General features: G+C 34.8%; 1 protein-coding gene across 1 annotated transcript; it reads right to left on the bottom strand.

The window, feature by feature from the left end:
* Positions 1-26995: 26995 nt before the first annotated feature.
* LOC143238768 (adipokinetic hormone/corazonin-related peptide receptor variant I-like) lies at positions 26996-78216 on the bottom strand. The gene is made up of 3 exons (XM_076479294.1): positions 77324-78216; positions 35946-36150; positions 26996-29355 (listed from the first exon to the last, which is right to left on the bottom strand). Exons 1-3 carry the CDS (start codon positions 77825-77827, stop codon positions 28856-28858), a joined length of 1209 nt encoding a protein of 402 aa, XP_076335409.1. The 5' UTR covers positions 77828-78216; the 3' UTR covers positions 26996-28855.
* Positions 78217-136209: the final 57993 nt, after the last annotated feature.

The following is a 136209-nucleotide window of genomic DNA, read 5'->3' as shown; positions in this document are numbered from 1 at the left end:
ATTGGTCGACATCCTATAAAATAAACTGTGGATATTGTATACATTGGGCGATATTCTATATAAATAAACTGTGGATATTGTATACATTGGTCGACATCCTATAAAAATAAACTGTGGATATTGTATACATTGGTCGACATCCTATATAAAAAATAAACTGTGGATATTGTATACATTGGTCGACATCCTATATAAATAAACTGTGGATATTGTATACATTGGTATACATCCTATATAAAATAAACTGTGGATATTGTATTACATTGTTCGATATCTATAAAAAATAAACTGTGGATATTGTATACATTGGTCGACATCCTATATAAATAAACTGTGGATATTGTATACATTGTTCGACATCCTATATAAAATAAACTGTGGATATTGTATACATTTGTTCAACATCATATACTCAAAAATAATAAACTGTGGATATTTGTATACATTGGTCGACATCCTATAAAATAAAATAAGCGTGATATTGTATACATTGGTCGACATCCTATATAAAAATAACTGTGTAGATATTGTATACATTGGTCCACATCCTATAATAAATAAACTGTGGATATTGCATACATTGGTCGACATCCTATATAAATAATATTTGGATATTATATTGTATACATTGGTCGACATCCTATAAAAAATAAACTGTGGATATTCCCATATTGGTGTTCAACACTGCCACATCATAAATAAACTGTGGATATTGTATACATTGGTCGACATCCTATAAATAAACTGTGGTGCACATTGGTTATCTCAAACTGGCTGGATGTACGGGCAAAATAAACTATGCTGATATTGTCATACATTGGTCGTCATCATATAAAATAAACTGTGGATATTGTATATTGATTGGTCAGACATGTATATAAAAATAAACTGTGGAGCGTGTATACGTTGGTCGACATCCTATAAAAATAAACTGTGGATATTGTATACATTGGTCCACATCTTATCCTAATAAACTGTGGATATTGTATACATTGGTTGACATACGATATAAATAATCGTGGAGAATATAAACAGTGGATGGCATACTATAAAATAAACGCGGGATGTGGTATACATTGGTCGACATCCTGCATAAATAAACTGTGGATATTGTATACATTGGTCGACATCCTATAATAATAAACTGTGGATATTGTATACATTGGTCGACATCTATATAAATAAACTGGATATTGTATACATTGGTGACATCCTATAATAAGTAAACTGTATTGATATGTGACATACATTTTCTGTCATAAAATAAACAGTGGATATTATTGTATACATTGGTCGACATCCTATATAAATAAACTGTGGATATTGTATACATTGGTCGACATCCTATAAAAATAAACAGTGGATATTATTACCACATTGAAAGTTGACATCGTGTAAAAATAAACTGTGGATATTGTATATATTGTTCAACATACTTGTAAAATAAACTGTGGATAATTATACATTGGTCGACATCCTATAAAAATGTGCTGTTGGACATTGTACATTGGTCGACATCCTATAAAAATAAAACTGTGTATATTCTATACATTGGTCGACATCCTATATAAATAAACTGTGGATATTGTATACATTGGTCGACATCCTATAAAATAAACTGTGGATATATACATTGGTCCACATCCTATAAAAATAAACTGTGGATATTGTATACATTGGTCGACATACTATATAAATAAACTGTGGATAATGGATACATTGGTCCACATCCTATAAAATAAACTGTGGATATTGTATACATTGTTCGACATCCTATATAAATAAACTGTGGATATTGTATACATTGGTAACATCTATATAAATAAACTGTGGATAATGTATACATTGGTTCAACATCCTAAATAAAATAAACTGTGGATATTGTATACATTGGTCAACATCCTATATAAACTAAACTGTGGATATTGTATACATTGGTCGACATCCTATAATAATAAACTGTGGATATGTATACATTGGTCGACATCCTATATAAATAAACTGTGGATATTCTATACATTGTTCAACATCCTATAATAATAAACTGTGGATATTGCATACATTTGGCGACATCCTATATAAATATAAACTGTGGATGTTCTATACATTGGTCGACATCCTATAATAATAAACTGTGGATATTGTATACATTGGTCGACATCCTATAAAAATAAACTGTGGATATTGTATACATTGGTCGACATCCTATAAAAATAAACTGTGGATATTGTATACATTGTTCAACATCCTATAGAAATAAACTGTGGATATTGTATACATTGTTCAACATCCTATATAAATAAACTGTGGATATTGTATACATTGGTCGACATCCTATAAAAATAAACTGTGGATATTGTATACATTGGTCGACATCCTATATAAATAAACTGTGGATATTGTATACATTGGTCGACATCCCATATAAATAAACTGTGGATATTGTATACATTGTTCAACATCCTAAATAAATAAACTGTGGATATTGTATACATTTGGCGACATCCTATATAAATAAACTGTGGATATTCTATACATTTGTCGACATGCTATAAAAATAAACTTTGGATATTGTATACATTGGTCGACATCCTATTTTAATAAACTGTGGATATTGTATACTTTGGTCGACATCTTATATAAGTAAACTGTGGATATGGTATACATTGTTCAAAATCCTATAAAAATAAACAGTGGATATTGTATACATTGGTCGACATCCTATATAAATAAACTGTGGATATTGTATACATTGTTCAACATCCTATAAAATAAACTGTGGATATTGCATACATTGGTTGACATCGTGTAAAAATAAACTGTGGATATTGTATACATTGTTCAACATCCTATATAAATAAACTGTGGATATTGTATACATTGGTCGACATCCTATAAAAATAAACTGTGGATATTGTACACATTGTTCAACATCCTATATAAATAAACTGTGGATATTGTATACATTGGTCGACATCCTATAAAAATAAACTGTGGATATTGTATACATTGGTCGACATCCTATAAAAATAAACTGTGGATATTGTATATATTGGTCGACAGACTATATAAATAAACTGTGGATATTGTATACATTGGTCGACATACTATAAAAATAAACTGTGGATAATGTATACATTGGTCCACATCCTATATAAATAAACTGTGGATATTGTATACATTGTTCAACATCTATATAAATAAACTGTGGATAATGTATACATTGGGCGACATCCTATATAAAATAAACTGTGGATATTGTATACATTGGTCGACATCCTATATAAATAAACTGTGGATATTGTATACATTGTTCAACATCCTAAATAAATAAACTGTGGATATTGTATACATTTGGCGACATCCTATATAAATAAACTGTGGATATTCTATACATTGGTCGACATCCTATAATAATAAACTGTGGATATTGTATACATTGGTCGACATCCTATAAAAATAAACTGTGGATATTGTATACATTGGTCGACATCCTATAAAAATAAACTGTGGATATTGTATACATTGTTCAACATCCTATAAAAAATAAACTGTGGATATTGTATACATTGTTCAACATCCTATATAAATAAACTGTGGATATTGTATACATTGTTCAACATCCTATATAAATAAACTGTGGATATTGTATACATTGGTCGACATCCTATAAAAATAAACTGTGGATATTGTATACATTGGTCGACAGCTATAAAAATAAACTTTGGATATTGTATACATTGTTCAACATCTATATAAAAAATAAACTGTGGATATTGTATACATTGGTCGACATCTCTATATAAATAAACTGTGGATATTGTATACATTGGTCGACATCCTATAAAAATAAACTGTGGATATTGTACACATTGGTCGACATCCTATAAAAATAAACTGTGGATATTCTATATATTGGTCGACAGACTATATAAATAAACTGTGGATATTGTATACATTGGTCCACATCCTTATAAAAATAAACTGTGGATATTGTATACATTGGTCCACATCCTATAAAAATAAACTGTGGATATTGTATACATTGGTCCACATCTTATAAAAATAAACTGTGGATATTGTATATATTGGTCGACATACTATATAAATAATATGTGGATAATATATACATTGGTCCACATCCTATAAAAATAAACTGTGGATATTGTATACATTGGTCCACATCCTATATAAATAAACTGTGGATATTGTATACATTGGTCGACATGCTATAAAAATAAACTTTGGATATTGTATACATTGGGCGACATCCTATATAAATAAACTGTGGATATTGTATACTTTGGTCGACATCTTATATAAGTAAACTGTGGATATGGTATACATTGTTCAAAATCCTATAAAAATAAACAGTGGATATTGTATACATTGGTCGACATCCTATATAAATAAACTGTGGATATTGTATACATTGGTCGACATCCTATAAAAATAAACAGTGGATATTGCATACATTGGTTGACATCGTGTAAAAATAAACTGTGGATATTGTATACATTGTTCAACATCCTATATAAATAAACTGTGGATATTGTATACATTGGTCGACATCCTATAAAAATAAACTGTGGATATTGTACACATTGGTCGACATCCTATAAAAATAAACTGTGGATATTCTATATATTGGTCGACAGACTATATAAATAAACTGTGGATATTGTATACATTGGTCCACATCCTATAAAAATAAACTGTGGATATTGTATACATTGGTCCACATCCTATAAAAATAAACTGTGGATATTGTATATATTGGTCGACATACTATATAAATAAACAGTGGATAATGGATACATTGGTCCACATCCTATATAAATAAACTGTGGATATTGTATACATTGTTCAACATCCTATATAAATAAACTGTGGATATTGTATACATTGGTCGACATCCTATATAAATAAACTGTGGATATTGTATACATTGTTCAACATCCTAAATAAATAAACTGTGGATATTGTATACATTTGGCGACATCCTATATAAATAAACTGTGGATATTGTATACATTGGTCGACATCCTATAATAATAAACTGTGGATATTGTATACATTGGTCGACATCCTATAAAAATAAACTGTGGATATTGTATACATTGTTCAACATCCTATATAAATAAACTGTGGATATTGTATACATTTGGCGACATCCTATATAAATAAACTGTGGATATTCTATACATTGGTCGACATCCTATAATAATAAACTGTGGATATTGTATACATTGGTCGACATCCTATAAAAATAAACTGTGGATATTGTATACATTGGTCGACATCCTATAAAAATAAACTGTGGATATTGTATACATTGTTCAACATCCTATAGAAATAAACTGTGGATATTGTATACATTGTTCAACATCCTATATAAATAAACTGTGGATATTGTATACATTGGTCGACATCCTATAAAAATAAACTGTGGATATTGTATACATTGGTCGACATCCTATAAAAATAAACTGTGGATATTGTATACTTTGTTCAACATCCTATATAAATAAACTGTGGATATTGTATACATTGTTCGACATCCTATATAAATAAACTGTGGATATTGTATACATTGGTCGACATCCTAAAAAAATAAACTGTGGATATTGTATACATTGGTCGACATCCTATATAAATAAACTGTGGATATTGTATACATTGGTCGACATCCTATATAAATAAACTGTGGATATTGTATACATTGGTCGACATCCTATATAAATAAACTGTGGATATTGTATACATTGGTCGACATCCTATAAAAATAAACTGTGGATATTGTATACATTGGTCGACATCCTATATAAATAAACTGTGGATATTGTATACATTGGTCGACATCTTATATAAGTAAACTGTGGATATTGTATACATTGTTCAACATCCTATAAAAATAAACTGTGGATATTGTATACATTGGTCGACATCCTATATAAATAAACTGTGGATATTGTATACATTGGTCGACATCCTATAAAAATAAACTGTGGATATTGCATACATTGGTCGACATCCTGTAAAAATAAACTGTGGATATTGTATACATTGGTCGACATCCTATATAAATAAACTGTGGATATTGTATACATTGGTCGACATCCTATAAAAATAAACTGTGGATATTGTATACATTGGTCGACATCCTATAAAAATAAACTGTGGATATTGTATACATTGGTCGACATCCTATATAAATAAACTGTGGATATTGTATACATTGGTCGACATCCTATAAAATAAACTGTGGATATTGTATACATTGGTCGACATCCTATAAAATAAACTGTGGATATTGTATACATTGTTCGACATCCTATATAAAATAAACTGTGGATATTGTATACATTGGTCGACATCCTATATAAATAAACTGTGGATATTGTATACATTGTTCAACATCCTATATAAATAAACTGTGGATATTGTATACATTGGTCGACATCCTATATAAATAAACTGTGGATATTGTATACATTGGTCGACATCCTATATAAATAAACTGTGGATATTGTATACATTGTTCAACATCCTAAATAAATAAACTGTGGATATTGTATACATTGGTCGACATCCTATAAAATAAACTGTGGATATTGTATACATTGGTCGACATCCTATAAAAATAAACTGTGGATATTGTATACATTGGTCGACATCCTATATAAATAAACTGTGGATATTGTATACATTGGTCGACATCCTATAAAAATAAACTGTGGATATTGTATACATTGTTCAACATCCTATATAAATAAACTGTGGATATTGTATACATTGGTCAACATCCTATAAAAATAAACTGTGGATATTGTATACATTGGTTCGACATCCTATATAAATAAACTGTGGATATTGTATACATTGGTCGACATCCTATAAAAAATAAACTGTGGATATTGTATACATTGGTCGACATCCTATAAAAATAAACTGTGGATATTGTATACATTGTTCAACATCCTATATAAAAATAAACTGTGGATATTGTATACATTGGTCGACATCCTATATAAAAATAAACTGTGGATATTGTATACATTGGTCGACATCCTATAAAAATAAACTGTGGATATTGTATACATTGGTCGACATCCTATAAAAATAAACTGTGGATATTGTATACATTGGTCGACATCCTATAAAAATAAACTGTGGATATTGTATATATTGGTCGACATCCTATAAAAATAAACTGTGGATATTGTATACATTGGTCCACATCTTATAAAAATAAACTGTGGATATTGTATATATTGGTCGACATACTATATAAATAAACTGTGGATATTGTATACATTGGTCGACATCCTATATAAATAAACTGTGGATATTGTATACATTGTTCAACATCCTATATAAAAATAAACTGTGGATATTGTACACATTGGTCGACATCCTATAAAAATAAACTGTGGATATTGTATACATTGGTCGACATCCTATATAAATAAACTGTGGATATTGTATACTGTGGATTTGTATACATTTGTCGACATCCTATATAAATAAACTGTGGATATTGTATACATCTTTCGACATCCTATATAAATAAACTGTGGATATTGTATACATTGTTCAACATCCTATAAAAATAAACTGTGGATATTGTATACATTGGTCGACATCCTATAAAAATAAACTGTGGATATTGTATACATTGGTCGACATCCTATAAAAATAAACTGTGGATATTGTATACATTGGTCGACATCCTATAAAAATAAACTGTGGATATTGTATACATTGTTCAACATCCTATATAAATAAACTGTGGATATTGTATACATTGGTCGACATCCTATATAAATAAACTGTGGATATTGTATACATTGGTCGACATCCTATAAAAATAAACTGTGGATATTGTATACATTGGTCGACATCCTATAATAAATAAACTGTGGATATTGTATACATTGGTCGACATCCTATATAAATAAACTGTGGATATTGTATACATTGTTCAACATCCTATATAAATAAACTGTGGATATTGTATACATTGGTCGACATCCTATAAAAATAAACTGTGGATATTGTATACATTGTTCGACATCCTATATAAATAAACTGTGGATATTGTATATCGACATCCTATATAAATAAACTGTGGATATTGTATACATTGGTCGACATCCTATATAAATAAACTGTGGATATTGTATACATTGGTCGACATCTATATAAATAAACTGTGGATATTGTATACATTTGGCGACATCCTATAAAATAAACTGTGGATATTGTATACATTGGTCGACATCCTATAAAAATAAACTGTGGATATTGTATACATTGGTCGACATCCTATATAAATAAACTGTGGATATTGTATACATTGGTCGACATCCTATAAAATAAACTGTGGATATTGTATACATTGGTCGACATCCTATAAAAATAAACTGTGGATATTGTATACATTGTTCAACATCCTATATAAATAAACTGTGGATATTGTATACATTGTTCGACATCCTATAAAATAAACTGTGGATATTGTATACATTGGTCGACATCCTATAAAATAAACTGTGGATATTGTATACATTGGTCGACATCCTATAAAAATAAACTGTGGATATTGTATACATTGGTCGACATCCTATAAAAATAAACTGTGGATATTGTATACATTGTTCGACATCCTAAATAAATAAACTGTGGATATTGTATACATTTGGCGACATCCTATATAAATAAACTGTGGATATTCTATACATTGGTCGACATCCTATAATAATAAACTGTGGATATTGTATACATTGGTCGACATCCTATAAAAATAAACTGTGGATATTGTATACATTGGTCGACATCCTATAAAAAATAAACTGTGGATATTGTATACATTGGTCGACATCCTATATAAATAAACTGTGGATATTGTATACATTGGTCGACATCCTATATAAATAAACTGTGGATATTGTATACATTGGTCGACATCCTATATAAATAAACTGTGGATATTGTATACATTGGTCGACATCCTATATAAATAAACTGTGGATATTGTATACATTGGTCGACATCCTATATAAATAAACTGTGGATATTCTATACATTGGTCGACATCCTATAAAAATAAACTGTGGATATTGTATACATTGGTCGACATCCTATAAAATAAACTGTGGATATTGTATACATTGGTCGACATCCTATAAAAATAAACTGTGGATATTGTATACATTGTTCAACATCCTATAAAAATAAACTGTGGATATTGTATACATTGTTCAACATCCTATATAAATAAACTGTGGATATTGTATACATTGGTCGACATCCTATAAAAATAAACTGTGGATATTGTATACATTGGTCGACATCCTATAAAAATAAACTGTGGATATTGTATACATTGGTCGACATCCTATATAAATAAACTGTGGATATTGTATACATTGTTCAACATCCTATAAAAATAAACTGTGGATATTGTATACATTGGTCGACATCCTATAAAAATAAACTGTGGATATTGTATACATTGGTCGACATCCTATAAAAATAAACTGTGGATATTGTATACATTGTTCGACATCCTATAAAAATAAACTGTGGATATTGTATACATTGGTCGACATCCTATAAAAATAAACTGTGGATATTGTATACATTGTTCGACATCCTATATAAATAAACTGTGGATATTGTATACATTGGTCCACATCCTATATAAATAAACTGTGGATATTGTACTCATTGGTCGACATCCTATAAAAATAAACTGTGGATATTGTATACGACATCCTATAAAAATAAACTGTGGATATTGTATACATTGGTCGACATCCTATAAAATAAACTGTGGATATTGTATACATTGGTCGACATCCTATATAAATAAACTGTGGATATTGTATACATTGGTCGACATCCTATAAAATAAACTGTGGATATTGTATACATTGGTCGACATCCTATATAAATAAACTGTGGATATTGTATACATTGGTCGACATCCTATAAAATAAACTGTGGATATTGTATACATTGGTTGACATCCTATAAAAATAAACTGTGGATATTGTATATATTGTTCGACATCCTATATAAATAAACTGTGGATATTGTATACATTGGTCGACATCCTATAAAAATAAACTGTGGATATTGTATACATTGGTTGACATCCTATAAAAATAAACTGTGGATATTGTATACATTGGGCGATATTCTATATAAATAAACTGTGGATATTGTATACATTGGTCGACATCCTATAAAAATAAACTGTGGATATTGTATACATTGGTCGACATCCTATAAAAATAAACTGTGGATATTGTTTACTTTGGTCGACATCCCAAATAAATAAACTGTGGATATTGTATACATTGGTCGACATCCTATAAAAAATAAACTGTGGATATTGTATACATTGTTCAACATCATATATAAAAATAAACTGTGGATATTGTACACATTGGTCGACATCCTATAAAAATAAACTGTGGATATTGTATACATTGGTCGACATCCTATATAAATAAACTGTGGATATTGTATACATTGGTCGACATCCTATAAAAATAAACTGTGGATATTGTATACATTGGTCCACATCCTATATAAATAAACTGTGGATATTGTATACATTGGTCGACATGCTATAAAAATAAACTGTGGATATTGTATACATTGTTCAACATCCTATATAAAAATAAACTGTGGATATTGTACACATTGGTCGACATCCTATAAAATAAACTGTGGATATTGTATACATTGGTCGACATCCTATAAAAATAAACTGTGGATATTGTATACATTGGTCGACATCCTATAAAAATAAACTGTGGATATTGTATACATTGGTCGACATCCTATATAAATAAACTGTGGATATTGTATACATTGGTCCACATCCTATAAAAATAAACTGTGGATATTGTATACATTGGTCCACATCTTATAAAAATAAACTGTGGATATTGTATACATTGGTCGACATCCTATATAAATAAACTGTGGATATTGTATACATTGGTCCACATCCTTAAAAAATAAACTGTGGATATTGTATACATTGGTCCACATCCTATATAAATAAACTGTGGATATTGTATACATTGGTCGACATGCTATAAAAATAAACTTTGGATATTGTATACATTGGTCGACATCCTATATAAATAAACTGTGGATATTGTATACATTGGTCGACATCCTATATAAATAAACTGTGGATATTGTATACATTGGTCGACATCCTATAAAAATAAACTGTGGATATTGTATACATTGGTCGACATCCTATATAAATAAACTGTGGATATTGTATACATTGGTCGACATCCTATAAAATAAACTGTGGATATTGTATACATTGGTCGACATCCTATAAAATAAACTGTGGATATTGTATACATTGGTCGACATCCTATATAAATAAACTGTGGATATTGTATACATTGGTCGACATCCTATAAAAATAAACTGTGGATATTGTATACATTGGTCGACATCCTATAAAAATAAACTGTGGATATTGTATACATTGGTCGACATCCTATATAAAATAAATTGTGGATATTGTATACATTGGTCCACATCCTATAAAATAAACTGTGGATATTGTATACATTGGTCGACATCCTATAAAATAAACTGTGGATATTGTATACATTGGTCGACATCCTATATAAATAAACTGTGGATATTGTATACATTGGTCGACATCCTATAAAAATAAACTGTGGATATTGTATACATTGGTCGACATCCTATAAAAATAAACTGTGGATATTGTATACATTGGTCGACATCCTATATAAATAAACTGTGGATATTGTATACATTGGTCGACATCCTATAAAATAAACTGTGGATATTGTATACATTGGTCGACATCCTATAAAAATAAACTGTGGATATTGTATACATTGGTCGACATCCTATAAAAATAAACTGTGGATATTGTATACATTGGTCGACATCCTATAAAAATAAACTGTGGATATTGTATACATTGTTCAACATCCTATAGAAATAAACTGTGGATATTGTATACATTGTTCGACATCCTATAAAAATAAACTGTGGATATTGTATACATTGGTCGACATCCTATAAAAAATAAACTGTGGATATTGTATACATTGGTCGACATCCTATAAAAATAAACTGTGGATATTGTATACATTGGTCGACATCCTATATAAATAAACTGTGGATATTGTATACATTGTTCAACATCCTATATAAATAAACTGTGGATATTGTATACACTATAAAAATAAACTGTGGATATTGTATACATTGGTCGACATCCTATAAAAATAAACTGTGGATATTGTATACATTGGTCGACATCCTATAAAAATAAACTGTGGATATTGTATACATTGGTCGACATCCTATAAAAATAAACTGTGGATATTGTATACATTGGTCGACATCCTATATAAATAAACTGTGGATATTGTATACATTGTTCAACATCCTATAAAAATAAACAGTGGATATTGTATACATTGGTCGACATCCTATATAAATAAACTGTGGATATTGTATACATTGGTCGACATCCTATAAAATAAACTGTGGATATTGTATACATTGGTCGACATCCTATAAAAATAAACTGTGGATATTGTATACATTGTTCAACATCCTATATAAATAAACTGTGGATATTGTATACATTGGTCGACATCCTATAAAAATAAACTGTGGATATTGTATACATTGGTCGACATCCTATAAAAATAAACTGTGGATATTGTATACATTGGTCGACATCCTATATAAATAAACTGTGGATATTGTATACATTGGTCCACATCCTATAAAAATAAACTGTGGATATTGTATACATTGGTCCACATCCTATAAAAATAAACTGTGGATATTGTATACATTGGTCGACATCCTATATAAATAAACTGTGGATATTGTATACATTGGTCGACATCCTATATAAATAAACTGTGGATATTGTATACATTGTTCAACATCCTATATAAATAAACTGTGGATATTGTATACATTGGTCGACATCCTATATAAATAAACTGTGGATATTGTATACATTGGTCGACATCCTATATAAATAAACTGTGGATATTGTATACATTGGTCGACATCCTAAATAAATAAACTGTGGATATTGTATACATTGGGCGACATCCTATAAAATAAACTGTGGATATTGTATACATTGGTCGACATCCTATAAAAATAAACTGTGGATATTGTATACATTGGTCGACATCCTATAAAAATAAACTGTGGATATTGTATACATTGGTCGACATCCTATAAAAATAAACTGTGGATATTGTATACATTGTTCAACATCCTATATAAATAAACTGTGGATATTGTATACATTGTTCAACATCCTATATAAATAAACTGTGGATATTGTATACATTGTTCAACATCCTATATAAATAAACTGTGGATATTGTATACATTGGTCGACATCCTATAAAAATAAACTGTGGATATTGTATACATTGGTCGACATCCTATAAAAATAAACTGTGGATATTGTATACATTGGTCGACATCCCATATAAATAAACTGTGGATATTGTATACATTGGTCGACATCCTATAAAAATAAACTGTGGATATTGCATACATTGGTTGACATCCTATAAAAATAAACTATGGATATTGTATACATTGGTCGACATCCTATAAAAATAAACTGTTCATATTGTATACATTGGGCGAAATCCTATAAAAATAAACTGTGGATATTGTATACATTGTTCAACATCCTATATAAATAAGCTGAACATTAAAAATGCATTTGAGAACGGTTGTTATGGGTATTAGCTGATGATGACTAGTGAAGGTCGAAACATTCTTCTCTCCTTATCAAAATCAGTGTTAATACCTATAACAGCCGTTCTAATATACGTTTTTATTTCTAGTGTGTTTTTCGTCTTCAAGAGAAACTGTAGATTATTTATTCATTTTTTGACATCTTATAAAATAAACTGTAGAGACTTTTTATATTGTTCGACATATTTTAAAATTTCAGAAAGGGAAGTTATATATGTATAATACCACACAGAAGTTGTAAGACTATATTTGAGATGAAAAAAGACACTAGATAAATGAAAATAGAATCTAGGAAAACTTGAGTTTGACCCAACGTTTCAGGCCTAAACCCTTCTTCAGGTAACATCTGTTAAATTTGTACAGGCCCGAAAAGTTGTGTAAAATTATTTTTTTCCTACATTTCATTACCATTGTGCCTATTGTTTTTTGTCATTCTTAATTTAAGTCCTCGCCAATTAAAAGGCCAGTCGATTCCAGAGACTGTTTTAAACCGAAATAAAAATATGAACATAAAACAAACGTGAATGGTAACATGATGTCATAGAAGCTAACTACATAAGTTGCTATAGAAACATTTCTTTCATGATTTTCAACAATGATGGTATTGCTTTAATTATTTCTTACACACGTACTCTTTTACTAGATGGTAAATTTAAGAGCCCGGAATTCTGTTTCGATTTCCAGAATTAGATAATCAGCCTGAAATAATTTACTTAGGTTTTATCATTATATTATAAATCCTTAGTATTAAATAAGAATTCTTTTTGCCTTGTTCCTATAGGGTCGAATAGATATGTTACACAGCTGATTGGTAGATTTATTCGTTAAGTTTTATATAAACACGTCTGTGAAGATTAAATAGTGTTAAGCCTGGTTATTCTCAACAAAATCACCGAACTTCATAGTCTACGTGCCTATATCAAAATTTATAGATTTAAGAAGCTAGAACCCATTGTATATCTTTTTGGTAAAAGTAAACCACAAGGATTTAAAAAAAAAAAGTTATATTAAGAAGACTTCTGTTTCATAGTTTTTCTTCCATATATGCAGTTAAAATATTAAAACTTTATCAAGAAATCTACTTAATATCGATTTATTTCGAGAATACAATGGTTAACTTAGTTGAATTTGGTTAGTTTCCACAATTACATGCCATGATGTTTGTTTGTGTTTGGTATTTCGTGCAAAGCTACACGAGGGCTATTTGCGTTAGCTTTTGTTTGTTTGTTTGTTTGGAAATTTCGCACAAAGCTACTCGAGGGCTATCTGTGCTAGCCGTCCCTAATTTAGCAGTGTAAGACTAGAGGGAAGGCAGCTAGTCATCACCACCCACCGCCAACTCTTGGGCTACTTTTTTCCCAACGAATAATGGGATTGGCCGACACATAATAACATATACACGGATAAAAGGGTAAGCATGTTTGGTGTGAGAGGGATTCGAACCCGCAACCCTCAAGTTACGAAGTCGAGTGCCCTAAGCGCCTAATCATGCTGGGCCCATAGGTCTCTTACCAGTTGATGATTCAATTTAAGCTAATCATCGTAGATTTAGCATTGGTCTCTCATAAGCTGGATGGATACACAAGCCACGATATGCTTTTTTATGACCGTGTGTAACTGTTTTTGTTTCAATATAAGACCGCACTGTGCTGTTTGCTGTATCTACTGTGGGAAATCGAACACCAGATTTTAAAGTTGTGAGTCCCTAATCTTAGCAATGACCCATGACCCACCGGAAGACTGTACAACTTTCCAGATATCTCGTATTGAAAAGTAAGTTATATGTATGACGAAACTGAGAGACCATGATCGCTAACAGGTTTTGATCTCACGAGTTACAGGTCGTGAATTGAGCCAAGTAACTACCAGGCCTTGCGATAAAACTGAAACCCCTACAGTCTACCATAATGTTATCATAAGAATTGGTTTAAATAATCCTTGGTGTATTTTATATCTCAACACACCGATGATTTATTGATAACATACAGAGTATCTAAATATTTGACACGATAACGTCAGAAGCTTGTGTCGACACAGCTTAAGTAAACTATGAAATTAGGAAGAGGGAAGAACGAACGACGCCGTCATATGATTAAGGGAAGAGTGGGTGCAGATAGTGATATCTGTAGTGACTAGAAAGGTATCTGGGAATGTCATCGTTTCAAGCCCCATTTCAGACAACAGTGTTCACGTGTTAACATTCTGCGTACAAATTTGTTTAAAGCAACCTATAGTGTCGGTATCGTAATGAGTTTTAATATTTGTCTTCCTTCCCCCTCCCCTTATAACCAGAGTTGGAAAGCGTCACAAGATGTGGTATATTTTATTAGATAAGTCGGTCGGTTTTCCGTTTTTGATTAGACCATTCAGCTCGAAGTGTCTCTTGTGCTGGCGGCGTGCGGTTGTTATCACGTGTTGTGGAATAGGTTGGACTCGCTTTGGCTTAACCTCACTGCCACTGAAACGCCTCGCACGGCCATCAGATTCGTTCAGAACTCAACGAACCTAAAGTTTAATCAAGCCACTTAATTGTTTTAATCACTTAAACTACAGGCACAGTGTTGAAACTCTACAAACGTATTGTATTCAAACACAAATATTAAGCCTAAAAATATATATATATTTGTTTGTTTTTTGGAATTTCGCACAAAGCTACTCGAGGGCTATCTGTGCTAGCCGTCCCTAATTTAGCAGTGTAAGACTAGAGGGAAGGCAGCTAGTCATCACCACCCACCGCCAACTCTTGGGCTACTCTTTTACCAACGAATAGTGGGATTGACCGTCACATTATAACGCCCCCACGGCTGGGAGGGCGAGCATGTTTGGCGCGACGCGGGCGCGAACCCGCGACCCTCGGATTACGAGTCGCACGCCTTACGCGCTATATATATATATATCGCACGTGAAGCATAAGTTTCTTCCTGTATTCAACATAGTTGCATTCTGTACATAATAATATCAATGATATTTCATTCTTTTGTTTATATTCAAAATACAAACTTTGAACAAAGCGTTTCAAATATATATTCACATATATGAGAATAACATGTATTTAAATAATTATTAGTATGCAGGTGTGTTTTCTTAGTCTAACTAAACACTGTCTGTGTGTTCCATCTTCACTTTAAGATAATATCATTCGCTATTTCTCTATAACGTTTTAATCGTTTATTTTGCAAATTAATTCTAAGCAGACATATATTTGAAATCTGTTCACCAAAATATTTGTCTTACGTATTACATATTGAGTGAAAAAAAGGCATTCACTAAACCTTGTCTCCCTTCTACTATTATGTGCACGATTTTCGTTTATATCCAAGGCTGCGCGTAGCCTAAAACAACGTTTTAGATATAAGAGATTAAAACATTACACGTAAATTATTCTCACCATTGTTCCTGTCGTCATTTGAAACAATTTGATTTTATCACACCACGACGGGAGATCGACATTTCTGAACATGCTAACAGAGGTCTAGAAACGCAGCTATCTTAGAACAGATAAGTTGTTAACAAGACAAACTAGGTTCAAAGTTTGCATGCACACTTTATGTCATTTGTTAGCCCTAAAAATATATTTTCTGTGTTTTCTTTTTTCAACTCTTTCATTACTTTTAAACTTTAGAAAAAGTTGTTTCTTGACATTAGGTGGTAAAAAATCTCTACTAATTAAGTGACTCGATAAATTTACTTAAAGTCATTTTCTTTGATACAATTTCTTCGTACTGATTTAAAGTAGTTGCATATTGTGAAATAGATAGATTAGAATAGAGTATCTTCTGCTATGTGTAATAATAATTGCGAAGTTCGACAGTTTTCTAAATATCATTCATAATATTGTTCATTATTTAAAAATAAAAACGAACTTTTAGTTTCTAGTGAGTAGATGGTCTGGCATGACTTCATAATAAAGGCGTTTGACACACAATAGGAACTATTAGGAACTATAACGCGAAATGAACATTCATCTGAAGAAAGGTCATAAGTTCCAATATTAAAACATATAAATCGTTATGGACATTCATCTAAAACACAGTTGTAAGTTTCAATATTGGGAATTATAAGTCGTAATCTACATTCATCTAAAGCACTGTTTTAAGTTCATATATTAAGAACTATAAATCGTAATATCCATGCTAAAACGGCTGCTTTGGGTTGAGAAAATTTTTTATGCAGAGGAGCGAACACCGTTTCGACCTTTTTCGGTCATCGTAAGGTTCATCGTAATGAACATTCATGTAAAACACAGTTAGTTCCAACATGAAGAATTATAAGTCGTAATGAGCATTCATCTAAAACACAGTTGTAAGTTTCAATATTAGGAATTATAAGTCATAATCTACATTCATCTAAAGCACAGTTTTAAGTTCATATATTAAGAACTATAAGTCGTTATGGACATTCATCTAAAGCACAATTTTAAATTCTAAAATTAAGAACTATAATTTAAAATGGACATTCATCTAAAGCACAATTTTAAATTCTAAAATTAAGAACTATAATTTAAAATGGACATTCATCTGAAGCACAGTTTTAAGTTTCAATATGAGGAATAATGAGACGAAATGGACAATCATTTTTAGCTCAAATGGACAACTTTAATACTAGAAATTTATAAGTCGTAATTGACATTAATCTAAAGAACGGTTATAAGTTCTGATATTAAACCTATAAATAGTAATATACATTTATCTAAAGAACAGTTGTAACTTTCAGTATTAGGAAGTATAAGTCGTAACGGACATTCATCTAAAGCATGGTTGTAAGTTTCAATACTAGGAACCAAAAGTCGTAATGGACATTCATCTGAAACAAATTTGTGAGTTTCAATATTAGGAATTATAAGTCATAATCTACATTCATCTAAAGCACAGTTTTAAGTTCATATATTAAGAACTATAAGTCGTAATGGACATTCATCTAAAGCACCTTTGTAAGTTCCAACATTTGTAATTGTAAGTCGAAAAGATATTCATGTAAAGCGCGATTTTAAGTTCCAGTATTAGGAACTAAAAGTCATAATGGGCATTTATCTAATGCACAATTGTAACTTTCAGAGTCAGGAAGTATAAGTCGTAATGGACATTCATCTATACCACGGTTATAAGTTCCAATATTAGGAATTTCAAGTCTTAATTAACATTCATATAAACTACAGTTGTAAGTTCCAAGAGGAGGAATTATAAGTCGTAATGGACATTTTTAAAGCACAGTTGTAAGTTTCAATATTAGGAATTATAACTCGTAACGGACATTCATCTAAAACTCAGTTCTATGTTTCAATATTAGGTACTATAAGACGTAATAGAAATTCATCTAAGGCTTGGTTATAAGTTCCAATACTAAAACTTATAAATCGTAATGGACATTCATCTAAAGCACGGTTGTAAGTAAAAGTAATAGAAACTATAAGTTGTAATGGACATTTATATGAAGTACGATTGTAAGTTCCAATATTAGGAACTATATGTCGTGATGGACATTCATCTATAACACAGTTGTAAGTTTCCATATTAGGACTTAAAGTCGTAATGGACTTTCTTCTAAAGTTCAGTTGTAATTTTCAATATTAGGAATTATAAGTTGAAACAGAAATTGATCTAAAGCATACTTGTAACTTTCCATGTTAGGAATTATAAGTCGTAATGGACATTCATCTGAAGCACCTGTGTCAGTTCCAACATTAGTAATAGTAAGTCGTGAAGGATATTCATCTAAAGCGCGATTTTAAGTTCCAATATTAGGAACTGTAAGTCGTAATGGACATTCATCTATACCACTGTTATAAGTTCCAATATTAAAACATATAAATTGTAACGGACATTCATCTAAATCACGGTTGTAAATTTCAATTATATTGACTATAAGTCGTAATGGACATTCATCTTTATAGCCATAGAAACTCTTGAAAGACCGTCTGATGGTGTAATTTTTTGATACAGTCCTTTACTTAGAATATCATACTTTCTCATCTTTAATGATAGAAGTTACCACGTTAAGTTTCTTTCGTTTCAAGAGGTTTGTCCATAATATGGCCGAGGTGTATTTTAAAACCTAATTGTGGCTCAATAATATTTTTGGTTTGAAGATCAATTTCCTACATTAAATGCACTAAACATATTTTACAAAACTGATTTTTCATACTATTAGCAGAGTTATTTTGGTTTCTCTCAAAAAACATTTTGAACTTGTGTGAAAAAACATGAAAATTTTAGAACCCTTACTAAGTTGAGTGTAATCGAACACCCAGATGAATGTGACGTAATATTCCATTGCATTCGTTTTAATACCATAGCGAATCCATTGATAAATTTAAACTAGTGGCACAGCGATATGTCTGCAAAATTTACAATGTTGGAACCTGGCTTTCAACACCTGTGGTGGGCAGAGTTAATTAATAAGCCTGGTTTTTCTATATGACTTCCCAGTTTTAAGTTTATATCAGAAATTTACCAAACTAATATGATATTAACATTAAAAACATTTATTCGGCCCCCAGTAGTATAGCACTGTATGTTTGCGGACTGACACTGTTAGAAACCGGGTTTCGGTACTCGTGGTGAACAGGGCACAGATAATTCATTGTGTAGTTTTGTGCTTCATTAGAAAATGTCAGTCTGTCAAATAGTCTGTTCATTTACAGACTGAGGCCAGAGATCAGCTAATAAGAACCAACTAGTAATCTACGTTTAAATTTAGAAAATGGATTAACATTTTCATTTGTCTTTTAAAAATACATAATAAATAAATATCTTTGAGGTTGCCTTGACATAAACCAAAATGTTTCGGTTTATATTCTTTGCATTTTTTTTTTTTTATCAGTCGGACTTATGGACGACAATAGTTAGTTTGCTGTTGATTGGAAAATAAAAGAAATAATGTTTTGTCTGTACTGAATTATATATTAATATTTTAATAAGACTGTCACGTCTAGAGTCCAACAAACAAAAGAAAGTTAAAACGATGTAAGATGGAGTAGCCTGGTGGTGAAAAACTTTGAGATAAAAATAATGAAAACACCGGATAAAAGAAGTCTATTTGTGTAACGTTTCGAACATTTTTTCAGGTAGATAACAAAGTTCCAAGATCTACAATGAGAAAAAAATAGTAAAAAAATACAACCAAAAATAGCATCACTGTGTGTGGTTGTAGTTACTCACTAACACATGGCGTAAAGCAGAGACTCTAGCAAAAGTGATAGTTGCAACCATCTGTTAAACGAGTGAGCAGATGGTAAAATAACACATAAATCAGTTTTGTCAAAACCACAGCTCCTCAAGCTCTACTATTTATTTGGTAGAAACCAGACAACCAGAGAGACATAAAACGTCAACCTACGGAATACAATTTGAAGCAGAGCTGAAAAACGTCATTTGCTGTTCTAATAAATCTTCTTCTGTACAAATGATGAGGTATCTTCCACTTTACAAAATGTTAAATCCAAAAGACAGTTCTTTCCCTGATTATGTACTACCAATGATCAGTATCAGTTTTATGAAGCTACATGAAATTGGAAAGATACGAAATATATCTCTAGTTTAAAATTAATGGATTGAAACTGGTCAGGGGATGTATTTCAGCCATTCCCATAAAAATCCTGTAACACCTGTCCACCATTAGTAAAATTGTAGAACACCAATCAGTACTTATAAAATTATTCACTTTGGTCTTGTAGTGTAATTATCATGCCTTCATCATCATGCCATTGTTCCTTTATGGTTCGAAAATGACATTTCAGAAACCAAAAGAACAAAGCATGTCTTAAAGGTATCTCAGGATATAGTTATTGGTGGAAAAATGCTTGGCCTTTTCAAACCTCAAATGGATATAACACATTGTGATACTGAGTAGAAAATAGTCAGACAACAAACATAAAGAATATTTTCGCACCTACTTAAGACGTTTAGTAGACAGTCACGTCCCATATTAGCCACAATTGATTCGTACACTAGAGACCTAGATTGGCATTCATCATTTAATATATAAACTATTCATATCAGACTAATGTGAAAATAAAGCTTCCTAGAAGCAGCACATAGGTGGAGTTGAAAAGCAATATCTTGTTCAAGTTATCAAAACTAATTAACCACAAAACTTTCACCATAATATTAGCAACTGATTTACAGACTGTACTGAATAAAACTTGTAGTGGCTGGTCAACAGATGGATGGCAAACAACAATGTAATTGATCGGTGAGGTAGATCATGCAGGGGTAAAGTTAAATGGCAGGCAGATAACAGAAGCTCCTATATTATATCCTATACAAATCTACAAGCAGGACCTCCATCCCCATCAAACTAGTGAGACAAAACGGCAACTCTCAGAATATCACTGGTAAACCCAATAAACAATTCTCTTCTTCGTGGCGCAGATAAGACCCACCTGAGGATTCAGGTTATAAATGTTATAAAATGGTAGAGATAACTACAATATTCAGTTGTGAAAAGACAAATGTTATAAAATGATAGAAATAACTACAATATTCTGTTGTGAAAAGACAAATGCTATAGAAAGTTGTAAATTATAACTTAACGAACACATATATACTCTTCAAAAAAGAAACGCAAAAGGGATATTTTTGTTATTTTAAAGAAAAATATATGTAATAACGTTACAAGCTCAGAGTATGTGATGTTACACGTGTTAAGGCACTGATTGTCAGACCAAAATAACAATAAAAGTTGTGCACTTTGAAAACGGAGGAAAACATCGGATTTTTCGCCAAAACGCATTCGTGTCCAATAAATTTGTTTGAGAGATCTGCATGTTCTGCAAGTGCAACATCCCTATAAAAGTGACGGGTTCTCGGTTTCCATAGCTCAGTGTTAAGCCACCGACACGCAATACAGTTACGCCAAGACTGACTGAAGCACAACGCAACAACGCCATTGGTCGCTTGGAAGCAGACGAATCTCGATCAGATATTGCCAGAGCTGTGAATGTCTACCCAAGCACCATCACAAGGCTATGGAATCGTCACCAACAACATGGATCAACTTGTGACCGTCCACGATCTGGCAGACCTCGTATGACCACGCCCGCACAAGATCGCTACATCTGGTTACGTCACCTTCGGGATAGGACCACCACTGCGACGTCTACTGCCTCAACCATACCAGGGCTGCGTAGGATTTCCGATCAGACCGTACGCAACCGTCGACGAGATTCTTAGGCCCCATGTGCAACCCATCATGATGAACGTCAACGACGTTTTTCAACATGACAACGCCCGTCCTCACACAGCCCGACTCACCACTGTCTTCTTGAGACACCACAACATTAACGTTCTTCCCTGGCCCTCCAGATCACCAGATTTAAACCCCATCGTACATCTTTGGGACGAGTTGGACCGACGTCTGCGATGGCGACAACCTCAACCGCAGACTCTACCTCAGATTGCAGCAGCTTTGCAGGCTGAGTTGACAGCCATTCCACAGGATGTGATTCGTCATCTCATCGCTTCCATGGGCAGGAGATGCCAAGCAGTTATTGATGCTCAGGGAGGGCATACTCGTTATTGACGTTGAGTGACGTTAAACTTCAACCAGTGAGCGTGGACTTCGCCTTTGCAGACTTTGGATGTTCAGCAGTGAATGTGCAAAGTTTCACACATGTCATACAGAACTACCCGGAATAAACTTGTTAACAATATGTCTCAAATTTTGCCTTTTGCGTTTCTTTTTTTGAAGAGTACATTTTTATATAATGTTTAAACAACACGTATGACAATATTTAATCAAAATTTGTTTTCATTTGTGTCATTAATATATTTTATTTTAACGAAGATACAACTAATCATCTTTGTGTTGTTTGTCCATCTTCGTTTCGTCACCCAATTTCTTTTCTCTCTGATGAACACGTTACATTAAAAACAAAGTAATTCTGATAATTAAATTATTTTTTTTGGGTAATAACTGACCATAATTAACGTAATTTTCTGATTTCCCCCGCTCTCACAGCGATAAGTCTACGGATTTACAAAGTTAAAATCAGGGATTCGATTCCCTTCGGTGGACGCAGCAAATAGCCCGATGTGACTTTGCTGTGAGTAAACATATTCACTGATTTTTCTGATACTGATTTTAAATATATAACTTATAAATAAATAAGCTAAAATATATCTACATTAGATTTATTATATCGTAGTGTGTGACAATAAACATATTTTTTTATTGCGATTTAGAGCAGATCACATTAGGCTATCCGCTGTGACCACCGAAGGGAATCAAACTCCGAATTTTATTGTTCTGAGGCCGTAAACTTATAGCTGCGTCACGAAGTGAAAATATAAAAATTCATTTTTTTGTTCCCATTGCGAACATTTTAAACTAATTGTGTACTTATTTTTCCTGGTGACAAGAATTTCAATCCAAGACATTTTCTCTAAAATATATATCACACATTTGAATGCTATATCGTGGGCTAAATTCATTGCACATAACCCAATCTGTGAAAAAAACTTAAATAACTAGAAAGTATATTCGAAAATAATTAAATCAAATGAGTCAACCCATATTTTATAAAAGTTTTAAACTAACGCATTAACGTATAAACATATTAAATTTGTTCTGATGTCGCCCGTTCCAGTTTACTTGTTATCAGTACTGCGTGTAATTAATCTATCAAGGAATCGATAAAGCTTTTTAGTTAATAATCTTTGTAAAAGGATAGATTTTTCTATTTTTTAGTTTTGTTTGTTTTTCAATTTCGCGCACAGCTACATGAGGGCTATCTGCGCTAGCGTTCCGTAGTTTAGCAGTATAAAACTAGAGAAAAGACAGTTAGCCATCACTGCCAACCGCCAACTCTTGGGCTACTCTTTTACTAACGAATAGTGGGATATGATTTTCACATAACGCCCTCACAGATGAAAGGACGAGCATGTTTGATGAGACGGGGATTTGAACTAACGACTCTCAGATTGCGAGTCGAGCGTCCTAACCACCTGGTTATGCCAGGCCATTTGTACTCTTTCCACAACGGGTATCAATACTCAGTTTCTAACGTTGTAGCAATGCGACTTGGGGAAATAAAGGAATAGATGGAAATGAATATACATTTTATTTTTGTACAGGAAATATTTCCATGTTTTTGTTTCTAACATTAATATATCATAAAGCGGGGAACTTTAAAAATATTCACAGAATCAAGATGCTTTGCTTATTACGTCACCAGTGAGAAGACTTTTATTTCAAGATTTATACATATACATATGTTAAATATGTACAAATATATATTTATACGTATATACACACATCACATACCAACAACCAATATTTACAGAACAGGGAAGAAAACAATAAATGAAATTATTTAATATGTCACGGTGTCATACGTCAACATTAACAATATATATAGTAATACAGTTCCACCAGGTTATAGTAATAATAAGATCTTTATAAATTTGTATTTCATTACATTTGTAAAGATATATTCCCTAGACCAGTTGTTCCCAACCAGGGGTGCGAGATAACATTTGTTTTGGCCACCTTCACCTTTATTCTTAAATAAATAATTACTGTGAGGGGTGCGAGAACATATTAATATTTTTTTAAGGGTGCAGGGCATAAGAAAGGTTGGGAACCACTGCCCTAAACAGAAAGTCATTGTTTGAAACAACACACAGTTACTGATAACGAGAAACTCACGTCTTAGAAAATAAAAGTTTGGAGGTTTATATAATCTTGTCGAGTGTTTTTCTTATAGCAAAGCCGCATCAGCAGACTGTCTGCTGAGTTTACCGCAGGGAATCGAACGCCTGATTTTAGCGTTGTAGATTCAAAGATTTACAGCTGTACCAGCGGGAACAGTCTTATCGATTTGTTTGTTTATTTTCGAATTTCGCACAAAGCTACTCGAGGGCTACCTGTGCTAGCCGTCCCTAATTTTGCAGTGTAAGACTAGAGGGAAGGCAGCTAGTCATCACCACCCACCGCCAACTCTTGGGTTACTCTTTTACCACCGAATAGTGGGATTGACCGTCACATTATAACGCCCCACGGCTGAAAGAGCGAGCATGTTTGGCGCGACGGGGATGCGAACTCGCGACCCTCAGATTACGAGTCGCACGCCTTAACACGCTTGACCATGTCAGGTCCAGTCTTGTCGAAACTCCATAAGTTTTATCATGGAGTTTTCTTCGTTACCCAGTCAAACTGTCTTTAAGATTTACTCCATAAGTTTTATCATGGAGTTTTCTTCGTTACCCAGTCAAACTGTCTTTAAGATTTACTCCATAAGTTTTATCATGGAGTTTTCTTCGTTACCCAGTCAAACTGTCTTTAAGATTTACTCCATAAGTTTTATCATGGAGTTTTCTTCGTTACCCAGTCAAACTGTCTTTAAGATTTACTCCATAAGTTTTATCATGGAGTTTTCTTCGTTACCCAGTCAAACTGTCTTTAAGATTTACTCCATAAGTTTTATCATGGAGTTTTCTTCGTTACCCAGTCAAACTGTCTTTAAGATTTACTCCATAAGTTTTATCATGGAGTTTTCTTCGTTACCCAGTCAAACTGTCTTTAAGATTTACTCCATAAGTTTTATCATGGAGTTTTCTTCGTTACCCAGTCAAACTGTCTTTAAGATTTACTCCATAAGTTTTATCATGGAGTTTTCTTCGTTACCCAGTCAAACTGTCTTTAAGATTTACTCCATAAGTTTTATCATGGAGTTTTCTTCGTTACCCAGTCAAACTGTCTTTAAGATTTACTCCATAAGTTTTATCATGGAGTTTTCTTCGTTACCCAGTCAAACTGTCTTTAAGATTTACTCCATAAGTTTTATCATGGAGTTTTCTTCGTTACCCAGTCAAACTGTCTTTAAGATTTACTCCATAAGTTTTATCATGGAGTTTTCTTCGTTACCCAGTCAAACTGTCTTTAAGATTTACTCCATAAGTTTTATCATGGAGTTTTCTTCGTTACCCAGTCAAACTGTCTTTAAGATTTACTCCATAAGTTTTATCATGGAGTTTTCTTCGTTACCCAGTCAAACTGTCTTTAAGATTTACTCCATAAGTTTTATCATGGAGTTTTCTTCGTTACCCAGTCAAACTGTCTTTAAGATTTACTCCATAAGTTTTATCATGGAGTTTTCTTCGTTACCCAGTCAAACTGTCTTTAAGATTTACTCCATAAGTTTTATCATGGAGTTTTCTTCGTTACCCAGTCAAACTGTCTTTAAGATTTACTCCATAAGTTTTATCATGGAGTTTTCTTCGTTACCCAGTCAAACTGTCTTTAAGATTTACTCCATAAGTTTTATCATGGAGTTTTCTTCATTACCCAGTCAAACTGTCTTTAAGATTTTATTTTCTACTCAGTTATATATTGAAAAACAGAAAAAAAACTCTTTGTGTGCAGTTCGAATACGAAACCCGCACAGTTACCGGTCCAAAGCTACTTCTTGAAACAATAGTACTCAGTTACTTATTCAAAAACTACCCTTGGTACACATCAAATACGAAAATTGCACAATTACCGATCCAAACTCACTGTTTGAAAAACAATACACAGTTGTATATTAAATTTGTTCGTGTACAGTTCGAACTACAGATCGTACACATTTAATGGTCTAAATCCAGTACTTGAAACAGCAACAGGAAATATTTTATCATGTTGGAAACAGAAACTTTAATCGTAAATTACAAACACTTTATTACAAACATCTTTATGAATACGTCAAATTCTAATGGTAGACGAAATAACGTCTCACCGAATAAGTACAATATAGGTGTCGCTACGAAGTATGGGAAGTTCAGGGGAAGGAGAGTTCCGCTTTCAAACGTCGTAATAACAACAATTACTGCAGGTAATTCAAACGTTCCAGAAAATTCAGGTGCTTGTATCTCACTGCAATATAGTTGCAGAAACAAAATATATTTTATTTGAAAAAATAATAAATATTACACCAGAGGGCTTGGAATCTTTTGTACAACTTTGTATAGGAAAGTTTGTTTTGTTTTTTCCTCGAACTCAGTCGCGTAGAAAAATGGAAACTATCTGTATTTTGCACAAGCAGTAAAGCACAGCCATGACGTCATTTGTTTAGCCTCCCTTTTTGCGAAGTCATTCGGATTGTCAGTTGAAAAACTATGAAACATATGCTACTAGGACTATTATTCATATTTTTATTTTTATTGAAACAAAATGTGTATCTCATGAACGACAAGTTTTAACACACCTATATTCCCAGACTAGTAAAACGATCTGTTATACCCTTTACAGACTAGAGTTACAGATGTCGGAAATGGCAAATGTTTGGCATTCTTCACTTTGCACGTGGGAAGCTCGCGTGTAATTCGTGACGTTCTGTCTTGACAGTTATAATAAGGACATGCAATATCTTGCTTTATACGTAAATACTTGGGCATTACTTATTGTTAAAAAAATGCTCTGCGAGTCAGACGTGGTAAATGTTGCAAGTTATTCACGAATTAGGTACAAAAAGTGAAATTCTTCGATTCTTTGAACAAGTTGAATTCCACTCGAAATTCAATCTACTGAAGACAAGTAGTTCCATCTCTTGTATTGGTATATATCTTAAACCTGCGACTTTGTCACAGTTTACGTTAATACAGGCCATATTCAGTCTCTCGAAATGAACATTTTGTTCAGTGTAAGGTGCGAGCGATACTTCTGTTTCCCGATCCAATCAGAGCAATGCGGTTTTACATGACATTTATACCACAAACTAAGCTTCATAAATGTACCCTTCGTTTTCCACCTGAAGTAAATTCATATCTGAACCAGACAAGGGATTCATTTAATTAAAAAAAAACAACTTATTCTCTATCTACTTGAATACTGAATGTTAATACAAATAGTGCCAGATAACACAATAATGCACAACCTAAGATGTCTTAAGACTAACACTTACAACGGTGTGTCCATTATTCCTTTAATTTAATACTAAACAGATTAGTGACTGAAAATTTAACAAATCGTTTGTTTTGATACCTGAAAATGTTTAATTTAAGATAGATTTGACATACGTAAAGTGATCAATGTTATAGGTTGAGCGGAACTAAACTTGGCGGTCAAGCTGGTGATTGAGCAGTTTGGAGAAAGGGTTTGTCCCAGTACAGTTCACAGTGACAGTCATTGCTAGAGGTGGACACTGGTCACGTTGTTCAAGCTGAGTAGCTCTGGTGCCGTTAGTTGAGGCCATGCGTCGAGATCCAAAACGAATAGAATTCCGGGGGCAAATGTTACCAAGGAAACAGTTTTTCAAGAGGTGTTTAAAGTTGATAGCATAACTTCCGTAAACAAGTGGATTAACGCAGGAATTGGATACAGCAAATATAAATAGTGATGACTGGATTTTTGAGTCCAGTTTATTAGCCGAATCTCTATCGATTTGATGCCAAAGGACCATGACTACGTATGGTGTCCAGCACCAGAAAAAAGCTGAAACGATGGTGATGGCCATTCGAAGGGTCCGAGTACGGGCTCTTTCTATACGGGTCATGTCGGATCTACGAAGTCGAAAACGTCCATGGAAATGTTGCTCCTGGGAAAAGTCCCCTAGAATAAATAAAATCGATTCCATATGATATAAAAAAAACGTTATGTTTTACAATGGAAATCAACAATCTGTTCCAAACTCTTTTTCTCTGATGTTCTAGAAATAAGAATGTCTCTTGCGTTAAGAAAATAAGTTTCATGATCTAAGAAACATAAAAGTGACGACAATAAAACTTAATTGAAAATTAAATAAAATCCGTTTCATTCTATGCGAAACGCAATATAAAATATGACTTTTTAAAGTGATTTTAAATGCCACGTGAGGGATAACACCAATAACAATGGTGGATGTTGTGTTACAGAAAAAGGTTTTAAGTATAACATAAAAAAATTCAATAATTTATCTTTAAGACTTATTTGACACGTTTACCAACTCGGTCAATACGACCTCACGCACTGGTACTAATTGTTTTGTTTTGTTTTTTTTCAATTTCAAATTTTAACAATTTCACAGTTACACGAGGGCTATCCGCGCTATCCTTCCACATTTAACGATGAAAGAATAGAACTTTTGGCTTACTCACTCACTATCGAATAGCGAGATAGACCCCAACGTTGAAAATGCAAGCATATTCTATAGTATCGGGATTCGAACCCACGACCGTTAGATGGAGTGTCCTAACCACCTGACCATGCGCATGTCGCAAACGTTTTTGGTTAACTTGACGTAAAACTTCGCTTCGATGACTTCATGTTTAAAACCAAAAGCAGCAATGAAACCCAATTAAGTAACTTAGATGTTTACTTGGTATTCTGTCGGCTCAGTAGCTCTAACTATACGGAAATTACACAATATTTTAGTATGAAAGATTAACTGTACGTTGTTAAGTCCCAAAATGTACAATGAATTGTACATGCTATCGCCACTACAAATACTGAACCCTGACGTTTAGCGTCATACGCACTCAAAATTACATCTGAGCTACCAGGAGGACGTAGAAATAAGTTTCAAAACATTAAAAACAAATCTGTTAAACTGGTCATTTTCAGATCTGTAACAATCAGGTGTCAAGTCTGTAAAAATCAATGATGTCTCATGGCTCTCGTTTGTTGGTTCAGCAAGAGAAAACCTAAGCAGTGGGTACCTGCGCCATGCCAACCACGATAAACCATCAAGCTTACTGTTAAGCCACGAAAGGATAGCAAACCTTGAGTAATAACTTTTACAACAAAAGTCACAAGAACTTGTACTAATCAACATCCGGAAAGTTTGTTTGTTTGTTTTTTGAATTTCGCGCAAAGTTACACGAGAGCTATCTACGACAGCCATCCCTACTATAGCAGTAAAAGACTAGAGAGAAGGCAGCTAGTCATCACCACCCACTGCCAACGCTTGGGTTATTCTTTTTACCAAAGAATAGTGGGATTCACCATAACGTACAACGATTCCATGGATAAAAGAATGAGCTTGTTTGGTTGGGACAGAGATTCAAACCCGCGAGTCGAGCGCCCTGACCACGTGATCATGTCGGGCCAACATCTCAAAGGATCTTCCTGGTGACATATGAAAATAAGTACTATATGAAAAACGGAACTTGTATAGACCCTGAATCAAAAGCATCTGAATACGAGGCCCGGCATGGCCAGGTGGGTTAAGGTATTAGACTTGTAATCTGAGGGTCGCAAATCCTAATCCCCGTCACACCAAACATGCTCACCCTTTCAGCGGTTGGGGTGTCATAATGTTACGGTCAATCTCATTATTCTTTGGTAAAAGCGTAGCCAAAGATTTTGCGGTGGGTAGTGATGACTAGCTGCCTTCCCTGTAGTCTTACACTGCTAAATTAGGGACGGCTAGCGAAGATAATCCTTGTGTAGCTTTGCGTGAAATTCGAACCAAAACCATCTTAATACGAACGTTGTTAGAATAATAAACGAAGTGAAGCACAATAATTCATCTCGAGGAACAGTCTATTCTTGGGACTGTGTTGGTCTTTTATCTTCAAATATCAGTGTGAACGTTCTTTGTATATCTTGTTTTCATTTCCTTAGAAAATTATATATAACCTTAAGCGTTTTCGTTACAATAGTGTCCGAGGACGCTAAGTGGACTTTCACGCTCTAGGATATTTGTAATGTTGTTGCTGAGAAAGCTATAATATGACATAAATGTACATAGTTTACACTAGATGTCAAAACTAATACCCTAATAATCACTTTTATCAAATGTGAAAAAGTTTAAAAAGTTTGTGCGTGAAAAAGAAAGTTCAAGCCCACATTTATACCAAGAAGTATATTACGTTGGCATAATAATCCGTGATGACGAGAAAACCCACTTGTAAAGAAAAATATATAGGTAAAAACGGCTGGTATGGATAGAGAAAGCACTGTGTAGAGGAGCGAACAACGTTTCGACCTTCCACGGTCATCGTTAGGTTCACAAAGAAATAAAGAGGTAACTGACCGATAGCTGACCACAAGTATACTTAATATAAGTATAAAGGTGTTCCTTTGTATTGGTTTACTTTGGGCTTGAGTTGTACAAGTAAGGCTTCTTTAATTTTGCGTTTGTTTATGTTTGTTTCTTTATTTAGTATTTAGGTGTCTTTTATGGTTATGTTGTGTTCGTTTGATTTGTAGTGTTTGAAAACGTGTGAAGATCACTTTTTGTGTTCTCTGTACCTATATTAATAAATATAATCCAACATCTAAGCACGCCCTCTACATTGCTACATTCAATTACACAACTCCCTTCAAACATGTGGTCAGCTATCGGTCAGTTACCTCTTTCTTTCTTTGTGAACCTGATGATGACCGAAGAAGGTCGAAAAGTTGTTCGCTCCTCTACATAAAAATTTTCTCAACCCAAACCAGCCGTTTTTACATATATATGATCATTGACATAATTTGTTGTGAGATGTTGAAAGGTGGGAACTACAGTTTGTAATATCATAAATTAACCAATAAGAGGATAGAAAGATTTTCAATTTTCAATGATACACGTCCGTCATAACTTTAAAATATGTTTAAGTAAATAAGTAACGTTACTGGTATTCATCCACAATTATTTAAAGAAGGGATATCAAGTAATTTGTCATTAGTCTTCGAACTATTTTGGTTCAATTGCATTACGTAAAGACATCTTTATTAATAGGGCATAATAGCCAGGTGGTTAGAAGCGATCGCCTCGCAATCTAAGGGTCGCGGGTTCGAATCCCTATCACACCAAACATGCTCGCCCTTTCAGCCGTGGGGGAGCGTTATAATGTTACGGACAATTCCACTATTCGTTGGTAAAAGAGTAGCCCAAGAGTTGGCGGTGGGTGGTGATGGCTAGCTGCCTTCCTTCTTTCTAGTCTTACACTGCTAAATTAGGGACGACTAGCGCATATAACGCATACATTTCAATATAAAGGAAAATTACGCGCTTGACAATAACAACAGCTCAGGAAATATTCAGACGTCTTTAGTAAAATAGCTTTTTAAACTTTCATTATTTTCATAAGCCGATCACTAGGTTATAAAAAAGTGTTCCATATCATTCTTAAAAAAACTATCGAACAACATCATAGATAAATATCTTTTCCACAAATTAAAAAAACAAACACCCACACGTCTTAAGGTAAAGATACGTAAGAAGTTTGGATAGTGTACCTACATCTCTTGGTGGCTACAAGTAACGACTCATTAAGAAAATCCAAGAAGAAATTGTGAACAAAACGTTGAATATACTAACAGAGGTCTACATTTATTTAACAATAATATTTTATACATTTATACAACCAGCAAATAAGAACACAGCAAAGTTAGACCAAGAAAAATATTATACACTGTCTGATTCCCTCACCAAAAGAAACTATAGGAATTATGATTTAGTTAAATCAACATATAAATGTAATGTTTATATTCATGCATATAAATTGAAATATTCGAACTAAAATCACAGATTACCGACTTACATAGACAAATACTGAGCCTTGTGATTATTGGAACAAGATGAAATTCTGAAAGACATACGTTCAGAGTTCCTCATGAGAGAATATTTAAATGAAAAGTAAATATCTTACGAGCCTCTCATCGCTAAGCGAGTAAGGCGTGCGACTCGTAATCCGAAGGTCGCGGGTTCGCGCCCGCGTCGCGCCAAACATGCTCGCCCTCCCAGCCGTGGGGCGTTATAATGTGACGGTCAATCCCACTATTCATTGGTAAAAGACTAGCCCAAGAGTTGGCGGTGGGTGGTGATGACTAGCTGCCTTCCCTCTAGTCTTACACTGCTAAATTAGGGACGGCTCGGTGCAGTGGGCTAACAACCTACTCACTTAAATACCTGTTGAAGAATCCGCAAGCGATTGTGGCCCTATGTTCCTGGATGTAATTTAATGGTGATAACAAACTAACTAAACTAAAATGTCTTACGAAGCATTAATTAGGTGTAATAATAGGTGTAATTAGGTGTTATAATAAAGTGTTTCAATAAGATATCTTTAGATTTCTTATAGTTACAACATTCCTCGCTAAATATATTCTATGATCATTCTTATGCACAGATTTCATGAAATAAGAGAGACACCTAACGTTTAAAGAATGCATAATATGCATAAGTATACAATTAAAAACTCTACAAGTTTCGGTGAGAAAACCAACATTTTCAAGAGATAGGGAGATCTTTAACCTCTTGAAGATGGTGGATTTTTTTTCACTGAAACATGTGGTGTTTAGAATTCAGTATTTATACAGTAAATTAATGTACATTTTTAAAGGTTGAATATTTTTACTTATTTCATCATTTCTGGATTATTCAAAACAAAGAGTTCAAACAAAGGAAATTTGATTTTTTCTTTACAATTGATTAAAGATAAATAATGAGAGAAAAGAGGAAAACAATAGATATTCGGTATTTGAATTATAATTTAAGTTTTAGAAACACGATGTCACAGTTTCATTCAAACACTATAACTAACCTAAAGTCACAAGACAAGATCGATGTTGAATCAAAGTATTATCAAATGTAAATCAAATCGTCATGAGAATAAGGGTTATGAAGAAGTTATCCAGTTATAAATTGATAAATAAACTAAAGCCACGAATAGAAGTTATACGATGCGTGAAATTACAAACTATAGTCACAATTGATACAGGTTTTAGTAGAGATGAATGTCTATTAATTTGGTTTGGTTGTCGCTAAGCAAAAAGGATCACAGTGAGCTATATGGGCTCTGCTCACTACAGGTATCGAAACTTAATTTTTATCAGCCTGTCACTGAGCCAATGGGGTGGAATCTCTATTAAACCTAACTACATGCTATAATAACCTAAAATAATTTGACAGGATTGTGTAAAAACAAATGTGTCACAGGGAAAAGTTATATGTTTTTGTTTTCTTTTCTAAAGGCCTCACAAGGAAATGTTCGGAAACTTACGAACAAAACGTGAAGAAATGATTCTCTCCTTCGATATCCCTACAGTTCTCACAGAAGAGATAGTAATTTGTCATAATACTGGATACTTTATTAAAATAAAAAAAATGACAAGGTATTTTAGGTCTATGTAGAGACATAAAAGAGTGTTACAGCGCTATTAAAAAAAAAATTAAAACCTTTACAGCCCCTACTTAGAGAGAGTGCGTGTGTGCTTTCTTATAGTAAAGCCACATCGGCTGAGCCCATCGAGGGAATTCGAACCGCTGATTCAGGCGTTGTGAATCCGAAGACATACCGCTGTACTAGTTGGCGGATACTTAGAAATATTGTCAAAGGTCAGAATTGCAGTTAGAGAAACTAATCGGATGCTGGACAAGAACAGAACTAATAATTCAGATTTTTTCAACGACTCAGAAAATACGATATTGACAAACAGAACTTATTCAAGATTTTATGTTATACTATCATACTACGTATTTGCTGGTTTCCTGTTTATTTTTCTTATAGTTTTGTGTTTGGAAGAATTTAATAATCGTAGGAATTGTTGACGTTTCTTATGGAAACTGAAAATAAATTCCTCTTTTTTTGGTTGTTCCAATTTTGTTTTCAACTTTTAGCTTTTTATCGATAAGTCCGAACGCTTATAATTCTAAACTCCTGTTTCGATACCCGTTCTGAGCACAATACATACAGCCCATCTAGTGAGAGCAACGGCCAGTTATTAGTTTCTTTAAAAAAAACGGCAGTTGTAGGAATAACAAATATAACAATATACATTATTTATTTCTTTGTTTGTTTTGGACTTTCGGGCAAAGCTACACGAGGGATATCTTCACTAGCCGTCCCTAATTTAGCAGCGTAAGACTAGAAGAAAGACAACTAGACATCACCACCCACCGCAAACTCTTGAGCTGAAAGGGCGAGCATGTTTGGTGCGACGGGGATTCGAATTCTCGACCCTCAGCTTACAAGTCAAACGCCTTAACCTAGCTGGCTAACAGCATACATCCCTATATACTTACAGTTTCGTTTGATTCGTTCGTTCTAGAGTGTATTAATTTCCTACTTAAACGGGTATTACTGTCGAAATCCGCATTTTATGGATCCACGCGACTCAAAAACGTATTGTTTTACTTCTTATATCTGAACATTACATAATGATGACGTATTATAATGAAATGTGTATATCTTATCAAACGTGGAAAACACAAACTAGATGTTTATAATTACCTTCGTTGTCTCGGGATCGTCGAGTAATTACCCACAGAATCTTGGAGTAGCAGTAAATTATGATAATCAAAGGAACACCGTACAGGACTAGAATACAGAAGATGTTATATGTTCGATCCTGCCAAGGATCCGATAGAAACTCAAAAGTTACGCACTGCGTATACTCTGGAAAATCTGGATGATGTTGTACCTTGAACAACACGCACTGGAAAAGGAAAAAAAAATATGTGTCATTAATAGTATGAAAAGTAAAACAATAGTAATTCTACGAAAGGAAATTCTCACAATTGTGTTGTAATAAAACAATGATATTGCATCAGTCTGTATTACATGAGTAATAAGTTGATGATTAAATGCTTTGTTTTCTTTGTTTTCAATTTCGCGCAAAGCTACTCGAGGGCTATCTGCGCTAGCCGTCCCTAATTTGCCAGTGTAAGACTAGAGGGAAGACAGCTAGTCATCACCGTCCACCGCCAACTCTTGGGCTACTCTTTTACTTACGAATAGTGGGATTGACAGTCACAATACAACGCTCCCACGGCTGAAAGGGCGAGCATGTTTGGTGCGATCGGGCTTCGAACCCGCGACCCTCGGATTACGAGTCGAATGCCTTAACACGCTTGGCCATGTCGGGCCGCTGATTAAATGCAAACCAATCATCGTAGATTAGTACTGGTTTCTTGTTTGTTTGTAATTGTGTTGTTGTTTTTTTTCAAATTTCGCCCAAATCTACACGAGGGCTATCTGCACTAGCCGTCCTAATTTGGCAATGTCAGACTAGGCAGAAGCGGGTAGTCATCACCACTCACAACCAATATTATTTTTAGGGATCAACATACATCAGGATACAATATCGTACGTACTAATTATGTTCCGTTATAATATAACTAGAGGTTCTTCGAGGCCCGGCATGGCCAGGTGGTTAAGGTACTCGACTCATAATCCGAGTGTCGCGGGTTCAAATCCCTGTCACACCAAACATGCTCGCCATTTCAGTAGTGAGAGCGTAATAATGTTACGGTCAATTCCACTATTCGTTTGGAAAACAAACAATCGAATTTCGCGCAAACCTGCAAGAGGGCTATCTGCGTTAGCCGTCCCTAACTTAGTAGTGATGAACTAAAGGGAAGACATCCAATCATATCCACCTACCGCTACTCTTTTACCAAAGAATAGAGATTGATCGTAACATTATAATGTCTAAAGTTTGAGAAGACAAGCATTTTTAGTTTGCGGGGATTCTAGCCTGCGACCCTCAGAATACGAATCGAGCGCCCTAAGCATCTGGCCATGCAGCACCTACTGGTCACACTATGTATTTTATGAATAATCAATTGATTATTCAATTCAAACCAGTCATGGTATATTTAGCATTGGTCTCTGACTAGTCAGATACATCATTCACGCTGTGTATTTTATTAATAACACTATGTAACAAAATTTTTCCTTTTTTTTTTGTTCCTAGGCAGAAAGTGTTATTTACCAATAATGTCCGCTTGTAACCCGAAGGAGTGGCGCCTTTTCATTGATAGCTCATCCAGAAGCCTCAAAGCTGTGCTGCTCCATAACGGGAATAAGTGTCCGTTTCTTCCCCTGGCTCATTCAGTGCACCTCAAAGAAGAATACAACAGCGTCAAGACCTTGGTAGAAGTCTTGAAGTATGTTGAGTATGACTGGGAGGTTATTGGAGACTTCAAAATGGTGGCATTCCTGATGGGTCTCCAAAGGTGCTTTACCAAGTTTCCCTGTTATCTTTACCTTTGGGACAGCAGGGACACCCCAGCGCACTACAACAGGAAGCACTGGCCACAATGGAGCGAGTTCTTTGTGTGTATATGTGTGGGGGGTGGCACATTGTCAAATGTGGTCCACTAGTGGACCTCCAGAAGGTGTTGTTCCCACCATTGCAATAAAATTGGGTCTTATGAAACAATTTCTCACAGCTATTGATAAGGAGTGTGCAGCCTTCAAGTACCTTCAAGACTTCTTCCCTACACTGTCTGAGGCAAAGATCAAAATTGGTGTCTTCGTTGGACCACAAATAAAGAAGATCCTGGAGTGCACAGAATTCCCTAAGAAGCTCAGTAGGAGGGGAAAAAAAGATTGGGGCAGCTTTGTCGCAGTTGTTCGGAGCTTCTTGGGCAATCACACGGCAGAAACTTATGTGGAACTGGTGAAGAACTACGGCAAAATGGGCTGCAGGATGTCCCTGAAAGTCTATATCCTTGAGGCTCATCTTGATAAATTCAAGGAGAACATGGGAGCATACTGAGATTAGCAAGGCGAGCGCTTCCACCAAGATATACTGGACTTTGAACACTGCTACCAAGGAGCGTATAACGAAAGCATGATGGGATACAATATTTGGGGGCTTATACGTGAAAGTTATTTACATTACAGTCGCAAATCTCGAAAAACTACTCACTTCTAAACATATTTGTATAACTTTAGTATAAATACATGTAAATCTTAATTCATATGTTGTTTTATTCAGACCTTATGTAAATCGAAATGTGCAAATTTGCCCGTTTTTACATAGAAAATAAGTTAATTTCTAAATTTCATCATTCAGGTTACAAAAGCAAAGTTTGAAGGGAATAATGACCATTTTCTGTACTTTTACAACATAAGCAATTAAGAAATAACACATACTATCCAGGTACAAAATCTGTGTTACATAGTGTTATAACACATTCTATCCAGGTACAAAATTTGTGTTACATAGTGAGTGTTATAACACATACTATCCAGGTACAAAATATGTGTTACATAGTGTTATAACACATACTATCCAGGTACAAAATTTGTGTTACATGGTGTTATAACACATACTATCCAGTTACAAAATTTGTGTTACATAGTGTTATAACACATACTATCCAGTTACAAAATTTGTGTTACATAGTGTTATCAGTTTTCAGGCAAATTGGTATATAATAATGAATCTTTCGAATCTATTAACTACTGATGTGTATGCCACGTTTAAAGTATTTTAGCTACACAATGGGCTACCTCTGCTATGCCCACCACGGGTATCGAAACCCGGTTTCTAGCGTTGTAATTCCGCACATCTACCACTGTACTAATGAGGGAGTCCACGATTTTAAATTTTGTTTTGTTGAAATGATCAATTGTTTCGAAGAAAAACAGATTTGAAATGTATTTGTTACTTGTTATTATTTTGAAATGTATTTGTTACTTGTTAGTATTTTGAAATGTATTAGTTACTTGTTATTACTTTGAAATGTATTAGTTACTTGTTATTACTTTGAAATGTATTAGTGACTTGTTATTACTTTGAAATGTATTTGTTACTTGTTATTACTTTGAAATGTATTTGTTACTTGTTATTACTTTGAAATGTATTTGTTACTTGTTATTACTTTGAAATGTATTAGTGACTTGTTATTACTTTGAAATGTATTTGTTACTTGTTATTACTTTGAAATGTATTTGTTACTTGTTATTATTTTGAAATGTATTAGTTACTTGTTATTACTTTGAAATGTATTAAAAGCATTAATAATTAAATTATTAATTTTTCTGAGCTGTCGTTTGATACGTCTTCATTTTCAGTGTGATAAACATTTAAATAAATCTGTTTATTTCATGTAAAAAATGCTGACTATTATGATTAAGATATTCGAATCCAAAATTAATAACGCGAGACTGTATTACACCTTTTAGTTCATTAAAATTGCTTCAATGCGGATTGTATTACAACTTTTATTTAATTAAAATTGCGCCAACACGAGACTGTATTTGTTTGTTTTTTGGATTTCGCACAAAGCTACTCGAGGGCTATCTGTGCTAGCCGTCCCGAATTTAGCGGTGTAAGACTACAGGGAAGGCAGCTAGTCATCACCACCCACCGCCAACTCTTGGGCAACTCTTTTACCAACGAATAGTGGGATTGACTGTAACATTATAACGCTCCCACGACTGAAAGGGCGAGCATGTTTAGCGCGACGGGGATGCGAACCTGCGACCCTCGGATTACGAGTCGCACGCCTTAACACGATTGGCCATGCCGGGCCGCAAGACTGTATTACATCTTCTATTTAATTAAAATTGTACCATCGCGAGACTGTATTACACCTTATATTTAATTAAAATTGTACCATCGCGAGACTGTATTACACCTTATATTTAATTAAAGTTGTGCCTACGCGAGACTGTATTATTCACAGATATCAAAAATAATTTAAGACCTAACATATACGAAATCTCTCTTTCTATACTTCGTATTAAAGTTTTGAAAGCTATCTTTTAAAAATACCTTCCTATAATTAATACCAAATAGTAGCACGTTAATTGGCGTTTAGAAACGAACATTGAAAAACAAAATGTCACAAAGAATCGAGAGCCACATAAATTATTATGGATAATAAAATCCTTTAACAGACGACAGTTATATTACGATTATAATTACAGTTATCGTCTTGAAATCTTAATCCAAGGTTTAATTTTGTAATTAATTTTTGAACGAAGACATTTTTCTCAGTAGTACTGTTGTAGTTTTCAAATACAAAGTCATTTCCACTTTATGCTGGTTCATAGTAGAAATTTGATAATTAGTGATGTCGCGAAAACCCACTTGTAGAGAAAAATCTATATATAAAAACGGCTCGTAGAGGAGCTACGTAAAAAAAATGTTATCAAGCCAAACGAGCCCTTTTTACATATATATAAATCTGATAATAGTTTTCCAGCATGGGTGTGACCTAATGGTTAGCATTCCGGACACGGGCTAATGAAAGGTCCACTTTCATTATCAAATAAAATAATCACACTGCTCGCGTTGGGGCTGAGTTAGTGTTTTATTTGTGCGCCGTTTCGGTATGCAAAGCACACGTTTCATTCGCAGAATTCATACACACACACACACATATAAGCATATTCTTTGACATTTATTTTGAAAGTAAATGAAATATACGCAGCCTGTATATAGACAACCTGGTCACGACATTAGTGTCTTCTGGTTTGTCAACCTATGCAGTAGTCCAACTTGGATCACGTCTGGTTTGTCAACCTATGCAGCAGTCCAACTTGGATCACGTCTGGTTTGTCAACCTATGCAGCAGTCCAACTTGGATCACGTCTGGTTTGTCAGCTTATGCAGCAGTCCAACTTGGATCACGTTACTTAGAATGCTGCTCATAAACTTACCACGAACGCACTTATAAGCCGTACGGGAAGATTCAATTGCATTAACGTTTACCTGATTGGTTTGAAATTTTTAAGGAATTTATAATGGATTTATATTATATCTGTTTTAATACCGATGTTTGTTTGAATTAAATTTACATTTATAAATGTAAATAATTTATACTGTTAAATCTTTACTGCGAAATTTTCATCCATTCACTAAAGTTGTAGAAGATTCTAGAGATTCTCTATATACGTTTACGTAAACACTAGTGTATCGTCAGTATTATTGTGCAGGCTGAAATTTCTGGAAACTCTCCTCACGCTTATAAGTGCAACCAACGCGACGGGCCAAGAGACAGTATATATTATTGGTTTTCAACAGTTGGTATACGATAAACTGCTGGATTTATAACTGTGATTAACGCTCATTAATCGGGAATTTCAGATATTTGACGAGAAACGCTTATGAATTTCGAACATTATAAGCCACTTCGGCAGTGGAAAACTCGGCGTGTGGTCTGCAGAGAAAGAACACAGAGCTAGCTAGTTCCCTTTTTAGTGAATTGTACTAAAATCAACTCAAAATTAATTCCCTCATCGTGAACCATCGATAAGATGTGCAGAAAGCTGCAGACTGGACAGAGGAATAAATATTGTTTGCAAAACAGTTATATATAAAACGTTATTTGAAATAACCGTTATCGTAAATTCCGTTGTATTTCTATTAAAAAAAAACTGTGTGTATCAGTATTGATGACAAGTACCATATATTTAATATATCTCGACATTTACGTAACTTCTAAATCTAAATTAGAATTTAACTCAGTTTCAAACCATTCAAAATTATAATATCTTAACAATATTATTAACTTAGCTGTTATTCGGTTACAAAAACATGACTTATCCAATCCTATTAGACTTAACTTTTCTAATAAGGCAGTTACACATGTATATTTATAACTGAATGTTAGAAGAAAATTCTTTTATTTACCACCTAAAACTTTGTTGCGTGTTTTTCTAAAAAAATTACGATACCTCAAGAGTGCTACTGTGTGATTAGAGAAGCCCAAGAGTTAGCGGCAGGTGCTTTCTTCTTGTCCATAAGCTCAATATTAAAGGTGAATAGTGGAAGTTTTATGTGAATATCCTAGATGTGAATTATTAGCAACATATGAAATTAGAATTCCAGTATTGACAATATGTATGCATTTACTTAAGTGCAACATATATTCACATATTGCCATTTGGTATATGGAATATATTTTCTCGGGAGAGTTTACTGGCAAATATTACTTTTTGGTGTGTACAAAGGTTCACAGCACTTCCTAACTTACTACTCATTTTGCAACCAGTTTATCAACGATAACACTTGACTGTACCATTCAATCAGTGATTTTCCTTAAGTTAAATTAAATACAAAAAAACGTTTATTTGTTTATTGTTAATCATGAAGCTGCACAATGGTCTGTCTGTATTGTATCCAAGAAATCCCCGAAAAAGAAAGGTCCATCTTTTGAAAGCGCTCGGATTATAGGATTTTATCATTCTCATAAGAAAGCAGGTTAAAACCGTCCAAGTAACTTAATTCAGAGCTTTCAGGAAGAGTTTGTTTGTTTGTTTTTGAATTTCGCACAAAGCTACTTGAGAGCTATCTGTGCTAATTTAGCAGTGTTAGACTAGAGGGAAGGCAGCTAATCATCACCACCCACCGCCAACGCTTGGGCTACTCTTTTACCAACGAATAGTGAGATTGACCGTCACATTATAACGCCCCCACGGCTGAAAGAGAGAGCATGTTTGGCGTGACGGGGATGCGAACCCGCGACCCTCACATTAGGAGTCGCACGCCTTAACACGCTTGGCCATGCCGGGCCCTTCAGGAAGAGACAAGCTTGACTTTTGTTATAGTTTTTTGTATGTTATTAACTGTTACCTTTAACAAGAATTAGCCGATTACTCGTAAAGCCAGTTCATTAGATCTGCGTGTGATATATTCATTACGTCAAACCTGAGAATGGAAAAAAAAATAAAGTTTTCAGTGACGCTAAACGGAGATGAAACGAGAAAATCGTGATCCCTATTGCAAATCTAAATGCACACAGGATAAAAACTTCGAGAAATTGGGGGTGCCACACGCGTGATAAAACAGTTTTTCCGTTATCATATAAGCCAGAGTTCGTCATTACAAAGCAAAAGTTCCATTCTGGTATGATACGTAAAGATAACTGGTCATCTGTATGAGGTGTTTCCTCTATAAAATTGTTAAAAGACAATAGTTTTGATTTTATTAGCTTGATTACATGTTGCAAAAATGTAGAAATAGGTGTGCATTTAAAATGCAGTGACCTTTGCCCTTTAAAGTCGTGTAGTGTCACAGGCAAGTTTAATATTTTTTACAACTCGTTTAACCGTAATTTCATCAGGTAATTAAGGAAATTAATTATATTTATTGTGATGTAATTTAAAATCTAAAAGTTATTGATATCCGAGTTTGTTTTTGTGAATAACATATATTCTTATCATTAATTAATTTGTTTCTAGTTTTCATAATCAGTCATCAATAATATGAAATTCTAATTGTTTAAAACCATTAAAAAAAAAGGTTCAAATTTTTGACAATTCTGGATACGTTAATACGTAAACAGGGACATAGGAGAAAGTGATATTCATATGTAGTATATTCAGAAACACCAACACGTTATTTAAGATACAATGTGATATGATATTTTTAACGATGATATCTTTTACGAATTCCGTTATATACGAATGTATTGCGTTCTAACCAAGTATTGTTGTAAGCACAGATTGCTGGCAAAACTGCACAAGTTTGAACTTTATTCAATGTGTAGTAGTCCAACTATCGAAGAATGGTGAAGAGTTTAGAGAAACGACCTTTATACTATAGATATATGTATATTTTATTAACAAACGTTTCGCTTTCGCAGCTTCATTAGGATTAATATGAACAACTGATACAAGGCTATTTTATGATGTCTAAGAAAGGAACTAAACACCACTTTCGGTGTGTTGCTTTATTTACTACTACAGTTTGTTTTCCAGACACGAGAGGCACTATTTGTTTGTTTGTTTTGAAATTTCGCGCAAAGCTACAAGAGGGCTATCTGCGCTAGCCGTCCCTAATCTAGCAGTGTAAGACTAGAGGGAAGGCAACTAGTCATCACCACCCACCGCTAACTCTTGGGCTACTTTTTTTTACCAACGAATTGACCGTAACATTATAACGTCCCCACGGCTGAAAGTGCGAGCATATTTGGTGCGATGGGGATTCGAACCGGTGACCCTCGGATTACGAGTTGAACGCCTTAACCCACCTGGCCATGTCAGGCCATAGTACTATTTGTCTGAGTACTTTTGTCGTCAAATACGTTTCATGAAACTGCAGAATGTATGTGCTACAATTTGACAAAATCTAATACGTCAAATAAATCAACAATATTTCCTTTTTCTTTGATCAGTTCTAATAAGACAGTAATCATCTCGTGTCTTTTAACTTTCTCAGTTTTGAACTTGGTACGTATCTCACGGTTTGATAGCAATTACATGTACCTGTTTAACAGTTTGAAGAATTTTTAGTGTGTTTTTTTTATTTGTGTATTCTAAGTCGTAAAAAGAAAAATAGTTTAATGTTTATTTTATTTCTACGCCTGAAGTGGATGGCCAATAATTAACATGCTCACGTAGGTTTAAGGTTCGCAGTTCATTCTCGAAAGAAAAAAACACACTTCTCGTAGTTTTAGTGGATGCATTTTACGGTTGACTGTCAAATTCCACTGTACAGACAGGAGTAGTCCAAACCAGACCTGACAGTTAGCATGTTGACGAGCTGATTTGTCTTTTATGTCACTTCAAAATCAGTAACAGCCGTGCCTAGAAAGCCCTCCAGTAGCTTTGCGCTTGAATTCTGAGACAAAAAATCCCTCATGGAATTTATTTAACGAGTCCTGTTCAGTAGCTGAGCTTAAAATTTAAAAAAACCGCATTTTGACATTCTCTGAGACGAAGTTAACAATAACAATAACTAAAGAACACATTGCTGGATAACAGCAATTAAAAACAATTTTAAAAAATTCTTGTGAAAACTTATAAATAGGCAGTTTAATGTAATGTTTAGCCTTCTGGTGGGTTATTATATTTTATCTCGGAAGTTTCCCTTTTGATTTTCTGAACCATATCAACAGTCTGCTTGTGTTTTCTTATAGCAAAGTCACATCGGGCTATCTGCTGAGCCCACCGAGGTGAATCGAACCTCTGATTTTGCGTTGTAAATTCGTAGATATGCCGCTGTACTAGCGGGGGACTCGTATCAACACTTATTCCACCGTAATATAGACGTAGTTACACAAGATAATCTGGTGGATAATCATAGCTCTCTAATTCCCAACTTTGTCTGTCTGTTTGATTTTCACAGTATTCTTTGTGATTTCGATCTCTGCTCTCGTTTCTTGGTATCCATTCACAAAAAGAAAAAATATACTAAAGAATTTCCTGTCGTACATGATGTTATTCGCGAAAGTAAATTAATCTTTTAAGATGTAAACACGTTCGAAATTAAAAGATAATCCGCACAGCTCATTAACAGTTGAAAGACAATTAAAGTGATATTCAAACCATAATAATGGTACGATACTCTGGAACACGGAATGCCACGAGCTCCTTCACTGCACGTGAATCGGAACACGCACCACGTGCTGTACACATTTTTTTTTATTAGTGTAACAGTTTGAATTTTCACATTCTTGCTTCCTCCGTTACTCTTTTAATAATTAAATGACCCAAGCGTGACCGAGTGGCTAACCTGCCAGTCTGTAGATCCGAGGTTCGCGCTCCGAACATTGGTGCAGTGTGTGTGTTATATTTGACTATAACTGCTCATGAATTGAGAATGGGTGACATTGACTGGTTGTGTTCTCTCTAATTTATTACTACCAAGCGAAGGACGGCTTTTGCGATTAACCTTAGGTGTATAACAGTTTCAGTTCCTAGCTTTTATGCATATTTAGGATTTGAAATGAATTTATTCAAATTTTAAGATTGCACAACGACTTTTATTTTGTAAAATATTTTCATTTTGGAAACAAGCTTTTACTGACTTTTGACCAAATAATTTTAGGTGTGTCGATAGGTGGAGTATTTGTAGTTTCTTATTTCTTTAAGTTTGATGTGGTTGATAAGCGGGAGGTTCCGACCGGTACAGTATGACCAAGTGTTTAAGGCACTCGACTCGTAAACTGAGGGTCGCGGGTTCGAGTCCCCGTCGTACCAAACATACTTGCCCTTTCTGTCGTGGGAGCGTTATAATGTGACGGTCAACCCCACTATTCGTTGGTAAAAGAGTAACCCAAGAGTTGGCGGTGGGTGGTGATAACTACCTGTCTTTACCTCTCCTCTTACACTGCTAAATTAGGGACGGCTAGTACAGATAGCCCTCGTGTAGCTTTGCGCGAAATTCAAACCAAACCAATACGAGCATGCGCATTACAAACATGATATTCAGTATATAAATACACAGATTTGTATTACAGATCGCATATTTTAAAAACTGGTATTAAAATATTCTGCAAAAGTACGTATTTCGTAAAATACAAAAAAATGTAGTATAAATGTCTAGCATTATATAATGCATGTGCATGACTTTTTTTCTCTCTTCTGCTATTATAATACTACGAGAACAACATAATAGTAGGAACCTTTATACGTGGCTAGACGGATAACAAGCTACACGGTAAAATAGAACACCAATCATTGAACTGTCAGAATTATGAAATTCTATCCACATGTACTCGAAATTAAAGTTTACCTTCCATGATATTTTTCATTAAAATATTCTTCACCCAAACTTTTTTTTTTTTGTGCCATAATAAACTACTAAACATTGGGCTTGGTCGCAACATGATGTTTCAAACTAAAGGTACGCGTAAGTAATGAATCCCGTACTGATAAAATTTCCCGCTCAATTTGTTATTGTTTCCTGTCTTGAATTTCCATTTTAAACATACTGGATCAAATATTCCAAAGACATATTGGTCGTTTCTGTTCATAATACCGCGTAACAACACACAACGAAATCTATGCATTCATTTATTAGTTTTACATGTATGACTAATGACGTAGTTTGTGACGTCTAACCTACGTATGTTGGCATGGAAAGTTTCTTCGATATGTTTGTCTCAAGGTAAGCACAAAGCAACACAATGGGCTATTTGTGCTCTGCCCACCACGGGTATCGAAATCCGGATTCTAGTATTGTAAGTCCGCAGATGCACCGCTGTGCTACTGGAGAGGGGGAAATGTTTGTTCGTTTTCTTAATTTTGCGCTAAGCTACACGAGGGCTATCTGCGCTAGCCGTCCAACGAATAGTGGGATTGACCGTAACATTATAATGCCCCCACGGCTGAAAGGGCGAGCGTGTTTGGTGCGGCGGGGATGCGAACCTGCGACCCTCAGATTACGAGTAGAGCGCCCTAACCATGTCGGGTCTTTGATAAATTTTCAAGAGGCTGTCTTGAAACAGATTACCTACAGAATTATCACCCCAAAGTTTGAGATGGTGAAGATTTTTCTGGTGGAGCAGCACGGGGCGCTTAATCTTCAGTAGGAATTTGTTAAATGTTTCGGGATATTTCGTACTGCGAAAACCCTAAAATTTAGAAAGAAAATTTTCTGGGGATAAACTTAGGAAATTTAAGTGATTTGTTTTTCTAGATTAATTAGTTGAATTATCAGATTGAACTAATATTGGCTATACGCTGAAACTGGTCACAACTGCAGAAATTAAGCCTTTTCTTATATCATTATCGAAAGTCCGGGGTAAAACAAAAATCGAAAACCTAAGAGAGAAACTACGATTAAAAATGTATCTCAGAACGGCTAGTATGGGTATTAACACCTTTTATTGACAAGGAGAAAACAACGTTTCGACCTTCCCAGGTCATCGTCAGGTTAAGAAAGAGAGAGTTTGCAAGTGACCGTTGCAGAACACGTCTTAAAAACGCGAGTATAAACGGGTACGGTATTGTAGAGGGCGTTGTAGTTGGATGTTAGGTTATTAATTAGTATAGGTATAAAGGTGTTCCTTTATATTGGTTTAATTTTGGTTTTAGTTGCTGTATAAGTAGTGCTTCTTTTATTTTGCGTTTATTTATATTTGTTTCCCTACTTGGTATCTGGGTGTTTTCTATGGTTATGTTTATTTGATTTGCAGTGTTCCAAAACGTATGATTGTTTGTATTTGTTCTTTGAATTTCGCACAAAGCTACACGAGGGCTATCTGCGCTAGCCGTCCCTAATTTAGTAGTGTAAGACTAGAGGGAAGGCAGCTTGTCATCACCACCCACCGCCAACTCTGGGGCTACTCTTTTACCAACGAATAGTGGGATTGACCGTAACTTATATCGCCCCCACAGCTGAAAGGGCAAGCATGTTTGGCGCGACGGGGATGCGAACTCGCGACCCTCAGATTACGAGTCGCACGCCTTAACACGCTTGACCATGCCGGCCCCAACAAAACGTATGAAGGTGTATCTTTGTGTTCTTTGGCTCTGGTATCCATTTTTCTACTTGTTTCTCCAATATAGAAGTCGTGGCAGTTATCACATTGTATTTTATAAATAATGTTGGTGTTGTGTTTGTCAGTGTTGCTTTTACATAGTATGAACTTCAGTTTTGTATCTGGTTTTTGAATAAATTTGGTGTTTACTGGAATGCTGTGTTTTAAGTTTTTTTTTCCAATTTGTTATTTTTTCGTTGCTATCAAAACATATGATATGCAGAACTGTAAAGTTTTGTAGTTTGTTGTATCTTGGGATTTATTGTTGTTGACTGTGTTGTTGGTCTAGGTGTGTGTGTGCATAATTTTTCCACGGTTTTTTTGAGGAAATTTGTTGATGTTGTTTTATTTTGTTGATTTCATCATTAATTTGTATCATCAACACAACACACAGCCACAAAACTCACTCGATAAAATTGTTATTACGGAAAAACAAAATCTAATATCAGGATAAGATCCAGTTATGAACACACATTTTTTTTTCAGGCAAAAACTTGCTAAAATAATTGTAGTCATTTCTAAAGTTGATTTGTTTGTTTGCCTTAGAACAATATCACGTTGGACTATCTTGTGATCCATCGCAGGCTACGAACTCCGAAACTTAGCCTTTAAACTCCGGAGCCTTTAAAGTAGGTTCATGGCTTTAAGCCAACTGATACTGCTCAGAAACTGCCTGAAAATTACGAATTTGAGACGCCATATCCTGAGGCGAGCAGCCTTCTCTTTTAGAACTGTCAGGAATTCTCAAACAAACTCTGGCTAATAGAATATTAAACGAAATGAAACCTACAATTTTCGAACGAAAGTGAACTGAGTGAAATTAATATTTGTGGAATTCAATATAACATTAATTTTACATATTATTACTGCAGTATGAGCTAAGAACGTAGGTACCATAAAACTGAGAGTTAAATAAACACACACATATTCCAGAGTACAACCGAAAACATAAGAATGAGTATATTTCTGTGTATTTTCTTATAGCACATCGGGCTATTTGCTGTGTCCAACGAGAGGAATCGAATCCCTGATTTTAGCGTTGTAAATCCATAGAGTTACCACTGTCCCAGCGGGGGACATGAGAAAACAGTGAATGTGTGAAGATATTTCTGTCGTATCAACGCATTAAATGTTTTAAGAGATGTCTTCCTTACAGTTCTTGGCGCATTATTAGGATCGAGGGTTCAAACCCCTGTCCCCCCAATATTGTGGAGGCGTTATTATTTTGCGGTCAGTTCCACTATTGGTTGGTAAAACAGTAGTCCAAGAATTGGCAGTGGATAGGAACTACTAGCTGTCTTCCCTCTATTTTTCACTATTAAATTAGGGACGGCAAGCGCAGATAGCCTTCGTGTATCTTTGCGCGAAATTTGGAAACATACATTTCTTGACACGTGGCAGTTTAATATGTAAAACAGACAACAGAAACAGGCAACCAACAAATAATTCCAAATAAGGCTGTTATTTTTGGTTCACCTTCTGTGTATATACATATATATATACACACATACACACAAATATATGGCTTTTTTTGTCATACCTTGTCCAAGTATAGTTATATCTGTCGTATAACACAGAGACTATGTTTTCTGTAAAACCTTTTTTTCACTGTTTTGTGAATATATTTCATGAAAACAAAAGGATATTACGCAACATTTCTGGATATACTGATAACAATGTGACATCTGGCTCATACATACGCTATTTTTAAATGCAACTGTTGAGAACGTAGCTAATGCGATTTTGATATATTTACATCTACTACGTAAATGCAGTTTTTCGCGTCTGTTTGGTACCTTGAGTTTATTAATTACAAGACACAAGTAAATATTATTTATACAGTTTTAATGTATAGAAATTTCTTCTGTCTAATTTGTTTTGTTTCGTCACTTAATACATTAATTTGTGCATTTCCCAGTAATGACTGAATTAATTAGCATTAATTATGTCAACTATACATGAAGTAATTTATGACTTAAATAACTCATTTTATAAAAGCTGCAATAAATGGTTCGAGTGCAGGCATAAGAAGGTAGAGTTCGGCCATTTTCTGTCGATGTATCAATTTTTGTAATGTGTATTATCATTCCAACAAAAGTAGGCCTACATGGTAATTAATATATGATAATTAGATGCAATGTTTTTACCGTCAAATCACAATCATTGGAAATTAAAACTACGCGCTCAAGCGCATGTACACAACAAATATTCAAAAAAGTGTTTTCTGAAAATATATTTAAACATTTGAGTGTGCGTAATATTCATAATAATTAGAAAATAATTAATTGTAAAATATGTAGATTTTAAGCGTTGTCAAATTTCACAAAAATTTAATCGAGGGCTATTTGCGCTACCTGTTAGTAATTCTGACTGGTTTTTTTTTTAACATTTCGCGCAAAGTTACACGAGGGCTATCTGCGCTAGCCGTCACTAATTTAGCAGTGTAAGACTAAAGGGAAGGCAGCTAACCAGCACCACCCACCGCTATCACTTGGGCTACTCTTTTACCAACGAATAGTGGGATTGACCATCACACTATGACGCTCCCACGGCTGAAAGAGCGAACATGTTTGGTGCGATCGGGATTCGAACCCCGACCCTCGGATTACGAGTCGAACGCCTTAATCCACCTGTCCATGCGGAGCCTATTAAACTTGATCTTATTTTTTATTTTACAAAGTATTTTTTTTATTTATATGTGTATATGATTTATAAGACAAAGCAACACAGTGAGGCACCGCTAAGTTTACGGACGCACAATGCTAAAGTCTAGAGTTCGATTCCCAGCGGTATCCTACTAAACAGCTTTGCATTAAAAATGATGAGAATAGATGAGTCGTTGTTGTTTTGAGTTAAGCACAAAGCTACACAATGGGCTATCTGTGCTTATAGATGAGTCCAAAATGGACAAGTCAATCGCCATGTAGAATTCGTAATAAGTGTATTTCGTTATAAATTATAAAATACGTATAATAAATCAATAATTAACCCTCAGAAATAATGAATATAAGTACCAACACTAAACGCACACATACAACGATATTGTACACGTATTAACCAGGTACCAAATCATTAAGTATATAACGTGTGCTATAGAAGTCATTGACCTAATTAACAACTGACGTTTTTTTTCTTTTATTTTCGTGAGGGTCCCTGGCATGGCCAATGATTAGAGCGTTCGACTCGTAATGTGAGAATCATAGGTTCGAAGCCCTGTCTCATCAAATATGCTCGCCATTTCAATCGTGGGAGCATTATAATGTGACAAGTAATCTCACTATTCATCAGTAAAAAAGTAACCCATGAGTTGGGGGTGGGTGGTGATGACCAGCTGCCTTCCCTCTAGCCTTGCATTTAAAAATTAGGGATAGCAAGCGCGGATATCCCTCGAGTAGCTTTGTGCGAAATTGAAAAAAACAAACAAATACACATTTCGAGAGTAATGGCATATGGAAAAGACGGAAATGATACCATTGTTTGTGAGGCGTTATGTGAAGTAGGTTATGTATTCTTTGTGAGAATAAACTAAACCAAACCATTCACAAAACAAATGACAACTGTTTATAGGATAATTAAAGACAAACCACATTTGACCCTGGGCAGTCAGGTAGAGGAGAGGTAAAAATACATATAACATTTTAGGCTTCCCCACATGATCAGATGGTTAAGGCACTCGACTCGTAATCCGAGGGTCGCGAGTTCGAATCCCCGTCGCACCTAACATGCTCGTTCTTTCAGCCATGGGGGCGTTATAGTGTTAAGGTCAATCCCATTATTCGTTAGTAAAAGAGTAGCGCAAGAGTTGGCGGTGGGTGGTGATGACCAGCTGCCTTCCCTCTAGTCTTACACCGCTAAATAAGGAACGGTAGCACAGATAGCACTCGTGTCGCTTTGCGCGAAATTTGAACCAAACCAATATAGCTGTTGTTGTTGTTTTGAATTAAGCACAAAGCCACACAATGGGCGATCTGTGCTCTACCCACCACGGGCATCGAAACCTGGTTTTCAGCGTTGAAAGTCCGCAGACATACCGTTGAGCCACTGGGGGGCACCAATATAGCATTTTAAAAGCGTTGTGGACAACGATTTGAGTATTCGGTGTGAAACTGAAGCCATTGCTCAGTGAATAAATGTCTTTTCATTTATCCAGTATATTTCATGTTACTCTGTAGTAACACTGTAGATTTTGTGAAAAATGTAAAACCGAAACTCCAAATCATAGGGTAAAGAACGTAACGTAAGAACCTATGAAATATGTTTGCACTCAACTGGTTAACATGTATAATTACAACTAAATAATGCGCAAATTTAACAGTTAACATGAATAATTGTAGGTAGTTAACGCGCGCACTGACCGGTTAGCGTGCATAATTACAACTAGATAATGTGAACATTTAACGGGTTAACATTAATAATTATAGGTAGTTAATGTGCCCTTTGACAGGTTACTTTGCACAACCTCTCATATCCACCAGCAAATGTACAAACACTTGATATACTGTGCATACGGACCTTTATTTGACATATGAATAAGAAACGGACTAACCCTATAAGTTATATAGCTTATAAAAATACGTTTTCAGAGAGACTACATCGAGGCGTGCGTGTTTCATTCGTTACATTTGAAGACGTTTAGGAGAACGAAGAATCGAGGTTTTTGAACAAAGAAGTTTTATTAAAAAAGCTTTTAAACAGTTGCGAGAAGAACAAAAACAAAGTGTTATAAACACTACATGTTTCGACTTTACTATCAAGACGGTCCCCGCTAGTACAGCGGTATGTCTCCGGATTTACAACGCTAAAATCAGGGGTTCGATTCCCCTCGGTGGGCTGAGCAGATAACCCGCTGTGGCTTTGCTATAAGAAAAATACACACACACACACTTTCAAGATACCCGGCGTGGCCAGTTGATTAAGGCACAGAACTCGTAATCCGAGAGTCGCAGGTTCCAATCCCTTTCGTACCAAACATGCTCGCACTTTCAGCTGTGGGGGCGCTATAGAGTTTCGCTTAATCCCACTTTTAAGAGTGCAAGTATGTCTCTGATCTTTATAGAATGTATTATTTGCTGTTAGAAATTGGTATTAGGCCCATTACATATTAAAACTCCGCATTCCTTATCTCGTCCATTAATAATTTTCAAGAATTATAACCCTCTTTTAGAAAAACAATTGCCCCCAACTAGTACAGCGGTATGTCTACGGATTAACAAAACTAAAATCAGGGGTTCGATTCCCCTCGGTGGGCTCAGCAGATAGCCCGATGTGGCTTTGCTAGAAGAAAACACACACAGAAACACAGTTATGTCACTCGTCTTTATAAAATTTATTAATGTATTATATGCCATAACAAATTGGTACTAGGCCTACTACATATTTAAACTCTACTTTCTCAATCTCGTCCATTAAGAATTTTGAAAAATTAGAAGAGAGCTCATACAAATAATGATCCGACTTATGCTATGTTTATCGTATCCCAGCAGGCCTGATGAGCTATGGATCGAGTAAAACGCGTCATCGACAGAGGATATTACAAATAAATTAATGTTGTAATACAATAAACTCTTCAATTTTTTTACAAATCCATAATGGGTAAGATTAGGAATGTAATAGGCCTAATACCAATATCTTATGAAAAAAACTGATTAAAACTATAGCTTTAGTGCATAGTCTGATTTAATGACATCTTAATAGGCCTAACGCAGGACTTATAAGCTACATATTTTTGTTCGCCGTCTTTGTGATAGGTATTGTGAAATTACAGCATACACGTATATGGTACACTTATCTCTTATTATTAACCAGAATGTACTTTCTTATTCCTTGTAAGGCTCGGTACTACACAATCTTTATGAGCTAAATGTATTCATTAACACACAGACTATTTAAATTCTTAATAGTACATATACCTTCTGAAGACGACCAGGATGGTATCTACGTTTTGCAGGTAACACATATTTGGACCTTGAATAATAAAATATGGGTGCAAACATTTAGGCTTAATATCTGCTTTCCGTACGTGTAAAACAATTAGTGAAGCTGAAGCTGATTATTCAGAACATATTTTTAAGCCAGATGTTCTGCCCAACCCAACTCAGATTTTACCAATTATGAACACGAATGGAATCGAAAATTCTCCTAATTAGTGCTTGGGGTTCGTGAGGAGACATCTTTGTACCAAATCCCATGTACGTTGATTGACATACACGTAAATATCTCAGGAAAATTCCACATTCTGCTTTCTTGCTTGCTGACAAAAGAGGAAAATACAAATAATTGTCTATATCTGTGGAACAGGCGAAGAATATGCTTTTTTGTTAACTCTGACTCACCCAAAAAAATAATCTTAAAAATAAGCAAATCAATTGTTTATGTTAATGCCTCGGAAACTTAAATTTATATCAATTTTCATCTTTATTGCTGTAAATAAATAAATAAATTATCACCACAGAAGAGACCAACGCACACATTTTTGGCTGTTTGACAATTTATTTTTTAAAGATTGAGAGATATTTGTGAAAGTATTGGACTAAAACATAACCCTACCAAGTTTCAACTTACTTTATCGTAACCCTACCAAGTTTCAACTTACTTTATCGAGAAATGAAGGTTTGTTTGCTTTTAATTTCGCGCAAAGATACTCGATGGCTATCTGCGCTAATTTAGCAGTGTAAGACTAGAGGGAAGGCAGCTAGTCATCACTACCCACCGCCAACTTTTGGGCTACTCTTTTACCAACTCTATATTAGTGGGATTGGCCCTCACTTTATAACGCCTCAAAGGCTGAAAGGGCGAGCATGTTTGGTGCGACCGGGATTCACACCCGAGACCATCGGATTATGAGTGCAGTGTCTAAACCACCTGGCCATTCTGGGCCGAGAAATGAAGCAATGATGATTGATTGGAAAGTTTTTAGAATAAGAAGGAAAAAAACATATAATATAAAAGTTAGTAAATATCTCAGTGGAGACGTAATAAATTATTACACTTATTAAACAAAAACCTCGATCGGTTGAAAAAAATATGGGTCATTTGTCACAAGAGTTTCGGTTCTTTAACATCATTCTTTCTATTTCAATTTTTCTTTGTAATTCACTGCGAATTAAAAAAAAAACAGAATAAATTTTTTTCGAGACTTTTACTTAGAATATTCGAGAAATTTCTTTGTCTTCTTCTTGTTATAACCAGCATTATTACAAATGCGGTTTGAAAAACAGTTCAAGGAGACATTCTGTTTAATGTTACCTAAACCTAGTGTCGTAACTTAGAAATACGGTAATTCTTTTACATATTGACTTGTTATTTGCGGTTTGTAAGTCAGTGGCGGCGCCACTGTTGTAAGCATATTATTACAATTGTTGTGTAAAAAAGTTGAGCTCGTTTCGACTTTAAGTATGTGTCTCGTTTGTTTTTATAATAAGTGGTAATCTGATCTCTGGCAGAAGTCTAGAAGGTGTTATTTAACCAGCTATTCAAAAATGAGATTACACGTTTTAGCATCCGAACACTTCTTACGAAGCCTATTCTTACGTGTTTGTGTACTGTTCCTGAACGTGTATTATACCTTATCACTGCTAAGGATAAGAATTGTGAAGAGCATTGTTGTTGACTCTACGAATAAACAAAATCAATTTACCAATGAACAGATGTGTTGAATATTCGTGTTTCCAAATTCGTTAAATTGAACAGCACGTGCACCAAATAAACTAGCTTGAAAACGTTTCTGCTTTTTCTTTTGATAAGTCAAAAATTTTTACTAGGACAAAGCAGTGACGGCAACTAGTTAAACAATATAGAGAGTATACAGAGACTAACCTGTATAGCGATAAAGGTAATTTACTACTTGTTCATGCAAAGTTTTTTAAGCCTAATCTCACAACAAACACGTTTTCATTCATTTCGAGGCCCTCTACGTCACTGGTCGTCGCAAAGTTATTAAACCAATTTGATTAAACAACAATATGACGTTCTTTTTACTCAATGTAATACGAAGTGTGTGTGTTTCTTATAGCAAAGCCACATCAGGCGGGGAATCGAACCCCTGATTTTAGCGTTGTAAACCCGCAGACTTACCGCTGTACCAGCGGGGGGCTCAATACCAAGTACTTGCCTTTTTCAGTAGAACCAATGTAACCTTTCTAACAGCCAGTGCATAATATCAAATAATATTTACTGTGCGAGGTAGACAGATGGCAAGAGGACATTTTGGCACACTTGGTATGTTTACACGTGGCTTATGTAATTAGTTTTTAAAAACATTCTGTGAATTACAAAAAGTAGCAGCACGTTCCTACATAATAATTCCTTTTGGTTATTAATTTGTTTACGAAAGGCTTAATATTTCCCAGACATTTTGTGCGGACAATGAAATAATATTTTTCCTCAACTTTCTTTCAAAATGTTTGGAATGAAACTTACAAAACTGAAATAGAAGCCAGTGAATGTGTTTTTATTACACACTTCACATTCAAACTTACCATTACTGTTCACGAGCTATTGTATTTCACCAATAAACTCAAAATTGTCATTCTGTGCTCGTTAATGGTAAGCTTCAATAAAATCGACTAAGAAATTAAAGCAGGGTTGTGAGTTCCAATGTTAGGAACTTCTGGTTGCAAAGAACATCCTTCTATATGAAGGCAAGCCATACAAAATATCTGGAGGTTTTCTTAATAACCTGGTGTTCAGACATAGTTTTTCTTAGAGCTTATTAAACTCTCAATTTCAATAGGTATCTTTGTTATTCAGCTTCACAGTTACTAGCAGAAGCATAATGCAGCTTTATACATATAGCAGAATAACTTAAAATGTCTTCCTTCTTAAAAAATCATATTTATCTGCCTTTACAAAACCAGCTCTTTCATTTCATTTGGCAATAACAAAAACCAAAGTTCAGCCTTACAATCAACAAATGAAGCTTGTAAATTTACTGTTCTTTCTGTCGGTAAGGTTTCATTGGTTCTAACAAAGAATACGCTAAACAGAGATTCCCAAATAAGTGTACTTGAACATGCTCTAAGAGGATGTGGCTTGTTCTTCAATCCGATTGGCTTAAGATATCGTTTCTCAAAATTTGACATCTATAATCTCTTAAATAAATAAATATGGTTTCTTGCTCACCCCTTCACTTTTATAAATGAGTAAAAGAGTAGTTTGGTTTGGTTTGAATTTTGCGCAAAGCTACACAAGGGTTATTTGCGCTAGTCGTTCCTAATTTAACAGTGTAAGACTAGAGAGAAGGTAGCTAGTCTTCACCACCCACCGCCAACTCTTGGGCTACTCTTCTACCAACGAATAGTGGGATTGACCGCCATATTATAACGCTCCCACGGCTGAAGGGGCGAGCATGTTTGGCGCGATGGGGATTCGAACTCGCGACCCTCGGATTACGAGTTCAGTGGTTAAGGCACATGTCCTGGCCATGCCGGGACTCTACAAAATAGTACCACTGCGGAGCATTAATAGAATAATTGAAATTAATCCGGCTATAACCTTAAACTAATTAAAACATTAAAATGTGATGTCGGTTCAATAGGGTATATACCATCTCAATAAAACTGCACATTTACACATTGCTTTGATTAGATGCACAGGAAAAAAAAAATCATTCCCTTGATGGACTGAAAAAATTGAAGGAAACGCTGGTGGTAGATAAACTGGACCTTCTTCTGGTCAGTAGTTCAGAACTAAGGACGGCCATCTTCAGTCTTAGAAGACCCGGCAGGGCTAGGTGGGTTAAGAAGTTCGACTCGTAATCTGAGGGTCGCGGGTTCGAATCCTCATTGCACCAAATATGCTCATCCTTTTAGCCGTGGGAGTGTTATAATGTTACGGTCAATCCCACTATTCGTTGTTAAAAGAGTAGCCCAAGAGTTGGAGGTGGGTGGTGATGACTAGCTGCCTTCCCTCGAGTAGCTCTGCGAGATGTTCAAAAAAAAAAGCAAACATCCTCAATCCTAAAAATTTCCAAGTAGTTAGTCCAACGTTCGCTAGGACACCCCTACTCTTTAAAATTCCATTTTCGATTTTTCTCGTTTAATCCGAGATTCAATGACGACCATGAACTAATTTAACCTTTAAAAAAACATCAACATTTTTTAATGCTTCTCATTCGAAGAACTTGTTTCACAACAGAATTATGTATTCACGAGACGTCGTACGTGCATTCTGTGCTCAGTCTTCGTGATAGATAATTCAGATAACTTTGTAATCTGATTATCTGTTTTCACAGGTCGTTTCATTTTCATCATTAAATTTCTGTTGTCTCTTAATACACCAAGAATTGAAAACGGCATTCTGTACGCAGGATGGGAATGCATCCACGGTGTTATGAATCTGTAGTTACCAAACGTAATTCCAGAAACTACAAGTTCGATAAAGCACCACAAGTCTGCAGTTGTGTGAAGATGGCGTACAGAACAATATTGAAAGTAACATACAGGGCAAAATAAACGCTCATTTCGTATCAGTTACTTTATCAAATGCAAAGGAAAAAAAATGGATTTTTATTTACCTGGATAAAATAATTATTTTTTTTCCTTATTTAATAACGCGGCTTATCTAAACTTGATCGTAATATTAAAAATTCGATAATTGTAATAATATGGTACAAAGAAACCGGGTATTGCGATAGTTGTTTTCAGCTGGTAATTTTATGAACTTACATCCCTAAAATCCGGGGCTTGATTCCCCGTCTTTCATATATCAGATACCCTAATGTATCATTGCTTTAAAACAAGCAATCAATCAACATATTTCTTTTGTTTATTTTTTCCAGTGGTTTATAAATCAATTACATGAAGGGTATACCTTTTGTCATATTGGTGTTTAGTACAATATAAAGAAGATAACTACCGAAGTTTAAACATTGTAGAAACTCTGTTTTACTAATCGTACTTAATCGGTTGACTTCTCACTTATGGTAGAAATTAATCCAAAGATTTTGCTTGAAGAAAGGCGAAAGATCGAAGATTCGAGGCTTTGGAGTTCATATTATCACATCTACTGACTAGAATTTGATGCGGATCGTTTTGAATTGGTCATGAATGACCAATAGGATTTAGGTTTTCGATGTCAGCAAACAGATCTGAACTTGAAACAATATATTCTTTGTTATTTTTGACAGATTTACTATTGTTCGTCCCTCAGTGGTCCAGCGGTAAGTCTTCGGATTTACAACCCTAAAATTAGGGGTTGGATTCCCTTCGATGGATTGAGGAGATAACCCAATGTGGCTTTACTATAAGAAAACACACACAAATAACTTACTGTTATATATTTATTCTAATATCTATGATTGTTTTAGTTAAATATATATTTATAAATCCATGGTTTGTTTTAGAATTTCGCGCAAAGTTACAAGAAGGCTATCTGCGCTAGCAGCCCCTAATGTAGCAGTGTAAGACAAGACGGAAGGCAGCGATTCATCACCACCCACCGCCAACTCTTGGGTTATTCTTTTACCAACGCAGAGTGGGATTGACCGTCACATTATAACGCCCCCACCGCTGAAAAAACGAACATCTTTGGGGGGGATTCGAACCCGCGACCGTCGAGTTCCTTAGCCATCTGGCCGCTAAATACTTGTAACTTGTATTTTTAAATCCGTATTACGAGTGTTCCGCCTATTCTCTAAACGTATGGATGATCCAGAGTGTAATAATCAACAATGTACTACGTGTACGTGTAAAATACGAATAATTTCCGGTATTACTGCTAAATGAATTTTAGAGAACCTCGCCTTAAATTGTATAAACCGACGTACAAAGAGACAGTTAAATATTATTGTTGGTTTGCTACAGGTAGTGTGCTATAAACCTTGGAAGCTGCAATTATGAGGAATGCTCATTAATCGTGAAAGTACAGATACTTGACAAGGAACGGTGTTAGATTTCGAACATTACAAAGCGTTTTACTTCTGTAAATTAACTTCAACTAAATAGTTGACCCGTTAAGTGAGCTTAAAATTAATTATTTCATCGTAAACCGTCGATAAAATATTCAGTTCCAGACCAGATAGAACACTCAATATTGTCTGTAAGTTTGTAAAACAATTAAAAATAAATCGGTTATTTGTTATAACTACTTGCAAAACCGTTATTATAAACTGTGTTGTTTTTTATACATTAAAATATGTTTATGTTGAGAAAAAAATTGTGTGTATCACTCGTGTTGATAAGTTATCGATACTTATCGACGTTTTATTAATTTCTAAATTTGAATTATAATTAACTCGGTTTCAGGCTATTTCAAAGCATGATATATTATCATATTTAACATAATAAATTGTCATCTTGTCCAGAATAAATTATAATAGGTAACAACTTCCACATAATTTTTTTGTTGTTTTTGTTTTTTGGTTCCAAAATGTTTCAATTTTCCTGGAGATTGCATCACGTTTAAAAATGTTTCATACTAACAAGATTCTATTTTCTAAGGATCGCGTGTGTGTTTTCTTATAGTAAATCCACATGGGGCCATCTGCTGAGTCAACCGAGGGGAATCAAACATTTTCTAAGGAACGATTCTTTTTTGGGCTGGAATGGTATTCGATGAAATCGTGGACTTCGGTTTTATTGACATAAAAGTGTGTGTAGATTCTATAGCGAAATATTTACTTTAACAGAATTGCTAGTCCATTTTCTTCCTAGTGGCTCAGCGATAGGCTTGAGAACTTATAATGCTATAATCCGGCGTTTGATACATACAGTTGGCAAAATGCAAATAGGGCTCATAGGGCAAAATGGGCTCATTGGGTAGGTTCAGGCTTAAAAAGAACAATTAAAATATTCTTATTTATAATTATAAAGTTGGCGAAAATCTTTTGTCGTTATATCTTAACATAAATCTGTTACAATTAAAGTTACAAATTACACAGCACAACAATTTTTTTGAAAAGTTCTTGCTGACTGTGACAGGTACCTGGTGGGTATTCACAAATATAGTTTTGGTTTTGCTTCATCACGTAGGAACTCTGAGAAATAGACAGTTAACTGTTTACCGGCAATAACGTATTTAATTGCGTTTATGTTTGTAATACGCTATTAAGTTCAACATAATTAAAAGTGTTTTGCTCCTGATTTTGGTTTATATTCAATGTCCGGTGCATCACGTTGCAGTGTCCAACAGTAGTCAGCAACCATTGACGGATTCCAGTTGCCCTGATATCGTTTTTCCATTGTAGCAATGTCCTGGTGAAACTGAAGATTTCGATGAAACGGTACGTGATGGGCAAATTTGAATGTGATTTTCGTGATCAGCAGTCAAAAATCTATAAGGAACACCTAACAGTGTTCAAGAAGCAAGACCTTTGTTGTGCAGTTTTATTCGATAGTTTAAAATTTTGATTTCATTTGGTAAACTTCTCTCAAATGTACCAAACAGTTCATGAAGCAGTTGTTTCGAAAAACAATGGAAGATGAGTAGCCCACTTACTCAGTTACCTGATACACAAATAAATTATTAGTTACGATGAGCCTATGTTTCATTTAAGAACCGAACAGCATCTGACTTAAGGTTTCGAAATATTCTTTTTTAAAGAATGTTTCCCGTACAGTTTTTTCAAGTATTTATGTCTTGAGAAGCAATGCGATATCATATTCAGTGATGTTCTATTACCCAGAGAAATATATTGATAAAATGCAAAATTGACAAACATGTTTCAGCCAAGTTTCTAGTCAGCCAATGTACTTTACTCTTATGGTTTCGCCCGATTTGAATAAAAAAATTTATAAATTCGCATCGTAATTGTGTAAAAAAGAAGCAGAAGAAAAACTTGAAAGCTGATGACGAGAAACCCACGTGTTTAGTACTGACGAGACTCAATTTACCACTGTCAGGATTAACTTATGATGGAGCCGCTAACATGAGTGGTGCGTACAGTGGATGCCAGGCAAAAATAAAAGAGAAGCAACCGTCAGCTTTGTTTTTTCACTGCAGAGCACACAAGGCTAATTTAATGATGTAACATGCAGTTGAAACTTGTGAATGTGTTCGAGATTCTATCCAGTGAGTACATTAACTTGGTGTCTTGCTTCAGAGGCAAATACAAGACAATCTTTGAAAGTATTGTATCATCAGACAGCCACAATGGTCCAGTTAAATACATCCGCCCACTGTGTCCAACACGCTGGTTGTGCCGTCTCTCTGCAATTACATGTGCTAATGATCACTACAGTGACATTGTTGATTCTTTGTCTGAATTAGCAAATGAAATATCAGATGTAGCAGTGAAAGCACGAGGTCTGCTGGACAGATTTGACAAAGGAAAGACAGTTTTAGAATCGTTGACGGCTCAGCATCCATTAGCTGCATTAGAAGAACTAAACCGTACATTCCAAGCCATATCAGCGACAGTATCTGGAATGATTGAAGCATCTGCAATGACAGTTGAGCAATTGTGGGTATTTCGAACACAGGAAAATTACAACAAGATATTTGATGAAGCTGAGAAAAAGGTGACTTCCCTAGATCTGGCGTCTATTGAACTACCACGCATTCACAGACCTCCCAGAAGAATCACAGGTGATGGCTCAGCACACCATTCTGCAACAGCTAGAGATTACTGCAGAAGCCAATATTTTGAATTTGTGGACACAGTCATAGAACATCTGACCACTAGATTCAATGCAGACAACAATGACTTGAGGCAATATCTGGCACTTGAGAACTTGATCACATCTGGCAAGATTGACAACTCGGTTATAAACTTCTATCCAGAAATCTCTGCACAACGGCTTGAGTTTCAGTTGCCCATTTCAAAGGAACAACAAAAGCAGTATCTCTGAAAGGTGCGAAGGATGCTTACTGTAAAATGCATGAAACAAGCCAGCAGATGTTTAGTGAAGTGTTTCTTCTCATGAAAATTTTGCTTGTATGTCCAGTATCCAGCTGCGAATGTGATCACAGCTTTTCTGCATTAAGACGGTTGAAAACGTGGTTAAGGTCAACTATGTCTCAGTGTCGCTTCAACCATGTGGCAGTTTGTCACACTCACAAAGATGAGGTCGACAAGATAAATATATAAGAGCTTATGAAAGAATTCATAAACAGATCATCACAAAGGAGGTCTACGTTTGGGAACATGTAGACTAGAGGACTAAATGAATCTTACTTCAATGAAAAGTATGAATAATTATGTGCTACATTGTATTGATGTGTAATATTCAAGAGTTCACAAAGACACTTTAATTATTTTTATCAAACAACATGAACAGTTTTTCAGTAGATATAAACTTATCAAGGGTAATTACTAATTTTATTAATATTTGAAAACCTAATTCATACAATGAAAGTTATTAGTAACCTTGTCAAGTATAATGGCCATCTTTTATACTGTGCAGTGTGCAGGAATAAATTCATGTGGCAGTTAATTTGTGACACATTTGTTTTTATTCTATTAATATTTTGAAAACTGTTCACAACACCTCACTTATAGAAACGTTGAAGTATCGTGGCAACAAGATTACTCTGTAACTGCATGTTTACAGCTTTCAGGTTCACATAATCAGAGTTTATCAATTTGCAAATTGAACAGTTCACATAAGTGGTTGCAAAAATCATCCTTCCCATGGGGTGTAAAAAATCTACGCCCCTGCCTACAGGGTATTTTCCATTATACGGGGCTCCTTCATAAAGCTGTCATGTCTAAAGCACACCACTTCCCCCTGATTTCCTACGTTAATAAGCCCTAGGAATATTCCAGACCGTTGCATACTCTTCTCAAACGCAATGATGTTTCACTTTATAGATAAAAATAAACGCAAAACATATATTTAAATAGCTAGATTCATTGCTAATATCAGACTGAAGTTTCGTTTTCCTATAGATAGAATGAATATGACATGAAGTTGGTATTAGTTATCTTTGAAACGCCAAGGTATGAGAAGATGAACTTAATTTCATTCCATATGATTCTGGTTTCTCACGAAACTTGAATATTCAAAATAGTTTTAATATAACGTTGTTTACTTTATTTTGTTTGCTTTTCAATACCAGAACTACCGATTTAAAAAGAATTTGCTTGTTTGTTTTTCGGAATTTCGCACAAAGCTACTCGAGGGCTATCTGTGCTAGCCGTTTCTAATTTAGCAGTGTAAGACTAGAGGGAAGGCAGCTAGTCATCACCACCCACCGCCAACTCTTGGGCTACTCTTTTATCAACGAATAGTGGGATTGACCGTCACATTATAATGCCCCCACGGCTGAAAGAGCGAGTATGTTTGGCGCGACCGGGATGCGAACCCGCGACCCTCAGATTACGAGTCGCACGCCTTGACATGCTTGGCAATTTTAAAAAGAAAGAGCATACTCTGAAGTAGAAAAATTATTATTGATGGGTATATTGTATTAACGTAATATTACTATACTGTTTTTCCTGTTTATGATATTATATAAAACTAGCTAAGGTAGCTATTGTAAAAGCCCTCCAGTGGCTCAGCGGTATGTCTGCGGACTAACAACGCTAAGAACCGGGTTTCGATACCTGTGGTGGGCAGAACATAGATAGCACATTGTGTAGCTTTGTGCTTAATTCAAAACAACCTGTTGTAAAATTACCATATTTTTTTTATGAAAACGTGAAAATAACGGAGGTCTGAGAAAACTTCAAAGTTCATATATTGTCGGAAACAAGAAGATATTTTTAATAGCGCAGCTGTATTTAGATTCCAAACCGGTCAAGGGATGGAGATATGAGCTAAACGTTTATTATGGAAAAAAAAAATACTTAGAGCCATTCTTTGAGCCGTAATGAAGAGAAACCCACTTGAAGTAAAAGTATATCTCTGCTTGTTTACTAAAAGTGTTACTACCCATTCTAACCGTCTTGAAATATACACTTCACGAGTTTCGTTGAACGATAAGCTATCTATATTGCTTTCATAAATCTGAAAGTATGTATTTTCAAAGCTCAGCTATTGTCTGAAGTATGTAATATGGACGAGCATCCTCGAAAACTATTTATGCAAGTAAAACTGAAATACGAGAAAAACTTGTTCATAAATGTTTGTTTTTGTTTTTGAATTTCGCGCAAAGCTACTCGAGGGCTATCTGCGTGAGCCGTCCCTAATTTAGCAGTGTAAGACTAGAGGGAAGGCAGCTAGTCATCACCACCCACCGCCAACTCTTGGGCTACTCTTTTACGAACGACTAGTGGGATTGATCGTCACATTATAACGCCCTCACTGCTGAAAAGGCGAGCATGTTTGGCGTGACGGGGATGCGAACCTCATATTACGAGTCGCACGCCTGGCCATGCCAGGCCTCTGTTCAGAAATGTATATACATATAAATATAGCAGCACTTAATACTGTGTAGAATATGAAATTGTAAGAGTTTATAAAGCGACTTTCAGTTTTAGTTTATTTATCATTGTTAAGCAAAGTTAATAAATTATGTATCAGCAGCACTAAGAGCCAAGTCTGACGGATGGTTCTTAAAACTTTGAATTCTTGGTTTGTGTCCCGTTATCATAAGAAGTAATAATAAGTTTGATCCGCAATTTCTGGGGCGACGTGTATTGTATACGAGTGACTGTCAAGTAGCCCAAGAGTTTGGCGGTGGGTGATGCTGATTAAAGCTATCAGTGCAAAATTAGAAACAGCTGGCGTTGATAACCCTTGAGTTGCTTTACACAATATGCAAAATAACCATAAACCTAACAAAAAGCATTTTTTTTGGAAACGCTATGAAATTACAGTCGCTACAAAACTGTTACAAAGGTGCCTTGTTCTGATGAGCAACGTAAACCTGAAAATTGTGTCAAATAAAGGTTTATTTTTACGAGCTATATACTCTACACAAATGTATTTCACATATACATGCTTTTACGATTCAAAAGGCTCGCAATGGCCAGCTGGTTAAGGCGCTCGGCTCGTAATCTGTGGGTCGAGGGCTCGAATCCCCATGCTCAAACATGCCCCACCTGTGCCAGATAGCCTTCGTGTAGCTTTGCGCGAAATTAAAAAAAACAAACAAACCAATCAAAATGTCCAAATTAAGGCTACTGTCACAGGTTGTACGTTTTATAAATGTGTAAGTACTTTTTTGTTTATATCGTAACGTTTTTAAAAATAAAACTTTGGAAAATTATTAGTACCATTTTACTCATAATCTCTTTTGAACTAATAGAATACCATGTAGATGGTGCTGACATCTAGCATGAAAAGTATATCACTATTACAACATTGAATAATGATTTTAAATTGGTAAACTGGCAAGGCCTGGTGGTTAGGACATTTAATTCTTAATCTGCAGCTTGTGGGTTTAATATAACAATGCTTTCGAAATGGTAAACTGGCAAGGCCTGGTGGTTAGGACATTTGATTCTTAATCTGCAGCTTGCGGGTTTAATATAACAATGCTTTTGAAGTGGTACATTGACATGGCCTAAAGATTGGGGCATTTTATTCTCAATCAGGTTGCGGGTTCGATCGAACAAATGTTTTTAAAATGGTAAATCGGCATTTTTGCAGGTTGTGGCTTTGAATCCCATCTCTGAACATTCTTGCTCTTTCAGCCTTGACGTATTATAACGTGATAGTTAATCTCACCATTCGTTGGTGAAAGAAAACGAGTAGCCCAAAGTTAACGCTAGGTGGTGTTGGCTTGCATTCCTTTCTCTCTGTGGATGAGGCACTTGACTCGTAATCCGAGGGTCGCGGGTTCGAATCCCCTTCGCACCAAACATGCTCCTCCTTTCAGCCGTGGGGGTGTTATATGTGACAGTCAATCCCACTATTTGTTGGTAAAAGGGTAGCCCAAGAGTTGGCAGTGGGTGGTGATGACTAGCTGCCTTCCCTCTAGTCTCACACTGCTAAATTAGGGATGGCTAGCGCAGATAGCCCTCGTGTTGTCATTTTGGGCCAACACAGAAAGAGTGAAACGTAAATTTAGCAAATTTTCATTGTTTTCGGCAACCGCAACCATATTTATTATGTTTTTATGCATGGCGTGCTTTGGCATTTGAACGCATATGACCAACATTTATTTTTAACATTGTGAGAGTTTCCAGGGACATAATCACCAAATATTAGAGGTACTTTAATAAAAAAAATAAATGAAATACAAATAACTGATTTCCCAACAGGAAGTGAAACTCTTGGCATATACCTATCAACCCATTAGATGTAACCTTTGTTTTCTGAGTCGGGTATTCCGAAACCTCGAGCCATCTATACAAACTCAGTCCTCGAAAATCTGGCCATTCCTATCTAAGAAGGCATTAATAAGTTGGAACGATATAAAAGGTTGAATGGAGTTCTTATTCTTATGAACACTTATGCACACCATTAAAGGCCTTCTTATACTAATACTTAATTTGTATACTACTGAGATATTTTTAGAAAGACAAGAATTCATATTTTAGCAAAGAACACAATAATTTAACGAACGACCACCGAATTCTAGGAAAATGAACACAAGACACCAATGAAAAACAAACTATTCAATTCATTGCAATATATTTCATATTATAACTTGCGTATAACTGAAAGCATACCTGCATTGTATCAACAGAAAAATAAATTCCTGTTAGAACAGTACTCACCAGTATATATAAAAACGACTGGTATGGGTAGAGAAACCACTATGTAGAGGAGCGAACAACGTCGAAACATACCAGCCGTTCTTACATATATAATTTTTTCTACAAGTGGGTTTTCTCGTCATCGCGGAATACTCACTAGTTTAACTTCTGGTTAAAAGGAAGGAAAAGCTAATATTTACATGATTGTAATGATTTATAAATGTCAAAATGGCTGTATTATTGGGTACTATTTGATGTTAGCAAAAACTATGTTTTTGAGTTTTTGAGTCCTATGTTTCAAATTACGATATATTAAGACTACTTTAATTCTATGACAAAAAGGTTATTGCTACACACAACCGTTTATCTTCAGAAAACATCAACTCAGTCACTGAAAGTTTTTAACCTATCGTGTTTATCTCACAGAACGAACGCGATTATATTTTTGTTTGTCTGTTTCTGAATTTTCCACAAAAGTACACGAAAGCTATCTGCGCTAGCTGTCCCAAATTTAGCAGTGGCAGACTTGAGGGAAGTTACTTCTATAGCTACTTGTGAAGTTCTAAACCCCTTATAATTCACACAGTCTCTAAAGTATCGATTAAGTCCAACATTGTCCCCTAGTACTTCTATAGCTACTTGTGAAGTTCTAAACCCCTTATAATTCACACAGTCTCTAAAGTATCGATTAAGTCCAACATTGTCCCCTAGTACTTCTATAGCTACTTGTAAAGTTTTAAACCCCTTATAATTCACACAGTCTCTAAAGTACCGATTAAGTCCAACATTTTCCCAGATAATTCTGTAGCTACTTGTGAATTTAAAAACCCCTCTATGATTCATATAGTCTCTAAAGAACGAACAAAGTCCTACATTGTTCCAAACTAGTCCTGTAGCTAACCCAAGAAGGACGAGAGAGGATCCAGTAGGACACCCCTTGTCTTGGTCCCACTAGCTTGTGAATGGAGACTATGAACATAATTTCAAACAAGACGACTAACGGTTTGAATAGGGACAACACCACAACCCCAATGTCAGATATGGATTAAAAGACCCCATAAATCTACTCATATTAGGACTGCATGACATTTCGGATGCATTTTAATTTCCCTTAATGCCCCAAATAAAGGAGTTCAGGGGTTGTACTATGCAGATAAAACTCCTTCGGTTCCATGTTCTAAATCCGGTCCTGTTGAATCCACCACTGTGGTAGAAAATTTGCAGACATTCTGAATTAATCCTCGTTGTGCGTTTGTGGATTGGATGTTTTAGAGGTGTATTCAGTATTCTTTCCAACAAACAGACAACATGAATTGGATGTTTTAGAGATGTACTCAGTATTCTTTCTAACAAACAGACAACATGAATTGGATGTTTTAGAGATGTACTCAGTATTCTTTCCAACAAACAGACAACACGAATTGGCTGTTTTAGAGATGTACTCAGTATTCTTTCTAACAAACAGACAACATGAATTGGATGTTTTAGAGATGTACTCAGTATTCTTTCCAACAAACAGACAACATGGATTGGATGTTTTAGAGGTGTACTCAGTATTCTTTCCAACAAACAGACAACATGGATTGGATGTTTTAGAGGTGTACTCAGTATTCTTTCCAACAAACAGACAACATGAATTGGATGTTTTAGAGATGTACTCAGTATTCTTTCCAACAAACAGACAACATGAATTGGATGTTTTATAGATGTACTCAGTATTCTTTCTAACAAAAGACAACACGAATTGGATGTTTTAGAGATGTACTCAGTATTCTTTCCAACAAACAGACAACATGAATTGGATGTTTTAGAGATGTACTCAGTATTCTTTCCAACAAACAGACAACATGAATTGGATGTTTTAGAAATGTACTCAGTATTCTTTCCAACAAACAGACAACATGAATTGGATGTTTTAGAGATGTACTCAGTATTCTTTCCAACAAACAGACAACACGAATTAGATGTTTTAAAGATATACTCAATATTCTCTCCAACAAACAGACAACACAGTCAGCAAAGTTGAGAGCTCGTAAAAGTTGTCAAATCACTTGACAACATACAAAAACTGATCTTTTGAAAAATAACATTAAGCAGGAATAAAATATTATATTGTCGTTTAAATAAGCATATGATATTGTATTATCAGTTATATATATATATATGTTATTTTATTACCAGTTATATATATATATATGTTATTTTATTATCAATTATATATTCATGTTATTTTATCATCAATTCATTTTTTTATATGTTTATTTGAATGTCAGATAAAATTTCTTTTAAATTCTTTAGCGTAGAGTGCCGCGAATGGTTGACACATGTCACATTTATCTTTTGAGATCAAAATCTGACATGTGCAACCTCTCATACTCTTAGAAGAAAAAATTGTGATTACTGATAATCATATACGATTAGTTAACTCAAGAAGTAACTCGTTCTCGTTAAGTGTTAATTTTTCTTTACACATACATAGAGCCGACTCAATCTGAATTATTCAAAGACAACTTTCCGCATAGAGACGATATTCTGTTTTTAATTTTCCTTAGACATTTATATTATTCGACGTATCAGTCAAATCGTTAACAATTTCAGTCGAAAAACAAGTACGCTTTCAAGGTGAACCAGTTACGAAACTGAATACTTTTAACTACGTATGTTGTTTGTTTTTTTATGTGTCGATAAAGTAATACGATTTTTTTCATAATATATAGATCCGTGTGTTAACTGGAACTTGAAAGTCATATAACCAACCTCACGACACTAATCATTTTGAAACAGAGGGAGTTAAAAGGTTTTGTTTTCCAATTTTCCCTGCCAAAAAAAAAAAATAAAATTATTTGATCCTAGCAGTTGCGCCCTCTCTGATTCGATAGATTAACAAAGACATCAGCAATCACCGCCACACTTCGGCTACTCTTAACCAACTAGGCCTGGCATGGCCTAGCGCGTTAAGGCGTGCGCTTCGTAATCTGAGGGTCGCGGGTTCGCGCCCGAGTCGCGCCAAACATGCTCGCCCTCCCAGCCGTGGGGGCGTTATAAAGTTACGATCAATCCCACTATTCGTTGGTAAAAGAGTAGCCCAAGAGTTGGCGGTGGGTGGTGATGACTAGCTGCCTTATCTCTAGTCTTACACTGCTAAATTAGGGACGGCTAGCACAGATAGCCCTCGAGTAGCTTTGTGCGAAATTTAAAAACAAAACAAATATAGACAGCGACAGTAGATTTAATTAACTTTTATTTTAATGAAAGTTTTCCCGTAAACATTAAATATATCATAAGTATGTAGATAGCGTGTGTGTGTGTTTTCTTACAGCAAATCCACATTGTGCTATCTATTGAGCCCACCGAAGGGAATTGAACCCCTGATTTTAGCGTTGTACGTCTGTAAACTTACAACGCTAAAAACCGGGTTTAGATACCCGTGGTGGGTAGAGCACAGAGAGCCCATTGCGTAGCTTTGTGCTTAATTCAAAACAACAACAACCATCGCTTTTATAACTCGCCGTGGCCCGAAACTGCGGTACGAATACTTGGAGCAACGGAACGAGAACTCTGAACCTACGAATTCATAGTCTGAGCATACTAATTTCAGGGACAATCTTGGAGTTACAAATAATATCAAGTGAGATTACTTTATAATTTAATGACATATTAATATACATTATTGAAACTACAGTGATGGGATGTCCATGAACGTTTACTTTCCTCCCACAATAATGGCTCAGTGGTAAGCCTGAAAGCTCAATGAAGCTAAAAACCAAGTTTCGATACTCTTTTGGGCACAGTACAGATAGCCCATTGCGTAGCTTTAAGCTGAACGACAGGCAAACAAAAACCTTTAATTTAAGACATTTTTTAATAATTATATCACTAATATCCAAATTTAATTCCTAATTAACTTTATAAGAGTCTTCTAACTCATTCTCACACTCATACCTGGAATATATTATCCTCCCTTAACCTTGACAGCAGGATCTTCGGTTAATGGCTTTTTTAGGCTTCATTAAAACACACACACAAACATAAAAAACGACCGAAGTATAGTATATTTTTTTGCAATTTCGCGCAAAGCTACTCGAGGGCTATCTGTGCAGAAGTATAGAAAAAAGATAAAAATCATAGGATACCCCACAATCAAATCCTCATAAAATACAAGTTTCAAGATACTATCTACTGCAGGAATGCCATTCAAATATTTAGGCCTACAAATCATGGACCAAGCGTTTCCTAATTTTACCTTCACATACAACGTAACTATTTTCGATTTTTATACGGGAGGTGCAAAGTTGAATGCCTTAAGGCTTTAATTACGACCAGTATTTATCTCTCAAATAAATGCATTTATTTACTGCTTTGAGCTTAAGGGGTATTTCGAAACGTAGTTAGATCCGGGCATTAGATAATTACCACGTATAGTTGAGTTTTGAATCAGCATTTTGTTGAATATTTCTATATGATTTCTTCTCTTCAGCTTTGTATTTTTAAGCATGATTGATAATATTCAGTAGAGTCTTAATAAGTATACTTCTAAATACAGGAGTTTGATTGAACAACTTAATAAGTATACTTCTAAATACAGGAGTTTGATTGAACAACTTAACAAGTATACTTCTAAATACTGGAGTGTATTTATTTTAACAACTTAACAAGTATACTTTCACATACAGAAGTGTATTTATTTTAACAACTTAACAAGTATACCTCCACATACAGAAGTGTATTTATTTTAACAACTTAACAAGTATACTTTCACATACAGAAGTGTATTTATTTTAACAACTTAACAAGTATACCTCCACATACAGAAGTGTATTTATTTTAACAACTTAACAAGTATACTTCCACATACAGAAGTGTATTTATTCAACAACTTAACAAGTATACTTCCACAAACAGAAGTGTATTTATTTTAACAACTTAATAAGTATACTTCCACATACAGAAGTGTATTTATTCAACAACTTAACAAGTATACTTCCACATACAGAAGTGTATTTATTTTAACAACTTAACAAGTATACTTCCACATACAGAAGTGTATTTATTTTAACAACTTAACAAGTATACTTCCACATACAGAAGTGTATTTATTCAATAACTTAACAAGTATACTTCCACAAACAGAAGTGTATTTATTTTAACAACTTAATAAGTATACTTCCACATACAGAAGTGTATTTATTCAACAACTTAACAAGCATACTTCCACATACAGAAGTGTATTTATTTTAACAACTTAACAAGTATACTTCCACATACAGAAGTGTATTTATTCAACAACTTAACAAGTATACTTCCACAAACAGAAGAGTATTTATTTTAACAACTTAACAAGTATACCTCCACATACAGAAGTGTATTTATTCAACAACTTAATAAGTATACTTCCACAAACAGAAGAGTATTTATTTTAACAACTTAACAAGTATACTTCCACATACAGAAGTGTATTTATTTTAACAACTTAACAAGTATACTTCCACATACAGAAGTGTATTTATTTTAACAACTTAATAAGTATACTTCCACATACAGAAGTGTATTTATTTTAACAACTTAACAAGTATACCTCCACATACAGAAGTGTATTTATTTTAACAACTTAATAAGTATACTTCCACAAACAGAAGAGTATTTATTTTAACAACTTAATAAGTATACCTCCACATACAGAAGTGTATTTATTTTAACAACTTAACAAGTATACCTCCACATACAGAAGTGTATTTATTCAACAACTTAATAAGTATACTTCCACAAACAGAAGAGTATTTATTTAACAACTTAACAGAAATAGTTCCATTATTTCAAACATTTGTCCTGATAAAAATAAAGAAAAAAACAACATGCGTTTATCGGTTATACTATAAAAAATTTTGGTTCTTTGGGCAAAATTTTCTTTAACTTTTATTACAATTATTATAAAGCAAGCACACATTACATACAATTATTTAATTGATGTAGTAGCTGATATGTCTGGAACTTGAATTTAGCTCGGTTGTTACATTTTTATGTTACCCACGTATTTCTTAAGCTATTTACATTACATAAGCTATTAGAAAGAGCTTTTATATTTCTATGCATGTTTCAAAAATGTGATAGGAGTTACACATCATCTTGATATCAGTTAGTTAGGTTCTGGATTCTAGGATAGTGTGAATATGTAAGCTACGTAACTAAAATGTATTCTATCAAAGAACAAAAGCAACTATCTCTCTTTTTATAATTTACAAGCAAGAAGTTAAAACAAATTAAATAAATAATGAATATTATTCCCAATATTTTTTTTCGAAACCTCAAACCTGCTACACATAATTTGTCTCAAAAGCTAGGTACCAGCCACTTCTGTGCTGATATTTTCAAATCACTACAACGTAAAGACAGGACAGAGAAAATCAAACTGTTTACAAAATGATATCCAACTTTACCATCTGAATAACCTTGGTATGGTTTTTACATTGGTTTGAAGTTGTAATGTGTCTTGAAGCAGTTTCGATCTGTTCCATTTATTTTTATCCTACTTAAGAAACAAATTTTTTTATAGACCTTACCTATGGAATGCTGCACATGATACTTATCAGCCATGCGAACGTTAACATGATTTTACTACAATTTTTTTTCTAGACCTTACCTATGGAATACTACACATGATACTTATCAGCCATGCGAACGTTAATATGATTTTACTACAAATTTTTTTTCTAGACCTTACCTGTGGAATACTGCACATGATACTTATCAGCCATGCGAACGTTAATATGATTTTACTACAAATTTTTTTTCTAGATCTTACCTGTGGAATACTGCACATGATACTTATCAGCCATGCGAACGTTAATGTGATTTTACTACAAATTTTTTTCTAGACCTTACCTGTGGAATACTGCACATGATACTTATCAGACATGCGAACGTTAATATGATTTTACTACAAATTTTTTTTCTAGATCTTACCTGTGGAATACTGCACATGATACTTATCAGCCATGCGAACGTTAATGTGATTTTACTACAAATTTTTTTCTAGACCTTACCTGTGGAATACTGCACATGATACTTATCAGACATGCGAACGTTAACATGATTTTACTACAAATATTTTTTCTAGACCTTACCTATGGAATACTACACATGATACTTATCAGCCATGCGAACGTTAACATGATTTTACTACAAATATTTTTTTCTAGACCTTACCTATGGAATACTGCACATGATACTTATCAGCCATGCGAACGTAAAATGATTTTACTACAATTTTTTTTCTAGACCTTACCTATGGAATACTGCACATGATACTTATCAGCCATTCGAACGTTAACATGATTTTACTACAAATGTTTTTTTCTAGACCTTACCTATGGAATACTACACATGATACTTATCAGCCATGCGAACGTTAACATGATTTTACTACAAATTTTTTTTTAGACCTTACCTATGGAATACTACACATGATACTTATCAGCCATGCGAACGTTAACATGATTTTACTACAATTTTTTTTTCTAGACCTTACCTATGGAATACTGCACATGATACTTATCAGCCATGCGAACGTTAACATGATTTTACTACAAATTTTTTTCTAGACCTTACCTATGCAATACTACACATGATACTTATCAGCCATGCGAACGTTAACATGATTTTACTACAAATTTTTTTCTAGACCTTACCTGTGGAATACTGCACATGATACTTATCAGACATGCGAACGTTAACATGATTTTACTACAAATATTTTTTCTAGACCTTACCTATGGAATACTACACATGATACTTATCAGCCATGCGAACGTTAACATGATTTTACTACAAATATTTTTTTCTAGACCTTACCTATGGAATACTGCACATGATACTTATCAGCCATGCGAACGTAAAATGATTTTACTACAAATTTTTTTCTAGACCTTGCCTATGGAATACTGCACATGATACTTATCAGCCATGCGAACGTTAACATGATTTTACTACAAATTTTTTTTCTAGACCTTACCTATGGAATACTGCACATGATACTTATCAGCCATGCGAACGTTAATATGATTTTACTACAAATGTTTTTTTCTAGACCTTACCTATGGAATACTACACATGATACTTATCAGCCATGCGAACGTTAACATGATTTTACTACAAATTTTTTTTTAGACCTTACCTATGGAATACTACACATGATACTTATCAGCCATGCGAACGTTAATATGATTTTACTACAAATTTTTTTATAGACCTTACCTATGGAATACTGCACATGATACTTATCAGCCATGCGAACGTTAACATGATTTTACTACAAATTTTTTCTACACCTTACCTGTGGAATACTACACATGATACTTATCAGCCATGCGAACGTTAACATGATTTTACTACAAATATTTTTTCTAGACCTTACCTATGGAATACTGCACATGATACTTATCAGCCATGCGAACGTAAAATGATTTTACTACAAATTTTTTCTACACCTTACCTGTGGAATACTACACATGATACTTATCAGCCATGCGAACGTTAACATGATTTTACTACAAATATTTTTTCTAGACCTTACCTATGGAATACTGCACATGATACTTATCAGCCATGCGAACGTAAAATGATTTTACTACAAATTGTTTTCTAGACCTTACCTATGGAATACTGCACATGATACTTATCAGCCATGCGAACGTTAACATGATTTTACTACAATTTTTTTTTCTAGACCTTACCTATGGAATACTGCACATGATACTTATCAGCCATGCGAACGTTAACATGATTTTACTACAAATATTTTTTTCTAGACCTTACCTATGGAATACTACACATGATACTTATCAGCCATGCGAACGTTAACATGATTTTACTACAAATTGTTTTCTAGACCTTACCTATGGAATACTGCACATGATACTTATCAGCCATGCGAACGTTAACATGATTTTACTACAATTTTTTTTTCTAGACCTTACCTATGGAATACTGCACATGATACTTATCAGCCATGCGAACGTTAACATGATTTTACTACAAATATTTTTTTCTAGACCTTACCTATGGAATACTACACATGATACTTATCAGCCATGCGAACGTTAACATGATTTTACTACAAATTTTTTTCTACACCTTACCTGTGGAATGCTGCACATGATACTTATCAACCATGCGAACGTTAACATCATTTTACTTCGTCGGTGGGCGTCGTTCACTTTCAATGGATGCAAGATAGCAAAATATCTGTCCAGACTGATGCAGACCAGAACCATTGACGAAAGATAAGGACCGAAAGCTCTGAGGAACTGCATGATTTTACACGCTGCGTCTCCAGCCACCCATTTCATGGTGATCCTCCAGCCGATCTCCAGGGGGATCATGATGAACGTCACGATGAGATCCGCAATGGCCAGATGGAGGATCATCAGTTTGATCCTGGACTTTCGCTGACGAGTTCGGAGCAGAGTGACGAAAACCGAAACGTTCCCCATCGCTGCTACAACCAGTAATAAGCTGTAAGCAACGATTTCACCGGCTATCTCATCGTTGAATAGCAAATGTTCTGGCAAACCGATCGTTTCGTTAGTCTTGTTCGACGTTTCGTTCTGAGGGAATTCCGCTGCGATGTCTATCTCTTCCATTATTACGAATAATGGGGAAGAGGTGACGAAAACAGATTAATAAGGGTTCGCGATCAGCAAACGTTTCGGTTGAAAATCATTGTCGACAACCCAAAACAGTTAGTAAAAATCAAAGTCACGTCTACCTGGCTGCTTGAACCTCCAACGCTACTAGATGTAATATTTCTAAACCCCCTTACAGGTGTTATATTATGCAAAGCATGCTATGCTAACCTAATTTTTCTATTTACGTTATTTTACTGAAGAGTATTCACTCGCGTGACTCCGAACACTCGAGACACTTGAAGGCGACATCCATCTACCTATCCCCAACTGCTAGAAATGTAAGAGAAGTAGTAGGAAAGAGATAGAAGGTTTTACTGCTGCTACACGCCACCATTGAGGGCGCCTCTGTCCACACTAGTTGGCTTCGATTTGACACAGCCACGACATATCGTCGAGTTAATATAACTAGATACGAGGAAGGGGTACCTGTCATGAAACGTTTCGTTATGCACGCATAACATGATATTTCCTTACATTTCTAACGCAATTTCAAACATTTCTGTATTCTCTAAATACTTACAATATTATTTATCAAACATTACGTATTTCTATAAACACATCTCAACATAAAGCGTTGACGTTCCCACATTTTTGTAACACAAAAACACAACACGTTAGCATCTCCTACCAAAGTGTCAACACCGTATGATAACATATTTGCATTTCTGTGCACAGATTTCAACATAATATCCTAGAATACTTACATTTCTGTATCAGGATTCCAATGGAACTTGTAATACTTTCCAAATTTCTTCACTCAGATCTTACCACAATTGATTAGAATATTTGTGTGTCAGTTTCGTTTTAAGCACAGAAACAAAGTTTGTCGATATGTTCTATTTACTACGATAAAGAATGTTATAAACGTCTATGTATAATGCACAGTGTATAATTTATCACTCAGTCCTGTAGACACAAACATATTCGAAACTAGCTGGAGTACCATTCCCCTGGAAGGAAATTATGCAACTTTATAATTAATGAAAAGTTATCTTAAAACATGAACATTTGCTTCTCTTATATGTAATTGTAAAAATAATAAGAAAACGCCCATGAAAACTGCAAAACACAAAATGTGAAACTGAAAAGCTGTATGTGTCTCTCTATGGGACAAACAAACATACACACTGAATTTGGTGTAAGGCGTAATATATTCCATCTAGTTTAGGTTTACTGTAAGATGTAATATATTCCAACTAGTTTAGGTTTACTCTAAGGTGTAATATATTCCAACTAGTTTAGGTTTACTCTAAGGTGTAATATATTCCAACTAGTTTAGGTTTACTGTAAGGTGTAATATATTCCTGATAGTGCAGATTTACTGTAAGGCGTAATACATTCTAACTAGTTTAGGTTTACCTTAAGGCGTAATATATTCCATCTAGTTTAGATTTACTGTAAGATGTAATATATTCCAACTAGTTTAGGTTTACTACTATTGTTGGCTTACTGTAGGGTGTCTCTATGTTTTTTTCCCCGCAGTAGTTTTTAATTCGATCCAAACAGGTATATGTTAATTACAATATAAAAACGTAGGTTAATTAAAACAGTTACGACCAAAAGTACTTTTCTTATATTTGTTTGTTTTATATAAACACAAATGATTAAAAGATATACCGACTGTATTGTTTGTCAAAACAAAACTCTTAACATCACTGTTGAAAAATTTCCGAAGTATCTTAATGGTTGCATATTACACATGATGGGTCAATAAAGATGGTTTTAGAACCTTTATGAAAAGTGAATTATTAATTTTATTAACTGGAGTGCCCGTACCCTGGAAGGGTGTTATGTAAATTCATGATTAGTGAAAGGTTATCTCAGTCAGAAAAAGTTGTTTCCTTTACAAATTTTTTTTTAAAAACCCGAAACGCCCATAAAAACAGCAAAACATAAAATGTGAAACCGTAAGTTTGCATTTATCTCCTCATGGACTCAACGAACCTTCATGCCAAATTAGGTGAAGATCCATCAACATAGGTGAAATAGTGATTACAACACCCACACAAACACTCATAAAAACTGGAAATTGCAAAATTGAAAATTTGTGTGCATTTTCTCATGAACCTAATGAACCTCCATATCAATTTTGTTGAACATCCATCCACACCCTGTGAAGTGTTTACACAGGCATACCACAAACAGTACTATTATATTTGTATAGATGGCGCCAGTAATCTGCGTGTGATGTGGCACTCCAAGACGTCATATTTGCACGTGAGAATGGAGAAAAATAAAGTTCTCTTTCACGAGGAAGAAACAGAAGCGAAACAAAAAGTTCGTGATCCTATTGCAAATCTAAATGCACACAGGATAAAATTTTGTGAAGTTGGGGGTTGAACATCGCATAATATAAAAGTTTTTTCAGTATCATATAAGCAAGAGTTTCATTATAATATAATGCTTATAGTTAAATAATAATGCGACACTCTGTGTAATCTCTTTATATTGTTCTCAAACATTGGCTGACAAATCAATTTTCGCTTAACACTGCTCATCGTATATTTCGCTGCAAGTTATTCTAATTTGATGTTTGCTTACTTATGTGCTTATTTTGTTTAATGATTAAGAGCGCTATTTTGAAATATTTTACCTAGAACAGTTTCTAATCCCCACTGTATTTCGGAGCTGATGAACCAGGTTCGAATCCGTACAACACCACCAAATATCCATGACTTTTAAATTGTGGATGCGTTATAATAGTGACAGGTAAACCCTTATCATGTGACTGACTCGCTCCAATTCCTCTGATCATTAGTCCAAAACGAGGGTTTGATGTAAACTTCACGCAGAACTACATATAGGTTATCAACACTAACCATTCTATAGTAATACACTAAAGAGAGGTAGACAATTAGTCAGCACTATCCACCAGTAACTCTTTTAATAACAAATAGTGGGATTTACCATCACTTTATAACGTCCTCACAACTAAAAGGGCGAGTGGGTTCAACTATGGGAATTTAAACACGCGGTCGACAAAGTCGAGAGCAACAACCACCAGGCCATTCAATATCCTAAAAATAAGGGACTTAGCAACTTTGCCATTAATACGAAGATTCGAAGCCAACAGTACAGATGCACGATACAGATGCGTGATCAGGCACCGACAATTTGAAATAAGCAGATGGCGTTAGAAATCAATGCATATTTTAATTCATGCTTGGAGCTTAAATGAGGAAGTCGTAAAAAATGACGGAAAATTTTCATGAAGAATGTATGTTACACCACAGATTTGTGAAACTTATAACACAAAGTTTCGACTAACAATGTATGTTACACCACAGAGTTGTGAAACTTATAACACAAAGTTTCGACTAAGAATGTATGTTACACCACAGATTTGTGAAACTTATAACACACAGTTTCGACTAGGAATGTATGTTACACCACAAACTTGTGAAACTTATAACACACAGTTTCGACTAAGAATGTATGTTACACCACAGATTTGTGAAACTTACAACACAAAGTTTCGACTAAGAATGTATGTCACACCACAGATTTGTGAAACTTACAACACAAAGTTTCGACTAAGAATGTATGTTACACCACAGATTTGTGAAACTTATAACACAAAGTTTCGACTAAGAATGTATGTTACACCACAGATTTGTAAAACTTACAACACACGGTTTCGACTAAGAATGTATGTTACACCACAGATTTGTTAAACTTACAACACACGGTTTCGACTAAGAATTATGTGACACCACAGATTTGTGAAACTTACAACACACAGTTTCGACTAAGAATGTATTTTACACCACAGATTTGTGAAACTTATAACACAAAGTTTCGACTAAGAATGTATGTTACACCACAGATTTGTGAAACTTACAACACACAGTTTCGACTAAGAATGTATGTTACACCACAGATTTGTGAAACTTATAACACAAAGTTTCGACTAAGAATGTATGTTACACCACAGATTTGTGAAACTTACAACACACGGTTTCGACTAAGAATGTATGTTACACCACAGATTTGTGAAACTTATAACACAAAGTTTCGACTAAGAATGTATGTTACACCACAGATTTGTGAAACTTATAACACACAGTTTCGACTAAGAATGTATTTTACACCACAGATTTGTGAAACTTATAACACAAAGTTTCGACTAAGAATGTATGTTACACCACAGATTTGTGAAACTTACAACACACGGTTTCGACTAAGAATGTATGTTACACCACAGATTTGTGAAACTTATAACACAAAGTTTCGACTAAGAATGTATGTTACGCCACAGATTTGTGAAACTTATAACACAAAGTTTCGACTAAGAATGTATGTGACACCACAGATTTGTGAAACTTACAACACACAGTTTCGACTAAGAATGTATTTTACACCACAGATTTGTGAAACTTATAACACAAAGTTTCGACTAAGAATGTATGTTACACCACAGATTTGTGAAACTTACAACACACAGTTTCGACTAAGAATGTATGTTACACCACAGATTTGTGAAACTTATAACACAAAGTTTCGACTAAGAATGTATGTTACACCAAAGATTTGTAAAACTTACAACACACGGTTTCGACTAAGAATGTATGTTACACCACAGATTTGTGAAACTTACAACACACGGTTTCGACTAAGAATTATGTGACACCACAGATTTGTAAAACTTACAACACACAGTTTCGACTAAGAATGTATTTTACACCACAGATTTGTGAAACTTATAACACAAAGTTTCGACTAAGAATGTATGTTACACCACAGATTTGTGAAACTTATAACACAAAGTTTCGACTAAGAATGTATGTTACGCCACAGATTTGTGAAACTTATAACACAAAGTTTCGACTAAGAATGTATGTTACACCACAGATTTGTGAAACTTACAACACAAAGTTTCGACTAAGAATGTATGTTACACCACAGATTTGTGAAACTTATAACACAAAGTTTCGACTAAGAATGTATGTCACACCACAGATTTGTGAAACTTACAACACACGGTTTCGACTAAGAATGTATGTCACACCACAGATTTGTGAAACTTATAACACAAAGTTTCGACTAAGAATGTATGTTACACCACAGAGTTGTGAAACTTATAACACAAAGTTTCGACTAAGAATGTATGTTACACCACAGATTTGTGAAACTTATAACACAAAGTTTCGACTAAGAATGTATGTTACACCACAGATTTGTGAAACTTACAACACACGGTTTCGATTAAGAATGTATGTTACACCACAGAGTTGTGAAACTTATAACACACGGTTTCGACTAAGAATGTATGTTACACCACAGATTTGTGAAACTTATAACACAAAGTTTCGACTAAGAATGTATGTTACACCACAGAGTTGTGAAACTTATAACACACGGTTTCGACTAAGAATGTATGTTACACCACAGATTTGTGAAACTTATAACACAAAGTTTCGACTAAGAATGTATGTTACACCACAGATTTGTGAAACTTATAACACAAAGTTTCGACTAAGAATGTATGTTACACCACAGAGTTGTGAAACTTACAACACAAAGTTTCGACTAAGAATGTATGTTACACCACAGATTTGTGAAACTTATAACACAAAGTTTCGACTAAGAATGTATGTTACACCACAGATTTGTGAAACTTACAACACACGGTTTCGATTAAGAATGTATGTTACACCACAGAGTTGTGAAACTTATAACACACGGTTTCGACTAAGAATGTATGTTACACCACAGATTTGTGAAACTTATAACACAATGTTTCGACTAAGAATGTATGTTACACCACAGATTTGTGAAACTTATAACACACAGTTTCGACTAAGGAAACGAAAGTTGAAAGAGGAAGAAATATGTATGTGTTTTCTTATAGCAAAGCTACATCGGGCTCTCTACTGAGCCTACCGAGGGGTATCGAACCCCTGATATTAGCGTTGTAAATCCGTACACTTACCGCTGTACTAGATAGGAGCAGGGAGAGATGTTCTGATTTTGATGTAAATCTCCAACATTCTTCTTTGACTTGAAATTTTAGACACCGTTTCAATTGTTTGAGTTCCTTCTTTTCAATGCTGCACAGAAAAGCTATAAAACATAGAGTTAACAAATAATCAAGCCTACAAGATGAATGCGATTGAGCATGGTCATTATAGTAATTAAAACTAAACATACAGTGTATTATTATTATTCAGTTAATTTATAAGAATAACACGGTTTGTATAAAAGAAGATAACCGCACTGTCCGAAACGCTTCTCGCAAGTCACACACAGGTTTGGTGTGTGCTTCACTTGGAGCGTCGAAACGTGTGAGTTGTGGGTTTATTTCTCGAACGCAACTTAAACCCATGTATTTTATGATTTTCAATAATCTTTAATAGATACGTCCTTTACGTCTTTATGAATACACATATCGTATAACCTTTGAGTTATGTCCGTTCACAAGTTAGCCTACTACTCTTAAATAAGATCGAACATATCTGGCATTTTTTAGTGTCAATATTCTATAATGAAATAAAAATAAATTATTAAAAACTAATGTATTATATTATAGTGAATAATAGTTTTCACTACCAAACCAATTTCAGTTATTTTCCAAAATTCAAATACCCCACCAACACCACTACTAGTCAACAAAAACTGAGTAGTTTTTTTTTTCTCTAGAAATTAAACACTTTTGCTATCTGGTTTCAAATTTTATCATATTGCTGAAGAAATATTGTTTTATGAAGCTTATATCTATGCTTAAGTATCAACGCAGCACAAACTTGTAGTTAGTGCACTCGACTCGTAATCTGTGGGTTGTGGGTTCGATTATCTCTCACTGAACATGCTAAACATTTCAGCCGTGGGGCCGTTTTAATATGATTGTCAATCCAACTACTCGTTGGTTAAATAATAACTCAAAGTTGGTGGCGGGTGGTGTTGACTAACTGCCTTCCCTTTACTCTCTCATCGCTAAATTCGGGACAGCTGGCGCAAATATCCCATCTGTAGCTTTGCGTGAAATTCTAAAAAAACCAAATCAAACTCTTCGTGTATATACAGTTGGAGTTGTGAAAAGAAATGACCAACTATGAGGAAAAAGAAAACAAAAAGAACTAAAACGAATTTCTAAACTTAAAATAAAATGTGACGCAACTTATTTGCTCGTGCGAGTGATGTTTCTGCAGGTAATGGTGTTTTCAACCTGAAAGAAACCTTTCTTGACACGTGACCTAAGCAGTCTTAACTTACAACTTCTAATCAGAGGAGAGAGAAAGAAGGAACAACCAATTAACAGCACCAACTACCTTTGTGTATATTCTTGAGCCAATGGCAGGACTAACTCTCACATTTATAATGTGCCCATAATTATTCAGTGGCATATCATGGCTCAAACCATGGACCTACCAGTACACAGCATTGCATGCTTACCACTAAATGTAATAAAGTATTGGTCAAAACCCTATATCAGTCATTAAAATTACATCACCTATTAAGGTGTTTAACTTTGGCTGTTACATTATCAGCGGACACAACGAACTCTGACATTGGACGAAAGGTGTCGTCGGCGATGGCGAGTGGCGAAAAATGTGCACAGACCAGTTGCTTTATGTTTCTTCTTGTTAAAATTCATAGCCAGTTAGAAAATACGACGTTTTCGTAACTGAAGAATTCGTTTGTACCTTTAGTGTGCATTTAACATGAGATATTTTGCGACTCTGATTAATGAAGTGTTTTCCACATTTGACAGACCCTACTATTTTATAGATCCTTGACTCTATATTTGACAGACCATTGATCCTACATTTTACAGACCACTGGCCCTATATTTTACAGACCCTTTGCCATACATTTGACACCCTAGCTATGTCTCTGCAAGAGCTCTCAACCCTACCATCAAACACGGGTCTGTGATTTATTTATTTTTGTTGATGAAAGTAGATACTGTAACAGCGTGAGGGCCCATGTTGTATACGTATTCAACACCAAATTAACGGGTTTTCTTCCAAACATTAGACTGCGAAGTGGATGACAGTCTTTCATTCTGATTAGATACAGTTGGCTCATAAACATAAGGACACAGGTTTTATGACTATAACATAAGGCATAACCGCGTGATAAAATATTACAACTTTATTCTCTCTCTGTTAATGCAATGAGGTTTACTAGTTTTCGTAAACCTTATAACAATTTAGTTTACGTTTAAGATGTACAAACTAAATTTTGTTGTCATGTTGTGTGATTAGAATAATTCACGTAATAATTGTTACAATGATACAATGTTGTAACATCTAAGTATTTCAAACATTCTGTGACAAATTCTCAATATATGTGTGAGAAGAATTTAAAAAAATTTGACAATTACAGTTAATGTTATTTTGTTATATATCAGACAAAATATATTAGCTCTTGTTTTCATTTTGTCCATATAACAATAAAACAGGTTACTTTTTAAGTTTGGGGCAATGTCTGTCGTATGACTAACAAACTAATGCCAGCAAGAATTGTAAGCCAGCTTGTATAGAAGCTGATTTAATCTTGGTAGTTAAGTATTTTACGATTCAGTACACATTACTGTTTGTCTCTAACTGTGCGTGTGTCTTTTTTTCTTATAATAAAGCCACATCAGGCTATCTGCTGAGTTCACTGAGGGGAATCGACCCCCTAATTTTAGCATTATAAATCCTTAGACTTACTGCTGTACCAGCGGGGAACATAGCTTACGTACTGGAACAGGAACAAAGATGTGTGTGTTTTTGTGTGTTTTTCTTATAGCAAAGCCACATCAGGCTATCTTCTGAGTTCACCGATGGTAATCGAGCCCCTAATTTTAGCGTTGTAAGTCCGTAGACTTACCGCTGTACCAGCGGAGGCCCCTAAATGTGAAAGGGTATCCAGCAGTGAGCGGGATTCGCCTCTTTAATAAAGTTGATGAACAAAACCTAAATTGCCAGAAAGAAAATAATATTTCTCTATTGTTTAAACCGTTGCGCCGTAAAGAACACAGATTTATATCTGTACACAATACTAGTCTTAAACTCTATGAATTCCGGATCGAAACAGAAAAAATAACTTCCTAATTTATCAGCAAAATCTGGAAATACCATAAATGTACGTTCAGCTTTTCCCGTTGTGACGTCAAGTGGAATAACATCAACATTGATTTTTAGACTTCCATTGAACTTATTTTGGACGTAAAATACATTTTGTACTAATAAACAGTAAACGTGATGTATTTATAGAGTACTAAAGAACCTTTTTCTCATGAAGACTCGTATCTTTCATTACAAGAAGTAACACAAGTTAAATAATTTGTCTATGGCCAAGCGCGTAAGGCGTGCGACTCGTAATCCGAGGGTCGCAGGTTCGCATCCCCGTCGCGCTAAACATGCTCGCCCTTTCAGCCGTGGGGGCGTTATAATGTTACAGTCAATCCCACTATTCGTTGGTAAAAGAGTAGTCCAAGAGTCGGCGGTGGGTGGTGATGACTAGCTGCCTTCCCTCTTGTCTTACACTGCTAAATTAGGGACGGCTAGCACAGATAGCCCTCGAGTAACTTTGTGCGAAATTCCAAAACAAACAATAATTTGTTAATGTCTTTCATGGAGTTTGTTTTCTTGAGTAAGATATATTTACTTTATGTGTGATAAGTCGGAGATAAACTTTTTCATCCTTCAAGTTTTATGTAAAATATTTCAGTATCTGTGAGACTTGACAAGTCATTAGTTTTACTAACATATATTGATGATGCTCTATTAGGATGTCATAAGACACGTCGATTGTTGGCGATAAAGAAGGAAAGACGTGAGAGTAAAAATAGAAATACTTGCAGTCAGTTTAGTTATGGATTTCAAGTGTATAACATGTTTTGTAAAATTTCTGAAGTAAAGAAATTTGATCATATTAGCTCTAATCGTTTTGCGGGGTGTTTCTTAAGTTTATTTTTGTTTAACTAATAACACGCTGAAATATCCATATACCATCTGTATTATCAAATTAGGCTTTAGGTAAGTATCTTATAAAGTATTAGGGCCTGGCTTGGCCTAGCGCGTTAAGGCGTGCGCTTCGTAATCTGAGGGTCGCCCTTCCAGCCATGTCGCCTCCCAGCCGGGGGTTATAACGTGACGGTCAATCCCACTATTCGTTGGTAAAAGAGTAGCTCAAGAGTTGGCGGTGGGTGGTGATGACTAGCTGCCTTCCCTCTAGTCTTACACTGCTAAATTAGGGACGGTTAGCACAGATAGCCCTCGAGTAGCTTTGTGCGAAATTCCAAAACAAACAAACAACAATAAAGTATTAGGTATTCAAGATTAAATACATTAAGTATTAAAGATATAAAGTATTTTATCTTGAAGTTTTGTTAATAAGTGTTTCAGTGTGTTTGTTAATTTATGGTTTTACTTTCGTATATTCATGATATTATATTTGCCTTTGATTAAACGTGTTAAAAATACCTTCAAAAGTGGGAGTGACCGTCACATTGTAAAAGCTGAAAGGGCGAGCATGTTTGGTGTGACGGGGATTTGAACCCGCGACCCTCGGATACGAGGCGAGTGCCTTAACCACCTGTCCATGCCGGTCCTGCTCAAACACATTTGTTGAAAACTGATACTCATGGGTTGTAATTTATCACAAAGGACTAAACCGAACATGTAATTATATGTAAAACTTAGTATTTAGTTTGATCACAGTAGAATTAGGTGTTGGTGAATTACCAACATTAGATAACGTATATTTTCCAACTGACTCTGCCTGAGCTTTTGATTGTATGTCAGAACATTTTAATATTATTAAGTAGTGAGCTTGTAGTGCTGGTAACGTTGGAAGCCATCTGGACCATCCAGGTTAATTTTTTCTCATCAGGGAACAAAACCTTCTTCCACTTCTCTACGTCCCATGTTTGGTGCTTCACAGAAAGGTTTAACCGAGCTGTTTCGTGGTGTGGAAGGAGGCGTGATCTTTGAAGATATTTACGGTTTTTAAAGCCTTTCTCTCATATATGCCGTTTTATTGTTCTTGAGCTGCATTCTGCGTCCGTAAGGGCCTTAATCTGGTTCGACGATCGGCTGGTGTCTCGCCGAACAACCCGTGGAATCCTCTTACTCAACGCCGGCGAAATTTTCTTTGGCCGACCACTTGAAATTCTCGTTCCGTATCCCTTAAGGTCTTTTAAGAAATTTGCAACAGCAGTTTTACTACGCCCAATCTCACCAGCGATGGCATGTTGAGAGAAACCTATCTTTTGCAGCTCGACATTTTTGCCACGTTCAAACTCTGTCAACTTTTTAGCTTTTGCCATGTTTTTACTCAATGTAACACAGGAGATGCTATTGGAAGATGTTGACAACGCTAATGCTTGAACACAAATGACTAGATTTTATTACGTGTTTACCGATTAACATTTCGTTTTATTATAGTCTTAAACTTTTGACCAGCTAATATTTAGACTAATTTCATAGTGTTCACATTTTCTCTATTAAATGCTAAAAACGTTTTTATTTTTATTTTCTCTTTTCTTATTGTCATCTTTTGAAGCTCTTCCCAAATAAGTGGTTGAGTCTAACAACGCAAAATGCATATTTTTTCTTTATGTTCATTGGCCTTAAGATTTTAACAAGCAGTGTAAAACTTTCTGTTTTATTATGATATTGAAAAAGAATATTTGTGCCTTTTATGGTAAACTCAAGGAATTCTTCTCTTATTCCATTGGCTTTTTCAACTGGTGACCAATTAATGTCATTAACCTTCATGATACCAATCTTATGTGATTGTTGTGCGCTGTTAGCTGGCGTAATCATTCACGTAAATATGATCAGAGACATAAACAGACGTAAACACAAATGTAATCACAGAAGCAAACAGACATGAATATACATGTAATCACAGAGGTACACATTGTAAAAATAAATGTAATAAGAGAGGTAGATAGACGTAAATATAAATTTAATCAGAGAAGTAGATAAACATAAGTACAAATGTAACACAGAGGTAAACAGAAGCATTCAAAAATGTAACCACAGAGGTAGTTAGACATATATACAAACGTAATGCAGAGGTAAACAGACGTAAATACAAATGTAAACGGCCCGGCATGGCCAGGTGGGTTAAGGCGTTCGACTCGTAATCCGAGGGTCGCGGGATTCAAATCCCCGTCATACCACACATGCTCGCCATTTCAGTCGTGGGGTCGTTATAATGCGACGGTCAATCCCACTATTCGTTGGTAAAAGAGTAGCCCAAACGTTGGTAGTGGGTGGTGATGACTAGCTGCCTTCCCTCTAGTCTTACACTGGTAAATCAGGGACGGCTAACACAGATAGCTCTTGTGTAGCTTTGCGCGAAATTCAAAAACGAACTATTTCATCCTCTTTCTGTAATTTATATCGTCTCTATGCATGTAATATTCCCTGGTGGTAAACTTAACATTGTAACTAATTATGATTTGAGACATATATCATAATCAAAAGAAAATAAAAAAGAGGAAATCGAACTAAAAATAAATTATGGAATCACTAAATAAAACGTTACACAAGTGGTGTAAAAATTACTTAGAAATTAGCCCTATTTAAAGGTAAAATATACATAAAATATTCACTGAATAAGTTTCGAAAAACAAGTGAGTTAACACTTGTTTAGATTTCGTGCACTTTAGATATTGCAATACAATTATCGACAAAACAGTTAACACATTTATTAAAAGGTTAAAATTCAAATAACTCGTGCAGAAACAACTAAAATGCTCAAACGAACAACATTTCAGTAAACAATTATTAATTTTTCTGCTAAGACCAATCAACGACCTTGGAACATATAACACATATTTCGACGTCAAATTACGCCATCCTCTAAATATATTGTGTCTTTTGATTGGTCTTACAATAAAAGCTGGTAACTGTGTTCTATGAGTGTGTGCGTGTTGTTGTTGTTGTTGTTCTTTTTTCTTACATGAAAGGCCACATCGGGCTATCTGCTGTGTTAACCAAGGGGTAAAGAACCCCAGATTTTAGCGTTGTAAGTCCGTAGAATTATTCCAGCGTGTGGGACAAGTGTGTTTAAAAAAAATGTCGAATCGTTTGAATAGTTTAACCAATTATTTTATTTACATTTGTAAAACGTTTAATACCACAACTTTAATCAGAGAGCAAGGGTTTAGTTAAAAAAAACCGCTTAAAAAGAAACAACACGTGTTATATCAAACTTTGGTTAGCAGTACACAAAAACCAATGAAATACTTACTTAGATTACTTTGGGTTCTCAAAACAACACAAAACAAATACAGGTTTATTGTCCAATTTATAATAGCAACCAAAGACTCGTCTTTTCTAGTAGTTAGTACAGCAAATAAAATTTAAAGAAAAAAATACTTTGATATCTTTGAAACAAACATCACTATTAATATCTTTGTCTAAACTCCACAAACAACCAAGAAACCAATCACTGTCATCGGAGATTCCCTTGATTATAAAGAAAAAAAAATTACGGGTTTTGAGACCAAACCAATGGAAACTTTTGTTTTCGGTTATATTATCTATAGATAAATCTAATAAACAATCCTTCGTTTAGTTTAAATATTCAGTAACAATTCCGGAAACTGTTTCTATGACAACTGTACTCACACGTGTAAACATTATTTCACAATAAATGACCTTATCAGCTTCACACTTGACAACACATTTGTACAGTTCAGCCAATATGTTTTCCAAATAATTCAATGGATGCCCATGGGAAGCAGCTTCAGCTCATAATTTCGAAATTTGAATGATCGTACGTTTTAAATTACGGACTACAGTAAAAAAGGAAATCCCCAACAGGCCGCGGCGTTTGAAATTATTTTAGGCAGGATTAGTGCAAATTAACCTATGATACTTTTTTTCGTCTTTTTATTAGCTATATTTTTGTGCGCTAGCAATACCAAGTGTGGGACATAGACATATCCGATTCTATTTTATTACTCACTCAAAAAGCCCCCAGTGGTACAGCTATATGTCTGCGGACTTCCACCTCTAGAAACCTGGTTTCGGCATCCTTGGTGGGCACAGAACAGACAGCCCTTTATGTATCTGTGTGCCTAACTTAAACCAACAACAATGTCTATTACTGACCCATACCACCATCACCAAAAAAAAAAAAAACCAGTAAACTTATGTATAGATCCTCAAAAACAAAAGGGCTAATTATATAAGCCTAGTTTTTCAATAGAACTTCCTAATTTCAATTATATATCAGAAATTCAGCAAGCTGATATGACATTAACATTAAAAAATATATATTTTATATTAGTAATACATCAAAAAAAATATATTTTATATTAGTAATACATCAGAAACAAATTATATTTGTAATACATCAGAAAAAATATATTTTATATTAGTAATACATCTGATTATTATCGGGTATTGTAGATGACATTAACATGTCTCTTTGATAATGCATTGAATTTATTTTAAAATTGAGAAGTTGGGTATAAATCCTTTTGTTTTAAACGCAATGTATTTAATTCTAACGCAAACTGTCAAGGTATTGGGTGTTGTTGCTGCTTTAGAAAAGGATTTAGATCATTTAGTGAGTTGGGTATATAAATGGCAGATGAGTTTTACTTATAATAAATGCAAGATAATACATGTAGGTTATAATAATTTAATAAGTATAATTTGGATGGGAAAACCTCAACACTGTTATGAAAGAAAAGGATCTTGGTGTAATAGTCGCTCAGTCTCTTAAAGGTAAACAGGATTTTTTAGGTTGTATCTACAGAAATATTGAATACAAGTCTGAAGAGGTTATAATTTCATTGTACAGGGCGAGGACACATTTGGAATGCTGTGTTTAGTCTTGGATTTCTAACCTCAGGAAAGACATTGAGTTGTTGGAAAGGATTCAAAGGAGAGTTAGTGAAATGGTGCTTGGGATGGAAGAGTTGTTATACGAAGAGAGATAAAGATCTTTAAAACTGTTTTCTCTTGAAAAGGAGAGAAGTTCGAGGATATGTGATCGAAGTGTTTAACATTCTAAAAGGAACAAGTAATGTTGATGCATATTTAACAGCGCGAATTATAGAACGAGGGGACACAAACATGAAATTAGTCAAAGCACAAGCCGTCTTCAGCTAAGACAATTTTATTTTTTAATTAGGGTGGTTGGCCTATGGAATCTGTTGCCTTCAGATGTTGTGGAGGAAGTAAATTTAAGTAGGTTTAAAAGAAAACTTGTTAGATGTATGAATGATAAGAACTGGCTGTAATATTTGTGTTTATTTAATAGTTTTCGTTAGGCTTAGAGGATGAAACAGCCGAGATGGACCAACAGATCTTTTGTTGTCCTTGAACATTATGTTATTTTATGTATGAAATAACATGAATACTATAAAAACATGGTACAACTAAAGCATGGTACCACTAAAACATGGTACCACTGAAGCTTTAATTTTATTTATTTAATAGTTTTAGTTAGGCTTAGAAGATGGGACAGCCGAGATGGACCAAAAATATCTCTTCTTTTCCCTAAACATTATACTATTAACTATTATTTGTTTATTTACAGACAGAAAGACAAAAGCAAAATTGATAAAATAAAATTATAACTCAGACAAAAAAACAACAAAAGCTGTTTTCCCTGCGATACACTTTATACCTCAAGAGCACCAACCTACAAAGTTATGATAGAAAGACTCGAAAAGTAAGGGTTTAGAACAATATATGAATTGGCTTCAAGAGATGATTGAGGCCGTTTCCCATCAGTAAACCCAGTCGTTAGCTTATAGCAATTATAATTATAACCTGTTTGTTCAGCTGATAGTTTATCGAGTGCACACTGATAAGGAAGTATTAGTTGGTTTATCATTACTGTACGCATGAGAAGCGAAACTAGATTCATATAAAAAGATAATCACGCCGCCAACAACATTAAAATACTCTTAAGATGAAAGAATATAATTTGAGACCCATCGGCGTTGCTATGACGACATGAATGCAATAATCCTTCATTTAAATTAGATGATCTTTGAGGTAAGGCGAAACAATCAGTACACTTTCTTTAAAATTAAAATTTAATTTAAACACGAATTTTATAGAAAACCGGAATTTCTGAGAAAAACACCAAATGCAATTTACACAGGTTTCCATGTTCTGAATTTCGCGAAAAGCTACACAAGGGATATTTTCGCTATTTAAACAAGAGTTTCAAAATAGTTTATATATTTTAAAGTAATTTCAATTCGCTAAACCGTTGTTAGTTTATTGTTACATAGTTACAAAATGTACTACCTGTGATTTACTCACCAAGGATATCGAACATTTTGTTTTCGTGTCGTAAGCCAACTGACAAATCCGGTGTTAGTTTATTGTTGCATAGTTACAAAATGTACTACCTGTGATTTACTCACCAAGGATATCGAACATTTTGTTTTGGAGCCGTAAGCCAGCTGACTTACCGTTGTTAATTTATTGTTACTAAAGCACATGGCTACAAAATGTATACCTGTGATTTACTCACCATGGATATCGAACCCCTTGTTTTGGATTCGTAATCCAGCTCACTTACCATTCATTCCCTGGTGGTAGAAGCAGTAAACAGTTGGTACCCACACTATACTTTTTCGTCTTGTAATCTGAATAAACCGTCACTTTTAAAATACGTCCATTCCTGAACATTCGCATTGTATTAGCGCCAACATGTTTCGAGCCTTGGACCGTCATTTTCCAACCCAACTTATTAATAAGTACGCTGCTTTCGGTTTCTGACTTCATATTAATATGCTGTTTTTCCAAAAGAAATTTTAGCTCAGACATATTTTGTTGTCTACCATTTAAACATTGTTGAAGAGATTTGTAGTTCACTCTTTGCTTTGGACCGGCATGGCCAGGTGGGTTAAGGAGTTCGACTTGTAATCTGAGGGTCGCAGGTTCGAATCCCCGTCACCCCAAACATGCTCTCCTCTTTAGCTGTGGGAGCGTTATAATATTACGGTGAATCTCACTATTCGTTGGTAAAAGAGTAGCCCAAACGCTGGTAGTGGGTGGTGATGACTAGCTGCCTTCTCTCTAGTCTTAAACAGCTAAATTAGGGAAGACTAGTACATTTAGCCCTCCTGTAGCTTTGCGTGAAATTCAAAAACAAAAAACACTCTCTGCCTATTTTAGAAATATAATAAATTACAAGTACGAAGCGAAAAATAGTTCACGATGATTGTTTATATTTAATCAGAAAAAAATATAAAAATATCAACTGTTTTCCAACCCATTATGAATATATACATATCACGCTCTGTTGCGTAATATTTATTATAATCGATCTAATTGGAATGACGAAAGCTGAACCACTTGGAACCTCCAGCCTTTGCGGCTTTTGGAGATATTACTTAATATCAAGATATTTGTGAGACAAGTCAGTCTCGATTGTTTGATGTTGGTGTACAAAACCATTCGATAGTTGAACTTAAAGTGACTGAATTTTTTAAATAGACTCGCAAGTTGCTCTACGTCAGATGTGAAAGCTCACCTAAAATTTAATATCTTACATCAGTTGTACTTGACAGTAATCAATCAGTATGTGTGTGAGTGTTGTACTTAACTGATGATATAGCTACAAATGACATGCTAAGTTTCTCAGATAAATTATCCCAAGAAGAAACAAACAGACTTACTTTCAAACACAGGAAAAGATAAATTAGGTTGGAGTACGTGTTATATAATTTCTTATCCAAAGCATCAAAGCTTTACTTGCATTCATTTTTGTATATTTCTTTTTCACCGTGTTCTCCGCTAACACAATGACGTGCTGGAACTTGATATCATGAAGGATACCAGTCCTCAGTTTTCACACTCAACTGCTCATTATTAATTGCTTTCCAGGAGCACAGCGGCGTGCCTGCGGACTGACTCGGCCCGGCATGGCCAAGCGTGTTAAGGCGTGCGACTGTAATCTGAGTGTCGCGGGTTCGCATCCCCGTCGCGCCAAACATGCTCGCCCTCCCAGCCGTGGGGGCGTTATAATGTGACGGTCAATCCCACTATTCGTTGGTAAAAGAGTAGTCCAAGAGTCGGCGGTGGGTGGTGATGACTAGCTGCCTTCCCTCTAGTCTTACACTGCTAAATTAGGGACGGCTAGCACAGATAATCCCCGAGTAGCTTTTTGCGAAATTCAAAACACAAAGCGGACTTACAATGCTAAAATCAGGATTTCGATACACGTGGTGCAGCTTTGTGCTTAATTACAAACAAAGGAAACATTATTTATTTGACATTTGTCCGAGGTGTTACTTATAAACCTCGAAGACAATGAATAAAGAAGAGGAATATTAAACCCTAACCACCAGACCATGCCGGGTTCCTATTCAGTCAGAGAAGAGTACTATAAGAGTTGGCGATAGACATTTGGTTTTGGTTTGTTTCGAATTTCGCACAAAACTACACGAGGGATATCTGCGCTATCCGTCCCTAACTTAGGAGTATAAGACTAGAGGGAAGGCAGCTAGTCATCACCACCCACCGCCGACTCTTAGGCTACTCTTTTACCAACGAATAGTTGGGATTGACAGAAAATTTAACGACCACACGGCCGAATGGGAGAGCAAGTTTGGCGTGACGGGGATTCGAACCCGCAACCCTTGGATTACACATCGAGCGCCCTAACCTCCTAGACATGCTAGGCTCGATTTGTTGGGAGTGCTACTGAATAGCTAATCTGTCTTCCCTCTTGTCTAGCAGTTAGGAGCGGCTAAATATTGAGAAGGTTTGCACAAGTACCTGAAAATAAACAAGATTTTTAACCGCGGTATAGTGGCTCATAACATGCTTCTGAATTTCTCAACTACAATTTTTTAGCTCATAACTCCGTCATCTCTCGACCGATGCAAGATACAATTACAGTTTTTAATTCAGGAGGTAAAACTTTTTCGATTGACGTGGGTTAATTTACTCTAATCCTGCATAAAATAATTTAAATTTAAGGGTTAGCTGGTAGAGGTCCTAATGTGTAATAAAATAAAATCGGGTAAGAAGACGCCACCTGCTGTCGTACGAAAATATGGCTAATAGAAAAAGAAAGAAAGGTCTCATAGATTAATTTACTCTAATCCTGCCTCATTGAATTTCAAGCGCCACGAGCTGTTGATGATCGGCTCGTGTCATTGCAACATTTATCACAGTGTGTCTTTTAGCTGGGATTCGTTTTCCCTCGGTGGGCTCAGCACATAGTCTGATGGGGCTTTGTATAAAAAAACATACACACACATCTTTTAGCTTCACATAAATAAAAGTTACACCAAAAGTTGCAAGCATATTGTTTTACTTTATATTTCATACTCAATATATGTAAATACGTATAGGCCTGAAGTCTGTAAGAGGATTAAACCTGGTAACGGTATGATTCCAGAATTTCAAAACATGTATGTGTTTGTAACTAGTCCTATGTAACCCTAAAATTCATGTTTCTGTTTTGTTTTTAATTTTTGTTTCAAAAATAGTGTTTCGTTTTCTTTTAGAAATTATCAGAAGAGACGTTCAATGAACTGTCTTCGCTATATTTACAGTTTATTATATAACTTACACAAGATGTCGTGTTTTCCAATTCATTTTATTTCGGGAATATTAATATTTTTGCCAGCAACTAGAAAATGTTTTCTGTACGTGTTTTGAAGTCGTGATTCCTATTAGACGTATCAGAGGTAAAAAGAGACATTTTTATCTTTTAATACGAGGCGGTTCCGTTTACTTTCCAATTTCCCTATTTCAATTTTCGAATCAGGCGACGTTCTTTGTATGTCATCAAAGAATGCAAATACATAATTTGAAAATATTAGTATTTTTATTGTTAAAATAATAAATCAAATGTTAGTAACTGTATGGTATCCATCAGCTCAATGCTATGCCTCATGCAGACGTATCGTGAACAACGTGGATTGTTTATGAAGCAAGTGTGTTTGAGTGGTTACTGTTCGCGTTTCTTTGCCATCAGAAACGCGTTGCATTTCGTATTTCGAGGTCTTGAATGCGTTATAGGGATAACGGTCAATTTCCACTATTTTGTCATACGACGGTAACCTGATACTAGTATATATATAGAGAGAACAACGACATCAAAAGCATTATTGAATATTTAATAAAACATTTTTTAGGTTTACGTTTATGATAAAATCAATTTTTATTCCCCCTTTCTCAATCAAGAATAGCTGCACACTGACAAAGTGGCTTATAACGGTAAATATCAGGTTTCGATACTCGAAATGGGCGCGGTAAAGATAGCCTATCGTGTAGCTTTGCGTTTAACAAAAAACAATCAATAACACTTTACAATGTAGTTATTTTGGATTATTTTCTTCATTTAAAGACAGCTAAATCTATACAAACATTATATTACTGTCTGTTGTCTGTCCATGAAACTCCTTCGCATGATGTGGATGGATAGCCCGATGTTGCTTTGCTGTAATAAAATACACACACCGCACGCGCTTCTAAGGAAGTAGGACTGGCATGGCCATGTGGTTAAGGCACTCGATTCCGTGATCTGAGGGTCGCATGTTCGAATCCCCGTCACACCCAACATTCTCGCCTTTTTAGCAGTGGAGATTTATAATGTGACTATCGATCCTACTATTCATTGGTAAGAGAGTAGCCCAAGAGTTGGAGGTGGGTGATGATGACTAGCTGCCTTCCCTCTAGTCTTACACTGCTAAATTAGGGACGGCTAGAGCAGATAGCCCTCGTATTGCTCTGCGCGAAATTCAAAAAACAAACAAACAGCATTAATTGATGATGGCCGCAGTTTGAGGAGTAACTAAGACAATGTTAGTTGTATAGATACTAAATTAGAGACAAGACTTTTAAATTTTGTAACAAACCGTTGGTAAAACTTTTGTATCTAGATACCTATCATATCGTCTACTTTGATTAGACACGCATCCCTAGTTATTATATTAGAGGTTTTTTTATTGTCTTTTATTGTTATTGTTGTCACATGACAAATGTGGAATGGTGAGGGTCTTCAATACTTATCTTTACAAAAGTGGTCCTAGACCGAAAACAGCTGAAGAACTTTTGTTCTCACTAGAACTAAGCGTTGAGTCCATTTGTTTTTCTAAAGTTCCAGACAAGATTCGTATAATACAACGCCTATTGTTATTGCTGCTAATGTCTATAGGAGCAGTAAATCTAATTATAAGGGTTCTGTTGATTAAATCGTGTTTTTTCTTTCTTTCGTCGTTTTCTGAAACCGAAAACAAACGGCACAGAAAGTCTCATTAAGAAACCATTTAGACTTGAACTTACGATAACATGTCTTTCTCTGGTATGTTCTCTGTTTGTTTTGTGTTTGTTGTTTTGACAGGTTTATTCTTTAGGTTTTTAAACAATTTTCAATTTAAAAATACGATAATAGACTAAAATTTGCAAGATTTAAACTTGTATAATGAGAATAAGAAACTCCACAAGTTAATTTAAACAGTAAAAGTATAGCGCAGGTAAATATCCATACCGACAGCTGTCACAGATAAAAATCGTACGAATCTATTACGTTGTAATTTAAGTTTCTCACATATGATTTTATATTGATTGTTTGCTTATTTTACAACAAAGAGATACTAGCTATCTTGTGTGCACAGCGTGGAGAATCGAACTCCGGATTTCTGACCCAATAGAGACCTATATATTGAAGTATCTGTCAAACAAATAGATACCCGTATGGTACTCACAAGCGCAGTTTGTGTTTTTCTTTAATCAAACCTGGGTTTGGATTTTGGCCAGTTGATAAACCCGTTCACTGATGTTAACACAGCATCAGATTTGTACAAAACCAGATGTCTCGCTACTGTTACGTTTTAGCCTCTCACCCCCCCCCCATCCAAAAGCAGGGAATGAGCTATTAATTTACTACATTGGTTTATTGTTGTAGTTACATTCAGTATCAATTCTATTGTTAATCTGGTGAGTTAAATGTTACGTGGCTTGGATAAGAACTGATAAGTGAATCAAATTCATGTTTTTGTTACTTAAAGACAACAGTTATAAAAATCTGTAGTTCCCATATGTATTTAATTATACCTTTACGTCTAAATGTAAATGTTATCTAAACTAGAAACTTACTCTAGCTAATAAAACTCTTATCTAATTCCTTCTTGTCTGTTTTCTCTACGTTAATTGTTTTAATTTAACTTTATTTGGTTTAAGATCAGAAGCTCGAAAAGCTGAAGTGTGTTAAGGTGTTCGATTCATAATCTGAGGATCGCGGGTTTGAATCCCGGTCGAACCAAACATGCTCGCCCTCCCAGCCGTGGGGGCGTTATAATGTGACGGGCAATTCCACTATTCATTGGTAAAAGAGTAGCCCAAGAGTTGACAGTGGATGATGATGACTAGCTGCCTTCCCTCTAGTCTTACACTACTAAATTAGGGACAGCTAGCACAAATGGCCCACGTAAAGCTTTGTGCAAAATTCAAAACAAACCAAACCAATCTTTTTCTGAGATTGACAGCCACTGGGATGATAGTTTATGAGTGGATGAATAACCATAGTGTAAGCTATGAACACAAGATCTTACTTAGTTTCAGTCAATTTCTCATAATAAAGGGGTGACATACCCATAGTATTTGTTATTTACACCTTACTTTCTTTACCATCTCTATGATTATTTTCAATAGCCCTTGAGTAGCTTTGTGCGAAATTAAAAAAACAAACAAACAAACCATTCTGGTAAATAAAGGACTGAGTATAGTTATAGGCCTAACACTGGCATACATTTAAGCACGACGATCACATTTTGAATACTTGGGTACGTAATTTATCACGTTAGTAATAAGAGTTGAATTACAGCTAGTTGTTTATCCACAAGCGCCACACGTATGAACGCGTCCATCAGTTTTGTCGCTTCAGCGATATTGGTGTGAAATTACACTTATTACACATTTCAACAGCGACTTGTCTTAAACACTCGATATACAAAACCCGAAGAAAACAAAAAAGCCAGGAACAACTCTGCAATCCACAATGCCCGCAGAACAAAGGACTTTTTCATGGCGAGTAACGTGATTCTTTTGGACCATCCAGCGTGTTCGTCCGAACTGAACCTCATTCAAAATGTTTGTGGGTGGATGGCAAAGGAAGTCTGTAGAAATGGACGTCAATTCCAAACAGTGCATGATCTTTGTGAAGCCGTCTTCACTGCTTGGAATAACATTCCAGCCAGCCTTCTGCAAACACTTATATCGACCATGTCAAAGCGAATATTTGCAGTTATTCGAAATGACGGCCGTGCAACTCACTACTGAGACCTCTTATTGAGCATTTTCTACCTTGTTTAGGAATTCTTTTTTGCATGGTCTTAAACTTTTAACCAGCTGGTATTTAGGCTAATTTCATAGTATTCACATTTTCCCTATTAAATGCTAAAAACGTTTTTTTTTTATTTTCCCTTTTCTTATTTTCATCTTTCGAAACTCTACTCAAAGAATTGGTTGAGTCTAACAACGCAAAATGCATATTTTTTCTTTAAGTTCATTGGCCTTAAGAGTTTGGCCAGCAGTGTATATACATCAAACTCGAGAAAGAGTTTCTCTTAATCCTGTGAAAATCCACGTTTCAAAATAACAATTTTCTTTGAGACGAATACTCGTGAAACTTGTAAGTAAATAAAAACGACGGAAGCGAGACTGAAAGTTTAATTGTATGTCTTGCTGTCCTGAATCTTTTAAACGTAAAAATCCGAACGAAAAGAAAGTAAAACTGCTTTTAACATCGTGTCTTCAGTGAATATGTGAAGACACGACAACTCTTTCTCCAATTAATTTTTCTAAATAATCCTAAGACTTCCCTTCGTTACAAACTTTGTTCTCTTGGTCTGATTTAATGCAACTCGCTCAAATTTTGAGGATTGATTTTTGTTCAGACGTTTGAAGGACCCGTTTTAAGTTTTGTGCTCTATTTCAGCAGTGTTGTCCCTCCAGTGACTTGACGGTATGTGTTTTGACTCACAACGCTGTAAACCAAATATCGATACCTGTGACGGACATAATACAGATAGCCCGTTTACAAGTTTGTACTTAATTACAAACATACAATCAGCAGTGTTTGCAAGTGGTACATAACACATTAAATACCAATGCTAAACGGTGCAAATTAAATTAAAAGGTATCTGGAAAAAAAACATGAGATTTTTGGAAATAAAACGTAAAATTAAGGTTCAAAATGTTGAAATTTTAAAACACTTGCATCAAACTCCCTCTATTGTGGAAATAAAATACCTTAAAAAATAACGTAAAACCAAAAAAAAAAATAATTGCCAGTCAAGTTAAACATGTTCATCATAACTTTAAATGGAAGAGCATAATTTTATAAAATATATTGTCCGGGTTAAGATGTTTTATTAGATTATATTTCAGCAGTTTTATTGTAATATGGTAATATTCAAGTTCACTAGGACCAGCCAGCCAAGCACTCCAATTTTAAGCTATGACTACAAGAGTATGTCCATAAAAATTGTACGAAGTTTTAGGTTGAGTAAATATGGGTTTCTTTGGAATTTCGCTCAAAGCTATACAAGAGCTATCTGCGGTAGCCATCCTTAATTTTGCAGTGTAAGACGAGAGTAAAAACAGCTTGTCATCACCATCAACCGCCAACTCTTGAGCTCCTTTTTAATCAACGAATAATGGGATTCACTGTTATATTATAATGCCCCAAGGGTCGAGCATGGTTGGTGCGAAGGGAATTCGAACCCTGGACCCTCAGATTACGAGTCGAGCGACTTAACCACGTTAAGTCATGCCGGGCTTGCATGACTAGCTATGACCTTCTATTACAAGTTTCTCTTCTTAGTAGACAAAACTCCAGCTTAATGATGAATAAGTCTTGTAAGACAACAATTTAAACAATGTTAAAATATTTATGTGAAAATAGAAGTAAAGTATAAGCTATGAATAGTTTAATATTTAATTCAGATGAGTTATTGTGATACAGTCTTTAAAGACGTTAACACTCACACTGTAGTACGCATAATTTACAAACGTGATAATATACATATTAACACGCAAAAAAAGAATTCTTGTGATTGGACGATTGGGTTGTTGGAACTTTGTGACGCAGTGCTTCATGGTTAGCTCTGTCAGTTTGTCTTATTTCGTCTAAAATCACAAATCGAACAAAATAAGGTGTAATATGTAAGTGAATATGAAATAATACAGATCGCTACTTACCTGATGTCCTATTGTTTGTGCATGCGTATATGTGAGACGAGATTAAGTTATAAACAGAATTCATCGTAATTTTCTAATTATGGCATTTAAAACATAGCAGTGCGACCAATGGAAACAGGGATGCTCGTGCATTCAATCCTTAAAAAGTTTTGAGTAAACATTTAAAAACAGACAACAATGTTACCCAATCGATTAAGATTCATGGTCAGTTAAGAACCATGATCAATTAAAATAACGAACAATTAAGAACCATGATCAATTAAAATAACGAACAATTAAGAAATATGATTACATAAGAACCATGATCAATTAAAATAACGAACAATTAAGAAATATGATTACATAAGAACCATGATCAATTAAAATAACGAACAATTAAGAAATATGATTATATAAAAACCATGATCAATTAAAATAACGAACAATTAAGAAATATGATTACATAAGAACCATGATCAATTAAAATAACGAACAATTAAGAAATATGATTACATAAGAACCATGATCAATTAAAATAACGAACAATTAAGAAATATGATTAAATAAAAACCATGATCAATTAAAATAACGAACAATTAAGAAATATGATTACATAAGAACCATGATCAATTAAAATAACGAACAATTAAGAGATATGATTATATAAGAACCATGATCAATTAAAATAACGAACAATTAAGAAATATGATTATATAAGAATCGCGATCTATTAAGATTCACGAACAATTAAGAAATATAATTATATAAGAATCACGATCTATTAAGATTCACGAACAATTAAGAAATATGATTATATAAGAATCACGATCTATTAAGATTCACGAACAATTAAGAAATATAATTATATAAGAATCACGATCTATTAAGATTCACGAACAATTAAGAAATATAATTATATAAGAATCACGATCTATTAAGATTCACGAACAATTAAGAAATATAATTATATAAGAATCACGATCTATTAAGATTCACGAACAATTAAGAAATATGATTATATAAGAATCACGATCTATTAAGATTCACGAACAATTGAGATTTATGATTAATTAAGAATCACGAACAATTAAGAAATATGATTAATTAAGATTCATGATTAATTAAGAATCACGAACAATTAAGAACTATGATTAATTAAGATTCATGATTAATTAAGAATCATTTTACGAAGTCGTGTTGTTTGTACCTTTTTTTCTTAGATTTTGATAATACCTAACCTAACAGAATAAAATTATGTTTGTATTTTCTAAAACAGCATGGAACCGAAATCCACAACATGAACAGGACCTCCAGTGCACGTGGGTTAAATGGCTAGTGTTCACTTACATAGCCATCCCTAACGAACAGGACCTCCAGTACACGTGGGTTAAATGGCTAGTGTTCACTTACATAGCCATCCCTAACGAACAGGACCTCCAGTACACGTGGGTTAAATGGCTAGTGTTCACTTACATAGCCATCCCTAACGAACAGGACCTACAGTGCACGTGGATTAAATGGCCAGTGCATAAATAAAAAAAAGCTCCCCAGTAGCACAATGGTATGTCCGCGGACTAACAACGCTAGAAATCGGGTTCCGATACCCGTAGTGGGCAGAGCACAGATATTTCATTGTGTAGCTTGGTGCTCAATTTCAAACAAACAAAATAAAACTGTTATTTCAGCCAAAACCTAAGCTAGCGCACCCCGATGGATTAATGGCCTTACAACGCTAAAGTCATGGGTTATATTCGTAGCGGTGGACAAGCAGATAGTCCAGTGTGGGTATGCTTTAACAGCAAACAAAGACCGTGCTAACAATACAAGGTTTGATACCTTTCCTAGTCTTAAATGTTTGTACTACTCGCTACCGTACTATAAAGATGAAACAAACAGTTTATAATAATGATTTGAAAATAATAATAATAATAAGCGCAATTACGTCATCACCTGGTATTCAAAACCTGTAATTACCTGCTCTACCGAAATCATAAATTTAATAGCTCTTGGTTCCGGAAACCTATTTTTTTCATTTTAATGATATGAGATTATAATGAAACACACATTATACTGACGATTACAGTGGATTTCATTTACCTAAACTAATTCCAATGTTTTATTTAATTTTAACGTTATGATTATTTGTGTAGCGTTTAACTTGGAAAAATAAAACCAGTTAATCGATAACGGTGAAAATTAATACACTATTGATTCGGTCTACATAACTCTATCATCCAGTCGTTCGGCTTACAACACTAAATTTCATGGTTCGATTCCCGCAAATAGCCTAATTCTCCTTTATTCTAAAACAAACAAACGCCTGTGTCATTTAATGTACCTTGGACTCAAAAAACATTCATGTAATTAGATAACATAAGTCCTCCAGTGGCACAGTAGTATGTCTGCGGACTCACACCGCTAGAAACCGGATTTCGATACCCGTGATGAGAGGAGCATATATAGCTCATTTTGTAGCTTTGAGATCAATTCGAAACAAAAATTAATATTTAATGTCTTCTCTCTTTTTTTTAACTTTTTCAGAAATAAAATCCAGTTTCCATATACCATCCATCCAGTTTAGGAAGTGTGTTCATACACTGATTCGTTCCTTGGGCTGGGAAAGTTTCCCCCACCAACAACTATTACTCTTAGATTCAGGGTTCTAGATTTTTATATCTGATTCACTCACGAGGCTTAAAGATAGTTTCTATAATATAAATATTCACTCTCGTATGTTAATGTGATACATAACACTTCTTTTAAAAGTGTTCAACACGAGAAAATTGGTTTCAAGCTCTTTCTAAGATTAATAAGTGAACGCGGAGAAAATATGTAATAGTATATCAACCGTGCTGTATCGACCATATCCACTTCCGAAGAGGTCTTTCGCAATTATCAGGGTTCGTTATCACGTGAACTAGATTAAGTGAACTGTAATTGTTATCAGTTTTATTTATGTATATTACAAGTAACACAAACTTACGGTGTACAAACAACAGCGTTATATATCGTTATTACAATAAAATAACAATTTTATTAAGTTACTTATTTCTTATTCTAGAAACTTTATTTAGGTCTAGATGAACATGGTTATTGTCTGACAAGTTTACCCTAGAATAACGAAGATAACATATTGACAAAATCAGGTTTCTCCTTGGGTGGTTAAAATTTCTAATTAATAAGTTCTTTTTAGTGTTTTTTATATGAATTCTTTCTGCATGGATAACTTCTTACGTTAATTAAAGTATTTCGATGAACTTGATAAATTAGGTGACAGAATGACTTATAACAAACCATTAAGTGTGTGAACCTTCTGAGTTTCAAATTATTCCTGGCCCGAAATTGGAAGATTCGAATTCCCGTCACACCAAACGTGCTCGACATTTAAGACGTGGGGGCATTAAAATATTTTAATGCAAACATTCTGCTCTATAGTAGACCTGAACATGTTGTTTTGTACTTTCATATATGTACAATAATGTTTATTTCTGTACTTTCTTTTATTTAAACTAGTAATATCTATATCAGTCGCCTCAAGAATACTTTTAAACGTTTAGTTTAGCCTATAGACTAATGTTTAGATTACTGTGTTAAAATTTAGGGAAAATTGATAGAAAAAAGAAATTGAAATTTTGTTAATTTGTTGAATATTTTGGCAGGTCTTTCCATTTTATATGGGTAACATAGAACTTTGTGAAACCGAAATTCAGTCATGTGACTTTAATGTTCATTGTTTCAGTTAGGTAACGTAATATTTTGTAAACTCGAAATTAAGTCATGTGACTTTAATGCTCATCGTTTCAATTAGGTAACGTAACATTTTGTGAAACCGAAATTAAGTCATGTGACTTTAATACTCATCGTTTCAGTTAGATAATCTAAAATTTTGTGAAACCGAATTTAATCTCTACGGTTTTTGATGCTCACTGAGACAATACGTTTCGTTTTATTTTAACACTGCAGAAGTACGTTAAACCAAACTCGTTGACTTTAATGTTCATTCAGACAATGTTTTTCATTTCATTTGGACAGTAAGGAATTCTGCGAAACTAAAACTAAACTCTATGACTTTAATGTTTATATTAACAATATTATTCGTTTTCTGATGACAAGAAACCCACTTGAAGTAAAAATGTATCTCAGAACGGCTGGTATGGGTGTTGACACTTTTACTGATAAAACAAAGAACAACGTTTCGATCTTCTTAGGTCATCCTCAGGTTGAAACATTTTATTTAGAGGATAATAAATTTTGATTACCACTGCTTCTCTGGTTTCACTTTACTATTTTCTACAGAAATATTTAAAATATGCTATAATTAATCCACATTTTATCCAGTATCTCATCACAATAGTCTATACCATATGTCTCTCATCACAATAGTCTATACGATACGTATTTCATCACAATAGTCTATACGATACGTATTTCAGCACAATAGTCTATGCAATATGTATTTAATCACAATAGTCTATACCATATGTCTCTCATCACAATAGTCTATACCATATGTCTCTCAACACAATAGTCTATACGATACATATCTCATCACAATAGTGTGTACGATGCGTATTTAGATACATAAACTATATCACGGATTTGATACAAAGTTTGACAGTCTTGTCTCTAACTTATTATTTATATTACTAACATTGTCTTATTTAACCCTTAAACTGCGGCTATCATCAATTGATACTAACACCTACAACACTCCCGCTATTTAAGGGTTAAGTGTTTCACACTTTACAGTGATTTTTCAAATTATAAGGTTTAATCAACTAAAATGGCGCCTGGCAACATAAATAAAATAACATTTAACATGTGTCTATTTTGATAATTTGTTATGTTACTTGAATATAAAGTTTTAAACAAATTAAATGAAGACAACATATAATACCCAATACTTTATCGAATCATTAATTTTAACATAAATACTTCATTATAATTTCTATTTTTTTTATTTGATGTCTTCTATCTTTAATGATGTTTTACATCAAGTATTTGAAATACAGTTTTTGTTTTCTATATTAAGTTGTTACTGTTTATTAAAGACTCGGATAAACATGCGTGTTTCAATGAGCGAAAGAAAAAAAAGTCTTACCTTGTATGTTATTATTTGTAGGACTGGATTTTGACATTTAATTGTATGAAACCATCGCAGCTGGGAAATTAAAAGCATTACATGTTCTATATTTAGCCACTCAGAAAAGAAACTAATTAATGAGATTTATCCGAGTTCAGAATTTTTAGCATGAACGTACTTCGCGTCTTTTAAGAGAAAAAGAACATTTTCGTTGTTTACATCAGGACCGCAGTGTATTATAACATGAGAATGTAATTATTCTTGCCCAATGTTTAGGTGGAAAATCATGCATGAACAAAACGAAACTTTCGATATAACTAATAAAGTATTAAGTTCTCCCGAAACGGTCTCGATATTTTTTTTTTTTTTTGTGAGCGAGTCTGCTTGTGGGTTAGCTCAAATGTAGGAATGGTTAATAAGTATTATAAACAAGCTCCGAATATCTCTGGTAGCTCAGCGGTACGTTTGAGGGTTTGTAGTACTAAAACTTGGGTTTTGATACCTACTGTAGACATAGCACACATAGCTCATTGTGCAGTTTTGTGCTTAACAACAAACAAACTCACTTTATTATAGGCCCGGCATGGTCAAGCGTGTTAAGGCGTTCGACTCGTAATCCGACGATTGCGGGTTCGAATCCCCGTCGCGCTAAACATGCTCGCCCTCCCAGCCGTGTGGGCGTATAATATGACGGTCAATCCCACTATTCGTTGGTAAAAGAGTAGCCCAAGAGTTGGTGATGGGTAGTGATGATTAGCTGCCTTCCCTCTAGTCTTACACTGCTGATTTAGGGACGGCTAGCGCAGATAGCCCTCGTGTAGCTGTGCGCGAAATTAACAGAAAAAAAACACAAACACTTTAATATATGTAAACATTTTAATAAGAAACATAAGTTGTAGGAATGATCAAATACTGATATAAACATGCTTGAGTTACTTCATGTGAGACAAAGATGTAAAAATGATCAGTTAGCTTTGTGAACAATTGTATTATATTTTAGAAGAAACAAAACGAACAGAACATGTTTCTCCTTCTTCCAACGATCACGAAGGTGGTTGTTGTCATGAAGATGGAGGTTCACCTAAACGTGAATGAAGAACAACCTATTAATAAGCATCAGAACTTTGATGCTTATGATACAAACGACCAGAACAATTTTTGTTTAACGTTAAGAAAGGACTGGCGGATTTATTTGGTGACTTCCCACCAGTCGATATCACGATTAAAGACATGATCGATACATTCGTTGCGGAAACAAGATGGTGGAAAGAAAAAATGGAGTTTTGTTTTTAAAATGTGACATTCTAGTGTTTTTGGATGTCGTGCGTGTCAGTGAAATCCAAATTTCTTTTACGTGACTTTGTCAAACGATTAGGTCATGCGTGGTGTTTCCAGACACGGCAGATTCTGTTTTATTTTCCATTTTTTCTGGTAATGCGAGTAAAATATCAAAACACGTCAGCCTATGACCTTTTTCCCCCCTTCATGTGGTAATATAAAAACCTTTTTTTGAGGGATTATCGATTTCTCTCAACATGTCATTTACATTTAAGGTCAATCACAACGTGGAGAAACCGTTTACGATTTTGCGAGACGTGACCATAAATCTTGGTACGTACGTTTCAGCAACACGAGACGTTAGGCCTAGTGGAGTGGATTTGAGATTTTTGCGTGTGGCTTTCAGCATCTCTTAATGACAAAATTGTCCTAGGTATAATCCAAAATCGCTTAAACGACGAATGAAATTACTATAATTCTACGTTCAGTCTTACCAGTTCCCAAATACCGAACTCTTAGACGGGCGCTGAATTAGGGTCAAACCCCTCCCTTCTAATATGTGACGCGCCACCTACACTCAGAGATGTGGGTGCGTTACAAGAGTGACAGTTAAATCCTACTATTCGGCTAAAGTAGCCCAAGAGTTGGCGGTGATTGGATAGAAGCTCCTGTACAGTTTAACACTTCAGAATTTAGGGCAGCTAACTCATATACCCTTGGAAACTGAACAAAATATAATTCTTATTAACTAATCCATGTATGACATATATTCAACTCAACATGAATGTCTTCATGTCCGAGTTTTCTGAATAACTGTAAAGTTACATATTACAGTTTTCTCTCTGCATAAGTCAGTAATTCCAAATTATTTCCTACACTGGATAAGAGGTAACCATAAAACATAGGCCTAGCCCGAAATATTTTGGGAATTACATCAGTTTCATGATGCTTGCTACAATTCCATTTACACATTGTCCCTATATGTATTATGACTTCTTCACTAACATCACATCTTTACATATTTCGCCCTGCAGGCAACATGACTTCTTTATTAACATCACATATTTATATATTTCTCTCTGTGTGTTGCATGAGTTCTTTACTAACATCACATCTTTACATATTTCCTCCTATATGTAACATGACTTCTTCACTTACATCACATCTTTACATATTTCTCCATGCATGAAACATGACTTCTTTATTCAAACCACATATTTACATATTTCCCTTGCATGTAACATGACTTCTATACTAACATCACATATGTACATATATCACTCTGTATGTAACATGACTTCACTAACACCTCATCTTTACATATTTCTCCCATATGTAACATGCTTTCATTACTAACGTCACATCTTTACGTATTTCTTTCTGTATGTCACTTGACTTCCTTACTAAAGTCACATCTTTACATATTTCTTTCTGTATGTTACTTGACTTCCTTACTAAAGTCACATCTTTACATATTTCTTTCTGTATGTTACTTGACTTCCTTACTAAAGTCACATCTTTACATATTTCTTTCTGTATGTCACTTGACTTCCTTACTAAAGTCACATCTTTACATATTTCTTTCTGTATGTTACTTGACTTCCTTACTAAAGTCACATCTTTACATATTTCTTTCTGTATGTTACTTGACTCCTTACTAAAGTCACATCTTTACATATTTCTTTCTGTATGTTACTTGACTTCCTTACTAAAGTCACATCTTTACATATTTCTTTCTGTATGTTACTTGATCTCCTTACTAAAGTCACATCTTTACATATTTCTTTCTGTATGTTACTTGACTTCCTTACTAAAGTCACATCTTTACATATTTCTTTCTGTATGTTACTTGACTTCCTTACTAAAGTCACATCTTTACATATTTCTTTCTGTATGTTACTTGACTTCCTTACTAAAGTCACATCTTTACATATTTCTTTCTGTATGTTACTTGACTTCCTTACTAAAGTCACATCTTTACATATTTCTTTCTGTATGTTACTTGACTTCCTTACTAAAGTCACATCTTTACATATTTTTCAGTGTTTGTAACATGACTTCTTCAGTAACGTCACATCTTCACATATTTCTCCCTACATCTAACATGATTTATTTACTAACATCATATATTTACATATTTCTCTTTACATGTAACATGATTTCTTTATTAATATCACATGTTTACATATTTTCCCTTCATGTAACATGATTTCTTTATTAATATCACATGTTTACATATTTCCCTTCATGTAACATGATTTCTTTATTAATATCACATGTTTACATATTTTCCCTTCATGTAACATGATTTCTTTATTAATATCACATGTTTACATATTTTCCCTCCATCTAACATGATTTCTTTACTAACATCATATATTTACATATTTCACTTTACATGTAACATGATTTCTTTATTAATATCACGTGTTTACATATTTTCCCTTCATGTAACATGATTTCTTTATTAATATCACATGTTTACATATTTTCCCTTCATGTAACATGATTTCTTTATTAATATCACGTGTTTACATATTTTCCCTTCATGTAACATGATTTCTTTATTAATATCACATGTTTACATATTTTCCCTTCATGTAACATGATTTCTTTATTAATATCACATGTTTACATATTTTCCCTCCATCTAACATGATTTCTTTACTAACATCATATATTTACATATTTCACTTTACGTGTAACATGATTTCTTTATTAATATCACATGTTTACATATTTTCCCTTCATGTAACATGATTTCTTTATTAATATCACATGTTTACATATTTTCCCTTCATGTAACATGATTTCTTTATTAATATCACGTGTTTACATATTTTCCCTTCATGTAACATGATTTCTTTATTAATATCACATGTTTACATATTTTCCCTTCATGTAACATGATTTCTTTATTAATATCACATGTTTACATATTTTCCCTTTATATAACATGATTTCTTTACTAAAGTCACATTTTTACATATTTCTCCCTTAATTAACATGATTTTGGGAGAATATTATTCATTACTGATTCTGAATGACTTCTGTTTCTCCTTCGACGTAATAACCCCTATCCCAACAGTTGCGCAGAATTATGTTTGCGGACTCACAGTGGTAGAAACAGGATTTTGGTATCCGTGGTTGGCAAATCACAGGGCCCGACATGGCCAGATAGGTTAAGTTGTGCGACTCGTAATCTGAGGGTCGCGGGTTCGCATCCCTGTCGCACCAAACATGCTCGCCTTTTCAGCCGTGAGGGCGTTATAACGTGACTGTCAATCCCACTATTCGTTGGTAAAAGAGTAACCCAAGAGTTGGCGGTGGGTGGTGATGACTAGCTGCCTTCCCTCTAGTCTTACACTGCTAAATTAGGGACGACTAGCGCAGATAGCCCTCGAGTAGCTTTGTGCGAAATTCCAAAAACCAACCAACCTTTGCGCAAAATTCAAAAACAAAACGCAAGCAAATCACATATTGTATTGCATTGCCCGTAACTAATTTATTAATTCTAAACAATCAATCAATCAAAATTGTAAAATGTATCAGTTTTTTCTATTCATGAAACGGAAAACTAAATTTCACGTAATAATTTTAATTACGAAGATAAATTTGAAAAAATAAATTATTTTTGGATATCATAATCGAAATCATAATAATAAAATATTTAGGCTTACCTTCAACGATGGGTTACTTGTCTCTTTTGTTTAATCGTTTGGAAACAGTAAGATGTGTAAATAAACCAATAACGAAGAAAAATGCAACTGATTTTGATATCTGCAGGTGATTTCGCATTCCTGTATTTGTGCTTATCACGCCATCTGACGGTCAAATTTAGCAAATTATTATTTTTTTTATATGATGCCCAAACTTCAAGTAAACGAAGGATATTCGTGGCTCTCTTGCGATCGTTGTCATAAATATATTACGTCATTGGAGAAAAAAAAATGATTTATTTTCTGTATGTGCGAATCAGTAATTAGCGAAGGAATTAAAACTGTGTCTTAATGACATAAGTGATGTTTACAAAACGTATGCATTGGTGTTCTTTAACCTGATTAGACCTACACATCATCTTATTTAACTTGCAAAACATAAACATTTAAGTCCTTCTAGCAATATCTTACAACTAGTATTAAAAATTTTGTTTAGTGTTCGCACGAAGCTACACGCAGACTATCTGCGCTAGCTGTCCCTAATTCCGCAGTGTAAGACGAGAGAAAAGGCAGTTACTCATCATCACTCGCCGCCAACCTTTGGGCTACTTTATTTACCAACGGATAGTGAGATGGACCGTAATTTTATAACGCCTTCACTACTGAAAGGTTGAACAAGAATTCGAACCCGTTCCCTCAGGTTACGATTCGTGCGCCCTAACCACTTGGCCATGCCGAGCTAGTAATGCTTCAATCAAATAAAGAAAAACAACGCAAAGGCGTTGGCGGGAGGGAACAGCGACCCCTTGAAAAATCTAAAAATATTGAGCACATATTATTTTTTTCAACCTTACATTTGACTGGTATTGATGGACATTTATGAAACTTTAGATCAATTTTAATTTTTCAATGAATTGGTCCCTTTAAATGTTTCTACACTCTACCCAAAGTGAAAAACCTGGCTACACTATTGCGACAACGGTCTATTCAGCAATTTTAAGCTCCCTTCCCCACTAACACAGCTGTATGTCTGCGGATTTCCAACGCTAGAAAAAGGTTTTCGATACTCGAGGTGTGCAGAGCACGGGTAGCCCATTGTGTAGCTTTGTGCTGAGCTGAAAACAAATAAAACAACAAAAGCAGCTTTAGAAACTGAAGGGAAACAGGGCTTGAGAACGCATTTACTTTGCTTGGAGATCTACCGAAAATTAAATAAATAACGAACTTGTGCGTCTAACTCCTACTTATTAATTAGATATGCTATTCGATACATACGCTTCGGTATCACATATTACCGAGCATTAACTGTATGAAAACAAACGCTTTTAGGTCCGGCATAGTCAAGCGTGTTAAGGCGTGCAACTCCTAATCTGAGGGTCACGTGTTCGCATCCCCATCGCGCCAAACGTGCTCGCCCTTTTAGCCGTCGGGGTGTTATAATGTTACGGTCAATCCCACTGTTCGTTGGTAAAAGAGTAGCCCAAGAGTTGGCGGCGGGTAGTGATGACTAGCTGCCTTCCCTCTAGTCTTACACTGCTAAATTAGAGACGGCTAGCACAGATAGCCCTCGAGTAGCTTTGCGCGATGTTCAAACTTCATCTAAGCGTTGGAATCTTTCTTTTTTTGTATGTCCTTCCCCCCAGGTGACTCAGCGGTCAGTATTCAGGATTATGACGCTAGAAATCAGGTTTTGATACTAATGATGGGCAGAGCACAAATAATCATCGTGTAGGTTTGTGTGTAACACTGTATAAGAAAAAACAAAAACTTTCCCATTTCTAGCGACGTTCCTCACACATTCATCAGTCATTGTTCAAATCTGAAGTCAACGCCAAATCTAAAAAAAATCTCACCTACGCCTGAAAACGCCTGTTTTTGAATTTCGCACAAAGCTACTCGAGGGCTATCTGTGCTAGCCGTCCCTAATTTAGCAGTGTAAGACTAGAGGGAAGGCAGCTAGTCATCACCACCCACCGCCGACTCTTGAGCTACTCTTTTACCAACGAATAGTGGGATTGTCTGTCACATTATAACGCCCCTACGGCTGAACGGGAGAGCATGTTTGGCGCGACGGGGATGCGAACCCGCGACCCTCAGATTAGGAGTCGCACGTCTTAACACGCTTGGCCATGCCGGGCCATTCCATCAGTGAACAGTCAGGTTTCACATGAACGTACTTTACACGTGTAACAATGTGTAACAAGTCTCTTGTTTACTTCTTCTCCGACTGAACATGTAAATATATCGTGTAAAAATGGAAACCCGTCGCAGTGGAATTTAAGTGGCACTAAAAGTTTATTACGTTTTCACAGTTATGGAATACGAGTTACTTACTTAGATATTTACTTCAAGTAATAAGATTTAGTTTTATCTATAGTTTTACGAACTTATTTGTTAAGTTGTCATTTTTTCGTCTCTACGGTGAAGTGTACAACAAATACAATAGTGAATACCTGTATTTACTTCTAGTTACATTTAGTTGTCGCTAACCGCTTACAGATGGAGACCGTGTTTACATCTGATTAATACAAATGGGAATCCACATAACAACATTACTGAACAAAGGAAACTTCAGTAAATAAGCTGTTAAAGCCACAGAAGTAATGTTACGTTGCTAGTAATAGAACTAATATAATTTTAAGATGCGTTTGTACACACATTCTTTTTAAGTTGAAAGGGGTAATTATCTCTCTACGTAAAAATGTCCAGTGAGACCAGAACTGCATATGGTATTCCAAGTTTACAAAGGAAACACGTTCCAGAGGAGAGTTATTTGTATAATGACTGGAATAGCCATGAATTTCACATAGCTAACATGGAATGTATTTTTCTTAATGTATATTCGTGCAAAATATAAATATTAATGCAGTTTCTGTGCGTACTTTATTACATACATGTTCGCTAAATGTCTCCAGGTCGTAAAGATGTAAGAATCACTATACACACGTTTGTTTCGTTTGTTTGATTTTGAATTTCACGCAAAGCTACACGAGCGTTATTTGCTCTAGCCGTCCCTCATTTAGCAGTGTAAAACTAGAGGGAAGGCAGCTAGTCATAACGATCAGCCACCAACTTTTGGGCCACTCTTGTGGTCATCACCACTCACCGCCAACTTTTGGGCCACTCTTGTACGAACGAATAGCGGGATCGACCGTCACATTATAACGCCTCCACTACTGAAAAGTTTAACATGATTGGTGTGACAGAAATTCGAAAACGCTACCCTCGGATTACGAGTCGAGTGCCTTAAACACTTGGCAATGCTTCTTGGTGTTATCAAATCATCTGATATTGTGGAGTCTGTGTTGCTATAGAAGGCATGCTTCTGAGAATATGCAAGACTTGAGTTGTAGTGAGAACTCAGTCTGAGAATATGGTAAATTCTAACAGAGAGAGAGTCGCCTGGACTCAGATCTTTTTCTGCTATGGTGAAAAAAGTTTCGGGTTCTCTAAACCAAGAGATTGAAAGTTGCCTTGCTGCAGATTCTTAAATATATCATAAATTTGTCACATGTCGACATTCAATTAACTTCTAAACTGAAAATAAAATTTCCAGCTATTTGAAATCATAAGACGTGACATAGTAAATCGGAAACACGTCCGAGATAAATTGTAATGCGTAACAAAACACTTTTTTTTTTAAATATTAAACTCAATCTTTTAGTCGTTAAGTGCATTGTAGTAGCAAAACAAAAGGTACCACCGATTATTTAAAGGAACATAAATACAAATATTATTAGGAAACAATAGGTTTGGATGATGGTTTCTTTCAACTCGTCCTCCGCTGGACAGCAGCAAGTCTGCGTATTCACAACGCTGAAATCAGGGATTCGAGTTCTCCCGATGAACACAGCAGATAGCACAATGAGACTTTATTACAAGAAGACCCAGCAAGGCCACATATATAAGGTGCTCGACTCGTAATCTGAGGGTCGCAGGTTCAAATCCCCGTCACACAAAACATGCTTGCCCTTTCAGTCGTAGGGACGTTATAATGTGACGTACAATCCCATTATTCGTTGGTAAAAGAGTAGCCCAAGATTTGGCAGTGGGTAGTGATGACCAGCTGTATTTCCTCTACTCTTACACTGCTAAATTAGGGACGGCGAGTGCAAATAGCCCGAGAGTAGCTTTGCTCGAAATTGAAAAATGAAGCAAACAAGTTGTTATACAAAAAATACACACACACTCTCTGTTATGCCGTAATCGGACGAGTTTCCAAAAACGTTGTTGTCGTTTTTCAGTATATTAAGGATAACAGGATGGTACTTAATGAAGAAGTTTCTTTTAACAGGGACTGAGTCAGAAAACTTGTCAGAAAAATAAATTATCCCCAGCGTTATTTATTGATATGTCTATATATATATGTATAATTCAAATGTATGAATTTTCAATGGTGACTATTAAAGAGGTTTTCTTACAGTGCACAGAACTGTTGCTTATTCCGTGATGATACAGCTATAAGTCATCCTTTTAACTAATACTTCTAAACCTTGTCTTTTCTTACTTTTTCTTATGGAATTGGTTGGGATGCTACTGATTTCACGACATCGTAAGGAAGCTATCCTATTGTGACATTGTGTCGTGCCCCCTAGTAGCACAGCGGAATGTCTGCGGACTTCCAAGGCTAAAATCCGGCTTTCGACACTCATGATGGACAGAGCACACATAACCCATTGTGTAGCTTTGTGCTTAATTACAAAGATACACATTTCGAACAGATTTTGGGGCACAACTTGTAGATTATTCTTCAGGCATAAAACATAATTAAAAGGCACCGGGAAAAATTTATTGTAAGTTTGAAAATAAAATTATGTCTCCATATAAAAAATTCGTAAAAAGCGACCTTTAGACTCCGGACAATGACGAGAGAAAGTACTTTACCTGACGTTTCTCGAAGGCGAAACGTTGGTTAAAATGAAAGTTATCTTATAATTATCCAGAGCATAAAGTATTTTTTTAACTTTCTGCTAAAATATTTACCCTAAAGGTTCTGAAAAATAACCATTTTTTTCTCAGTATATTGTATCTGAATAATATAATGTTATACAGAAAAGATCTGCAAACCTTTAGTTTGTGAGTTTAAACTGCAACTAAAAGAAAACTTTACTGAAATGTTACTAAACTAAACGTTGGTTTCAGTTCTGTCCTTTTAGAAATACTGTTTAATTGTCTGAGACGTGCGTTTCTTTAATCAATATGCAGACAAACAGATCAATTGGAGCGAATTATTGTTGTTACTTAGGTAAATAATTTAATTTTCGAGGTATATCGTGTGTTAAAAAGATCGTTTTTCATTCTTTTATTGTCTCTGTTGCCTAAGCGTACAACACCAAAATTCAGTTTAATAATCAGAGAATAGACAGCCCATTGCGTAGTTGAAATACAACGAAACCAGAACTCATTAATTTGCCAAAAAAATATTGTAGTTGCTTGAGCAAATCAGTATTCATTTCGAGGCCTGATCGTATAAATAATTAACTATTAATCTTTTTCTTATCTAGGGACAAAACGTCTGCATCTAATAAAACTAGAGCTTAAAGATCCGTAACCCATGACTTGCATCTGTTTATTGGCGAATTTTTTTACCAATATTATATACCCACAACACGCAAGAATTCTATCACGCAATTAAAAATGTGTCCTATTTCGCTGTTTCGTGATCCCTTAGTACGACGCTTCAACAAAACTTTATGCAAATTATTTTTAGAGGAATTCCTATATATTTTCTTTTTCTACGCCACTTCGACCTCCGTATTTCAACTGAAACTTGCTTGAGCCACTAAACAGCCTCTGATGCAATGTTAACAGCAAAATACTTTTAGCTGTTTCCAGAGTCAGATATCCACAGTTACATCCCACACATTGTCGTTATCGTCCACTGCGCTTTCCTATCTTTCTTATGCCTCAGCTACATTTTTTCTCAATTCGAAGAATCATTATTATCTCGTCTTTTCAGTTCAATGAACATGTAATCCAACGTATTGCTGCTATACGTCCAAACAAAACAAACACTAATACACACAAGAAGAAATTAGCCTAAGTCGTCTGCGCTCGCAAGTGCTCCAGTTAAGCCTTATATTTAGTGATTATTTTATATCTTTATTTCAAAGTGTATGTTACATTGACTCGTAAACGTTATCTGTTATCTTGCAATAGACGAACTGAGAAAATACTTTGAGTAGCTCTTAAAATAATTATCACTAAACAATGGTAGATCCGAGAGATGTCATCGTTCTGATGTAATTATTTATTCAGAATATGGATTTATCGCGACTTGTTTTAAAAATAAGTTCGATGTTAATTTGTTTGAATGTTATGTAAGAAAAGCATCTTCTGGCAAAAACTGAAGATAATTTAATACACTGAAAATAGGGATTCGATACCATTCGTGGACACACCATAAATAATCCATTGTGTAGCTTTGCACTTAACAACAACAAACATTAGCATTTGCTACTATCAATTTGAGAACGTGTTTCTGTTTGTTTGGAATTTCGCACAAAGCTACTCGAAGGCTATCTGTACTAGCCGTCCCTAATTTAGAAGTGTAAGAGCATGTTCGGCGCGCCGCGGGCGCGAACCCGCGACACTCGGATTACGGGTCGCACGCTTTACGCGCTAGGCCATGCCGGTCCAAACGTGTTCCTACTTACTAAACTAAACTACCGTGGCAGGGGTTCAGTTTAGAGAGAGAGAAATCAGAAGAGTTCTCTCTCCAACTGGGGTGTTCAGGAACTTTGTAGTTCCTCTTCGTCCCGTTACGTGAGAAATGTTTTAAAATATCCATGGAATTTTTACTTTATTTTTAACATTTCAAAAATATTTGTGAGTGAGAGGAAGGACGGGAGAACTGGACGAAAGCAGAGAAAGTGAAGTGAGCCAGACCTTGGCTCGAGGATGGAGAACCCTGGCGACTGGCGAATTGGTTTTTTAAAATTACCGGTAATTGATTAGATACCCTTGACTGGGTGAACGGCCCTTTTCAGAATGAGGCTGGGACCTACAGGTCCAATGCCAGAGATTTTGCTGTGGGGGGAAACGGGAGTACCCCGAGAAAACCCACTTTCACGGCCTGGGCGCCGAATAGTCTACCCAGACCGTGCCCGGAAGTAGCTGGGAAAGAAAAAAAAAAACACAAAAAAACACAAAATTAATAAAAAAACAAACAAAAAAAACTGATGAACTACGTTGGTGGTGTACGTGGAAACTGTTAGCTGCAGTCTTGTAGATCGGGTGGCAACTTCATCATGAACTTGTTTCCATACTTGAAGCCCATTGGTGCAACTGAGAAACGTGGCCTTGGTGGTGGAACTACTGGCTGTTCTTCGGTGAGTTGTTCTTCGCTGGTCTGTGATGCTTTGTTTCTTCTCGAGATTTTGGTTTGAGTTTTCTGCGTGGAGGTAGTTTGTTTTTCAGTTTATGCTGTCGCGTCGATGGTTATCTTCGTAATGGTTTGAGTCTGGCTGGTTGTTGAGTTCTGTGGAACTGGGATTGAAGTCTGGCAGGAACTGTCCTTTTCTTTCTTGAACTACTGGAACTTGGCGTGTTGCCAACAATGGGTGTTGTCTTCTTCTGAGTCGGGTTGTCTGAATCCAACTTCGTGTTTCTTCTAATACGGTCTGGAATCGGCGGTATTTTGCTATTTTCCTGTTGGAAGATTTCCGTTGGTTGTTTGCGATGTCTGGGTGCTTGGTTTGAACCATTCTTGAGTGGTCGTCGATGTGGGCGTTCGGCTCTAAAATGAAATATATGATAATAGCAGCCATCTCGTAAAATACAGTCGGCACTGTACTTCGATGTTGTCACTATCTTCATGAAGTGTGTGGGATGATTACTGTTCTTAGAATAAATTCGATGAACTGCGTATACCTTGGCTTGTATTCGGGGTTCTATGGTTTGTCTAATTTCTTCTGGTTGAATTGATGGGTCGACGCCCCCTGAGGAATACAGAATAAAGATTGACTGGACTTTTCGTTGGGGAACAACTTACTTTAAATTCAGTGTTCCATGGCTGGCACAGATAGGTTTGGTCTGCAATAGTGGCTGGTTGGATGAGGATTCCTCCCCGGCGTAAAATACGGGTCCTGGACGGTTCGATGGTTGCCCCAGGCTTGGCTCGGGCGATCAACGTGGCGGCTTGGTACGGCGTGAGGTTCGGCGGTAAGCCGTCGACGATTACAGGCGGCACTAACGGCCTGACTGGCGAGGATGAACGTTTCGTTCTGAATAGCATATTGGCACGTCTGACTTGCTCGGTGGCTAGCTCAGGTCTCCAAGAATGTCGACTCGGCATAGTTTCCTTTTCGAAGGAGACGATGTATACGCCCGACTGGAAACTGGAGTCCAGCTCTGCTTGAACGGGATTTAGCCTTGGCCTTCACTTTGCCACCTTTGCCTCGCCCAGACATTTTCCCTTAGTTTTCTCTGAAACTAAGAACGAAAAATAGACAGTAAAACACGGTACTCACTATGTGGAATGAATACGTATTGTGACTATTACACTAAACTAACGTGGCAGAGGTTCAGTTTAGAGAGAGAGAAATCAGAAGAGTTCTCTCTCCAACTGGGGTGTTCAGGAACTTTGTAGTTCCTCTTCGTCCCCTCGTGGATTGTTATTAGGATTAAGTGGTGGTTTTTTTTTCTTATTATTATTTTAATAAATTAATTATCGTTATTATTCTTGACTTTTTGGGTGGGGAATGTCTCACTAAATGGTCTTTTGGGTGGAGGCAAAGGCAGCAGTGGAAAGAAAGGTCGGGACCTGTCTCGAAAAGAAAAAGTTGGGTAGATACAAAGTTGGGTTTCTACTTACATATTTAAGATAATATTTATATGCCCGGCATGGACAGGTGGTTAGGGCGCTCAACTCGTAATTTGAGGGTAGCGGGTTCGAATCCCATCACACCAAACATGCTTGCCCTTGCAACGGTGGGATCGTTATAATGTGCAGCCAATCCCACTACTCGATCGTAAACGAGTAGCGTAAGAATTGGCGGCAGGTAGTAATGACTAGCTGCCTTCCCTCTAATCTTACACTGCTAAATTAGAGATGGCTAGTGCATTTAGTCCTCCTGTAGATTTGCATGAAATTCAAACAATATTTAGGAGTGATTATTTTGCGTTTTAGAAATATCCAAAAACTGCAGGATTTAAGTTACAAAGAAACACAAATATAGCTCAGATGTGTTTCTTTGTAATTAAACACAAATCTACGCACATGGGCTATCTGTGCTCTGTTAAAACCCGGATTCTAGTGTTATAAGTCCGCAGGCACACCACTGGGGTACAATAGCTTACATACATCTTTAATGTATAGCAGATCGACAAGACGTTGGATAACATCAGACGAACAGAAGGTTGTACGGCATTTTGTATTCACGTATTTTCTTTTCTCGTGATTGTCAAGCGATAAAAAATAAATACTTCATGTGCATGGATTAAAAAAACACGAAACAAGTTCATTAAGATTCTCGTTTCGAAACTCATAACTTCTCAACGAAATGTCAAATATTTCATTGTAAGTTGCTTTAAAGCAGCTTTGAAAATGATTAATGGTAGAAGATTAGTTAAAGATTTGTAATATGTTACATGTGAAGAATTTTGTTTTTTTAAATTTCGCACAAAGCTACACGAGGGCTATCTGTACTCGCCGTCCCTAAGTTATTGATGTAAGACTAGAAGGAAGGCAGCTAGTCATCATCACCAACTCTTGGGCTACTCTTTACCCAACGAATAGTGGGACCGACCGTTACATTAAAACGCTCTCACGGCTGAAAGGACGAGCATGTTTCGACTCCGCAACTCTCAGCTTACGAGTCGAGCGCCATAACCACGTGACCATGTGAACAAATGTTTTTAATGCATTATATGTGTTAACAACTGTATTTAAGTTTTAACGGGTAAGACTTGACAACGCATTTGTTCCAACTTTCTAATGAAAGGACGAGGAGAGATACCGGCAAACTGGCTGCTGCTTGTAATCTGTCCATTTTAACCAATCATAAAAGTCTTTTTGTTCCAAGATTAGCAATGAGTTTGTGAAAAAAAATAGTCCAATTAAGTGGTAAGTCTACGGATTTACAATGCTAAAATTAAGGGGTTCAATTCCCCTTTGGTGGACACAGCAGATATCACAATCTGTCTTTGCTATAAGAAGATTTGCTTGCGTATTAGAAGTACACACTATTTCTTAAGTCGTAAGAATACTAAAGAAAATCGTTTAAAAAAAAAGCCATGTCTTTAGGCTAGAAACCAGTCTCTCGACTCGAAGCAAGAAAGCTATTGTAACTGCTCTCAATTGTTCAGCTGATCCAACTGTGCCTGAAACCACGATAACAGTATCTAACGTATTCTGCTTAAACACTATGAAAGTAATTATTGTTATCTCTCGGAGAATCGAATCACGTAGTTAGGATCTGAATGTTTAATATTACGTTATGTCTGATTTCGATTAATGTATTAATTCGGCAGTAACTTAATTGACGTTGTAGAAATTGGAATTCAAGGACAGTTATCAAATCAATGAGGTTCCGAGTCACTTATTTATTCTAACTGTAAATTTGTATCTCAGATAGGCATCAGTAATAACAGTAAACTTCCCCGACTTGTGTACTACACTCGCGACTGTATTCCTGGATTTAATATAAATCCATTTGTAACTGGATTTGAAGTAAAACTCCAAACGATTAGTCTATACGGCCTCCTCTAGCATTATGACAACCGACTGTAAACCATAACTTTCTGATAGTTTATACAAAACTATACGAGTGCTTATTTATTTTTTGAAAATATAAATTCAGATGTTTTGTTTTATATAATTTCATTGCAAGATAGTTACTAGCAATTTCCTGGGGGGAAAAAATGTTGCGTTAATCGCTTTAGGGAAAACTTTTTCTCTGTATAGAAGTATACAAAAAGGTTTTAGTTTATTTATTTCTTAAGCATAAAGTTATACAATGGGCTATCTGTGTTATGCCCACGACGGGTACCGAAACCCGGTTTCTAGCAGTGTAAATCCGCAGATATAGCGCTATGCCACTGGCGGGGCACAACAAGAAAGAGTGTAGTTTGTTTGTTAAGCACGAAGCTCTCTAATGGGCTCTCTGTGATATGCCCATTATGGGTATTGAGACCAGGTTTCTATTGTTATAAGCCTACAGACTAAGCTACAATGTTGGGAAGTTTTGTTTACTTTTCATTTCCTCTAATTTGAACATTTTATGGTAAGCCTGTTGTTAACACTATATTAACGGCTGTGGTTATAATATTTCTTTTTATTTGTATATAAATGAGTTGTTGCTAGCTCCATTTTATTAACACGAATTAATCTAACAGCAACAGCATCTGTTGATTGTATAAGGTGCAATGCATTGCAAAATACAATTTGATCTTGAGTCATTGAACATAAAACAATGAATCGAAATAGAAGCGTTTGCTTTTTCAATTTCGCGCAAAGCTACACGAGGGCTATCTGCGCTAGCCGACCATAATTTAGCAGTGTGAGACTATGGGAAGGCAGTTAGTCATCACCACCCATCGCCAACCCTTGGGCTACTCTTTTACCAACGAACAGTGGGATTGATCGACACTGTATAACGCCCCCATAGCTGAAAGGGCGAGCATGTTTTGTGTGACGTAGATCCGAACACGCGACCCTTAAATTACGAGTCGAGCGCCCTCTATCCAACTAGCCATGCTAGGCCGAAACAGCAGCAAAACAAATCTTAAACGAAATCTGTTCTTTGTAAAACAGTCAGCAGGTTGTCGTATTACGAAACTGATTCGAAACGTCATAATTATTAATAATACAATATTTTTCGCCATAAACAACACACGAGCACACAACATTTCGAACATTATCGATGCATCATTGTAAACAGAATATAAGCCGACAAGCATTGAACGTTTTGTGTCATAAATACAAGTAAAAAAATGTTTTGAATACCCTGTCTCTTACAGACTTTACGCGCAAAGTAGAGGGAAGGAAACTAATTAACAGCGCCCTCTGTTTTTTCTCGCCAATTCTTATCACATCGATATGATCGTCACATTTTACAGCGCATTCTCAACCCTGAAATGTGAAGCGATTTTACGACGTCGGGCCGTGAACCATGAACTCTCATGTCCATTTACTTGGTACACTGATTGATAAGGTCGGCCTTGGCTAAGTGAATTAACTACCTGTGCTACGCCCACCGTGAGTCTCAAAATCAGGTTTCTAACGTTTCTAAGTCCGCAGACATGATGTAGTGCCAGTGGGGAGAGAAAATGGATTGAACAAAATGTTGAAATAAATATTGTGAAACTCGAATCATCTCGTTGCTCTCGTTAATACGACTCATGATCTTAATGGTGAGATTTTGTATTGTGAAACTCGAATCATCTTGTAGCTCTCGTTAATATGACTCATGATCTTAATGGTGAGATTGTGTAATGTGAAGCTCGAATCATCTCGTAACTCTTGTTAATACGACTTATGATCTTAATGGTGAGATTTTGTTTATCCTTTTGTTGCAGAACTATGGTTAAAATAGTTTTTTATACAAATACGCACACGAATACTTATTGAAAGGGCCCGGCATGGCCAGGTGGGTTAAGGCGTTCGACTCGTAATCTGAGTGTCGCGGGTTCGAATCCTGGTCGCACCAAACGTGCTCGCCCTTTCAGCCTTTCAATCCCACTATTCCTTGGTAAACGAGTAGTTCAAGAGTTGGCGGTGGGTGGTGATGACTAACTGCCTTCCCTCTAGTCTTACACTGCAAAATTAGGGACGGTTAGCGCAGATAGCCGTCGTGTATCTTTGCGTAAAATTCAAAAAACAAACTTATTGAAAGTTAAATAAGTTTTAAAAATGAAAACTATATTGAAGCAATAGATTTGTTTGTTTGTTCTTAAGCACGAAGTTACACAATGCGCTGTAAGCCTCCCGACATACATACCAAAGTTCCGAAGAATTATTTTACAGTTTTGTCCAAGTGAATATTAACTTTTCTCGTTGTTTCTTTCCTTCTTTGGTGGAATTTACTCTACGATAAAGTAAACAATACTGCCTAGGCTGCATCTTAGTGTATATTTCCTTTCACGGTCAAGCCTCGAGTGTAGGTTCGTCAGCCGTGGTCAATGTTTTCTGCATATTTTGTGTGTGTGTGTATTATAGTTTAAATTATAACTTGCCTTTCTTTAAGCATTTGAAAATGGTGTAAAATGCCTCAACTTCTCCAACAGGAATTGACGGTGTGAGTTTGACTGTTTTCTCTCTGTTGAATCAAGTGCAAATTAGATACAGCTATGTGCAGTTCGCCTTTGTGCAACGTTGCAAGATAAAACATCGGATTAACTTACGTCTTCTAACAACACCAGGGGCGCTACAGTACCTACTATGATTGATTGATTGATTACTTGGAATTAAGCACAAAGCTATGCAATGAGCTATCTGCGTGCTCTGCCCACCATGGGTATCGAAACCCGGTTTTTACTATGTAACCCTACTTACGGGTCCTTCTTCCAACTTACTCGATTCCTTCAGAATTTTGCAAAAAAAAAACAACAACATTTTTATACACTCAAAATACACTTTGCATCTAAAATATATCTCAGAATGTTACGTAATTTCGAACAATGGAATTATTAACGTTTTTGTTTGGTGAATTTCTTATTATGTTTATACTCAAACTAAGCTGGTTTTTCTTTCTTTGGCACTAACTTTATCTTTCACCACACTGGTACAAGTCTTTATCTCTTACAATTATATCTATAAGTCTGTTTGAATGAAAAGATTTATTTTGCACTAACTAAAAAATTCTAAACAGATTGAAGCTTCACAGAAGAAAATGAAATACCAAACAGTTATGATTGGAAGAACCCTATTCTAAAATAAACTGAGAAAGTGCAATCATACTGAGATTGGTGAGGCGAGTGACAATACGACTTGTCTGTTTGTTTTTTAAATTTCGCGCGAAACTATACGAGAGCTATCTGCGCTAGCCGTCCCTAATTTAGCAGTGTAAGACTAGAGAAAAGACAGCTAGTCATCACCACCCACCGCCAACTCTTGGGCTACACTTTTACCAACGAATAGTAGGATTGACCGTCACGTTATAATACCCCTACGATTGAAAGGGCGTGCATGTTTGGTGCGACGGGGATTCGAACCCGTGACCCTTAAATTACGAGTCGAGTGCCTTAACCATCTGACCATGCCGGGCCAACCAACCACTGGGTATAGATATCTCTGGACTTATCGATCATTCTAGAACCCAAACATAATAATAAAAAATGTTCATTGTGGTAAAAGAAATAATAATGTGATGTGAATAAGAATTGTTTTTTCTTACAGATTTGCCAAAAAAAAATCATTACTTTCGATGAACAAATATGAATATTAGTTTCAAAATTCCCCTGAGTGGACTCAGCCGATAGTCCGACGTGGCTTTGCTCTAAGAGAACACATACACGCATTTTCAAAATACGAGTAGCCGAGCTATGAAAATATTTGTTAGGATATCTGCGCTAGTCGTCCCTGATTTAGGAATACAAGACTAGAGGGTAGGCAGTTAGTCATCAACACCCACCTCCAACTTTTGGGCTACTCTTTTACTAACGAATAGTAAGATTAACCATCACATTATAAAGCCCTCCCCTGTTGAAAGGACGGCACATTCGCGTGTTTGATACATTCAAGCAGCTGTAGACCCAAGTGGTTATTCTGTCAATGAAGAAAACGTATATATGAAAATATTTCTATATCATTTTAATGTTACGATTTTTTTCCCACGCAGATCTATTGCACGTGATCATGTTTACACAGTAATCATGTAAACACAGGATTATGAACACAAAATAGATAGTTTTAACATACAAAATACTGAACTACCAGTCTTATAAACCTACAGTAATCATGTAAACACAGGATTATGAACACAAAATAGTTTTAACTTATAAAATACTGAACTACCATTCTTATAAACCTACAGTAATCATGTAAACACAGGATTATGAACACAAAATAGATAGTTTTAACTTACAAAATACTGAACTACCATTCTTATAAACCTACAGTAATCATGTAAACACAGGATTATGAACACAAAATAGATAGTTTTAACTTACAAAATACTGAACTACCAGTCTAATAAACCTACAGTAATCATGTAAACACAGGATTATGAACACAAAATAGACAGTTTTAACTTACAAAATACTGAACTACCAGTCTAATAAACCTACAGTAATCATGTAAACACAGGATTATGAACACAAAATAGATAGTTTTAACTTACAAAATACTGCACTCCCAGTCTTATAAACCTACAGTAATCATGTAAACACAGGATTATGAACACAAAATAGACAGTTTTAACTTACAAAATACTGAACTACCAGTCTTATAAACCTACAGTAATCATGTAAACACAGGATTATGAACACAAAATAGATAGTTTTAACTTACAAAATACTGAACTACCAGTCTAATAAACCTACAGTAATCATGTAAACACAGGATTATGAACACAAAATAGACAGTTTTAACTTACAAAATACTGAACTACCAGTCTTATAAACCTACAGTAATCATGTAAACACAGGATTATGAACACAAAATAGTTTTAACTTATAAAATACTGAACTACCAGTCTTATAAACCTACAGTAATCATGTAAACACAGGATTATGAACACAAAATAGTTTTAACTTATAAAATACTGCACTACCAGTCTTATAAACCTACAGTAATCATGTAAACACAGGATTATGAACACAAAATAGATAGTTTTAACTTACAAAATACTGAACTACCATTCTTATAAACCTACAGTAATCATGTAAACACAGGATTATGAACACAAAATAGATAGTTTTAACTTAAAAAATACTGAACTACCAGTCTAATAAACCTACAGTAATCATGTAAACACAGGATTATGAACACAAAATAGACAGTTTTAACTTACAAAATACTGAACTACCAGTCTAATAAACCTACAGTAATCATGTAAACACAGGATTATGAGCACAAAATAGATAGTTTTAACTTACAAAATACTGCACTCCCAGTCTTATAAACCTACAGTAATCATGTAAACACAGGATTATGAACACAAAATAGACAGTTTTAACTTACAAAATACTGCACTCCCAGTCTTATAAACCTACAGTAATCATGTAAACACAGGATTATGAACACAAAATAGACAGTTTTAACTTACAAAATACTGAACTACCAGTCTAATAAACCTACAGTAATCATGTAAACACAGGATTATGAACACAAAATAGACAGTTTCAACTTACAAAATACTGAACTACCAGTCTAATAAACCTACAGTAATCATGTAAACACAGGATTATGAACACAAAATAGATAGTTTTAACTTACAAAATACTGCACTCCCAGTCTTATAAACCTACAGTAATCATGTAAACACAAAATTATGAACACAAAATAGACAGTTTTAACTTACAAAATACTGCACTCCCTGTCTTATAAACCTACAGTAATCATGTAAACACAGGATTATGAACACAAAATAGACAGTTTTAACTTACAAAATACTGAACTACCAGTCTTATAAACCTACAGTAATCATGTAAACACAGGATTATGAACACAAAATAGATAGTTTTAACTTACAAAATACTGAACTACCAGTCTAATAAACCTACAGTAATCATGTAAACACAGGATTATGAACACAAAATAGACAGTTTTAACTTACAAAATACTGAACTACCAGTCTTATAAACCTACAGTAATCATGTAAACACAGGATTATGAACACAAAATAGATGGTTTTAACTTACAAAATACTGAACTACCATTCTTATAAATCTACAGTAATCATGTAAACACAGGATTATGAACACAAAATAGATAGTTTTAACTTACAAAATACTGAACTACCAGTCTAATAAACCTACAGTAATCATGTAAACACAGGATTATGAACACAAAATAGATAGTTTTAACTTACAAAATACTGAAATACCAGTCTTATAAACCTACAGTAATCATGTAAACACAGGATTATGAACACAAAATAGACAGTTTTAACTTACAAAATACTGAACTACCAGTCTAATAAACCTACAGTAATTATGTAAACACAGGATTATGAACACAAAATAGACAGTTTTAACTTACAAAATACTGAACTACCAGTCTTATAAACCTACAGTAATCATGTAAACACAGGATTATGAACACAAAATAGATAGTTTTAACTTACAAAATACTGAACTACTAGTCTAATAAACCTACAGTAATCATGTAAACACAGGATTATGAACACAAAATAGACAGTTTTAACTTACAAAATACTGAACTAGCAGTCTTATAAACCTACAGTAATCATGTAAACACAGGATTATGAACACAAAATAGATAGTTTTAACTTACAAAATACTGAACTACCATTCTTATAAACCTACAGTAATCATGTAAACACAGGATTATGAACACAAAATAGATAGTTTTAACTTACAAAATACTGAACTACCAGTCTAATAAACCTACAGTAATCATGTAAACACAGGATTATGAACACAAAATAGATAGTTTTAACTTACAAAATACTGAAATACCAGTCTTATAAACCTACAGTAATCATGTAAACACAGGATTATGAACACAAAATAGACAGTTTTAACTTACAAAATACTGAACTACCAGTCTAATAAACCTACAGTAATTATGTAAACACAGGATTATGAACACAAAATAGATAGTTTTAACTTACAAAATACTGCACTCCCAGTCTTATAAACCTACAGTAATCATGTAAACACAGGATTATGAACACAAAATAGACAGTTTTAACTTACAAAATACTGAACTACCAGTCTAATAAACCTACAGTAATCATGTAAACACAGGATTATGAACACAAAATAGATAGTTTTAACTTACAAAATACTGAACTACCAGTCTAATAAACCTACAGTAATCATGTAAACACAGGATTATGAACACAAAATAGACAGTTTTAACTTACAAAATACTGAACTACCAGTCTAATAAACCTACAGTAATGATGTAAACACAGGATTATGAACACAAAATAGACAGTTTTAACTTACAAAATACTGAACTACCAGTCTTATAAACCTACAGTAATCATGTAAACACAGGATTATGAACACAAAATAGTTTTAACTTATAAAATACTGAACTACCAGTCTTATAAACCTACAGTAATCATGTAAACACAGGATTATGAACACAAAATAGTTTTAACTTATAAAATACTGCACTACCAGTCTTATAAACCTACAGTAATCATGTAAACACAGGATTATGAACACAAAATAGATAGTTTTAACTTACAAAATACTGAACTACCATTCTTATAAACCTACAGTAATCATGTAAACACAGGATTATGAACACAAAATAGTTTTAACTTATAAAATACTGAACTACCAGTCTTATAAACCTACAGTAATCATGTAAACACAGGATTATGAACACAAAATAGTTTTAACTTATAAAATACTGCACTACCAGTCTTATAAACCTACAGTAATCATGTAAACACAGGATTATGAACACAAAATAGATAGTTTTAACTTACAAAATACTGAACTACCATTCTTATAAACCTACAGTAATCATGTAAACACAGGATTATGAACACAAAATAGATAGTTTTAACTTACAAAATACTGAACTACCAGTCTAATAAACCTACAGTAATCATGTAAACACAGGATTATGAACACAAAATAGATAGTTTTAACTTACAAAATACTGAAATACCAGTCTTATAATCCTACAGTAATCATGTAAACACAGGATTATGAACACAAAATAGACAGTTTTAACTTACAAAATACTGCACTCCCAGTCTAATAAACCTACAGTAATCATGTAAACACAGGATTATGAACACAAAATAGACAGTTTTAACTTACAAAATACTGAACTACCAGTCTAATAAACCTACAGTAATCATGTAAACACAGGATTATGAACACAAAATAGACAGTTTTAACTTACAAAATACTGAACTACCAGTCTTATAAACCTACAGTAATCATGTAAACACAGGATTATGAACACAAAATAGTTTTAACTTATAAAATACTGAACTACCAGTCTTATAAACCTACAGTAATCATGTAAACACAGGATTATGAACACAGAATAGACAGTTTTAACTTACAAAATACTGAACTACCAGTCTTATAAACCTACAGTAATCATGTAAACACAGGATTATGAACACAAAATAGATAGTTTTAACTTACAAAATACTGAACTACCATTCTTATAAACCTACAGTAATCATGTAAACACAGGATTATGAACACAAAATAGATAGTTTTAACTTACAAAATACTGAACTACCAGTCTTATAAACCTAAACACATCTTCATTTGTAAAGAGACTTTTAAATAAATGTTTGATGTTTTTCTTGCCGTCCATTCTACATAGTTTCGTCATGAATGCTCTGCCAAAACAATTATTAGAAGCCTTAATTCTATCAAAGAATACACTCAGCTCCTTGGCATACCTACTTATATTTTTTATGAAATACGTAAAATGTATGTGATAAAAACTACGTAAACTACACCTTTTTTCCCACATTTCTCTTGGCTTGCTAAGTTTGGATTTCAAAGGCTCTGGTTTGTAAGTTCACATAGTCATGTGAAGATGAATGTTAAAAGATACTCGTTTCAAGGTAGCTTCTTTATAAATATTAGATCTTTATTTTTCAACGCATCACCAGCTCTAGACGTTTAAAGTCTTGTACCACACATGTTAAACGTCTATTTATAGGTTTTATCTTCCGTTCAGAGTAAAATATGGATTCATTATCGAATTTCCATCGAGATAATTTTAGTCAGTCGGTCTTAGGACCTTTACCACTATATCCCTTTTCTACAGATACTGAAATATTCGTGAGATCTTCTAATTAGGTATATTCAACGTTGTTTCCAGGCCTCTAATATCACTCTTCCTCTATCTCTCTTCCTGTTTGCTACCCTACCATTTACAGAGTATTTGTCGAGCCTTCACGTCATATACTTGCTTTTGAAACCCACACATCCACTGTGATTAGGCTTCTTGTCGTGTGACTTCCAACGCTGCCCCACCAGTCTCTTGGTTGGAATGAAACCATATATTATAAAATGCGAAATGAGCGTTGGTTTCCGTCGTTCAGATCCCAAGTTGGGAAAGCGGTAAGTGTAAGGACTTACTACGCTTGAATCTGTTGTTCGAGTCCAGCAACAAACAAAACAGACAGCCAAATGTGACTTTGCTATAAAATAAACAAATAAGTTTATCTTTCAGCCCAAGTAATAAGATGTGATATCAAACCAATCACCCTTTGAGCAGTACCTCATGAGAGGCGAAAGATAAATCTTAAATACTATTTTTACACATTTCTGATTTGGAATCCGAAAGGGAGAAATTAGGAGAAAAATATGCGTTCGCTTGATACAAATGTTAGGCCTATAAGTTTCCTGTGTTTACCTAATTTTTGGCCTTTAAACATCATTATAGAAACTCCTCGGAGTTGTTTTTGTAATAGATTATTCTGCTAAATTTGGGAAGATTTATATTTCACAAGGCTTTCCATTTTCTATTATAGGAGTTCTTCTAAAATTATTCTAAAAAGCAGCTTTGCTTGTATTTCTTAATCTGATTTTAACCTAAAGTTTACGTCAAAACCACATGGAAAATATTACGTTTCAAGATTTTACTGCAAGACACGATTCTCCAACACTCTCTTAAGTGTGTTATCTACAAAATTGTTTCTCTACCTAAAAAGAAATTTTGAATCTCTAACTGCTCTTATAGTTGTCCTTATGAATTGGTTTGAGAACTTTAAAACACCTTTAACTTATGGTCTTACCCAATAACGTCAGCTTACTTAAGTAAGAATAAAAGATACTCGGGTAATTTAGAATATTTTACTTTTAAAGAGATTGGTTTTGAGAACTCCCTTGCTATCGAATTTCTCTATTGGAAGTCTCAGCTTATACGATGATTTAGATCGTTTTATGAAACTGAGTTTCGATCTTATATCTAATTATGATAATTTGTCACTTTATATGTAAGCAGATTGGATCTAAAGGAGAGCTTTGGGATTTCGATGCTAGCGATCCGTGTTTGAAACGGCGCGTTACTACCAAATATTACTGGCATTACAAGTTGTGGATGCTTTACAAGAGTATAACTCAATTCAGTATCGTAGGTTGGGTGCTGTTCGCTGATTGACATCTCCCTGGTCGATACTTCAATATTAAGGACTGCAGTGAATAGCTTTGCTATAAATTCAAAATGCATAAAAAAAATAACGGCTGATGAAATGTCTCGTTTTAAGGACTGAAATAGTTAAGAAACAGACTGTCTGATACTTAGTTGATTAGGACTTATTTCAGAATTTGTGTTCTGTATGAACGAATAAAAGCGAACTTTAAGCTCTATCACAGGCGTAAGCAAATTATTTTTCATAGTGGCCACAACTGTGGCTAATGAAAATAACGTTGACCACACTATTTAAAAAAAAATAATAATAATAAAATGTTAGTTTAATCAAAATAATTGCATTTCAACTTTAATGTGAAAATTGATAGGGTTTTTCAACAACAAGGTTCGTACAATTGAGCATTTTAGCTCTGCCCCTAAAATTATAAGTCGAGATCTGTATCTAGATTTCAGAAGATATAGCGTAAAAAAATGTTTACTCACACACCCATGTGGTTCCAAACATGGAAAACAATTTTCAAATTGCTATCTTTAAATTTGGAAGATTCTCATTTATCAGAATAGTGAGCCACATCTCTCTGATAGAACACTTTTGTTTACATTTTATGTGTTCTACACTTTGCAGGGTAAGCATCTCGCCTTCAAATCCACACTTATCCAAAGACTAAAAAGATGTAATTTCCTTACTGAAATTTCTTAAGTCAACTTGAAATGGAACATGCAAAAAATTCAAATTTCAAATTTTTAAATTCGGAGAAACGCGATTCAAATTTTTGAGATAGATTTTTGATCTAGTTTATATAGAGATCATCTTAAGCATCAGAGAAATCATAGCCCTTACTATCTTTTAGAAAACTATTCAACTTTTCAAAACGTGCCAAATCATTCTTTTGTAATTGTTCCGCAAGGAGGTTTAGCTTTACTTGATATTCATGAATAGACTGTGATTGATCTCTTATTATTTAACCTCTTCTCTGAAGCTTCGTATTGAAGTTATTCAAGTGAACCATCATGTCGCACAGAAAGTACAAATCACACTGTCATGACAAAGTTTCAATTTCAGGGAAATTTTCAGTCTTACCTTTTTCAACAAGATGCTCTTTTATTTGAGAAAATAAGGAAATAAATCATTCCAAGACTTTTCCTCTATTAACCATCTCATATTTGTAAAATCACGAAGATCATCAAAAGTACACTCACTGCTTTTTTTCATAGACTCAGCAAACTGTCGATGGATGAGAGAGCTTCCACTTCTAATATAATTCACAATTTTTTCCAAAATGTCCATCAAATTTTCCAATTAATCACTTTTAGACATCTGAGCACATAAATTTTTCTGATGCAAAATACAATGGAAAGATGACAGCGTGGACTTCACATTATTTTCAATTAAATACTGCTTCGAAAGAGAAACAAATCATAAATTTGCTCCAGTCATGGTGCGAGCACCGTCTCTTGTGATGGCCCGGCATGGTCACGCGTGTTAAGGCGTGCAACTCGTAATCTGAGGATCGCGGGTTCGCATCCCGGTCGCGCCAAACATGTTCGCCCTTTCAGCCGTGGGGGCGTTATAATGTGACGGTCAATCCCACTATTCGTTGGTAAAAGAGTAGCCCAAGAGTTGGCGGTGGGTGGTGATGACTAGCTGCTTTTCCTCTAGTCTTACACTGCTAAATTAGGGACGGCTAGCACAGATAGTCCTCGAGTAGCTTTGTGCGAAATTCCAAAACAAACAAACAAAAAAAGTCTCTTATGACAGAAACCAGGTTTTTAAAATACAGATTGAATTTTTTTGACATTTCAAGAATTTTTTAAAGATGTTTTTTCCACGTAATCTACAAAGGTCAAGCATTTCTTCCCTCACCTGAAGATCTGTAGCTACATATCGAACTCAAACTGTGCAGTGTCCCTAATATCTGTTGACTCATCTAATGCTAAAGAAAAATACAAATATTTTTTTTGTTTTTTAAACAACTGAT

Source organism: Tachypleus tridentatus, chromosome 2 (assembly GCF_004210375.1).
Source record: "Tachypleus tridentatus isolate NWPU-2018 chromosome 2, ASM421037v1, whole genome shotgun sequence".
NCBI classification, from domain to species: Eukaryota; Metazoa; Arthropoda; class Merostomata; order Xiphosura; family Limulidae; genus Tachypleus; species Tachypleus tridentatus.
The sequence above is the reverse complement of the archived record's forward strand: the minus strand, read 5'-3'. Positions and strand labels throughout refer to the sequence as shown.

Coding starts and splice junctions, on each gene's coding strand:
- LOC143238768 (XM_076479294.1), bottom strand. CDS start 77,827: ATGGAAGAGATAGACATCGCAGCGGAATTCCCTCAGAACGAAACGTCG. Junction 36,151..77,323: donor TCATGTGCAGCATTCCACAG/GTAAGGTGTAGA, acceptor TTCCTTTTCCAG/TGCGTGTTGTTCAAGGTACA. Junction 29,356..35,945: donor ACGATCCCGAGACAACGAAG/GTAATTATAAAC, acceptor TATTTATTCTAG/GGGACTTTTCCCAGGAGCAA.